This window comes from Ovis canadensis, chromosome 13 (assembly GCF_042477335.2).
Source record: "Ovis canadensis isolate MfBH-ARS-UI-01 breed Bighorn chromosome 13, ARS-UI_OviCan_v2, whole genome shotgun sequence".
In the NCBI taxonomy this organism is placed as follows: domain Eukaryota; kingdom Metazoa; phylum Chordata; class Mammalia; order Artiodactyla; family Bovidae; genus Ovis; species Ovis canadensis.
In genome coordinates, this window is record NC_091257.1 from 72,690,500 (window position 1) to 72,833,153 (window position 142,654).

General features: G+C 49.0%; 2 protein-coding genes and 1 long non-coding RNA gene across 10 annotated transcripts; all 3 read right to left on the bottom strand.

Moving 5' to 3' along the window:
- Positions 1-17,197: 17,197 nt before the first annotated feature.
- LOC138416916 (uncharacterized) lies at positions 17,198-25,893 on the bottom strand. The gene is made up of 3 exons (XR_011247897.1): positions 25,851-25,893; positions 19,868-19,944; positions 17,198-17,212 (listed from the first exon to the last, which is right to left on the bottom strand). It is a non-coding gene; the product is annotated as an uncharacterized lncRNA (long non-coding RNA).
- A 17,780-nt stretch (positions 25,894-43,673) lies between these two features.
- Positions 43,674-60,553, bottom strand: NPEPL1 (aminopeptidase like 1). Its single transcript, XM_069546806.1, has 12 exons — positions 60,066-60,553; positions 59,216-59,401; positions 58,481-58,651; positions 55,416-55,505; positions 54,888-54,969; positions 53,088-53,230; positions 48,980-49,057; positions 46,155-46,255; positions 45,852-45,975; positions 45,450-45,626; positions 44,934-45,044; positions 43,674-44,404 (listed from the first exon to the last, which is right to left on the bottom strand). Exons 1-12 carry the CDS (start codon positions 60,213-60,215, stop codon positions 44,246-44,248), a joined length of 1,572 nt encoding a protein of 523 aa, XP_069402907.1. The 5' UTR covers positions 60,216-60,553; the 3' UTR covers positions 43,674-44,245.
- An 11,287-nt stretch (positions 60,554-71,840) lies between these two features.
- Positions 71,841-103,715, bottom strand: STX16 (syntaxin 16). 8 transcript variants are annotated; one of them, XM_069546807.1, is made up of 10 exons: positions 103,583-103,715; positions 97,147-98,482; positions 89,443-89,454; positions 82,757-82,864; positions 82,013-82,153; positions 80,752-80,917; positions 79,626-79,717; positions 78,934-79,077; positions 77,484-77,564; positions 71,841-74,764 (listed from the first exon to the last, which is right to left on the bottom strand). In XM_069546807.1, the coding sequence occupies exons 2-10, from the start codon at positions 97,276-97,278 to the stop codon at positions 74,660-74,662; spliced, it is 981 nt and encodes a 326-aa protein (XP_069402908.1). In that variant the 5' UTR covers positions 97,279-98,482; positions 103,583-103,715; the 3' UTR covers positions 71,841-74,659. The 8 variants fall into 8 exon arrangements, with proteins under 8 accessions (XP_069402908.1, XP_069402909.1, XP_069402915.1 ...); XM_069546808.1 differs by lacking the exon at positions 89,443-89,454; XM_069546814.1 differs by lacking the exons at positions 89,443-89,454; positions 103,583-103,715 and adding an exon at positions 93,015-93,130 and having other exon boundaries at positions 97,198-98,005.
- Positions 103,716-142,654: the final 38,939 nt, after the last annotated feature.

Below are 142,654 nucleotides of genomic sequence, written 5' to 3' on the forward strand. Positions count from 1 at the left end.
TTACCGATCCCCCTCACTGTCAGCTCCATTGCTCACCTAGGGCTCTGCCTGGGTCCCCTCAAGGAATAGGGAAGGGAGGGCCTGAGGCTCCAGGGAGGGGCTGGTGCAGATGGGGGGCCTCACCTCCTGGTTCCCTGAGAAAATCACCAGTGGGGGCAGGAAGGGGAGGAAAGGACAGAAGTCACCAGGAAGCAGAGCAAGCTTTGCCCACGGGAGCCTGGGCTCCTCCCCCGGCCACAAGACTCCTGGTTTCTCCTGTCTTCCATGCAGCCATCCCCAAGGATGAAGCCTGTGAACCCCAGAAAAGGAAGTGGGGATCCTGTGGGACATCATGTGTCTCGCCTTCCTGCTCATCCAGCGACGGATCTTCCTGAGTTATTACCACCTTTACGTGGTGGCTGATCTGGAAGCTGCTCAAGCCTTAGTTAGCATCCAGGTACCAGGAAACCCAGGAGGAAGACCTCAGCTGTCAGGGGCTCGACCAGACAGGAAGGAAGCTTTAGCTGAAGGATCACCACCCTTTAGAACTCTCAGAAACCTCAGACCATCTCATCTCACCTCTCCCCTCAGCAGAGGAAGAGCTGACGCTCAGAGTGGGTCACCTGCCTGGTGACGCAGCCCCTCCAACACATGCGTCTTCCTCCCAAGTCTGGGATTCGATCCTGGTCAAATTGTGTAGGGCCATGAGATCTTAGGAGGTACTATACTGACTTGTAAACACAGAGGAGGGGCAAGGGCAAAGGACTAGCTCTCTTTGCCAACAGTTACCCCAAGTCCACAAGGGACCAAGTTCAGCTCAGGGTCGAAGGAGGAGGTTGGCGGATTTCTGTGAAGAACCAGCCCAGCCCTGCAGAAGTCCAGGGCTTTGAGAACTTCTCTGGGCAGCCCTGCCACCCCAGCCTTGGGCTTTTGCCTGGTTTACATGTCTGTTTGGCCAGCTTGCCTGCAGCCCCTTCTAGTGTTAGTTCCTCGTCTGATACAAACTGATCACCCAGCAGCCCTAGGTGCTCGCCTGCAATGATGGAAGCTGCACCTGTGCCACTCCCAGGGAAGGGGCGGACTCGATTCCAAGGGGTCCCCCACTGTCTCCAGGGTATAGGCCAGAATTCAGATGTGCCTTGAGCACACCGTCCTCTCAAACTCCACTCAGCCTCTCACCCTGAGACCCTGCTCGAGCATGGCCCACCCTCAGGCAAGTTGCCAGCATCCACTCCCATACAAAACCTCCATGGTTTGTTGGATATTCTCTCCTCAATCTGTTGAGCTAAATTTGGTCTTGATGTTCTGGAGGTTTATGCTCTTTGGGGAGAAAGGAGGAAAAAAATCCTTTTGAGCAGCTGGCTGGACCCCATCTTGTTTTATGAATTGTCATATGGTTGACACATTTCACCTTGAATTTTAGTGCACAACCTGACAGTGATAGTGACATTTTACCAACAGAATCTGCAAAGATTCCCTATAAGGCACATATAAGGTATATCCATCATATACATATATGTATATGTATGTATCTATATATATGGATATACCTTACATGTGTATATGTGTATATATATGTGTGTATATATATATGTATCCTTTATCTCATATATCTTGGAAGATACATAAGTTACTTAAAATACATGCAAGATAATTTCTTAAATGTATTTCTTTGCCCACACAGGGGTGCTGAGCTCTTGGCACTGTCCTTGAGGGAGGCGTTGGAGCGCAGTGAAGAACACGAGAAAAAAATGCCTCTGGGTCATCAGGAGGCAGTTATGCTTGCTTTTCTTTCTTCATCCTGGAAGCATGGCCCTTCCAAAGGGGATGCCATCTTATTGCTTATTTCTTTCTTTGTTACAGACGTCTTTCTTTTTCTTTCGTTCTCTTATTTTTGAATTTCTCCAAGGCAAAAAGCTTGAGGCCTGAGATGCGCCATTGTTCAGCTTACGGGGCACTAACGAGCTGTGAATGTGGGTCAATCAGTGGATGGAGGTGGCAGAAATTGCAGGCTGATTCTTCCAACCGGAAAACAAAGGCAGGGCTCTTGAGTGTGATGGGAACATGAGTTTCCCCTGGAAAGATCCATCACTTAATGTAATTCTTAGGTGAGGAGGAGATGCTTTGAGCTCTTGATGGCTCAGACTTTCTGCTTTGGCTAAAGTCATTGTTCCTCCAAAAGGCCATTTGCTTTCTTTGCTCTGAGCCTTGATTCAAGCTGTCCCTGGCTAAGAGGGGCCACCTGCTACTCTGCTTAAGCCATCCGTCTTCCAGCGCTCTACAATGCGTGCACCCCAGGTGGTATCCAGGAAGGTTTTGGTGGTCATGCATATACGTATTTTTTGTTTAAAGGCTACATCATTTATCCTGATGCACTTTGGAAGGGGTAAGGGGAAGGAACATCTAGACAACTCGTTGAGTGACTTTAAGGATTGCTTAGGGTAATGTCAAGTCATAAAAGTGACTTGACTGTAATCAACTTTAAAAATTATACAATATTGGAGAAGTCATGATATGTGCATGATGAAGTTGGCAGAGTTCTTTCTGTTTTGTTACCTGCTCAAGTCTGAATTCTCAGGCTATCTGAGTCCACAAAGACCCCCAGCCCCAGTCCCTCAGCTACCCAGCTGTCGTCTGGGGCTAGCAAACCCACTTGAGATGCTGCCCTGTTTTCTGGAGCGGAGAGTAGTCAGCCCTGGTGCTTCCCACCATGGACCCCAGGCAGCACTCGGAGCAGGATCCCATCCATCTGGGTGCCCAAGATGCTGACTCTCTGGCTGTTGGGTGGGAAGGGGGTGTCGCCTCTTAAGTCGGGAAAAGTGGGAGGGGACATCTAGGCAGCTCTTCCTCTGTCTCAGGCTTAGGGGCAAAGCCAAGCAAAATGGCAAAAATTTTTGACCGCAGGAGAAGAAAACGGCCTTCTGTGTCTTCAATTGCCAGGATTGAGAAGATCAAAGCAAAGCAAAGCAAAGTTGCTGTTTTGCAGCGAGGCAGCAGGAGGCCTGCTTTCCCGGTGGTTAGCGTGAGCTGTTTGCCCAGGGAGGATGCTGCCACAGGGCCTAGCGCTCCAGGAGAGCTTGGGACATGACCTGCCTCCCCCCACCCCCACCTTGAAACAGGGATGTTACACTGAGCCCTCTGCCATTAGCACCACCAACTCCCCCGCCCCCCGCCCCAAGCCAATAAGAGAAGGGGTCTTCGGATCTGAGGTGTTAGAGTTATCTTTTTGTCTGATGCATCTGAAGAGTTTAGAATCAGAACAGTGCTCTGAGGTGAAATTCTGAACTCTGAAGTCCCAGAAAGAATCCCTCCCTGTTTGCAAAGTGAAAACACATCTGACAGGCCCTGGCTCCCTGGAAATCCATGGATTACTTACTTAAACCGTATTTTCTTCCTTTCAGTTTTGAGATTTTTTTTTTTTCTCCAGAAAACGAGTTCCTCAAAGGGCCAGTGGCTAAAGACAAAAGTTGTTTCATTTTTTACTGATCATAAAATAAATAAGATATCCTTCAAAAAGTTGTTCTTTTTCAATTGGACTGGATTTGCTCTTCCTTTCAGCTGAACAAGTTGGAAGGAACAGTGTCATTGCCTGGCTACCAACCTCTGAGAGGACCGGGTTTTATATGGCAATTCATATACAGGGTGTCATCTGTGGGTTAACCTTCCTAATTGGGGGACACACTGTCTGAATTACTGACAAGACTGAATTACGGTGCTTCTAAGAAAGATTCCAGTTTAGTGCTTTCAAGTTCCTGAAACCGTTAGAACTGGTCTCCTCAAGGACCTCCCAGCGCAGACCCCCCTGGGAATCTCCTTGAAGCAGAGGAAAGAAGAGGTTGTCAGCTTACATCCTAGGCAGTCTTGAAAACATGTTTTATCTCCAGTCTCTTATACGTTTCCTTCTCAGATTTTATTTGCACCAAATGATTTGTTCAAATGAATCATTGTGTAAGAATAGGGGAGGGCAGTCAGTAAACACTCAGTAAGGTGATGTTGATTTCCTCAGTAGACATTTCAGGCTGGTCCCTTTTTGGAATGACCACAATGTGGTCCAGGGTGGGAATGGCTGATGGATTTGGGTTTCATCTTTATTTAGATGATCTCAGTAAGACAGAAAATGAAGAGGAGAAAAAATGGTGGTAGCCTTGGATGAAGCATCCTTCCGGTAAGCCGGGACTGTTAACAGTTGCCTGGAGCATGGCCCTTCAGGACTCTGAGAAGGGGGGCCCATTAGGTTCCAGGGTTCCCTAAAACAGGTCCATTCCCTAAGACATGCCTGTCACTTGAGGCAACAAGGTTGTGGCAAGGAGGCAGGCAGATGGCTCATGCCGTCTGCCCCATAAGGACATGAGAGGTCGTATGTTTGTGTCTTTGGGGACAGTGAAGGAGCAGGGTCCCCTCCATCTACCACGGCAGCAGGTGAGCTGGCCATAGATGATATGTGACAAGACTCGTGGCGTGTGTGCAGCTGAGGAAGATGGGAGATTGCAGATTCCATGGCTAACAAGGGAGATTGATGGTGAGGGGAGACGGAAATCCACAGGCGTCTAATGTGAAATGTCAATACTAATACATAATTTAAATCTAGTTAGGGAGTGAGATACACCTGTTTTGACAGCTTTCCCTTCTGTTGGTAGAATGTGCCAGAAGGGAGGAAACCCCATACGTAAAATAACCCGGTGCCCATCAGGTCAGCAAGACACCCAGCATGTCTCAGGCCAGGCCGGGCTTATAGTGAGGTCTGCGGGCAATGGGGCAAGAAGGCGTATCTTCCAGATTCCTTTTTGTGGACATGCTTTGCGGTGCTCCAGGATGACAGCTACACCTTCTTTGAGACTGACAGCAAGGAAGAGGAGCCTCAAGAAGGAAGCGAGGCAGAAATAACAGATCATCAGCCAAAGCCCAGAACAGCTTTCCAGGTAAGTTTTCTTTGCCCTGGACTCGAGCTAATGCAGGTGAAATAGACACGTTCTGTGGCCTGAGCGGTCCTCACCACGGATGCTCGTGCTTTAGAAGCTGCTGTGTGTGCCCATGGCATGTCTGGACCTGCACATGGTGGAGCAGACTATGCAGAACAACGACCTGAGCTTAGCCTGAGTTCATTTGGATCCCTCTGGGAGATGTCCCATTATGAAAAGAACAATGGGTGCCTCAGAGGCCCATGGCTCTGGATGCTGGATGCTTGTTTACATGTGGGGAGGGAGTGACTCTGAGGATCTCTGCTTCCCTGTGGGGGCTCCCTGCTGATTACTGGGGAAAAGCAGCACGAGTCCACTATTGGTGGACTCATGGGGAAGCCAGTCAACTAGTCCTGTATAAAATCGCTGAACTAGTCCTCTTGGTATAAATTAGTCCCATTGTCATGGGCACGTGCAAAGCCGAGTGGAGAACAGGGGCGCTCATTTGGAGATGTCAACCAATATTTTGGGGGTATTTCAGGAAAAGGGATAAGTTATTTAAAGACATGTCTTAATTTTCTTTACCACATGTGCCTCTGTTACATCCTATTGTTTAGAGTTTTTCCTGAAGTGTGCATTTTAGTTGAAAGTTACTTGCAAAAATATTGAAGGAAGAGCAAAGAATTCCACATATTACTTACTCTTTGTCCTTGTCTTAAGGAATCCATTTTTCAATTTTTTTTTTTTTTTTTTGGTAAAACCAGAACTACTTAAAGCAGACACAAGAAAGGCTGTCACCCACTTTATCCTTTATACCAAGCAGCACTGACTTTTCTGGGAACAAGGAAGGAGATCATCCAGCCAAATTCCGTTTGGGTTTGACTTTGATGTACTGATGTCTAGATGCAACTTTAAACATCTTTTAAATTCACAAACCGCTCCTAAGAGCCTTTCCTCTTCTAAGAGGAAATTAGTTGGAACAAATATGACATTGATTTTCCATCTCCCTTGATTAGTCTCATTTGGTCTGATTTTTATTATTTAAGGCTTACCGACAACGAGAATATACAGTTAGCGATGGTTCTAATTAGATTTTGTGACCTTTAAAGAAGAAAAGGAGGGTCTGGGCCTGGAACTGCTGGAGAACACAGCTGGGTTTATGACTGTCTCCCTGCAGCTCGCCTACAAAGCCTGGACCAACGATGCCTCATGTGCTCTCCGGATGAGGATGGAGGATGAAGGAGGGATGGGAAACCCCCAGTGGGATGAAGAGGGGCTCCGGCGGCGCCACAGTGGAGGTACTACTGTTGACAGCAAAGCAGGGTTTGTGTGGTAACTTGGATCAACAGATGGTCGACTAGGAAACACTGGCGCCAAACAGTTCTGGCTGGGGACTGGGTCCATTGACAGCAAGTGGAGTGTGGAGGGAAGATGAGGTCATGGGTGCATATAGGAGCCTAGGGGGGCTTTTACACATGCTGATGAGGGAGGAAGTGCCTTATGGAGACGTCCACACCTCGTGGACAATGAGATATTTGCTAACAGGCCAACTGATTATTCTGAGATATGGGGGCGTGGTGCTGGTGGAGAATCTGCATTTTTCCAAGTGTGTTTTCCATAATGACTTGAGATTTGGAACGCATCAAGAGACCCAGGGAGAGAGAAATATGTGGTCTGTCGGGTGTCCAATCTTTCCTAAGTGAGGCATTCACTGGCAGTAAGCCCTGGACCCTGACAAGTAGTGGTCAGCAGCCAATACAAACTCGAAAGGCCTTCCTCTCTAGGTGGACCTGCTCTGCTGAGCGTCTGCAAATGAAGACCAGCTGATTCGACATCAGGGCCTGTAGAGTCCCAGTGACCCCAGTGTGATGCATGTTTCACTGTAATTTCCACACTCCCATCATCATGCCCACCTTAGACACACAGACACCCGATGGGGATGTAACAAACATTTACCAAAAAGCATCAGTCGAAAACAGACAGGAATTTCCAGTCTATTTTGGGTCTTTTTCGGTGACTCAGGAGGTGAGAGACTGGCAACTCTTGAGACTGAAGCTGAGGCCAGAGCAGAGAATTCAGATGAACCTGGTAGGCACGGTTGTCCTGCTGTATTCAAAACAGAAAAAAAAGAAAACTATAGGAGGGGAAACCGTGTCATGGATCAGGGCTGACGTCAGATAACCTCACTCAGAGATGAAAGGCCAGTTAAAGAGAGTGATGGAGTGCTTAAACGCCTTGCTCAAGGCCCCTCAGCTGGATCGGAGCTGGGACCACCTCAGCACAAAGCCAGCTCCTCCACCTCCCATCAAGGGATGTTCTCGTCCTCCAGCTCATCCCGTGGGCAGGACAGCCTTTCCAGAGTCCTCCCTATTCCTTGCTTCTAACAGCTGTTCCTTCCGCGCAAGTCTAGGTGGCCTGCGATCAGACCCACTCCCACCCCCGTGATCAGATTCCCTCCCACCCGCCTCCCCTTCACTTCCCTGGCCCTCGGTTTCTCTGTCTGTGAAAGGAAGACAGTAAGAGACCATGAGCAAGAGGGACTGCAGGACTGACGGGCTGAGCCATAAGATCACATCAGTTTTGGGTGCACAGGAAGTGCCTAACCCATGCTAGCTATTCAGAATGCGGGGTGAAGACCCTGATGCTGGGAAAGTTCGAGGGCAGGAGGAGATGGGGATGACAGGGGATGAGATGGCTGGGCTGCATCACTGAATCAATGGACATCAGTCTGAGCAAACGCTGAGAGACAGGGAGGGACAGGGAAGCCTAGTGTGCTGCAGTCCAAGGGGTCGCAAAGAGTTGGACATGACTTACTAACTGAACATTCGGAATGCAAACGATAATAGCATGGTCCTCTCCTCTGAGGGCGCTCAGAGACAGACACTCTCAGGCCCGCCCCGATGCTCGTCTGCTTAACCCGGGGCCCCAACTTTGGACGAGAATCCATGACGTCTAGGGAAATTCTCCCCACAGGGCAGTTCCCTCAAAACTTAGCTGATGGACTGGATGGAGTTCATGGCCTTGTCGCTCCGAGGCAAGTTGGAGAAAAGAAGGAGCAATGGTCTCGGTGGGGTTTCATGGGCAATGTGTGTGGTTCGTGCTCTCTCTCCACAGGAGGCCTGGCCTGGAGGCTCATCACGGTGGCCTGGTTGTGCGAGGTCCTTTCTACTTTCCCAGAGTGCTCAGCCACAAAGTTTTCCATTGAACACACACTCCCCAGATGCATTAAAAAAAATGTGATTTGGGGGGAAAAAAAAGCAAAAAAACTTCGATTGCTCGCAATTTCTCTATTGAGTAGTCTTTTCAAGCAGGTAATCAAGTTCAAAGAACCACTTGCTTTTCTTCCTAGCCTATGGAGAGCAACACCTTCTGACCCAAGAACAGCAATTTGGGTGGCCACATTGAGCAAGAAAAATGTGCTTGTTTCTGACTCGATTTACAGATAATTCTTGCCTTTTAAGTTACAGATCATTAGCTGGAAACATCCTAAAGGGAACTGAGCCCATGGCTCAAGATCACATGTAGCCATGTTCTGCCATCTCACCCGGACATCTAGGTGCTGTGGATGCAGCCCTGGCTGGCCCACCATCCCAGAAGGAACACCTCATCTTCCCTTCCCCCATCTGCCTCTTTGCACCCTCACTGCGGTCCCAGGAGTTGGGGCTTCTCCCCCACCCCAGGCTCTCGCCCATCTGCTCCACTTTCTCCATGGGTTCTGTTCCCAGTCCCTTCCCCTCCACTCCCTTCAGCAACCCAGCAGGCTGGGGTCCTCTGGAGGCTGCAGAAATCACTCCCCTCCCCCATGTTTCTTCACCACCAGACATCTTGAAAGGGCAGAGGGGCAGCATGAGCCTTGTGCTTCCTCTCCGTCTCCTGTGTTTTTACAGGACCCTCTGGCTCCTGCAGCTGCCACTCTGTGGGCCCCTCCCCCACTGTCCCCTCCCTGTCCCTTCTTGCCCTTCCTTAGCACGTGTCCTGAGCTCCAGTCCTGGGGTCCTACCTGCTTAGGAGCCATCTCTGACCTTGTTAAACTCAAGTTCATTACTTCCTTTCTCCACGGGTTGGTGCCCCTCCATGCCGGCTCCCAGCATAGCCTTTGTTGCTGAAAGCCCTACTCGAAATCTCTTGCAAAACCTTCATACCATCCAGCCTCTAGTGAAGCTGCCCAGGAGGAGAGGCCAGCGTCGTTCTTTCTCTTACTCATCGTGTCCAGCAGTGGATGTAGCGCTCAGGGCTCTGGTTTGCAAATGTCTCTCTGGATTCCACCCACAGCCTCTACTCTGTGTCCACTGTCCCGCTCTGACCATCACTGCTTCTAGCCTGCCCTACCAGCCCATGCTGCCCGCCACCAGCTCATCATCATGCACCCTCCACAACAATCTCAACTCCCCCCAGCCTGCCCTGTCACCTCCTTCATCCTTCCAGGGCTTTCCTGTCCCCTGCAGAATGAAATCCAGACTCTCAGCCTGGCTTACGAGGCCCCTCGTGACCTGATGACTCTAGTTCCCGGGCTCTGTTTTCTGAATTGCAAAGTATCTGATGCTTACCTGAAATGTCCATTCTCCCTGCCTCTCTGCCTGGAGGGTTTGCCTCTTGTCCTTCAAGAGCCAGAAGCCTGCCGGCTCCCTGTCCTCCTCTGGACTTCTTCAACTCCTTAGAAGTGGCTCTCACCCAGACCCCTGGCCCCAGACCCATGCCCCCGGCGACGTGAGCCCCGTGACAACAGGGGTCTGCCATGTCCATCTCTGTGCTCCTGTGGCCCAACTCAAGGTCTAGAACATAACGGCCTTCCAGGGCCTGCTTGTTCAACCAAGCAATGCAGCCTTCATGAAGGATGCAGGAATAAATCTCAGACCATCCCCAGTGATTGCAAATTCCAGATGAGAGGAGTCTGGAATCCAAATTCATGAGGCTTTTAAAAAATTTTAGAATGTCCTTTGAAGCAAAAGCCCATTCAATTAGTCATCAAAAGTTTTTTTTTAATGATGACTTTAGGGTCTACAGAGGTCACAGAGATGGTAAGGCACAGTAGCTAGGGGTCAGCCGGGAGGGAGGAAGGGTTGAGCAAGACCCCACCACTGGCAGGATGTCCCTCAAAGACAGTGGCTGGCAAGTCCAAGACCTGCCACGCCCCCCTCCCACCTGCCATCACCACAAACCATCCTATTCATTCCCGTCATTCAGAGACTCAAACAGACCAGCAGCTCCAGCAGAAAGTTCCCTTTAGGATGTTTCCAGCTAATGATCTGTAACTTAAAAGGCAAGAATTATCTGTAAATCGAGTCAGAAACAAGCACATTTTTCTTGCTCAATGTGGCCACCCAAATTGCTGTTCTTGGGTCAGAAGGTGTTGCTCTCCATAGGCTAGGAAGAAAAGCAAGTGGTTCTTTGAACTTGATTACCTGCTTGAAAAGACTACTCAATAGAGAAATTGTGAGCAATCAAAGTTTTTTTGCTTTTTTTTCCCCCCAAATCACATTTTTTTTTAATGCATCTGGGGAGTGTGTGTTCAATGGAAAACTTTGTGGCTGAGCACTCTGGGAAAGTAGAAAATTGCTCCCAGTATAGAGTTTGGGGAAATGCAGTTATTTTTTACCTACTGGCTTTTCTCAAGGCCCAGACACACCTGCCCATCCAGGGCCGTGGGGCTAGACTCACAGCAAGGTAACTCCCTCCCTCTAGGCTGCCCCTGGAAGACCAGCTAGAGCAGTCGGACAGGTCCTACCAGAGCCCACCTCGCCTGGTGAAGCTAACCTTCGCCTTGCCCAGGCTGCCGAGGCCAGGTCTGAGGGTCTGTGCTATCTTGTGATTGTTCTCAACCACACGCTCTCAGCCTCCGTCTTCTGCATGGCTCTCCCCATCCTGTCTTTCCTGTGGGCCATGCTTTCTGTCCCCAGGCCCTCCAAACGATTCTGGATGGCAGCAATCTATTACACAGAGGTAGGTGCCAAGGGGGCACCCTGGCAGACCCAGCCCCTGCCAATGGATGGACACCCCACCTGCTGCCATTGTCACCCCATATGTCTTGTTGTTTTTTTTGTTTTTTTAATTTGAGTGTATTTATTTGGCTGCTCTGAGTTTTAGTTGCACATGTGGGATCTAGTTCCCTGACCAGGGATCGAACCCAGGCTGCCTGCCTTGGGAGCACAGAGTCTTAGCCACTGGATAACCAGGGAAGTCCCCATCTCACACACTTTTGATGCAGCCTTGGGGCAACACATCGAGTGCTGGTATCAAGTGAGTGAGGGGGCTGGGGGAACCCAGAGAACAGGTGGAACCCCTAATGTTCCGCTCCGGCACTCACACCACCCCCCCAAGAGCACCGTAGCTTTCGAGAGTTGGATGCGGCTATGAACAGTGCTCCCAGGCACCATACATGTACTAGGCACACAGTAAGCACGTGTGGATTTATCCCATCGAGCTCCGTCAATGCATGTTTATATTATTTTAATTTTTTGACATCTTGGACATAATTTACCACCAGCCTCGCTCTCTGCTGCACTTTCTGACTCAGATGCAACATTTGTAAACTTGAAGACAGCCTGTCTGTGAAATTAATTAGTGCAAAAGTTAAGTACCTGTCATTAGATTGTTTCTCCCATCACATCATTTTTATCAGCCTAGGAGGGGTGTGAATTATGGCTCCCTTGCCTCCTAGAGTCCTGGACAGGGAGGGAGGAGAGCCTCCTGGCTCTGGGTTCCCCCTACAGAGTCACTGAAAACACCCCAAGGGGAGGCAGCCACCAGCCTCGGTTCTGTCTGCTAGGTCCCCTTAAGCTCTGCCACCCTAACATTTCTGAGCTAGGAAGAAAGCTTTTGGTTTAAAAAAAAAAAAAACCAATAAACACTCTTATAAAGAATGTTTTAATCCCCTGGAAGGAATACGCTTTTAAAAGTCCATGGTACATTTTGTGTATATAAGAAGATCCTCCTAATTACAAATGAAGCTGATCTCTTTGGATTTACTGCTTGTAACTGAGTCCAATAAAATTTAATCTCCCTAAAAGTCTTCTGACAATTCTGACTTTCAGTTAATACCATCTTGCACTTGAAAGGCTTAGTCTGGATAATCTACACGTTCCACTGTGGTCTCTGGGTTGGGTGTTTGTAAGGCAAGCCAGGCCTCGTCTCTGATTGTAGAGAGAGGGGCCGCCAGGCAGAGGGTGACAGGCCTGAGGTCACTGACCATCCCCCCATCTGCCTCCACGCTTCTGGGCGTCTGCTCTCTAGCAGGAAAGAACCACACTCTTTAACGTGCACGTGCCCTTTTCCTAATCCACCCGGGTAGGGCGGTCTCCCCCATGATGCCCCTTTACTGCCCCAGATTTACCTTTCCCTCCTAGGAATCTGATATGGTCCTCAGGGTGCAACCCAGTTACTCCTGTCCCGGCTCTCGGAAGCACCAGCTCTTATCTGCAGGGCAGAGCTTCTGATGGCATTTCAACACAGGGTACTTGACAGAAAGATAGTCAATGGATACCAGCGTCTAATCCTGACCCCACAATGAACTGTCCAGGGGTTTCATCAGCCTAGAATTGGCTGTGGATGCTACATGGTTGCCCTTACCCACAGGACTGATTCCACCGCCCTCTTCAGATGGACTGACAAAAAAATGTGTTCTTACTTAAGGAACTATCGAGGGCCAAACTAGAAAGTGCCTAAAAGATGCTCTAGACCGGCCCTTTAATTTTACAGATGAGGAAACCAAGAGGACATTGGATCCCAGATAGCATATTGGACCCCCTTTTCTACCCTGAACGTGGAGGTGGAGGTCCTTCATCCATGGTTCTGCCACTGGCTGCCAGCAATCCTGGGACAGAAGAACAGCGGCCAATCCCTGTCCATCCCCTGAGGACAGAAGGTGCCTCTCCACTTCCTCCCGTTTCCAAACAGAAACATCACCACTCAACCCCTGAGGAGGCTCTTGGAAGCCCAAGACTGTTTTCCTGGCCGAAAAGACTGACTTTTAGAAGTCAGTGAAACAGAAACATTGGAGAGATTCTGCATGCAAAGCGACTTTTGAGCACTTGCAGCATAAAAAGACAATCTCTTAAAATCCTCTGCTACTGGCCTGTGAGAAGAAGCAGGCTGGGAGAGCCATCTTAATCTGCCTGCATGCCTATGTGCTAAGTCGCTTGTCGTGTTCGACTCTTTGCAACACCATGGACTGCAGTTCATCAGGCTCCTCTGTCCACGGGATTCTCCAGGCAAGAATACTGGAGGGGGTTATCATGGCCTTCTCTAGGGGATCTTCCTGACCCAGGGATCGATCCCGCATCTCCTGCACTGCAGGCGAATTCTTTACTTCTGAGCCACCAGGAAGCTCCTTAATCTGCCTACCATGTATCAGATTGGTTTAATAGTCAACAAATGCCAGGAGAAATTAGAAAGGGAGTAATAACTCAAAGAAATTAAAAAAAAGCTGACCAGGCTTCAGCAGGGGCACATGGGGCCACCTTATGTATTCACGGCAGTTTCTGCTTTTTAAATTTCCTTTTAATCTCAAGCCTCTGCTGATGACTAGCCAGTTCCTTACATTTGTGAAGCCTGGAAGCTTTCCTGGGTATTCACTGGTTTTATGGTGTTTGTGTGAATGGTGTGTGTTTTCAGGTCAGTCACAATGACCTCTCTCTCCTTCCCTTCTTTAGGCCACTGTTGTGGTCAAATACTTTTCACAGTTTGGACTTTTTCCATGGACCACAAAGTGCTACACTGGCATCAACAGGGAAAAGCCGTTTTCTCTGCCCAACATCCTCAGGGTGGAGAAGCGAGACGGCTTTATGTTGGGCAACCTTGTGCAGCTGCTTGCCCTGTTCTTCCATTGCTCTACCATGCAGGTGCGTCCACCTCCTTCTCCAAGGGGCTGTAAACTTTGGCTCCACTCCCCACGAGTCCTCACTTGCTAATCACCACCGTGAGATCAGCAGGGTACCCATTCCCCTCTCCAGAACAGGAAAGGGAGCCCCCTGACCCGGACATCTCAACTGCAGAGACTGATGATTAAATTTTGGGTGCCCAGTTCAGCCTCCGGACATACTGCTGCTCTGTTCCCCATTGGAGGGTGTTTTCTTTTCCATGACGTTTAAATCATTTGATTTGAGATTTTCCTGTTCCCAGTAAACCTCCCCCAACAGGAGCTGACTCTGCACCCTGGCTGCACCCTCAGGCCCTTCTCTCCTTACCCCCCACCCCCTGGACCCTCAGAGCCCCATGCCCCTTCCCATTCTCTCCCCATCTGGCCCCACACTGCAGAGACTTCTCCCTGACACCTTCCTGGCCATCCTTAGAAACCTCCTTCTGTACCCTTCCCATCCCCCTGGCCTCCAGCTGGTTTGGGTGTGTGAGTGTGTGTGTGTGTGTAGTGGTGGTGGTGCAAACTCCTCATGCCCATCTTGTCCTCCAGGGTTTGGGGCTGTGGGACCAGCTGCCATGGGACCAGGCTCATTGCAAGGGGGAGAGAAAGAGCAGGAGGCAGAGAAGAAATGCCAGTGGAGAGGCTCCAGGCGGTGAGCACCTCCAGAGATGGGCCGACCTGGATCCCTCCTCCCAGGAGCTGCCATTGTCCCCGCCAGCCCCACGCTGGGCCTTCTGGAGGCATTGGTGGGCCATGGGACACAGAGGTAGGCTGCATCCCACTTGCCCTGGGCCCCAAGCCCTCCAAGGTCTGGCCCAAGGAGGAATCCTCATTGGTCTCAACACAGAGACCAGTGCAGAGCCTGGGAAAGTGTAGGCCACCGGGATCCCCAAATCTGGGCCAGGAAAGGGTCTGGGGTTAGTTCTTCCTCACCCAGTGCCCGGGCCACCCTGCCAGCTTCCTTACCCCACTAGGCTTTCCTTTCTGCAGCCTGGGGTCCAGACCAGGTCCCCCAGGATCAGGGAGGCAACAGTGTGAGCCCATGCCCTGGATTCAAAGGCTGGTGGCAACCGCATGGCGCCTGGTCCCTTCCCTCCCAGCCCTTGCGTGGTGGGGAGCAGGGTGGTCCCAGCCAAAACAGCTTCCAGAGGAAAAGCTGAAGGGAAAGGCCTGTGTCTCTGTGTCTTGCCAGGGGGTCCCCAAGACCCAGGATCCAGGAAGAAATGGAGCCTCCTTAGGAAGCAGTCACTCAGACAAAAGCAACTCAACAGAAGCTTGTTGGAGACACTGGAGGAAACCCGGAAGCTGGATGTTAGGAGGTGAGAAGGGGAGCTCTTCTGGGAGCTGGGGGCCAGCTGAGTCCTAGGAGCTCCTGTTATTCCCCCCGTCCCCACAATGAAAGCTTCCCTGCAGGCAGATCTGCCATGAAGACCTCATGGTTATTGTGGAGCCTGGTGCCTCTGAGTGAGGATCGGGGCCTGCATCTTCCTGAGCCACGGGAAAAACACCACGTGCGAGTCAGATCCCAGACTTGCATCTGGGAACGTTGCAGCATACTTTCCCACTTGCTGGTCTGTCTGTAGGACTACAACGAAGCTGTTACCATCCTTGCTTTGTGTCCAGGCATTTCTCAGTTCACACTTTGGTCTCTCCTTCTACCTGTCTGTCCCGTTATCCATCCATTTACCCATCTTTCCACCTTTCTTCCTTCCATTGATCTATTGTCTCTGGATGCAAACACTCTTCCTTCCTCTTTTCCGTTCATTCAACCATCTCTCCATTTGCCCATCCGTTGACCCACCCACCTGCCTCCCGCTTACCCATTCATCCCTCCATCCATCCACCTATCCATCCATCCACCCACTCATCCATCCATCCATTTACTCATCTATCCATCCACACATCCACCCACTCTGCATCCATCCACCCTCTCACCCAGAGTCACCTCGCTGCCCTCCTTTTGCTCATCTGTAGGACTCCCTGTACATCACAGGTAATCACACATGGACACTGTACTCTCTCTCATTCTCAGAACTGTTTCACACTGACTCCAACATTTTACCCCCACAGACACCCCATGGCATAGCTGGGCCGCAGCTTATCATCCCCACTTGGCTGATGAGGAGCCTGAAACTCAGCAGTAGAGCCTTTGCCTCATGTCACAGAGGGAGGACTTGGTGGAGAGAGGGTCCACCACCCCAAGCCCTTCTCCAGGCTGCATCTGGCTGGCCTCTGGGCAATATCCTTGAGAGCCTATGATTGGGTTAGTGATGAGGTTGGACCTCAAGCGACCAGCCTTCATGGAATTGGAGGAATTGGAGATGAAGAGAGTACAGGTGTTGGGAAAATGAACCTGCGCATGGTCCCCAGCCTCCACATCTCCCAGCCACAACCTCCTTCCAGAACTTTCCGGCCAGTCCTGAGTGTGGTCAACCAGGAGGGCACGCTTCAGCGTCACCCTGTCTCCTGCAGGTCCCTCTGGAACTATCACTCCATCTGCCGGTTCTTCTCCAACCTCCACCAGCCCCCAGCCAGCCCTGTGCGCGACGTGTACACCCTGGCTTTCCTGGTGGAGGTGCTCAACTTGGTTATCGTCCTCTTTGGCTACTGGGCTTTTGGGGGTGAGCCTGCGAGTCCCAGGCCCATACTGCAGATTTCCAGACTGCCCGGCTGAGCACTTGGCTTTCCTGAGAGCCTCTGCCCAGACCCCTGGGTTCTTGGGGCTGCAGTGTCCCTCCACAGTTGTGGGGGGTGGAGTGGGGTGGGTGACCGTTAGTTCCTTAATAACTGGGCAGATGACTGGCTTTCTTAATAGCAGAGGTGGTCTGTCTCCCTCTCCCCAACTCTCTCCTCTCCCTCCGTCTATTTAGAATGGCAACTCTACCAACACCATTACTGAAATCTCTTGTCTTCCGTGGCTTGTCCAGCTTATTGTTGTTTTATTGCTTCTCTGAAAAGCTTGTACTAATTAAGGTGAAAGCTGGATACTAATGGGGCAGGGGCTTCAATGGGAACACAGGGCCTCCCCCGTGTCGATGGCTCCCTTCTCTGGTCCAGAGCCTCTGTCCTCATTCCCCATCCCCAGAATTCATCAAGGACCAGATGCAGGGTGGCCCTGGGCCTGGGGCTCCAGGCCTAGGATTCAAGCAGCAGAGACCTGAAACCTCTCATGGATCCCAGGGCCCAGCTCTAAACTTTTCTCTCGAATAGACATTCACAGCAGCCTTGCTGGGGCTCATTTCTCCCCATTCTGCCAAGAAGCACATAAGGAGCTTGCGGAGGCCCCCTCTGATTAGATTGTCTCTGTTGGCCTGACGAGAGGATTTAAGGATTATCTTAATGATAAATCAGCAGCAGCCAGGGGTGTGGTTCTGACAGGGCAACTGCGGCCCGGCTCTTCCATCCAGAGGCGACGAAGGGGGAATAGAAACTCACCTTTTCCAGGAAAAGTACAGGGAGCCCAAGTGTCCCCAGGGGCCACCTGCAAATCAAATCATTTGAGGAAAAACAGTTTTTGCTTTTTCTTCCTTTCTCCCCCAACTAAAAATTATTCTTGAAATAATAGTCCCAAATCTCTTGGGTTTGATGAGTCCAGAGCACAGTGTGGGTCCCTGAGGGTCCAAGACCTCTGAGGAGAGAGGCCCATGCACAGCCAGGATAACCTGCTTTTCTGGGCATTTGCAGGCAGTTTACCCTCAACCACGTGGCTCAGACCAGGTACCTAGTGAAGTGCGTCTACTTTGGCCTGTCCGCCTACCAGATCAGGCATGGCTACCCAAACTGGATCCTCGGCAACTGCCTGACCAAAAACTTCAGCCTCATCAACCTCATCTTGTTCAAAGGATGAGTGAGACATTTCAGATACACCCGGCGGGGGCCCACGGGGGACTCTTAGGACCCACCCAGGACAAATTCTGGGCCCACATCTGGGAAGACCGGGTCTCTCCAATCTGGCCACGTGCCGACAGAGGTGTCCCAGGACCTGCATGCAGCCTGAACCAGGGCAAGAGGGAACCGGCTGTGTTTGTGCACCTGTGTTTATCTCTCTTGTTCACCCACATAAGCTAGATACTAAGCGTAAGGCTGGGTAATGTGTAAGATTATTTGCTGAAAGGATGAAGAATACATGGGGGTGCTGGGATGGAGTGGGATGAGATGGGAAGACACAGGAAAGGATGGATGAGATGGGGATGGCACCGAACAGATGGATGGGGTAGGGGAAAGGATAGGGATTAGATAGCATCACACAGACAGGTGGGATGGATGGAAGGGCAGGACAGCTAGACGGACCAGCACCCTGCAGCTTCCCCGGTCTTCCCTGCTCCCGGGTTCCACATAGTACCTTTCCTCTTAGAGCTAAGGGCTGTCATAGACTGGATGTGGACTAACACTTCCCTCAGCCCAGCTGGACATGCCTGGAGGACCTGTATGCCAACATCTGCGTCATGAAATGCTACCAGGAGTCTGAGAAGGTGGGCATGCTGCAAGTTTCCTGCTCTTAACCTTATCTTCCTGGAGCAATGAGGGTCCTGCCATGAACAGCAGGCAAGGTGCTCACCTCACGGCATGGCCCTGGCCCAGCTCCACTTGGGACTCGGGAGTTTGTAGTTAAATCCTCAATAAAATGGCAGACCTTGTGCTAAGCTCTGCTACCATCACCTCATGAGTGCTCCACTCCCTGATGGAACAGGTACCATTTTATTCCCATTTCACAGAGAGGCAGGCCGTTCATCGTGCCTTTTTGCTCAAGGTGACATAGCTGGGAAAATGTGGGGTCTGCACTTGGGTCCAGCTCTCTCTGAGCCCAGCACTGTGGACCACTGGGCATTCCCTGAATTGACCACCTTCCCTCAATTTTCAGGGCAGTTATTCACCAACCTGCCTCCCTTGAGTCCACATCTGCCTGGCCTGACCTGCCGCCCTCCACTCCTGTAGAAACACCCCCAGCCTCCTGGGCGGCTGCAGAAGAGGGCCGTGAAGTATGGGCTTGGAGGCATCACCACATTTGCTTTGGTCTTCCTCATGTGGTTCCCCCTGGTTTTCATGTCCCTGGTGAAGACGGTGGGTGGCGTGCCCAACCAGCCCCTGCAAGTGTTGGTCAAGATCACCATCAATGGTTACGAGGTGTCTGGAGGGGAGGGCAGGGAGATGGTGCCTGTGCTTGGATGGAGGAAGGGAATGGGCTGGCACCTGCTTCCTTGTTCTCCAAGCTGTGGTCCTGGGCGTGGGTTCAGAACTCAGACCCCAGCTTCTGACCTTCGTCCTGGTTCTTTTCCCCCTTGTGTACCCTTCCCATCTTCTCCTCCTGCTGGTTTCACAAGAGAAGAGATCTGAATCTCTTCCCCAAGTCTGACCTCTTGGCACCTTTGCTCATTGCACCTCATGTGCTTAGTTCTGATGCCCATTACCCCAGGGAGGACAGAGGTTCTTTGAGCACAACTCGGCGGTTTTGCCCCCATTTGCATCACTAGCACGGCCAGCTTTCTGAAGCCCACCTACTTCCACCTCCTCTTCTCTGCCAGACCCTGTTCTCCATGAGCGCTCAGCAGCACAACCTGGTCCCTTTCTCGGATGCAGACGACGACCGGCTGACCCAGCAATATGCTCTCTATCCCGTGAGTGTCTCGCGAGTCCAGAAGAGCCCCCAGCCCCCCAGGCCCCACCCGTCATCTCCTTCTCTCACATCCCAACCAGATATTGACACTTCATGATGCTCCAGCTATTAAAATGCAATGGACCTGGTAAGGGAAAGAGGAGGCAAGTCAACTCAACAAGCACGCAGAGATGAACCCAAATGATGGATGACCCTAGAGGTGCACTGCCTCCCGATACACGCTCCCCTTCTTCCTTTGCCCCCAGTCTGCCATACAGTTTTTAGTGGACTACAGACCCCAGGACATTGTTCTTGCCAAGATCAAAAGTCATGCCAGTCTGCTGTGGGACGTCAGCCCCACCGACCGATCAGCCATGGTCCAGGAGCTTGCCAGCACCACCGCCATCTGCATCACCACCTCCTAGGCTGTTCAGAGGTAACCTGGCACCACGTAAACCCAGACCCCCGTCTTATTTCTCCTCCCCAGCTGTTTGTGGGATCTTACAGATAAACCTTAGGAAAGTAATAGTCATGATGACTGACCTTGAATGAGGACCACACGAATGTCAGGCACAATGTCCATCCTTCTTTCCTGTCTCTCTGACTCTTTGCTCTTCTCTCTTTCAAAAAAAAACCACCCCAATTTCTACTTTAAATTTACTCATCTCTGGCCAGTCTTCCACTATGGTTAACTTTTAAGGGTTAATTTGTTTCTGTTTTTAATTTTATACAAGTACAATTGAGAAACACTGAGAAAAGTGGATGCATATATATATATATATACATGACCGTATATGATAAGCACAAAGTTTGATGAATTGTTACACCGTGAATACACATGTGTAATCAGCACCCAGATCAAGAAACAGAACCTCGCCACCCCTTAGGAAGCCTGTCTTGTGCTTCCCTCAGTTGTACCCTCTTTCAAGGGAAGCCACCACCCTGACTTCTAACAATACAGATTCGGTTTGCTTGGCTTAAAAAATCAGTCACTGTATTTTGCTTTAATTTTGTAATACAGAATACCAGAATAAAACAAAAACTATTTGTTTTATTTTTAATTATATGGTTAGAAAGACATGTTTTTATTTTTTTGACATTGTGTTTCTTTTTCCTTTTAGCAAGTTAGCATTTCTTTATTTTATTTATTTTGGCCGCACGGTATGCACGTGGAACCTTAGTTTCTCAACCAGAGAGGGAAGCAGTGCCCCTGCATTGAGAGCACAGAGTCTTAACCACTGGACCACCAGAACCCAAGAACATGGTTTTAAAATGGACTTTCTAAGGGACAAACAATATGTTACTTGTCCCCCAAATATTTTGATGTGTTAATAGACTGTTTGTTTATTATCGCTTAGCTTTATGGTCTCTTTTGTGTTTTGTTGTAGGGTTTTTGAGGAAGGAATTTGGAACTTTTGGGGGTATAACAACATATAACAAGGCTGAACAACAATGTATATTCATGGCCACTGCTTCACTGGGGCAAAAATTGCATACAGTAAATTCACAGATAAGAGTACAATTTGATGGGTTTTGAGTAATGCAGATGCCATGTCACCACCACCCCAGTCAGAAGACAGCATCTCTACTGGCCCAGAAAGTTCCGTCATGGTTCTTTTAGTCCATGCACCCTGCAAACCCTACTCTAGTTTCTATCACTGTTAGATGAATTTTCCCTGTTCATGAACTCCATATACACATAATCATAGAATATGTGCTCATTTGTACAACATAATGCTTTTGAGAGTCATCTATTTCGCTGCATGTATCAGCTGTTTATTCTTCTTTCACATGCTGAGTAATGCCTCATTGTGTGCATATATACAACAATCTAACTAGTTATTTTTCTATTAGCAGACATTTGGGTTGTATCCACTTTTATAGACATACGTTCTCTTTTCTCCTGAGTGAACACTCAGGGGAGGGCAGTTGTTTTATGATGGGATGGCTATATGCTTAACCTTTAAAAAACTTAGGAACAGTTTCGAAAAGTGTAGACTGTGTTATACTCCCACCAGCAATGCAAGTGAGTCCTCATTACTCCACATCCTTACCAACCCCAGAGAGCATCAAGCTTTTGAAACTGACCATTCTGACAAATGTAAGTGATATCTCATTGTGCTTTCAACTTGTGTTTCCCTGATTGCTAAGGATATTGAGTAATTTTACATGTTCTTATTGTCCATTTGCATATCTTCTTTGTGTTTACTCAGCCTTGTTCTTTTTGTCTGTTTGATTTTTGAATTGTAGGGAATTCTTTAAATATTCTGGATATAATCCCTTTGTCAGATGTACGTATTTCAAATATTTTCTCTCAGTCTGTGATTTGCATTTTTGTATTCTCAGTGTGGAGTTTTGATGAACAGAGGTTTTCAGTTTTGAAGTCCAGTTTGTCAATATTTCCTTTTGTGGTTGTGTTTTCGTGAGTCCTCTCTAAGAAATCTTTGCTGGTCTCAAGTTCATGAAGATATTCTTATGCTATGTATTATGCCAGGAACTTTATAGTTCTAGTTTTTGTGTCTAGATCTCCTGTCTAGCTCAAACTAATTTTAATGTGTGATGTGAAGTAAAGGACAAGAGTTTTTTTTTTTTTCTGTACTTTTTCCTAGTTTTTGCAGCCCATTTGCTGAAAAGATGTTTCTTTCTCATTGAAGGTGCCATTGCCTTGATACCTTTGTAAAAATCAATTGACTGAATATGGATAGATCTATCTCTGGATTTTCATTATGATCCATTGATCTATTTCTCTGGGATACCTTCTTGATCACTGTAGCTTTTGACACACTTTGAAATCAGGATGTGTGAGTTCTCCCACTGGGCTGTTTATTTTGAAAACTGGCTATTTTAGCTACTCTGTATTTCTGTTTAAATCTTAGAAACAACTTGTCAGTTCTGAAAAAAAAAAAGTCTTGTTGATATTTAGGTTGGAATTGTGTTGAAACTATAAACATTCATAGTTCAACCTGGAGAGAATTTGCTTTGTAACAATATTTAGTCCAAGCCAGGAACATGGTTTATTTATTCATTTAGTTCTTTAATTTCTCTTCACATTACTTTCTACTTTCTATTCATTTATTTTTGGCAATGATTTTTTGGAAACATTTAATTTCATATAGCCAGTTAACAAACAATCTTGCAGTAGTTTCAGGTGAACAGTGAAGGGATTCAGCCATACATAGACATGTACCCATTCTCCCCCAAGCTCCCCTCCCATCCAGGCTGCCACATAACATCAAGCAGAGTTCCATGTGCTAGGCAGCAGGTCCTTGTTGGTTACACATTTTAAATATAGCAGTGAACTTACTTGTAAAAACAGAAAGAGACTCACAGACTTAGAGAACAAACTTATGGTTGCGGGGTTGGGGGGGAAGGGATGAGGGAAAAGGATAGTTAGGAAGTTTGGGATAAACACATACATTCTACTTTCTAAGATATAGGTCTTGTACACATTTAGTTATCTTTAAATATTTCATGTTTTTTATACTATTATCAATGAAATTGTTTAGAAATTCATTTCCAACTATTTGCTGCTAGAATTGATTTTACATATTGACTTTGTATCCTATGATCTTAGTAAAGGTATTCATGAGTCCCAGTAGTTATTTTCATATAAAAAAATCTTCACATAAATAATCATCAACTCTTTGAGACCCTATGAACTATACAGTCCATGGAATTCTCCAGGCCAGAATACTGGAGTGGTAGCCTTTCCCTCTCCATGGGATCTTCCCAACCCGGAGATGGAACCCAGGTCTCCCACATTGCAGGCGGATTCTTTACCAGCTGAGCCGCAAGGGAAGCCCTTACATAAATAATCATGGCATCTGTAAGTTTAGGGAGTCTTGTTCTTTCTTTCCTATCTATGTAACTTTTTCTTTTCCTTGCTCTATTATACTAGCCAGGAATTTTAGTACAGTGGAGAAGGTGATGATACCCTACTCCAGCACTCTTGCCTGGAAAATCCCATGGACGGAGGAGCCTGGTGGGCTGCAGTTCATGGGGTCAAGAAGAGTCAGACACGACTGAGCGACTTCACTTTCACTTTTCACTTTCATGCATTGGAGAGGGAAATGGCAACCCACTCCAGCGTTCCTGCCTGGAGAATCCCAGGGATGGTGGGAGCCGTCTATGCCATCTATGGGGTTGCACAGAGTTGGATATGACGGAAGTGACTTAGCAGCTTAGCAGCTTCTCACATTGAAAAGGTGCTCTTCTCATTCAAGTTTGCTGGCAGTTTTGGTCACAAATGGGCACTGAGTTCTGTCAGATCTTTTGAAATGATCATATTATTTTACCCGTTTATTTTGTCAATATGGTCAGTTATATTGGCTGATTTTTAAATGTTATACCATCTTTGCGTTCCTTGGGAAAACTCTACTTAATTATGAGGTATTATCATTTTATGTATTACTCGATTTCATTTGTTAGTGTTATATTAGGGATTTTTGCATCTATTTCATGAGGAATATTGGTCTGTACTTTTTTTTTTTTTTCACAATACTTCTGTCAGGTTTTGGTTTCAGGATTATGCTGACTTCCTAAGATGATTTGAGAAACCTTTTCTTCTCAGTTTTTGGAAAGAGTTTGTGTAAGAGTTGTATTATTTCTTCTTCGTGTGTTTAATAATACCTCCTCCCTGCAGAAAAGCACTCTGGGCCTGGAAATTCTTTTCATGGAAACAATAACCAACTCAGTTGTATTAATAGATATTGGACCATTCAGAGCATCTGTTTCAAGCTGTATCAGTTTTGATATGTTTCTTTTTCAAGGAATTTGTTCACTTCATGTATGTAGCTGAGTTTATTGGCATAGAGTCTCATAAAATTTCCTTTTTTGTTTTTTGGTATCTGTAGGATCTGTAACAATATCTTCTCTTTTATTTCTGATCCTGGTTATCTGCGAGTTTTCCTCTTTTCTCTCACTCAGCTCTGCTAGGGATTTTAAAAGATTTATTAAGGTATAATGGACATAATAAAATGAACAAATTTAAAGTATATGATTGGATGAGTACTGACATTCATGTACATCTGTGAAATGAAAAGCACAATCAAGGGTGGGAGGAACTGGGAGACACATATACACTATTGATACTATGTATAGAATAGATAACTAATGAGAACCTACTGTATAGTACAGAGAACTCTGCGTAATGAAATGTGGTGATCTGAATGGGAAGGAAGTCCAAAAGGGGAAGGATATATGTTTATGTAAAGCTGATTCATTTTGCTGTACAGTAGAAACTAGCACAATATTGTAAAGCAACTATTCTCCAATAAAAATCAATTTAAAAGACCCTCACAATCAAGATAATGAGCACTTCCATTGCCCACAAAAGTCTACTCATGACTCAGCTCAACTCCTCTCTCCCTCCATTCCCATCTCCAGGCAACCATTGATTTGCTCTCTGTAACTAGGGATTAGTTTGCATTTTCTAGGAGTTTCTATGTTTTCATACACGAGCTTTAAGAGTTCCTTCTGCATTTTGGAGAACAATCTTTCATCAAATATGCCTTTTGCATATATTTTCTCTTGGTCTGTGGCTTGACTTTTTATTCTCTTGATGGTGTCTTTCACAGAGCAGAAATTTTTTAATTTTAATAACATACAGCCTGTCAGTTCTTTCTTTTCATGGATTGTGCTTTTGGTGAGCTTCGCACATGCTCTGAATTTCCCCTGACTCCTTAAGTGGGCCAGGATGGCTATTGTGGACTGGGGTTGGGTATTTCTTGTCCCCCAGGTCAGCTGCTGCTAAGTCACTTCAGTCGTGTCCGACTCTGTGCGACCCCAAAGATGGCAGCCCACCAGGCTCCCCCGTCCCTGGGATTCTCCAGGCAAGAACACTGGAGTGGGTTGCCATTTCCTTCTCCAATGCACGAAAGTGAAAAGTCAAAGTGAAGTCGCTCAGTCAAGTCCAACCCTCAGGGACCCCATGGACTGCAGCCTACCAGGCTTCTCCATCCATGGGATTTTCCAGGCAAGAGTACTGGAGTGGGGTGCCTTTGCCTTCTCCCCCGCCCAAGTCAGTTAGGCTCTGGTAAAAGCCCACCAGGTTAAGCTCTGGTTAACTAGTTTCTTCGGAGGTTGTTGTTAGTTACTAGGTCCAGTCCTACTCTTCTGTGACCCCATGGACTGTAGCTATCTAGGCTCCTCTGTCCATGGGATCTCCCAGTCAAGAATACTGGAGTGGGTTGCCATTTCCTCCTCCAGGGGATCTCCCAATCCAGGGATCAAACCCACGTCTCCTGCATTGGCAGATGGATTCTTTATGATCTGAGCCACCTGGGAAGCCCCAGCAAACTGCCCCCTCTGTTACAAGCAGCATGCTCTTTCATATTTCAGAACAATTCCTTTTCCCTTATTCCTGCCAAGAGCACAAGGTGGGGTTTTCTCCATTTGCTGTGAGGACCTGGTCTACCTCCAGGAGGTAAAAGCCACATAAGTGTGGGTCCCCTTGGCATTTCTATCCTTGAGACTTGTCCCCACTGAGCCTTCCATAGTTCGTCATTTACAGCCCAGCTTTCCTTACCTTATCACTGATTCCCACCAGGTTTGTGCTTGTGGATTTCAACTCCAGTAAGCTGTGATTCTCTGTATTTGCCTCTTGGTCTTTGCAGTTTTGAGGGGCCATAGTTTGCCCTGTGACCTCACCTCTCTGACAGGTCTAAGACAACTTATTGGTTTTTCAGTATGCTCATCTTTGTACTTGTTTAAGTACAAAGAGCAGCCAGTTCCAGCTTCTCACATGCCAGACTGGAAACTGGAAGTCCACATTGTTTTTCAAATGTTGGTTCCCTATGTTCATTGCTGGCATATACAGATGTGGTCAAAGTTTGCATGCCGGTCTTGCAACATTGCTAAATTCATTTATGACTACTAGGAGGGTTATTTGAAGATGACTTTGGATTTTATATGTAGACAATCATGTCATGTGCAAATGCAGTTTTATTTCATTTATTTCATTCTTTCTAATCTCTATGCCTTTAATTTCTTTTCCTTCCTGATTTTTATGTTTTTGCCTTGTTTTTTGTTTTTGGCTTTCAGGATCTTCGTTCCCCAACCATGGCCTGAACTTGGGCCCTTGGCAGTGAAAGAGTGAAGTCCTAACCACTGGACCACCAGGGAATTTCCTTTTTCTTGTCTTATTAAAGTAGCTGGAACTTTTAGTTCTATGGTAACAGCGGTGAGTTGGACATTCTTGCTTTGCTCTCAGTCTTAAGAAGAAAGCATTCCTTCCCATGAATTATGTTAGCTAAAGATTTTTGAAACATTTATTAAAGGTTTAACATCTCTTCTATTCCTAGTTTGCTGAGAGTTTTTATTGTGAGTGGATACTGAATTTTGTTAAAGGTGAGATGATCCTACACCTACGCCTGGTGAGATGATCCTTTGCTTCTCTTCTATGGTCTGCAGACAGAAATTACATTGATTTATTTCCCAATGTTAAACCAGTCTTAGTTCCAGGATAAACTCCCACTTCACTATGAGTATGAGTATTATACATATGTGTATATATCGTTGGATGCAACTGGGAAGTATTCTGTCTAGGAATTGTGCGTTTGTGCTTATGAGGGATACTGTGCTATAGTTCTCCATTCCTATGTTAATCTCAGAGTAATGCTGGTTTCTTAAAATGAGCCTGGAAGTGTACTCTCCGGTTTTCTGGAATTTTGCATAGAATTTGTGTTCTTTCTTCCTTAAATATTTTGTAGAAGTCACCAGCACAGCCATTTTGGCCTGGAGTTGTCTTTGCAAGTTTTATCTCAGTTGAATTTATTGACAAATCGTTATATTCACTTAATATCCTTTTCTTGCCTATAGGCTCTTTAATGATGTCTCTAATTCTGCTGTGGTAATTTATATCTTCTTTCTATTCCCCCCTGATAAATCTGACCAGGAGTTTATAAATTTTATTGACATTTTTAATGAGTTTTTTGCTTTTATTGATTTTACTATATTGTTTTTCAGTTTTCTCTTATACTTTGGGCTTATTTTACCTTCATTTATTTATTTTTTATTTTTATGGTGGAACTTTAGGTCTTTTGAGCTTTTCCCTACTTTCCCGATATAAGCATTTAATGCTTGAGATTTCCCTTAAAGCATTAACTGCATCCCATACGTTTTAAGTCATGTTCTAATTTTGATTCAATTCAAATATTTTGTTATTTTTATTTAGATTTCTTATTTAACCCATGGGTTATTTAAAAGTATATACTTTAGTTTCAAAATCTGTAATTTTTCAGATATTCCAATACTGATTTCTAGTATAATTCCGTTGTGGTGAGAGAATATTATTTGTGGAATTTTTAGTCTTTTTAAATTTATTGAGTTATTTTAGGGTCCATAATATGACCTATCTTAATGAATGTTTCATATGTCCTTGGTAAGAATTGTGTTCTGCCATTGTTCTTGATAATATTGTTAATTCTCTATCTTTACTGATTTTCCATTTACCTATTTTTATCAATTATTGAGAGAAGGCCATCAAAAACTGTAATTAACTCTGGATTTGTCTGTTTCTCCTTTGAAATCTGTCAGTTTTTGCTTCATATATTTTGAATTTCTATTACTTGGTGAATAAATACTTAGTACGATTAGGTCGTTTTGATGAACTGTCCCCTTTATTGTTATGAAATGATTCTCTTAATTTTTTTAAAAAAGCTTTCAATTCTGTGTTGTTAAAAAAGTGAATGTGTTAGTTGCTCAGTTGTGTCCAACACTTTGCAATCCCATGGGCTCCTCTGTCCACGGGATTCTCCAGGCAAGCATACTGGAGTGGGTTGCCATGCCCTCCTTCAGGGGATCTTTTCAACCCAGGAACTGAACCCAGGTCTCCTGCATTGCAGGCAGATTCTTTACCATCTGAGCCACCAGGGAAGTCCAAGGAGTATAGCCAATTAACGGACTTTACACATACACATAGCTAGTTAACACTGTTGTGATAGTTTCAGGTGAACAGCAAAGGGATTCAGCCATACATATACATGTTTCCATTTTCCCCCCAGTCTCCCCTCCTATCCAGGCTGCCCCATAACTTTGAGCAGAGTTGCCTGTGCTATACAATAGGTCCTTGTTGGATATGAAATCATACTCTTTAACCTTGTAATTGTCATTGCCCTTAAATCCACTTTGATCTATTCAATATAGCAGCTCCAGCTGCTTTATTCTGGTTAGTGTTAGTAACGTATCTTTTCCCATCCTTTTATAAGTTTAGAAGTGGGTTTACAGACAGCACAGAGTTGGTTATTGTTTTCATATCCAATATTACAGTCACTTCCTTGGTGCATCTAGACTATCTGCAGTTAATGTGATCATTGACATGGTTGAGTTTGAATTTTCTTGTTGCATTTGTTAATATGTTCCATTTGTTTTCCCTTTCCCTTTCCTGCTTTTTCTCTGTGGTTGGAAATAGTTTCAAGGCCACAGCACAGGTAGTAGAACTGCAAACAAAGTCTAATGGTCCCCATGAGTTGAGCAGAGTTTGGGGGCTCTGGAGGCCATGATGGTGAGAGTTTGCAAGTCAGCGTAGGGAGGAAAGAATGCTGAAGACAGAAAAAGTATTGGACATCTGTGGAGGGGTCTTCTGAGTCTGTAGCTAAGTGTTGATCAAGGAAGTCATCAAGGTAGTAAGCAAAAGACACTGGAAAGCAACAGGGAGAATAGCATCTGGAGCTCCAAATGGTCAGAAATAATTTATAATCCTGTGACCCATAGTGGAAAGACTTCATAGAACGTGGGGTATAGAGTATGGTCCCTGAGCAGGGACCACTGTCTCAGGTGTTGTTTGTTCTTTGTTTAATTGGTTTCTGCTTTTATCTTTCTTATTTCCTTTATTCTCTTACTTGGGCTTAATTTGCTCTTTTTTTTCCAGCTTTTTAAATGGTAAATTATATCATTGATTTTAAACCTTTCTCTCTTTTCCAAAATGAATTAAAATCCATAAATCTAAGCACTGCTTCAACTGCGTTTGACAGCTATTGTTGAATTTTCATTGTCATTCAGTTGAACTATTTAAAAATGTTTCTTTGTGATTCCATCTCTGGGTCATGGGTTATTTAAACATGTGTTGCTTAATTTACAAATATTTGGGAGCTTTCCTATATGTCTTTTTTGATTTCCAATTTAATTCTATTCTGTTTGCGCATGCTCAGTCACTTCCGTTGTGTCTGATTCTTTGTGACCCAGTGATCTGTAGCTGGTCTGGCTCTTCTGTCCATGGGATTTTTCAGGCAAGAATACTGGAGTGGGTTGCTGCGCCCTCCTTCAGGGGATCTTCCTGACCCAGGTATCAAACCCGCATCTCCTGCACTGAAGGCGGATTCTTTACTGCTGAGCCACTATTCTGTTCTTAGGGGAAAAGAAACCTCTATAATTTTCAATCTTTTGAAATGTATTGAGACATTTTATGACCCAGCACATGGTCTATCTGGATACATATTATATGTTTACATGAAGGAATCTATATTCTGTAGCTGCTAGGTATGGTATACTGGCTATGTCATAAGGAAAAATAGTCGATAATGTTGAAATCTTTTGTATATTTAATTTTGAGGGTCCCCAGTTTTACTGTCGATTTCAGAAAGCAAGTGTTAGAATCCATCTATGATTATGGAATTTTCTATCCCTTTGATTCTATCAAGTTTTTATGTCATGCATTTTGAAACTTCAGCTTTAAGACACATATACATTTATGGTTGTCACGTTTTCTTGATGGACTGTGAGATATTTTCATTATTGTTATGAAATGTTTTATCATTATGAAATGTTCCTTTTTGTCTCTGGTGATATGTTTCTTGCAAGTAAGAAAACTTAACCCTATCATTTTGCTATTTGTTTTTAATCTTTTTTTCTTCTGCTTTTTGCCTTCTCTTGGATTAACAGAAATTCTTTTTTGTATTTTTAATATTCCATTTTAATTCCTTATTTTCTTTTCAAATATGCATCTTTATGCTTCATTTTTAATGTCTGTTCCAGGGATTATAATAGGCATTACTTTTCCCCTAATTTTTTTGTTTTGGTAAAACAGGCCTAAAATTTACCATCTAATCACTCCAGCTATTTTCAGTGGTCTTTAACTACATTCATTACTCATTGCCATCACCACCATCCATCTCTCGGACTCTTTCTATCTTGTAAACCTGAAACTCTGTCCCCCTTAAGCATTAACTCTGCATTCTTCCCTTTTCCCAGCATCTAGCAATTAGCACTATTTCTGTCTCTGTGACTTCGACTACTCTAAAAACCTCACATGTAGGTGGGATCATACAGTGTTTTTGTAAATAGATTATTTTATTTGGCATAATGGTCCCAAGATTCATTCATGTTGTAGCAGGTATCAGAATTTCCTGCCTTTTTAAAGCTGAATAAGTCTAGCATATGTATATACCACATCTTGCTTATCTGTTCATCCATTGATGGACACGTGGGTTGCCTCCACGTTTTGTGAATAATGCTGCTAGTGACATGTTTATACAATCTCTCTGAGACACTGTTTTCAATTTCTTTGGGTATAAACCTAAAAGTGGAATTGCTGGTTCATAGGGTGATTCTATTTAAAAAATTTTCAGGAATCACCAAAATGTTATGTACAGAGGTTGTATCCTTTTACATTCCCACCAACAGTGCACTAGAGTTCCAATGTCTTTACGTTCACACCAATAGTATTACTTTCTGATTTTTTTTTTTTATACTAGTCATCCTAATGGGAGGCTTCCCTGGTAGTTCAGCTGGTAAAGAATCCGCCTGCAAAGTGTGAGACCTGGGTTTGATCCCTGGGTTGGGAAGATCTCCTGGAGGAGGGCATGGCAGCCCACTCCAGTATTCTTGCCTAAAGAATCCCCACAGACTGACGAGCCTGGTGTGCTACAGTCCAAGGGGTCACAAAGAGTTGGACGCCACTAAACACCGCATCCTAATGGGTATTAGGGTAGTTAGTTCATTGCAGTTTTGATAGCGTTTTTCAAATAATTATTGAGATTGAGAATCTTTTTATATGCTTATTGGTCATTCATTTATCTTCTTTTGAGAAATATCTGTTCAAATCCCTTGCCCAATTTTTAAAAAATCGAATTGTTTGGGGTGTTTTGGTAAGTTTTATAAATTCTCTCTGTTTTCTGGATATTAATTCCTTATCAGTTATACAATTTGCAAATATTTTCTCCATTCTATGAGTTGCTGTTTTATTCTGTGGATGGTGTCAGTTGAGGCGCATGCTTTTAAAATTTTAATGAAATGTTTTTGTTGCATGTGTCTTTGGTGCCATGCCCAAGGAATTATTGCCACATCTAATATCATGAAGCTTTTGCCCAGTGTTTTCCATTAAGAATGTTATAATTTGAAGTCTTGCTTTAAGTCTTTTGAGTTAGTTGGTGGACATGTTTTTAGATTAGGGTTCAACGTCATTCTTTTGCGTGTGAGTGTCCAGTTTTCCCAGCATCCTTTGTTGAAAGACTGTCCTTTCCCCATTGAACAGTTTTGACATCTTCATCGAAAGTCATTTGACCATGTATGCATGAGTTTGTGTTGTTGTTCAGTCACTAAACCATGTCTGACTCTTTGCAATCCCATGGACTGCAGCACACCAGGCTTCCCTGTCCTTCACTATCTCCCAGAGTTGGCCCAAACTCATGTCCATTGAGTCTGTGATGCAATCCAATCCATTGGTCTATATGTCTGTTTTCATGCCAATACCACATTGTTTAAATTACTAGAGTTTTGTAGGAAATGTTGAATCAGGAAGTATGAGTCTTCTGTTTTTTTTCTCCTTTTTCAAGATTGTTTTGGCTATTTGGGAGGGCCTGTGAGATTCCATATGAATTTTAGAATGGGTTTTTCCATTTCTGCAAAAAATGATATTGGGGTTTTGGATCCACTGTGACTCTATTGACTCTATAGGTTGTTTAAGGTGGCATTGACATTGTAACAATATTCAGTCTTCCAGCCTGTGAGCATGGGATGTGTTTCCCTTCACTTATGTCTTCCTGAATTCCTTTCATTTTGTGGCTTTCATTGTACCATCCTTCTCTTTGGCTTATTTAACTCCAAAATATTTTATCCTTTTTGGCACTATTATAAATGAAATTATTTTTAAAATTTCTTCTTTGTTCACTATTAGTGTATAGGATGCAACTGCTTTTTGTGTCTTGACTCTAAACCCCACTACTCTGTGGAGTTCACTCATTGGTTCCAATAATTGTTTTGTGGAATCTTGAGAATATTTTACATACGAGATGAGCAAATCTGTGAACAAATATAAGTTTACTTCTTCCTTCCAATTTGGAAGTCTTTTCTTTTTCTTTCCTAATTGCTTGGGCTAGAACTTTCTGTACTATGTTGAATAGAAGTGGTGAAAATGGCTTGTCCTTTCCTTGTTTCTGATCTCAGAGGGAAATCTTACAGTCTTTTCCTATTGAACATGATGCGGTTTATCAAGTCATCTGTGATGGACACTTGCTCTGTGTTCACCTTTGGTTATTGCAAATAATGCTGCTGTGAACATGGGTATGGCATGTCATCTGATGTCTTTAGTTTTGATATCAGGGGAATGCTGGCCTCATAAAGTGAGTTCAAAAGCGTGCTCTCTTTACCTGTTTTCTGGAAGAGCCTGGGCATTATCGGTATTATTACCTCATAAAATGTTTGGTAGAACTTGCCTTGGAAACAATCTGGGCCAAGTTTTCTTTGTTGGAAGATTTTAAGGTAAGAATTCAATTTCTTTAGTAAGTTTAGGCATATTTAGGTTATCTCTTCCTTGAGTTTTGGTGTTTTGTGTCTTCCAATAATTTGTCCATTTCATCTAAATTGTTGAATTTATGTCATAGGGATCACCTTAGCATCCTTGTGTGTATGTGTTGCGGGGGGTGGGGGTTGGGCGGCAGGGGGGTCTTAGTTGCAGCATGTGGGATCTAGTTGCCTGACCGGGGATCGAACCCAGGCCTCCTGCATTGGGAGCACAGAGTCTTAGCCACTGGACCATCAGGGAAGTCTCATCATAACATCTTTTTAATTTCTGTAGCTTCTGTCATGATAGTCCATTTTCCATTTCTGATATTTATAATTTGTGTCTTTTCTCTGTTTATTTTGGTCAGTCTGCCTAGAGTTTTGTCAAGTATATAGGTTTTTTAAATAACTAACTTTTAAAAATTATTTTCTCTATTTTCAGTTATACTAATTTCTGCTCTTTATTGTTTCATTCCTTCTGCTTTCTTTGGGTTTAATTTACTCTTTGTTTCTAAAGTGGATTTCTAGATTGTTTATTTGATACTTCCTCTCTGACCTCTCTGTGATTTAGAAATGGGTTGCTTAATTTAAAAATATCTGTGGATTTTCCAGATATCTGTTATTGATTTCTAGTTTAAGTCCATCATGGTCTGAGAAAATACACTGTATAATTTTAATTCCTTTCAGGTTGTTAACTTTTTAATGGCCCAGAATGTTCTTCATTTTGGTGAATGTTCCACTTACATTTGAAAAGAATCAATGTTCTGTTACCATTGGCTGAAGAGGTCTATAAATGTCAACTAAGTCAAGCTGATGGTGTTGTTCAGCTCTTCTATATCTTTGCTGATTTTCTGTCTGCTTATTCTGCTGATTGCTGAGAAAGTGGTGATGAGGTTTCCAGATATAACTGTGGGTTTGTCTACTTCTTCTTCAATCAGGTTTTATCTTGTAGAGTTTGGTCCCTGGCCGCTGGGGCACTCATATTTGGGATTGTTATATCTTTTTGGTAAATTCTTCTCCTTATGTAATGGTCCTATCTATGCCTGATAGTTTTTTTCCTACTGAAGTCTTCTTTGTCTTATTTAATATAGCCACTTCTGGTTTTTTTGTTGTTGTTGTTTGTTTGTTTAAGATTTGTTGTTATGTGGATCATTTTTAAATCTGTATTGAATTTGTTACAACACTCCTTGTTTTATGTTTCGGTTTTCTGACTATGGGACGTGTGGGATCTGAGCTCCCCAACCAGGGATTGAACCTGCCCGCCCCTGCACTCGAAGGTGAAGTCTTTAGCCAGGGTACTCCTTTTCAGCTTTGGTTTGTGTTAACTGTGTATTTTTTCCCCCATCCTTTTACTTTTAGTGTGAGCAGCCAGCAATCTTTTTCTGTAAAGGGCTAGTAAGTGAATATCTTAGCCTTTGTGACCACATATGGCCTCTCTCTCCTTTTCTTCCTCCTCTGCTTCACAACCCTCAGCAATTGTAAAAACTATTCTCTAAAATAGGTCATTCGCGGGATTTGTCCTGTGAGCAAGTTTGTTGGTTAAATTCAAGATGCATTTCTTAGAGACAACGTCTAATTGGATCATTTCTTCCCCCAATCCAATTTCTGTTTTTAATTGCTGTATTTGAACCATTCAGGTTTAATGCAATTATTGCTACAGTTGGATTTAGGCCTACCATTTTATTATTTCTCTATCTTTCTCATTTTTTTTCTCTGTTCCCTTTTCTGACTTCTTTTGAATTACTTGAAGCCCTTTATTTTTAGTATTCCATTTATTTTGTCTATTTGATTTTTGGCTGTATTTCTATGTTACTTTTGAGTTGTTGCTTTAGATAATATTTATCTCTCCAACTTTTCACCATCTGTTCAGTGTTAATATGTTACTACTGTATGTAAAATATAGAAATCTTATAATCATCTTTATCATCTCGATCCTATACTTCACCTTCTAAATATTACATATCTTACATCTACATACATTGAATCTCCCGGACAGTGTCACCAAGATTGCTTTGTAAAGTCATACATTTTTAGAAGTACTCAAGAGAAGAAACGTGTCCATTATATTTACCCAGATGTCTATCTGTTCTGTTGCGCTTCCTCCATTCCTGATGTTCTGAGTTTTCCTCTGATATCATTTCCCCTTTGCCTGGAGAACACTCTTCCAGATTTCTTTTTGAGCAAGTCTGTTGGTGATGAATTCTTTCCGTTTTTATTTTTTTTCCTCCTTCTGACTAGGTCTCTATTTTGCCTTCACTCTTAAGAAAAATATTTTTGCTGGATTTAGAATTCTGAGCTGACAGTTCCTTTGTTGTGAATTTTCAAGGATGCTGTATTATTTCCTTGTCGTCTGACCACCATTGTTTCTGCTGAATGGTCTCCAGGCGTTACTCACCTTCAGGGAAGGCATCATTTTTCTCTGTCTGCTTTCAATCTTTATCTGTGGCTTTCAATCACTTGATTCTGATGTGTCTGGGTGTGGTTTTCTTGGAGTTTATCCTGTTTGGAGGTCTTAAAGCCTTTTGAACCTGTAAAATTTATGTCTTTTGACATATTTGGGAAAGTTTAGCCATTATTCTTTGAAAAAATTGTTTTGCTTGGATTCCAGTGGAAATTGCGAATGTTTGGCCACTCAAAATACATAAGTTCTGGAGATCTACTGTAAAACACAGGGCCTAGGATTAACAATACTGTATCGTATGCTTTATTTTTTTGGCCATGCCACATGGCATGTGGGATCTTAGTTCCCCAACCAGGGATTGAACCTGCCTGCATCCTCTGCATTGGAAGCACAGAGTTAACCACTGGACTTCAAGGGAAGTCCTTATATGCTTTAAAAAGCACAAATTGTATACTTTAAAAAAAAATAGTGACGAGGGTAGATCTTATGTTAAAAGTTCCTACCACAAAAGAAAAAACAAAACAACCAGAAGCAGAAGGCTTCTTTGCAAGGTGATGGGTAAGGTTATAGCATTGATAGTGATCTGATAGTGATGATGGTATCCCAGGGCATGTTGTTAGCCCTAGACACAATTATCTATAATTTGTAATGTAAATTACGATTAAATCTATAATTTGCTGCATTAGCTATCTATAAAGTTTTATGCCAGTCATATTTTCCTAAAGTAGTTAAAAAAAACTTTTTTCCTGACCCTGTCTCTTCTTCTATTAGGAATTTCAATGACATATTAGGTCTTACAATATTGACTAACAAGTCCCTGAGGCCCTCATTTTTTAAAACCCTGTCTTTCGGTTCTAAGATTAGATCATTTCCATCGATCTGTTTTAAAGTTTACTGACTCTGTCCTCTGTCATCTTCGTTCTTCTCTTAGCCTATTCTGTGAAATGTTTATATCTTCTACTTTGCTTCTCAGATCTAAAAGTTTTATTTCTTTTTAAATAATTGTTTCCTTTAATAAAATTTTACATTTACAGGAGGCTGTGAAGATAATAGATGGTGTTTACAAATACCCCTCACCTAGTTTTTTGGCATTTTTGAGACTGAACCCAAGTACTGCATTTCGGATTCTTCTGTTGACTATAAGGGCTACTCTATTTCTTCTCAGGGACATGGTGAAGGACAGGAAAAACCTGGCATGCTGCAGTCTATGGGGTCGCAAAGAGTTGGCCATGACTGAGCGACTGAGCAACAACAATTTTCCCTAATGTTAACATTTTTCATTGCCACGTGGCATGTTTGTCAAAACTAAGATACCAACGTGGGTACATTATTAAGCTAAACTCCAGACTGTACTCAGATTTCACCAGTTTTTACATGAATGTCTTTTTTTTTGCTGGGGACGGGGGAGTAGATTTCCAAAATTCAATCCAGGATACAAAACCGCATCACATTTAGTGATTCTTCGTTATAGTTTGTCTCTCTTTGCCAAAACTTCTGTTTTTTCCATTCATTTCGAGCCTGTCCGGCTTTACCTCAGAGAGGATAACTAGCACAGCCGCTTCTCAGGCCTTGTCTGATAATCCCAGCAACTGGGTCGTCTCAGGGTTGTCATCTTTTGATGGTCTTTCCCTCGAGATTCGATCAGATGCTCCTGGTTCTTGGCGTGCTCAGTAACGTGGGATTTTTATTCTGGACATCTTGTTTGTTTGTGTTATGTGAGAAGACTGGATCCTGTTAAAAACGCCCTGGAGAATGCGGGCTTCCTTCTTTTTTTCCATTTCCCCCTCCCCTATCCTTTTTCTGCTCTTCCCTTGTGGCTCAGCTGGTAAAGAATCTGCCTGGAATGCGGGAGACCTTTAGCAGCAAGTTCTATCTCTTTCTGTGGGTGGGGGCTCCTGCCCATTCAGCCTGCCAAGCTCCAGTGGCGCTATTTTCCAATGCCCACGTGCATCCCTCTTGGAGGTCAGCGTGGACTTGAGTGCTGGTGTCTTAGGCCTCAGCTCTGAGGACCTCCCGAAGTCCCTGGCCCTGGGACGGGAGCCTGTGCACCTGTGCTCCCACGGGCACCCCTGTCCCTCCAGCCATAGGCCCTGCAGGACTCAGCTGCTGCCTCGGGGAACCTCTGCTGGACTCTGCAGTTCTCTCTCTGTGGGCACTTCTCTGCTTTCCAGGTGTCCACCTGGCAACCCTGGTCACCTCAGCCTACCCGAATCCTGAGCTCTGTCCCCCTGCCGCTCAGGGGGCCCCCTCTGACTGGGGTCCTGTGGGATGTGATGCAGCCGGGGGTGAGGGGTACTCTGGGCCATCAGCTGGGGCATCTGCGCTGCTCATCGCATTTGCCCCACCCCCACCCACCCCAGGATAGTCCTCTCATGCACCCGTTTTCTAGTGTCGGAAAAGAGTTGCTTTTGGCACATCTGTCTGCTTTTCTTACTTGCTTAGGGCAGGAGGGTGAATCCAGTTCCCCTCCTTCATGGTGGTTGGAAACATGTATCAGACCCCCTTGGGGAGGCTGGCTTAAACATGGGCCTTTTGCTTCTTTCCAGGCAGAACACCCAGCCCTCCCTCCCCCCGAAGCCCCATCACCATGACCCCGAGCTCCTCTCATGCACCCCTGCCCACAAGACAGTGGCTGTCTGGTGGAATTCCTGCCACCCCCAGGCTTGAGGGACTTCTCATTGTTTGTCATCCTCCAGTATCTTCAAACAGCTGTCTTTCCTCTTTGTTAAAGTTTAGACTTGCCCACCGTGGGTCTTTCATGACACCATTTGACCCTCTCAAGATGAATGTTGGACCCTGTTCTGTTTTTCACCAATGGAGGGACTCAAGTGTGGCCCATTAGGACACTGGGGTCAGGTCACATGACAAGGAAATGGCAAGGCCTCTAAGCCTGTCCCACTCATGCCGTGCACGGGACTGGAACAGGCGTCCATGACTGCAGAGGCGGCGAACAGCTCTTAGGACCGTAGGCTCTATGATGCTGGTTCTCACCGGCCGTTCTTAAACAGTGAACTTCACTGCAGCCTGGATGACCCCAGCCACCCCTGGGTGTTGAAGTGGGTTCCCTTTGCACGTGGGAGGCAGGGGGCAGGTATCTGGTGATGTGCAGCAGAGGACTGTCCCAAAGGTTCAACCTGCCTCTGCTGCTGCTGCTAAGTCACTTCACAGTCTGCATGAAACTCATCCACAGCTCCCCTTGTGCTTAGAATAAAAACTTGGCTCCCGCCTGTGGCCCACAAAGCTGTCCTGCTCACATCCCAGCCCCACCCTCATGCCCATACCCCTCTCTCCTTTCCAGCCTCACTGGCCTCCTTCTTGTGCCTCTGGTTTGTCACGGCCTTGGCCACCCGAGGAGCTTTGCACAGGCCATTCCCTCTGCCTGAAATTGGTTTCCTCCATCGTCTGCACCATCTCACGCTCACTCATCCTTGCAATCTCAGCTCAGACAGCACTTCCTCTGGGCAAGCCTTCCCACGTGGCCCTCTCCTCAGACCCCTCTCTGAGCTGGACCATCCCCTCTGCCATGACTCTCATCTGTGGGCTGATTATTTATAGCACATTTCCTTACCAGAACTGGGGAGGAAGTGGGGCTGCCTTGTCTTCCATTCACAGGAGGAAATGACGCCTTCCTTGGGGCCCAGCAGGCCTGCGGGACTGTGCTCACCAGGTCCAACCCAAGGCGTGTTTGCTTGCTTGCTGACAACTCCCTCATGCACCCCCAAGAGCTGAGGCTGGAGGGCCCTGCACTCAGAACCTTCTCCCCAGGGCTCCCAGGACGGCTGGCTAGAGGGAGGGACGCAGGGCATCTGAGTTCTGTGCTGTCTCTTGCTCTGGGCCCGGAGGATAGCAGCTCCCACACGTGATGGGGTCCTTCTGCTGAGGACATTCGCGTCTTGTAAAATGTGGCCAGGCCACCTCCTGTGGTCTAAATGCCAGGAAACCCTCATTTCAGAGCACCTGCTCTGCTTCTGCCTCCCCCGCCTTCAGACAAAGTGGAAACCAAGGCTTAGGGGCCAGCGAGGGGCCGAGGCAGGCAGCCTGGCCATGTCCACTGTCCTGCATAGAGTGCCCACCTGGCATCTTCCCAGCAGCCTCTGGGCAGAGGGAGCAGGAGGACGTGAGCCTGATACCTGCCAGCCTCCTGGGCCTTCAGTGATGCTCAGCTGTGCAGAGCCACGGTGCCCGCCCAGGTGCAAGTCCAGGGCCGGGTGATGCCCAGATGGAAGATGGATGCACAGAGGGTGGGGGGCGGGTGTTGCCTGATGAAGACCCCAGACTCCCCGATGGCAGGGCCCTTTGTCGCCCTCTCCTCTGGCTTCAGGGCCTGAGATGAACACGGTGGTTACTCAATGCATCTTAGTGGCGGGAGAGGGGTCACTCAGCGCATGTTAATGGGGAGCACAGGCAGCTGGGCTGGAGGGAAGCTGCCCCACATGCCCACCAGTTTGTTTCTCAGCCTCCTGTCTCCTTTCCCTCCACCCTCAGGAATGGGTCTCTGGTCAAGAATGTGGAAGCATCTGGCAAACACATGGTGTTTTACACAGACGTGGAGATACAGGACCAACTGGTGTACACACTCAGCCTCGTCCGGAAAGAGCCTGTGTAGGTGTCCCCTCTGTGCATACACACACACACACACGTGTGTGCACACACACACTAGCTTCTGCACCCCTGGGTGGGAACAAGATAATTTGCCCTGCACGAGGCAAATTGCTTACAAAACGCTAGTCTATTAGTCGCTAATGACATCTCCACGGATGGTACAAGGAAGCAGAGTGTTTGGGGTTGGCCTGGAGGCCTCTTCTGGACTCATGCAGCCCAGCCCCCTCCCACAAGCTGGCTCTGGCTTGTCAGTCAGGAAAAGACTGAGCTTCTCAGGGGTGCATACAAGTGGTGCTTAATAAATACTTTTGGGAGAGGAAGCTGGCTTCCTGTGGTCCCCCCACTGGACCAACTTTGTGGACGCCACAGAAACTCACCCAACCCGTTAGCAAGGCGGGGGAGTCAGGCATGATAAAAAAGCCCAAGGTCACAGAGTTGGGGGAAGTAAGTTGACTCAGGGGAGGGGGAGGAGGAGGTGTCTGAGCCACAGAGTTCCCCACGCAGCCAATAGGAAGACATGCTTTCAGATAGCAGCCCCCCTCACCATGTTTGAATTGCACTAAATGTAGGTGAATGTAAACCAGACCTCTGAGTTTTTTTGACTTTGTTTTCCTGCCTGAAGAATGCTCCCTGGCCTTATTCCCAAAGCCCTGAGGACCACAGAGGGGACTGAAGTGAAAATGGCCCACTGGTTAGAAGTTGGTAAGGACCGACCCCCACCTTGCATCCCTGCCCCCAGATGGTGCTGCCAGGGAAGGCGGGGGAGGGCAGCTCCCCCCCCCCACCCCGCCACCCCGTTCTGAGCCCTGCAGGTGGGCCTAAGCAGGGTCCCCCGTGAGCCTGCCTGGCTGGGGTGCAGGGCTGAGCCAGCCGCTGGCAGGTCGACACTGTCTCCAATGTGCGTGGGACCTGGTACTTTTCCAAGGGCTTTTAAATGCATTATCTCGCTGGAGGCTCATTTGAGGCGAGGCCTCGAAGCCGACTGGAAAACAGCTAATTTACTGAATCCTGAATGGAGAGGAAGCAGAAGGCGGCGTGTGTTTTTGCTGAATCTCAAACCAAAACAACCTTTTGTTAAAGAACAAACAAATAAACAAAACCGCTGAAATCAATTCACCCGGGAACAGTACGAACAGAGGTTCTGGGCAGAGCATCTCAGCAGCAAATTCCAGCTCAACCGTGTGGACTGCGGGAGGGGCTGCTGGGGTGACGGATGTGCTCATGGGGTGGGGGAAGGCTGTGGGGGCAGAGTCCCTTGAGGGAGGGGCATCAGTGTGCACCAGGGGACCAGGCTGACCCTTCCAGGGAGACCTTGAATGCTGGCTCCTCAGGAGGTGCTGCTGGGGAGGGGGCCTCCAGATGAGGGCCCCTGAATAAGGCAGGAAGAAGGGGTGCGTTGGGGGCAAGGGGCCAGGCTGCGTCTAAGCAGAGGTTGCATTGCCTGCAGGGAGGGCGGGAGAGCGTCAGAGGTTTTGCTCAATCAGCATCCATCCCAGCCCCTTGGAGGCAAGTCCCCTGACGTGGTCGCCATGGGTGACATGGGGTCTTCCCAGCCTGCAGGCATCCCCAGGGCCTGACACTGCCTCTCCTACACAGCCCACTCCCATAGGCCACGGAATGTGGACTGCCTGGTCTTCTTCCGCAATGCCACCATCCAGCTGCAGCAGCTGAGGCCAGTGGAGGCCCCCATGGCCAGCCCAGCAGCCGAATGGTGGGTGGTCCAGGAGTGGCGGCCAGGCTGTGACCAGAGCCAGGGCTTCAGTCAGGACCTGGAGCTCGTCATCTTTAATGACAAAGTCAGCCCCCAGAGCCTGGGCTTCCTGGATATGGGTAAGGCTCCCCCGGCCCCAAGAACCTGCCTTGCGGCCCAGAGGCTTCAGAACTTTCCGCCCCTTCTTGCCCCTGCTAACCAGAACTGCCTGGGACGGGGGGTTGGTGGGGGGAGCACAAGTCCCTCTTCCCTTGGCCCCAGAAATATACCAGGATGGTGACTTACTGTCATACAAGCTGCTAGCAGAAATGGGCATTCCCATTGTCCCATTCCTCATTCCTGTCTGTAGGGTCACGTGTCACCTGGCCCTCCAACCCCAGGTTGGGACTGGAACCCCAGCCCCACCCACAAGAGGTCGTGAAAGCTGCAAGTGGTCAGCACTTGCACTTCTATCCCACCAGGCTGAGTAAGGGCTGTGCTCTCCTCTCCTGGGACAGCAGTGCTGAAGCCCCGTCATCCCCCCAGCATTGTTGGGCTCTACGTGTTGGTGGTGATGGTTGCAGCCAAGTTCATCCGAGACCACTTCCTCAGCATTGCCCACTCCATCATGTATGACCAGCTGCCTGATGTGGACCGCATGCTGGGTCTCTGCACGGACATCTTCCTGGTCCGTGAGCTGGGTGAGCTGCAGCTGGAGCAGGAGCTATTCTCCAGACTCACCTTCCTGTACCGCTCACCTGAGACCATGATCAAGTGGAGGTGCCAGCGCCCACCCACTCCCTGCCTGCCCCCCGCCGACCCTGTTGCTGGGGCTTCAGTGGAGTGTCTGGAAGCAGCCGTCGTGTCCTCAAGCCCTTTAGCCTCAGAGAAGTAGGGTCTTTGCCTCAGCCTTGCTTCCCTCCAGTGCCAGGCCCTCGGCCTGCAGCTGCTGCCCAGCTGGGTCCCCAGGCCTGAGGCCCCCTTTGTGCCCGCACAAGGGACACTCAGTCCCCCGGATCCCTGTAGCCCCTGCAGGGGGTGTGGACAGTGCCAGCTGCCAGGAGAAGGAGCTGGGCCACCTCAGTGACCTCTGGCTCCTTCAGGGCTTCTCAGGGAGAAGCTGGATTGAGCTGCCAACACCAAGGCCATTAAGCATGCTAATGACCCATGAAGGCTCCTGGCCCCTCCGGGCCCCGTGCCTCCCTGAGCCCACTGACCGCCTCGTGACCACGATTACTGCAATTTAACACGTCGGGCCAGGGCTTTCCCAGACGGGGCGGAGGCCCTGGGACTGCCGCCTGCCTCTTCCAGCCCCAGCCTGGGGCTGTGCACACAGCAGGCAGTTAATAAATACATGCTTGGGATCATGCCCAGAAAGAGTCACCTTGATTTCAGGGCAGGGGAAGGGACCTGAAGTTTAGGGAGCCTTGGGCAGGGGTGCAAGTTCAAGGAGCCCAGACACAGCCAGGAGATGTGTGGCCTGCAGGCATGTTCTCGCCCTCCCGTCGCCTGCAGAGGAGGTGCCGGCTCTATGCCAGGTGGAGCCTGAGTCCCGGACCTCTTCTGTGGGGCCCAGGCTGGGGTTCTCCCTGACACCTGGCCAGGCTATGCCCTTCAGCTCCTAGGATCCTGCCCAAGGGGCTTTCAGTTGACCCTGTGTAACACTTGCCTTGTGCCCTGCTTGGGGATCAGGACACCCTCCCTGCAGACCGCGGGTCGTGGGAAAGTCCGAGGTGTCCGCCCTCCAGAGCCTGCACTCGAAACCTCAGAGCCCAGCTAGCCCCAGGCTCTCATCTGCAGCAGTGAGGTTGGCAAATTTCACCTCAAAGTTGGGTGCTGGTTTGGGAGGAGATGGTGGCACCTGGAGCCTCAGACCCACAGGCAGGTTGTTGGGCTGCTTGCTAAAACGGGCTGGAGAAAGACGGAGACAGAGGCAGAGGTGTGATGTGGTTTAGCCATGTTTAATTCAACTTGCAGTGAACTCAGAGGGGCCCGAGTAGACATTCCTCTTGCTCCATAAAACCTGAACCAAGTCGCCCCATCCTTTCAAAGGGGTGGTCTGTTGGAAGCAGGGACTGCCCCAGCTAGAGTGGAACCTGGGTGCTCTGCAATGCAGGTGCCATGTGTGGGGCCTGGGGCTGCAGATGGGGCCACTGGCACCCACCATGGGCCCAGGCAGGGGCGAGTGTCTTGAGGGCAACGTGGACAAGAGCATCAGGGCCGCGCATGTGTCCCGGAGCCCGGGGGTCATGCAGGGGCCCCAGGGAGGGGCATGGTCTGCAGAAGCTGGCGGGGAATCAAACATAAACCCAGTGCTGCCCACTCACCCCTCCCTGGGCCCCCCAAACCCTGAGCTGTCTCCTAAGACACAAAAAGGAGCTGTTTCCGTCACCATGACAACTAAAAACAAAACAAACCGCAGTTCATCTCAAGGTATAATCTTCCAATTGCTTAGAATTAATCAGTGCAAAGTGAGGTAAAGCGCCCAGTATCACTGGGCAGGGCGGCTGCGTCACACAAGCCTGCGCCTCTTGGAGTCCCTCTCCGCGTCCCCCTCCTGGGCGTCCACCTCGCAGCCAAGTGGGGACACCAGGTTCAGCAGAGGGTCCTCAGAGGCCTGGCCGAAGAGCGCCAGCAGAAGGGCGACACCGAAGCCCGTGGCACGCTCGCCCTGTGGGTGAAGACAGTGGAAGCCTGTGTGGCCGAGCCCCCCACCCCGCAAACCCACCGCCACGGGAGGGCTCTGGGACCAGGGCGTCTGACCCCCCATGCACCCCCCAGCCCCCTTCCCTGTCCTGTTCCACTCAGAGCCGGTGGAGAACGAGCTGTGGACACAGCCCTGGGTTTTCCTCCCCTCCCCTCTCCTGGCTCCTCGGGGAGGGAAAGGGTGAGACCAGGGCCCCTGGGCCTCCGGCCGAGGACAGGCGGGTTGGGAAGGACTGCGCACAGCAGCCACACTGTTCCCAGGGATGAGGAGACCAGAGGCCAGGGGGGACCACAGCTGGCCGTGTGACCCTCACACAGAATATTTCCGATGAGCTCAGCCTGTGCTCTGGAGCCAGAGAGGGGCTCTGGATGCAGGAGAGAGTGGGAGCAGCCAGACCCGAGGGGAGGGGCCGGCAAGGGAAGCAGAGTGGCTGGCCAGCCAAGGAAGGCCTAACGGTGGGGTGGGCAGGGGCACCCCCAGGGCCCGGACTCACGGCATGCACAGGCGCGGCAATATCCAGGTGGACCCAGACCCCAGGCCAGTCAAAGCCGATGTGTGAGGCGATAAAGAGGCCAGCGCAGGAGCTGGGGCTGTTGTCCCGGTCCTGGGGTAGAAGGCAGTCATGAGCTTCCACTCCAGCCGTGGTGCGGGTGGCCACGGTGGATACCCTGCGCCCTCCTGACCCCTATCCTCAGCGACCACCTCTCTCAGTGTCTGCAAGAAGGGGCCTGGGGTGGAGGGCCCAGTGTGGAGAGCAGCAGACAGGGTCCCCGTGGCAGGCCTGGCAGCTGGGCTAGGGGGTCTACCTTCACCCTGGGGTTAAAAGGGGGAGCCAGCGATAGACCCAGTGGGGACTCCAGAGCGGGCAGGATGCCCCACTTCCTGCTGAATGGCATGCTGCGGGGAGACCAGTGAGAGTGCCATCCCCTCCCCGTTTTTCTCCCCTCCCCTGCTCAGAGCCCAGACTGGGGCCTAACAGGGGACCTAAGTCCACCTGCTCCACACCTACCGCCACTGAGTTCTTCATGTCGGCCACAGCCGAGGTGAACTCGCTGAAGTGCAGCTCCGGGCAGTAGACCAGCGGGTGCACCAGGTCCCCGCACTGTCGCCCGGCCTTCACGCAGGCTGCCTCCCACTCGGCGCTGTTGGTGAGCACAGCTGCATGGTACTTGCCTGTGGCGATGCCCTGGGTATGCAGGAGAGATGTAGAGAGCATCACCTGGCGGGCTGGGGGACACCGAGGACAGAAGAGGGGCTGACAGAAAACAAGGCAGAGAGAGAGACCGAGAAGGAGGCCCTGCACGGGGGCCCTGTGCCAGCATTCCCTCCAGGGTCCATGGGCCCTGGGCGCCTGTGCCCTCACAGAGGAGCTCTGACCTGGTGGCGAAGCAGAAGGGACAGTGGGGCCCACCTGAGCTCCGGTCAGCGTGGCTATGTCCAGGATGATGTCGGCGCCCAGGTCCTTGCAGGCGTAGGACACGCCGTCTGCCAGTACCAGCCTGCCCTCAGCATCCGTATTGTTGATTTCCACAGTCCTGGGGACAGCAGACACCCCATTCAGAGCCCCTCCTCCCTGTCCTCAACTGCAATGCAGTGCCTAACGTGGGCCCCCGACATCTCAAAAGGGGATCCAGCCCCCATCGCAGGCACCCAGGGCTCCGGGACATCACAATGGGGTGGGTGCTGTGAGGCGGGCGGGCAGGGTTGGCCTTACTTTCCAGAGTACAGCAGGTGGATGTCATCCGGCCTCGTGGCATTGGGGCCCACGGAGTTCTCGGCCAAGCAGAATATTGCGTGGAGGGTGTCTTTGAAACCCTGGAGGTGGCAGACGAATGGATAAGAAAGCTGTGGTACATGTACACAATGGAGTATTACTCACTATTAAAAAGAATGCATTTGAATCGGTTATAATGAGGTGGATGAAACTGGAGCCTATTATAGAGAGTGAAGTAAGTCAGAAAGAAAAACACAAATACAGCATATTAACACATATATATGGAATTTAGAAAAATGGTAACGATGTCCCTATATGCGAGACAGCAAGAGAGACACAGATGTAAAGAATAGACTTTTGGACTCTGTGGGAGAAGGTGAGGGTGGGATGATTTGAGAGAATAGCATTGAAATATGTATACTATTATATGTGAAATAGATCGCCAGTCCAGGTTCAATGCCTGAGACAGGGTGCCCAGGGCTGGTGCGCTGGGATGACCCTGAGGGATGGGACAGGGAGGGAGGTGGGAGGAAGTGTCAGGATGGGGAACACATGTACACCCGTGGCTGATTCATGTTAATGTATGGCAAAAACCACTACAATACCGTAAAGTAATTAGCCTCCAATTAAAATAAATAAATTAAAAAAAAAAAACAACCCTGGAGGGACCAGGGCAGAGGCTCTAGTTATAGGCTGGGAGCATCAGGGGCAGAAAGGATGGTGACAGGCTGGAGCTCTCTGACCCACAACAGAGAGACAGACAGATGGGTCCAAGGAGCAGGGATCACAGCCCCCTGCACTCCCCACCATCCTAGTGGGCCCTAGGGCATGGTCCCAACAGAGGCCAGGCGATGCAGCATGCACCCCAGAAGTGGAGCTGCCTGCTGGGTTCGAGTCCATGCTCAGCTCCCACCTCCTATCCATACAATGCAGTCAGTGGTCACAGTCCCTAACCTCACAAACCTGCTGATCTTTAGCTTTTGAGGTCGGGCTTTCGACTTTGATGACCTTGACCCTTTGCTGTTTCCCTGTACCCACACTCAGGCTGAGTGCACTAAGTCCCCGGAGGCACAGTGACCCCCCCCCCACCCCCTAGTGGCCCTCAGGACAGCCACAGAAACCTCTGGGTGGGTGCTCCTCCTCACTCCCACGCTCCCACACTCAACTCTGACGTTAGCATCTGTTGGTCACTCTCACCTGAGACAATTACTATGCTGTTGTTTGCCAAAAGGTGGGTTCCCACCTCTCCCTCATACTGTTAGCAACTGGGAGGCCACTGTGAGGAGATGACTTGCTCCTCTTGGTGTGAGTGTGGACTCTTACTTCATTCTGTGAGTGATGACCCTCATTATGTACTTTGGGCCTCAAATTGAGGCACATTCCTTTTCTCAAAAAATGAGTTACAAGCAGGAGGAATCCGAGGACCACTTCCAACCACCAGCTGATGAACCAGCCTTAATTGCCAAGTGGTTCCTCGTCCATAGGAAGGGTCTATCTGCTGGGGCACCAGCCACCTGTCCAGATGCCAGGACGGACCCTCCATGGGTGCAGTCACCCCAAACCCATAGCTGAGACACCAGGTAGTGCAGCTGCGTGGGCCCTCTGGACACTTTCCCGTGAGCCCCTCCCAGAGCACCCCCCAGCCCCTGAGGCCGGGTATGTCCCTTGCATACTTGACGAGCTCATTAACGGAGTAGGTAGCGCGGGCCTGGCTGAATCCGGTCAGGCGGGCTGGGTGCTGCTGAACGAGGGCTGCATGACACTCCCCAGTACAGTTGAGACACCCCCCCACCAGCACCCCTTAGGCTGAGCCCCTCCTCCCCTCCAGGCTTTCTGCTCCCCTCATAGGTGTGGCTGGGCAGAAATCATTTGCCAAGATCTTTTTGCTTTTGTCTTCTCTGGAAGTTTCCCCCATGCTGCTCAGGCAGTGCCTTTGAGGAAGAGGAGCCTATGCTTGGTGACTGGAAGGGCTGGGCTTTTCAGAGGTGCCTGAAGCAGCCATGCCGAGAGGTGAGCGGCCCTGGATAGCCAGGGCGCCCCGTGCCTCTGCTCCATAAACATGCTCTATGGGTTTCCCTAGTGGCTCAGATGGTAAAGCGTCTGTCTGCAATGCAGAAGACCCGGGTTCAATCCTTGGGTTGGGAAGATCCCCTGGAGAAGGAAATGGCAGCCCACTCCAGTATTCTTGCCTGGAAAATCCCATGGACCACGGAGCCTGGTAGGTTACCGTCCATGGGGTCGCAAAGAGTCGGACACGACTGAGTGACTTCACTTCACTTCACTTCTCAGTGTCAAAGGGCAAACGCGGGGAACAGCCACGGCACTGCTTATTGACCAGGCCCCCAGCTCGGGAATTTGGCTCCAATTGTTGGGCTCTCTGGCACCTATGTGTCCTGAGTGGGGAACACGGAGGCCTCTGGCTGCCTTGGTGTCTGGGCTCGGTGTGGCCACTCCTAGTATTCCAGGACAGACCCCATACCTCTTCCACCAAACAGCAGCCAGCCCCTCCAGAGACCCCTGCCCTGAGTGCCAGAGCCCAGGGGTGAGAGGGCAGGCAGCCTGCTCCAAAGCACCCTTCCCATTTCGGTCAGGGCGGGCGGGGTCTAAGGACTTAGCGGAGGGCCCATGATGACAGCGGGCGCCAGGCAGAGAGGTGACATGCCCGGGTGGGGTGACACTCTTGGCCAGAGGAGCTCTGACTGAAGCAAGGAGCTCTGGGGGCCCCAGGGACCCGGCGCAGGAGTGTGGAGGGGGACAGTGCCAGCCACACAGACTCAGGGGGCTCTGGGGAGGAGAACCAGGGAGGAAGACAGGGCCCACCTCACCTGCTTGATGGCGGCTCTGAAGGCCCCTAGGACAGCTGCGGCGCCCCCACAGTCCCTCTTCATCCCCGGCATGGTGGTCTGTGGGGGCGGGAAGGGGCGAGAGAGAGGTAAGTGCATGCTGACCCCTCAGCAACAATGCTCCCCACCCCGGTGCCCACACGAGGGGCCCAGAGGCACAGGAGCTGGCGCCAAGTCACCTGAGTGGCTACAGAACCCAGGAAATGCCACTAGTCACCCGGGGATCCTCCAGAAGCAATGAGAAGCCAGAGTTAAATTTACCGGCTTGGGGGGCACGTCCAGCTTGAGCAGAGCTTTGGGGGTTACTGAACAGAACTGTGTGAGGTTCAGTGGGGACTTCCGGAGCAGCCTGGCTCAGAGGCTGAGCTGTGCCCAAGTCAGCCTGGGGGTCTGTCTGCAGCTCCTCCATGTCACGACCTTGACCACCCATCCAGCTCTTCCCAAATGTCATTAGTCACTGTGACACCATCAATCCCACTCCTGCCCCGAGGGCGCCTGCCACCTGTCTGCATTCACGTTTCCTGGGTGACGGGGTCTAGTGAGGGAGTCGCTAGAGACCCAGGGGCCCTCCTGCCACAGAAGTAAACACCATTTCCTATACACTTGTTGAGGGCAGCAAGGCACTTTTACGGTTTATAGGCTCCCAATGCTAATTGACAGGCTTATATTTTAAATTAACAACAGGTCATCGGATGTAAGGATTCGGGACCGAAATGTACTGACTTTTCTGAGCCCTTATTGGATTACATGAGCCGAGAGTTTTAATGGAAAGTATTTTTAGATATAAACTGAGCTGTTTTTACAATTAAGTTGAGCAAAAATGACTCAGCTAGCACTATTGGAAATAAGCTGTTTTGACCTAACCTGCGAGAAACCACGAGATTGTTTAAATGGAATAACAGGGCCTCAAACCGAGAGTCAAACCCCCTGCAGAATGGCCACGTGGAAAATGGCTGGAGATGGCCACTGAATCCCCGTGTTCCTAGATGCAGAACAGATGTTGCACCACAAATGCAGCTCCATAGGCTGAGTCAGCCTCAGGGACCCCACCTGGCATTCCTGTTTTCATAAAAGAAACTATTTCCACAGGAACGCCTTCATCACTGTTGGGTTGCTGTTTGTACCGATGGGGCAGTGGCGACCTGGGGCCTGTGGGAACTGGTGGTCGCTGGGTTCATTTCCAGGCCTTTAGGAAACAAGGTGCTGCCAACTTCACTCAAGTCTTCTCGCCGAAGCAGTGAAATGATTAGCTTTTTAGAAACCTCAACCGTAGAGAAGAGTCATTCCCAACACTGTCTCAGTGGCATGGAAGGGGTGGAGGAGGCCCCGTGCGTGCTCCCTGATGCCCAGCGCTCGGCTGTGGTCAGTCCGCTGGAGCCCAAGCAAGAGTGGGTGCCAAGTCCTGAGCTCAGCGAGCCTCTACTCTCCCAATACCACTGTCCTGGAGGTGGGGTGGGGGGAACCACTGACAGACTCCGGGGATCCAGACGCAGGTATATGCAGATATTTTCTCGAAAATGGCCAGAGTGAGCCTCTCACCTCCAGGACAGCTGGCATTACTTGGTAAAACTGGAGTTTTCAAGCAAAAAAAAAAAAAAAAATCAGGGTTTTGGAAAACTTGTATCTGCTTCCATGATAGCTTCTTAATACTCAACTTCCTACATGAGATAGATGATGATATTAATGAATGTAACTTTTAAAAATATTGTATACTGAAAAGAGTCAAAATCTGGAGGCTTGGCATAACTCTTTAAACAGTATTTTCCAAATGGCGCATATGTGATATCATAAAACTGTGCATTCAGACTTCAGGATGGACCCACAGATTTCAATGTGGCAGAGCTCACAGGCGTGGCTTCAGATCCCCCGTTGTAACTTACCTTTTAAAAACTCCCACTTGTCGGGTTTTGGTGTAACAGCAAAGAAGAAGGTCCTGAGTTACCTGAAAAGGGTATTAAAACGCTTCTCCTTTTTCTAACTGCTGAAGGACTGGGGCCAGATTTTCTTTTTTATATTTCAACTAAAACATATCGCAACAGACTAAATGCAGAAGCAGATATGTGGTCACAGCTGTCGTCCACAAAGGCAGACAGTAAAGAGAGCTGCAGAAATGTAAAACAGGACCACTTTCCTGGTTAATTTCTTTTTTTCATTTTGGAAAATACAGTCCTATTCATAAGACTGCATTATTTACAGTGGCATGCAATGGGGTCATATTGGTCTTTTTAATGAATTAATAACTATCTTTACATTTTCCCAATTTTAATTTCTAGTAGACAGCTAGCAGACATTGCCCTTATAAATACAAACTCTTTCGAGATCAGTATTTTTTAAGAGTGGAAGAAGTCCTGAGATGAACACATCTGAGGCCCCTTAATTCACACTGATCCTGGTTTGCCTTGAAAATCTTTGAAAACAGCCAGGACTGTTCCTGCAAAATTGGGAGAGGGTGCCCCCAGCAAAATGACTAACCCTCAGGAAGCCTTGCTTCTTACTTCACCCTCTAACAAGCCAATGTCTGAATGAGCCCACAGATCTATCCCGCAAAACACACCTGCTAATGGGGCAAGAGCCCCTATCAAGGGTGTGGAGGGAGGGTCAACACGAGGTGTTAAGAATTTAAGAATAATAATAAACTGACTAAAAGCTGAGTTGGATCAGAAAGAATGCTGATCACTGAAGAACTGATGCTTTCAAATTGTGGGGCTGGAGAAAACTCTTGGGTGTCCATTGGACTACAAGGAGATCTAACCAGTCAATCCTAAAGAAAATCAACCCTGAATATTCATTGGAAGGGCTAATGCTGAAGCTCCAATATTTTGGCCACTTGATGTGAAGAGCTGGCTCATTGGAAAAGACCCTGATGCTAGGAAAGATTGAAGGTAGGAGGAGAAGGGGATGACAGAAGATGAGATGATTCAAAGGCATCACTGATTCAATGGACATGAATATGAGCAAACTCCAGGAGATAGTGGAGAACAGAGGTGCCTGGTGTGCTGCAGTCCCTGGGGTCGCAAAGAGTAGGACACGACTTGGCAGCTGAACAACAACAACAAAAGCTTGTTTGCTTGTTGTCATCAGTGGTAAAAGTATTCCTCCAGAAAAAAAACCCCGTTGTTGGTTGAAGTGAGTCCTTACCACATAAATAAAAGCTTTAGACCTGACTGTCTTTCAGAAACATTATCCTACGTGGACACTAATCACTGCCGGGGCACAGACTCCTCAAGGCACTCTGGTTCTGAGGCAGGCAAGCTCTGGAGGTGGCTGGTGTCCACGGCACCTCTGACACTGAGTTCCTGCCTTCAGAAGGTGGATTCGGCATAAACACCAGGAGCAGTGAGCCATGCTGCTGCCCACAGTCTAAGGGACCACCGGGGTTGTGCTGTATAAGACATTTTTACTCCACAGATGTTTGAAAGCTGCTGGAGTCCATCTCAAAGAATCAGAAACATGGACACTGACGATTTGGGGAGCTTCTTGGGAAGTGGGGTCTTTCTTGGTCTCTGCCGAGGGACCCTTCTGTTAGAGACTTTCCCTGAGTGTATCAGTTGCTTCATGTGACAGAAAGTCTTCAAAATTAAAGCTAATTGTGCTCTTTTGGATCAACTATGAGTGCAGAGACTGACAAAACTGGCATCTCCATCTAGCGAACATAAACACGTGAAGAAGACCTATGTGATAGAGTCACTGACAAGTCGGCCGAACTGAAGGCTGGACGGCAGGGCTGTGACGCTGGCATATGTCACCACAAGAGAAGGATGTGGAGGCGTCAGCTTTTTCTGTCAGAAATTACTTAATACTATTTATAAGTGTTAACCGATGACTATTTTCTTTATCTGTACTATAATACTCATAATATTTTACTGCAGATGGTCATGGAGACATTGGGCATCACCCTAGGACCTTTTCTTCTTCTTCTCCAGATTTTCTGTGTCCTGACTCAGTGCAGGCGCAAACAGTCTGCCCCTTGGAGGGGAACGGGCCCCAGGGCCTCCCTCCTGGATGCCCCAACAACTTGCTCTTTCCTCTGACACCTGGTAAGAAGCCACCCTTCCCCTCCACGTCCCCCAGCCGTGGTCCTGCACCTCACCTTCCCCTTCATGCTGAGACCCCCAGTATCGTAGACGATGCCCTTGCCCACCCAAGCGATGGTCTGGGTGGCTCCATCTGGGGTGTGGCTGAGGATGGCCAGGGCCGGAGGATGGATGGCGGCTTTGCCAACACCGTAGATTCCTAGGGAAAGCACAGCACTTGTCAATGAGGCTCAGGCCGGGCCAAGTGGAGGACTCCTGGGAGTCCCCCAGAAACACTGCTCTCCCCACAAACAGCTGCTGGCCTGTGGGTGTTCCTCTGGGCCACAGAGCCTGGCCATGTGAACCAAGTTCCCCGCCCTCTCCTGCCCCTGGCCACTATGGGATTGGGGGATGCAATTGCATTCTATGTGAAGTAGTGTTAGGCAAGAAGACTCCCTGAGGAAAAAAAAAAAGAAAGAAATTGTATCATTCCCAGAAAGCAGTGAACGGGACTGCAGAATGAAGAGATTTTGGATAATGCTTCAAGGCCGTTCCAGCCCCGCTCGCCCTCCCATCACTGACCCCTCCATGCACTCAGCAGGCACCTCCCTTTCCCAGCTCACCCCTGCTGCTGCCTTGCTGTCAGTTTACACGCCCCAACTTCTTGAGAAAACCATGGCTTGCTGTGGGCAGAGGCCACACCTCAAGGTCCCCTGATAATCTAACCGAACAACTGTAGCAACCAGGACAAGGGCCAGTAATGGCTGCCTGACAAACTCCTACTCACCCTGCAGACCTGCTGCAAGAGTTCCCTCCTCTGAAGCGTTCCCTGACAGGACTGCCTCCAGCTGCAGCTGGCTGACATGACTGTGATAGGCAGCTCGAACAAGCCCCCACAGATCCCCTCTGGGCATTCATGATCATGCGGATCCTCTCCCCTCCCCCAAGAGGGCAGGACTGCGCGTCTCAGTTTCTCGGGACGTGGCAGGAATCATCCAAGATGAGGTTACAGAAACAGAACTGGCCTCTGGCTTGTGTGCTCTTTCTTGTCTCTTGCTCAGAGACCTCACTCTGAGAGGAGCAGCTGCCATGTTGCAAGCTGCTCAAGGACAGGCCCACATGACAAGGAGCAGCCAGCTAGGCCCCCTGATGGCAGGGCCATGAGTGAGCCTTGCTGGGAGCCCATCTTGGGCCCCATTCGAGCCTTCAGATGACCACAGCCCCAGTTAACACAGGTATCATGGCCTGGAGAGACCCTGGGCCGGACCCAGCTAAGCCACGCCCAGTTCCCCACCCACAGACCTGCACTGGAAGGACCGTGTTGCTGTCGGCTGCTGCCTTCTGGGATAACTGGTTTTGCAGCCACAGATAACAACCACAGTGACCTTCCCAACCCTGTTCTAGTTGTCATTGCACCTTGGTGCCTGGGAGGTGGGAAGGATGGGCCTGGCAGTCAGGGAGGGCTCTCTTAAGAGGTGGTCTGTGAGATCATATTGGGGGAGAGTATCCCAGGGAGAAAGAGCCATGAGAGCAGGTCTTGATGGGGATATGAGCTTGTGTATTCGAGGAACAGAAAGGCCCTGCTGGGCTGGCCTGGGGAGCAAGAGAGCAGCGCGGGGGAGGCTGCAGAGGGGGTGGACGGGGAAGGACTTGGACCCTGTGGCTTCCAGGATCTGAATCAGGATCTGAATCGCTGCCTCCTCTTTCCCCCGGGGATGGGCTGCTTCCCAGGGTCTGGCCTGGGGGCTGGACACAGGCTGGTTTCCTGTGGGGTGAAGCTTGGGACAGCATGACATGTGGCCTGGCAGCCCCCCAGCCCCCCAAGTACCCCAGGCCTCTGCTGAGGCCAGGACCCAGGAGGACTGGCCCCCACCCACCTCCAAATCCTCTCGCCTTCAGCTCCTCATCCCGGATAATGGTTGGGACAATCCCCAGTTCTTTTCCAACTTTCTTAATCTCCTGGATGTGTTCATGGAAAAAACAACAACATACAACACGTGAAGACGGCTTAAAATGAGGGTGAGGCCAGGGACAGGGGTGAGCAGATGCCTTGTGGTGGGAGAGGGGTGGGCTGGGAAGCTGAGGCCCTGACTCTCGGCTCTAAGCATGATTAAACCCAGGAGAGGAGGTTTAATCACCTCCAAACTCTGCGATTTCCTGTGGCTCATGGCTCGAGTCCTGCATGGGGGCCTCGAGGAAGAGGCTGTGTCCTCCCTCCACCCCTGGCTGAGGCCCGGGGGCCCCTCGGCTCCGGGTGGATGGCAGGACTCTGTCTGCAGCGGCCCGTGGCTTCCCCAGATGAGGTGCGGAGACTGTGGACCGTCCCCTGGCAGCCCTGGGATTCCTGACTGTCCCTGGGGTCAATCAACACCATCCCAACCCAGCTGGACCCCAGGGCCACGAACCTCAAGGAAGGTGTCTGTGTTCATCTCATTGCAGGGTGTGTCCACGATTCGGGCTGCCAGCCGCACACCTTCCGTGGCGCTCGTTAAACACTAGGAGAAACAAAAGGCTGTCACTGGGGTCCTGGGACAAGGTGGAAGGTGTTCCTCATTGCCAACAGCCAGGACCCACAAGTGTTAGAGGCACACATCTCCCAGGGGAGGCTGGGCAACGAGGGCAGGTGGAAGGGAAGCAAGAGTTGTACCCATGACCCCAGCCGTCTACAGAAAGACCCCTATGGCTGCAGAACCACAGAGGAACCCTTTGGCCTAGCATCCTCTCCTGATCTACAGGGGCCCCTCCTTGCTTTCTGAGCCTCGTCTCCTGTTCTGCCCCCTACTCTGGTGGCGGGTGGCCTCCTGCCTAGCCCTGAGTGCATACCTCATCCAGCCTCTGCCAACCCCATCCCCCTCTCCCAGGAGGAGGTGATACCCTCTGTTATGGGAATCTGAAGCCCTGACCACCAGGGGAGGGTAACAGGAGGGTTTCAGGAGGTGCTCAGGCTTTGGTGAGGTCAAGAGGATGGGACCCCATGATGGGATTAGTGCCCTTGTAAGAAAAGGACGCAGCTGCGGAAGCCACCCTGATCTGGGATGGCTAGGCTCTGAGATGGCCAACCTCTGGGAGTTTGAGAAACAAGCATCTGTGGGTTAAACCCCTGTTGAGGAGCTGCTGTCATGGTTGCCCAGGCAGACCAAACACCCCTGCTTCCCTAGCCAGGGTCCCAGCCACCCTTTGAGGTGCTTCTCTCAAAGACCACATGCTCCAGGAGCCTCTTGGAGCCTTGCAATGGAGAAGAGGCTCCTGGACCCACTGGGGAGGCATTTTTCTCGTGTCCCAGACCCTCACCCTTCACCTGATGCAACACTGCTCTGGCCATGGGGCTAGAAGGGAAGGACACAGACAGCTGGGCCTTGTGCAGAGGGCATGCTCATGTCTCTCTCCCCTCAAAGCTTCTGCCAAGAGCTCCCATGCACCCGACGCAGCCCTGATGCTCAGCTCTGCCTCCCTGCTCTGTCCCACCTGGCCCCCCAGCACCCACCCCAGGGCCTGGCTGCCTTAAGAGAGAAATGGAGTGTGGGTTTGGCAGGGATGTGGACAGTGTCCAGTTTCTTGTTGCCTCTTCCAGGCCCACAGGAGTGGGGAGGGCACCTCCGGGTCCCTAACGCCAGCCCAGCCGCCTCCCAGGTTCCTGCCTGTTCCCAGGTAATTAACCCCTAAACCTGAGAGGCAGAGACTTGACAGCTCACATCTGAGGCGTGCCATGTGATCCCCACAGCCTGGCAGCAGGCCCTCCCCAGGGAGGGTGAGGGTCCCCACCTGTGGGCATCAGAGACCCTTGGCTGCTGTTTGGGGAGTGCATCAGCACCCTGAGGGTTGTCTCAAGGGAGGCAGGGTGCCAGCCTCATGACCTTGTGAATGCAGGGCTCCTCCATGCAGCGTAGCAGTGGCTCAGGTGAGAGGGCGCACCTGCAGGGAGAGGCCCGCACCTCACTGTGCCTTGATCTCGTCAGAAAGCAGCAGCATTCACTCACTCACTCATTCATCCACGTCTATGTGAGTGCCTGCCTTGCACCGGGCTCCACACTAGTCTGAATCCAAAGAGGTCCAAGGACGTGAGTCCAGCAGAGACTCATGACATTGTTCCATTAAATGCTACGGAGGAGGGTATGAGAGGCCACAGGGACCCAGGTGGGAGGGAAAGGCCACACATGGTGTCAGAACCTCACACTTACAATCCCAGACAGGAGGGAAGGAGGGCTGATGGATGGCAGCTGTGGTTAAGGCCCGGGTCTACCCCTTGCTGGTGTGGCTGTGCTCAATCATTTAGTATCTCTGAGCCTCAGTTTGTTCAGCTCTCAAGCGGGGAGAATAACAGGACCCATCTCATGGGGCAGTTGTGGAAATCAGGTGTTTGTGCACAGGTGTGTTCGGAGCAGAGCCCGACATCTGACAAGCACCTGGGAAGCACTGGCCCTCCCCTGGTCATGAGGTGGTAGGAAGCAGGAACCAGAGGGGGGCATCTTGAGGCAGCCAGGTCATTAGAAGGCTGCTGCCTGGTCCCAGAGAACCAGGCAGGCACCGTAGGATGGGTGGGGTGTCAGAGCCAGGAAGACCCACCAGCCCACTGGCTCCATCACACACAAGAGGACTATTATGCACAGTACCAAGATCCCCCCCTCCAACTGGAGGTGGGCATGGGGCTCCCACACCAGTGAGAGGCACAGAGGCTAGACTCAGATGTACAATCTCAAGTGAGGATGGCTCTCAGCTGGCAGGTGGGAAGGGTGTGGGGAGAAGAGAGGGCGCCAGGTGGGTGGGGGCCCTTCAAGAAAGGATGACAAGTGCTTGAGTCTGGCAGGTTTGCCCCCTAGAAGACAGTGTCAGGAAGGGGATGGGCGAACGCCATCCTGGTGAGCCAAGTGAGGAAGGGAGTTAAGACAAGCCAAGCAATCAGACCATGTTATTAAAAGTTTGAAGAGCAAGGTGGTGAGAGAGTGGATGAGGGGGTGCTAACAGGCCCTGAGACAGAGTGAAGGGTGAGGGAGCGGAAAGGACCACCTGAGTCTGGCATTTGGAAATGGGGCTGCAGGTGGGAGGGCGAAATCACAGCCACAGGTCTGGGAGGGTCACCTGGTAGCCAGCCCACACACAGACTCAAAGCTGGAAATTACCTCCAGCCTTGCCTCGCTTCAAAAGGATTATTCGAAGGACCAAATGAAATAACATATGTAAAAGCGCACCATGAAGGGTAATGTGATATATACACAGGTGAGATTATTAGTATTAAAACATGAAAGCGCCTGGTGCGAGGTAGGTGCTCATAAACACTGGCTGAATGGAACTGAATCCTGAGAACAAGACCACCTTGTGGGAGGGAGCATGTGGCCTGGCTTTGGAAAGGCCCCGGGGGCCTGCTCTCTCCAGCAGCAAGCAGCCCTGTCCTGTCCTCCCAGGGAGTGTGGGGGAGAGAGCACTGCCCAAGCTGGGGGTGGAGGGGGCATGGCCTGAGCTTCCAGACACCCACTTGCAAAGTGGACACTTCCACTGGCCCGTTGTCTTGTCCAACCAGGAAAAACTCCACCGTGACGGTCTTCTTCTCTGGGCGCCGAGATGCCCCTGAGCGGTGGGTGAAGAGGGGGAAAGCGCGGGCCAGGGCGCAGGCGGAGGCGAAGGCATCAGACCGCTCACAGACCATCTGCAGCACCAGAGAGCAGAGCTGTGGTGAGGGGAGCGGAGTGGGGGAGGGGACCCCGGGGTCGCCCCATGGGAGCCCCTGTCAGGAAGTGCTTGGGCCCCACAGCCGGGTCAGATGCCACTGTGGAAACAATCTGGCCAGAGATGCCCCAGCAGGGCCTGCATCCCAGGGGCCTTCCTCGGAACCACGGGCCCATGATGGGAGAAAGAAAATGTCAGCCGCCAGATGTGGTCCACCGCCTCCTGAGACCCAACAGCCGGACGTGCAGGGCCACATGGTGTACGTGGGCTCAGGAGGTCTGGGTCAGAGTCTCAGATCTGCCACCCACACTGGTCTTGGGTGCTTACGTCTCTGGGACCTCAGTTTCCCTGTCTGTAAAGCTGGGGTGGCAATGTCCAGCTGTGCAGCAATGTCCATTTCTGAAGATACTGTGGCCAGAGTGCTCTGCGGTCCCAAGGACTGAGCCGTGGGAGGTACAGGTCAGGGCCAGCACAGCCAGCACACTGCACATGACCTGCAGCCTGGGTGGGGGTCTTGCGGGGCCAGCCTCTCAGGAGCACTCACCAGAATGCACCGATGGGTCCCCGGTGGCAGGCAGGTCCGCACCAGGCGGGTGATGAAGTGGGCGGCCGAGGGGCTGTTGTGGCGGCTCACCCTGGAGGGCAGGGCGGCCACGGTGGCATAGTTCAGGTAGAGGGGACAGCTGTCCGTGGGGTTGGGGTTGAGCGTGCTTAGCGCGGCCTGCCAGAGCTGGATCAGAAGGGGAGACACAAGACAGACACCAGACTTCAAACGGCTGCCTGCCAGGAGCACTGCGTGTGGACACCGGCCCCACTCGCTAACTGGGCACTTTTGCAGCTTCCCTGGCACCCTGGATCCCTAATTACCACGTGTCACATCTCACTAGGTGAGCGTGTGTGCGTCTGCTGGCACATGTCCACCCTCGTGGGATTAAGCACTGGGGACTTAAACGGCCAGTTTGGGGGCTGCTTTGCCACAAAGGCACTGGGGTGAGACCAGTCAGGGGTCTTGGAAAGGGGCGGATGTCACCACCACGAGGGTTCCGGAAGGAGGGTTCGGAAGGCGGCGTCAGGGCCCCTCGAGGGCACTTCCTTCGCACCTAGTGGGCTCTGCCAGCTCTGCCTACGAGCCTGAGGCCCGGGTGGGTGCAGGGCACGAGTGGCCTCCGGGCGGGGCTGCTGGACGGGAGCCCAAGCCTCGGGCTCTCGGGAGGCGGGCGGCCCCTGGCCTCGCCGGCAGGCCTAGTCCGCCAGGCGCACCCGGCTGGCTGACGGGCGGGCTGGGGGCGCCGGGCGGCCGAGGCGGGGCCTCCGCGGCCTCCTCGCCGGCCCAGCCCCGCCCGGGCTCCGCTGGCCGGCGGGGCGGTGCATGGCGGCCGGCGCGGCCCGCTCACCTCCTCGGTGACCCGGGGCTGCAGCTTCCCGCGGACGTGGCTCCAGGGCACGCGGTGCAAGTGGTGCAGCTGGCCCAGCAGCAGCAGCGGCCGGCTCTGCGGGTCCGCGTCCCCGGCGCTGGCCTGGAACTGCAGCCCCACGTTCGCCATCTTCGCTGGCCCGCGCCCCCCGTCCCGGCCGCCGCGCCCGCCGCGCTCGGGCTCCCGCTCCGGCCGGGCCTCGGCGCCGCCCCGGCCCTGCCCGGCAGCCGGCCCCGCCTCCCCCGCCGCTCCGGGCCGCTCGCGAGACGTGCAGGGCCCGCCCGGGGCGCGAGGGGGCGCCGGGCCGGCGGGGCGGAGGGCAGGCCCCGGCCTGGAGCGGGCCCCGAGTTCCGCCAGGCCCCGGACCGCGCGGGGCAGGCCCGGCCCGACCAGGCCCTGTCCCCGGCAGGCCCCAGGCCCGGCTAGGCCTCAGACCGCTGCAGGCCGGCCCGCCCCGGCCCTGACCCCCTGGTCCTCCCGCTGCCAGGGAGGAAGCACTGCACTTCCGGGATGGGGCCCCGGCCTTGGCAGGCTGCCAGTGGACCCTGGTGGCTCTGACCTCCAGCGGGTCCTGAACAAATGTGGGGCCAACATCAAGTCTGCCCCAGCCCTGTCCACCAGACCAGAGTCTCGGTGAGGCCTGAGCCAGCCCAGCCCCAAGGAGAGGCGCGCCCGGTCCCTGGGTCTCTGAGCAGCGGTGGTGGTCCAGGGGAACCCACCCCACACCTCTGTTCACCACACACTGTCAGTTTGGACTGGCCTGGGGATTCTTGGACTCCACGGTCCCCTCTCCTCACTGAGTTCCTTACCCTTTCTCAGACCCCCACTATTTGCTGGGCACTGACCTTGATGTGAGAGGGCATGGGGGTCTGGGTCTCCATCCAGGTCGCTGCTTCTGGGATGGCCAATTATAAAGCCAGGCGTCATCTGTGGGTGAGTGTGTGGGGCCTTTCCAGCCCACCCTAGGCTGAAAGCTGTCCCTGCAGCCTCCCACTCACTTAGGGAGAGAGGAGGGGTACCTGGTAGCTTACAAGACCCCTGAGCCCACCTCACTGAGGATCTAAGGCTAGTGGAGGTCCCCTGGACTGGGCTGGTGGACCTGGATGAAGCTAGCAGGCGTCTGGTGAATAGTGGGTACATCCAGCTCCCCGCTTAGATACGAGGGTCAGTGGGTGAGGACGCAGTTGAGGAAGCTCCTCCACCAGGAGTCATTTAATAAAACCTGTTGCCCCATGGTGTCCACATCCTCATTGCTCAAGGGCCCTCATTGGCACCCCTCTCTGTAACCTCAGCTAGTTCCATGAACCCATCCTCATATTTAGAATTTCCTCTTCATAATCAGCTTGAAAGAACAGCAAAGCCAACTCTCTAGTGTGGCAGTCAAGGCCACTGACCTCCCAGCGTGTCCCCAGCTCCATGAACTGCCACTCACCCTCAAGCCACACTCTCATCTTCCCTGTCTGCTCCCTCCATGTCTGTCCCTGGGCTTTGAGCCATGGCCCCAAGCATCGCCCTGGACCAGAGCTCCAGCCTTCTGAAGGTAGGCCTTTGTGTCTGCCTTTTTCTCCAGGGCCTTGGCACTCAGTTTCTGACGGAGTGTAAGGAATTCCTTCGAAACCCTCAGCTTTCCTGACACAAAAGTCGGTGCTAATTGGATCCTATTTTCCTCAAAAGATTTTACAGCAGCTGAATGTTTTCACACATTTGTAAAGGGTACGAAGAGCATGTATGAAGACCCATCACTCTTCTGTTTGCAAATACACTGCAGACAGGCAGTCGGCGCTCTGCAGGGGAGTTGATTTCCTAGAAGGTGAGGGACATAAGCCCTGCCCAAATGGGTGAATCAGGACTTAACAGGCTAACAAGACAGACCCAGTGTCCACAGGGCTCTGAAACCAGAGCTCAGAGACTAGGGAACAGGAAGGGTGTGGGGGGTGGGGAGGGAACATGAGGAGTCTGATTCAATCCACAGACTTTTGCAAACTGAGGGAGGATCCAAGCCACATTTTAAAAAGCTGGATCTGGCAGTTTTTGTGTACAGGGAGTTGGAGGGGGAGAGAAACTGTTGGTAGAGAGAGCACCTTTCCCTTTAGAATTCTTCTATATCTAAGAATACACTGAATAACCCCCATGGCCCCAAGAAAGGGTGAACAAGATGATTCAATTCAACCAACATTTATTGAACACTTATGTACACAATGCAAGAGAAAATGGGAGATGCTTGTTAGAGGCAGATATTCCTGATTCTGGTTTTAAGCCACCCCTGAATTGAAGAAATCCAAACTAAACAGACACTGAGGAATGACTCCATTTCACATGCCTGCCAATTTCCTCAAGATGTAGCCTGTGACAGATGTAACTATATTCCAGGAAAGTACTTTCCCCCCTTTTCACTGTGGACTTTGCAGACTTCAGCATAAATAAGGCCGGCCCCACTTTGTTTAGATAAGTTTTTATGAAGGTATTAATCCATGGCTTAGTATATACTTCACTGTCAATGAAAAATTCACCTAAATTTAATTTTCTTAAAAAAATGAAAATTTAAAACAACTTACCAGGCTCTTTAATGTAACCCAAGAAGTAACTCATGTTTCTGACGACTTGAAACTGATTCCAAACTCAACTGCGTCTTCAGACTTAATTTAGGAATTGAGGAAAAGACTAAAAACTTCTGGAAGAAATCAGAATAAAGTTCCCAGGACATATTAGGAAGATTTTGGTACAGGTCACATTCTAAAACTTTTGTTGTTGTTGTTGTTCTCATTAGTTATGTATTTTTTATACATTTGTGGTTGTTCAGTTGCTAAGTCATGTCTGATTTTCTGCAACCCCTGACTACAGGAATCCCAGGCTTCACTGTCCTTCACTATCTCTCTGAGTTTGCTCAAACTCATGTCCATTGAGTCAGTGATGCCATCCAACCATCTCATCCTCTGTCACCCACGTCTTTTCTTAACCTCAATCTTTCCTAGCATCACAGTCTTTTCCAATGTAGGACATATATGTCAATCCCAATCTCCCAATCCATCCCAACCCTCCTCTCCACCTTGATGTCCATACCTTTGTTCTCTATGTCTGTGTCTCTATTTCTCCTTTGCAAATAAGTTCCTCTAGACCATAGAACATATTTCTTTAGTCATATCATATTAGATGGCTATGTATGACATGTGCATTTTTGCATTAATTTCATGCCAGAGTATCTATATAAAATCAAAATATATAAGTATCAGTTCTGAAGAGCTTCGGACCAGATCAGGCATTGGGGATTGTGTGTGTGTGTGTGTGTGTGTGTGTGTGTCTTGAAGGCAGATGTGGGGCATTCTGGAACCACTGTGGCTCCCATGGCTGCACATACAGTGTGCCTTGAGATGTATGCTAAGCTCTGGTCTTTGGACTTGACCTTGTGGCCACTGAAAGCCAGTGAACGTGCCTCAGTCAGGATCAACCTGAAGTCAAAGGAGGGCTTGTTCCTGGTTGAGAATGACCTGCTACTTCCTATGTCCAGAAGACATGGAGGAAGGCTTAGCTCCAACTACTCTCCATGGGGCAGGTGGCCTGGAAGTGACCCATCCAAGAAAGGCGGTGGGAGACCTGTTCATGACCTCCCCAAAGGCTGCCTGTATACAGTGTGTGCCCTTCATCACACCTGGAGCTCCGGGAGCCTCCCTGTAACATTTAGTAAATACCACATCTGACTTGCCAGCTGGAAGATTTGCAATCCTCAAAGGATTAAAAATTAACTAATTGCCATAAACATCACATTTCCCTAAACACTTTTTTTTGAAAAATGCATGAACTTATGGGAAAGTTGAGAAACCAGTACAATAAACTTGTATACCCTTTACCTAGGTTCATATATATATGTGTGTGTGTATGTGTATTTGTGTACATATAGGTATTTTTCTTTGCATCATTTAAAGTTAGCTGCATACGCTTAACTCTAAATGCTTGTGTGTATCTCTTAGAAACAGGGGACTCTAGCCCTCATGATGACAAGAGACATGGAAATTTAACATTGAGGCCATTCTAAATGTTATCTAATATACAGTCCACATTGAAATTTCTTTAATTGTCCCCAAAATGTCCTTCATGGCCTTTTCTTTTTAAATCCAGGATCCAAATAAGGATCAGGCGTTCTGCTGGGTTGTCAAGTCTCTTTGGTCTCCTTTAATCCAGAACAATCCCTGCCTTTGTCTTTTCTGACATTGACTCGACTCCCAGAAGGTTCCACCGCCTGGATTCGCCTGATTGCTTCCTTATGATTAGATTCGGGTTAAACGTTTTTGGCAACTATGCCCACTGCGTTTCCCACGGCACCCCATCAGGAGCCACATAACCTAGGCGTCTCGCCTTACTGGCCAAGGCTGTTTACTTGGCTTAAGTGGGGTCAGCCAGATCTCTTCACGGTAAAGGTAAACGTGCCTCTTTATAACTGATAGAGTGGAAATCAGCTTCCTCTTTATAATGCATGGAGTGACACTCTGAGACTATTAGAATGTTCTGTTTCCTGACAACCTCTCCCCCACGGCTTTCAAATCCAATAATGATCTCTGCCTGAATCAAGGATTGGTTGCAATGTGGTTATTTTCCAGCTATCTCATCCCTTCTACACTTACTGTCTGGTATTCTTGAGTAAAGAACACCATCATTTGTGGGGACCAGGGCAAAAATAAAAAAGCAGAGCCTCTTTCTCAAAAATGAGTTTCAAGATGGTGACAGAGCATTGAATCCAAAACGGGGTCTATGTGACTACAGGGCCTGCAAACCCAGGACGCTGGCCTTGCCCCCGCCATGAAAAGTGGAAGTGTTAGTTGCTCAGTCCTGTCCCACTCTTTTGCGAGCCCATGGACTGTATCCCACCAGGCTCCTCCATCTATGGGATTTCCCAGGCAAGAATACTGGTGTGGGTTGCCATTCCCTTCTCCAGGGGATCTTCCTGAACTAGGAATAGGGATTGAAGCTGGGTCTCTGGCACAGCAGGCAGATTTTCTACTGTCTGAGCCACCAAGGAAGCCCAATGGACGCAGTTAAGTGTGTTATCTCTCAGTGTCTCTGCTCAAGCATCTCCATTTAGGCAAGTGATCGCCTATCAGGCAGGCTCCTATGTCTTTTTCACATTTTCCTAACGGGTGTTGTGTACTTTTGCCCTTTCGGGAACAATAAGAGTCTCCAGACTCATATTATCCCTTCCGTGCCCCACGTTTAGAGTCAGTCATTTCTCCAAACAGCCCTGTTACCTTTTGGTTGGGATAACTGCTGTTAAGAAAGTAAGAGCTTCTATTTAGAAACCCAGAACTGCATACCAGAGGTGCTCACAGTTCCCTGGGTGTCACTGTTTCTGCCCCTAGAGGAGGGCAGTAGGATTTGCTTTATAGGGATTATCAGTTGTTCACTTCTACAATTCTCACCAAATAGCCTCCACTCTGCCGATAAAGCCACCACATCAAGCTCAAGATTTTTTCCTTCTTTCCTCGCTCCTCTCTCCCTTCCTTGTCCTTAGAATGCATCCCATGGATATATCCAAATTTCCTTCATGTGTGTGTGGTCTATCTGATGTACATCAAGATTCCTGTTTCTGTCTATTCAACATAAGGGTTTGCTGGGTCAACTGAAATAATGCACAACATGAGCGCCGTGAGCTAGGTTCTACCTGGGGACCTACTGAGGACTCCAGCCCAGGACACAGCCTCTCAGCTCTGAGAAGTGCTCCCTACAGGTGAGGGCAGGGAGGTCAGTATACATGGCATTTCAGAGAAGGGGTAGGTGCAATCAAGCACTCTTATTAGTGGTAGGTTACTGTTAGTCACGAGGCACAGATATCTCAGTTCAAGATTTTAGTGCTTTTTTAAGTATATAAGAATCTATGCTCGTAAAATTTTCTCCTGACAGTATCTGAGGGCCAGTTCTGCTTGCTTTCTCAGTACACAGAGGGCCTCATTCCTGATTTCCACCCTGAGTTCCTCTCAGGCTGTACAGTAGCTAGAATTGGATGGTGGGCAACATTCTTGCTTTACAGCTGTTTTGTGTATGTGTAGTCTTTTACAATTTCAGTTTTTCAATATGTGAAACATTTGTACGGTTCCAGAGATGAAGCTGGGAAAAGAAATGCTCAAAGAAGTCCATCCCTTTTCACATTCTCCCACGGAAACCATTTTTATTACTTTTTAGTTTATAAACTGTTTTTGAAAAATAAAAACAACAAGATTATGTATATTCATGGATCTTACGCAAAAGACAGCACATTGCACAAAATCTTTTGCACTTTGCTTTAAAAGCACATTTTGTAATCTCATCTAAACCGTGTTTTTTACCTTTCAGGATCAGTTAGATGACAGAATGTGTTAATAAAAATGTTACTAGTGGAATCATTTATTAACAACCGAAAGCATTCCTTCTAACATCAGTTTTTAGGGCTTCTAGATAAAATGAGGGGCTGAATGAGTTCTCTGAGGTCCCCTGCTGTGCTAGGCAGCCAAAATTATTCTCCCAGGAAGGGCAGAGTGTCAGATAGTAATAACCCTCACGTCTTGGGAACTAAATTTCTATTTACTTCTCAACACCAGCAAAATTATTTTCATGGTTGCAAAAGTTTTCAAGGGCATACTGAAAACCTGGAGCCTGGGGACAAGGGGGCTGAAGAAAGTAAGAGAGAAATCATTAACAGACCAAACGTGGTTCTACATTCCTTGAAGCAAACCTAGCGTATAAAATGAAGACGTATAGGAAAGTAAAATGAGGGGTCTGTGTTTATTTTTGATCAAGAAATCGTTTCTTCAGAAAAAGACCCACAGACAGAGAGTGAACTTATGGTTGTGGGGGTGGGCAGGGGAGCTAGGGATAGTTAGGCAGTTTGGGATAGACATGTACACACTGCTGTGTTTAAAATGGATAACCAACAAGGACCTGTTGTATAGCACAGGCAACTCTCTGCTCAGTGTTATGCAGCAGCCTGGATGGGAGGGGAGTTTGGGGGAGAATGAGTACACGTATATGTATGGCTGAGTCCCTTCACTGTCCACTTGAGACTATCACAAAACTGTTAACTGGCTATATACCCCAATACAAAATTAAAAGTTATAAAAACCAGACCAAAACAAAAGAAATAGTTTAAGAAAATCTTCATTTATTGGATCCTTTGAGATAGTAGGCTTCGCAAGTACCTTGAAAATGACTCAATCTTCAAAAACCTGAGTCACATTTTTCCCAGAAATGCTCTTGTAGAAAGCAGCACATCTATCTTAGTAACTAAATGTGGATCTCTTAAAAAGTGAAAAAGAACCCTGAATCTGTTGCTCATGATTTTGGGAGCTGAGCAGGGTGGGGGAAGGGAAAACTAACCAGATATTGTTGGTTTTTTGGTTTTTTTTTTTAAAGGCCCATGAGAAAGAAATTCAGTACTTTTTTTCTCACTGAATCTGGAAGGCTGCCTATTTTGGGCCAATTCCTAGTTGTGGATGGGACGTACAAAGATGGAGCAACCTTGCCTGTATCACCATGCAGGTTAAAATGCTAGGTTTAAAATAAGCTCACTTATTCCTTCTCAGTGATTTATAAAACTTGAGTGACACTAGAACCCAAACAGAGTAAAAAGCATTCCAATCAGGTCTGTGGTTCTCTTAACATCTTCATAAATTCAGTAACACTTAAATATCACCTACGAGGACCATAAAAGACATTCTCAAGTCTTTTTCTTAACACATTAGGGAATGCATAGTAAATATGTACTATAAAGTGCTATTTTTAAAACATGATTGATTTGTTATGTTATAAATTCAGCAGCACATGAAACCAAGGACCATATATACCAAGAGCTGCACCCCCCTTTTTTTTCAATGAGTGGCTACTTCTCATCTTTCAGTACTCTTGGAGGCATAAACTAAGGAGAGGGGAGGTGGGTGGGGAGCAGTGTCTGGTGTGGGGGACTTGGCAGTTGGAGGGGAAGGAGTGACAAGGGCTGGGTGGCAATCAGCTAGTTCTGGAACTCAGCAAGTTAGGTACCATGATCTGCCCTGTGTCTGCACCCCCAGTGAAGATTTTTTCCTGGCATTATTGTGCAGAAACAGACAACATGGGCCTCCACAAGGCACTGTGTAAGTGCTGAAGTCCTGTGTAAATTTAATTATTAGCATGAACTAAAGGTACTGTCATCGTTTAACTCAGCCGACCTTTTAAATGGATAACCAACCTTGAGGCTTAATTGGATTTAAAAAAATCAATTTCTAGCCACTGCCTAGCGTGGAAATGAAGCGCTACATTCTCAGGCAATTGTAAAATCAGTTCTGCTAAGGACTATTTTTTATTATTTACAACATGAACACAACACGATCCATCTCGGCAAGCATTTTGTGTAGACGCACACCTTTTATATAAACAAGCACAGACGGACACGTATGCACACTGAGGCAGGTCACCAAAGCAGCGCTGCTGTCTGCTCAGTGGCAGCCTGAGTCATTGGCAGCAATCTCTTCGCATCAATTACACAAAAAACTGAACTCCGGGTAATGACATACCACTGTTTGCAAATCTCTTAGCCTTAGTCTGCTCTAATCTCTGTAACAAGAGAAAAAAAAAATCCTTGAAGCTTTTACCAAATCACATCTTGACCATTAAGTCTTTCTGGAAGAAGGTCATTTAATTTTATGGAAAGAAATGAACAATTAAAAGGGCATAAGCAAAAACAGTGCTGGTCTGGAAATGACAAAGTTGAAGATGCGAGTTCCCGCCGTGGGTTTCGCTGGTCATGTGACCTTGGCGAGCCCTCTGTTGGCTGTCAGTTTCCCCATCTGGAAAAGGGGGAAGTTTCTGGGTGTGAAGGGGAATTGCTCTATCTCCCTGATCGCTGATGAAAAGGGAGGTCTATTATGGCGTCCTGAGTCAGAGCACCAAGTTAAAACACACACAAATACATTTGATTCCCTCAGCACTTTCTCTGAGAAAAAGAGATGAAATGATGCTAACCAGAGCCCTTCTGCCTCCACCTCCATTACAACATCTACAAAACGAGAGAAACAGTGATTGCTGATGGCGGAATTTGGACAGTTAGCTAAAAGCAGTTGTAGAATAACAGTTAACAAACAGAAACCGCTAAGCCCAGGAGTCTGTGTTAACTAAGCCCTATTTAAATGTGCATTGTGTTGAAGGCCATCTCACTTAAGGGATCCATTTTAGGCAGATTATGGAGGTAAGACAGGGACCCGTGCAGTTATCCTTAACACTCAGGACAGGCCAGAAAGCTCATTTGGACAATTGGACAAACGATTATTTTCTTTCGTCTCAACTGACCAGATAATCGTACACAAGTCCTTGCCATCTGATGCTGTGGAATGTCCCTTTGTGTTGTAAGAAGGCTGGGAGACTGCCGGCAGTGGCGTGGAGTCAGGGAGGGGTCTGCATACAGCTGATGCCCACTGTTCAACTCCAGGTCCTGAGTCAGAGGCATTTTCAGAGCTTATCTTCTTTGGAAATGATCTATCATTCCCCATCATTCCACTTAGCCAAACTCTACCGTTTCAAGGGACCCAAAAGATCTAGAGAAACTGTTTTTAAGTAGACATACCCTAAAATGTCACCCAAGAGTTCCCCCACCTAGAGCTCTCTAAATCTCTTGTTCCCAACCAGCAGGATGGGAGGAATTGTGAAAGCTTCCTGAGACTTGAGAGGAAATCAGCCATCACCCACCCCCAAACTTTTCTTTTTGCTGAGGAATCTGGCTACTAAGATCACATCCGTGAACTTACAGGATTGGGGTGGGGGTGGGGTGGTCAGTGTAGGACTCAGGAAAGTTTGACATCGACACGTGGAGGTTCCACATGTCCACTCAGCACCCTCATTACTTTTATTACTCATCATTTTGAAGGGGGGTGTTTTCCCTCAATTTGAAAACAAAACTAAACAAAAACATCAGGCAGCAAGGTGAGAGGTGGCGTTTGGATGGTCAAGGGAATTTGGAGAGGAAATTAGGTATTTTAGGCTCACACACACAGGAATCTACAACTTGGGCCCACATGTCCACAGGGCTGAGTTTCAAAGTGTGACTGACATTAAACATACCAAGTCCTCTAAGTCTGAGAAGAGGACACTTAGGAAAACTAATTAATGGATAAGAGTACCAAAGGACTGTCCCATCCTCCCTACACCCAACTAATGAATGTTTCCTCTGTGGAGACAGGGAGCCGGTTTCTCCAGATGGTGCCCACATTTTGACTAGAATAGGGGATCCTGGTGATCAAAATTAAGCATGTAGAGTAACATGCTGATAAAATGAGAAACAAATGATGCCAGCCCAGGTGAGTCATTCTGTTGGTGCTACACGACTTAAGACAGACAAACCAAGAGGAGTTCTAGGCTCCAACTCTGGGTTAGGATCAGAGTCCTGAGAGGATGTTCAGGGCATCAACAGGGTCAACTGAACGCAGCCTGTCCTACCACCAATGTGGGTCCTTGCAGCACAGTCACGCCTGAGGGCCAGCACTCAGGGAGCTCACTGCCCAGCAGGCAATGTTTCCAGTCACTGTACCTGCAGATGCCTGGAGGGCCACCTCAAGAGAAAGCCACCCCAACCTCAGTGGGAAGATGACCCACAAGGTCATCTCTTGAGAACATGAGCCCAACAGGGCACACATGCGTAGCTAATCCTCCCGCAGCCCATCAGGATGGAGGGTTTCTTTAATGTCTTGTGTTCATTGTTCAGATGTGTCCAACTCTTTGCAACCCCATGGACTGTAGGCCGCCAGACTCCACTGTCCAAGGGATTTTCCAGGCAAGAATACTGGAGTGGGTTGTTATTCCCTTCTCCAGGGGATCTTCCTGACCTACGGACTGAACCCGGGTCTCCTGCACTGCAGGCGGATTCTTTACTGTTTGAGCCGCCAGGTAAGCCCTTGGAGAGCAGAATTGACAGTGGACAGAGCCAACGGCTGACAAGCAAGCTGGGGGCTGCAGTTCTAGTCCAGAAACAAGGTGAGCGCACAGAAGAGGTGGTTGTTTCTTTCACATTGTTCAATGGGCTCTGACGATACTGCATTGCCCTGAGCACGGGGCAACCTCCAAGGACTGAAAGCCTAGCTGGCCCACAGGACCGCCTGCAATCAGCTCACACATCTGTATGTACAGCCCCTGGGGTGTACCCAAAGACAGATGCCTGGTGCACCCCATCCCCCGATGGCACCTCCCACCAGGCACACATGGGTGAGAGTTAGCACTGAGTTAACACAGAACCATCCTGGCCTTTGAGAAGAAATATAGTCCTGGCTTTAAGTAATACTGGCAAACACTACCCCTGAAATTTTCAGATTAGCAGGGCAGGAGGACTTCAAAGAAGTTCAAGTCTCTGGGAGCCCGTGTATAAGAATTACTTCTAAACAAGGCACACGTAACTAGTTTTCCTTGAAGATCTCCAGTGCTTCTTGGTGTGTACATAAAGCACATATTTTTCTAAGAAATGTAATTATATGCTGTTTTTGTACTAAAGTCAAAGTGTTAGTCACTCAGTCATGTCTGACGCTTTGTGACCCCATGGCTGCAAGCCCACCAGGCTCCTCTGTCCATGGGACAGTGGGTAGCATATTGATGGGTCCCCTTGAAAGCATTCATCAGACAGACAGACTCCCCAACACTGAGGCAAAGGCCTCAGCACACAACAAACAATCATCGGTCCCCAACAGTCACGTAACAGGCCAGGCTCCCCTGAAACACAGACGCACTTGAGGAAAACAGGCAGCCCATCATTAAAATTACTACTAGGATAACAGAGTGTTCTTGAATCTGCATGATTGGTTTATTGCACAAAAAGTTTCCAGTAACAGTAAATTAGTTTTCTAAAAAGGACAAAAAAAAAAAATCATTTTGGATAGAAGCGCTTCACTAATTGCTTTATTTAAGCACACACACACAAAAGTCTTATCTGACCAATTAGGTTGGAAGGTTTTTATTACCTTTAAGAAGCCATTAGCTAGGATAAAACACTGAAAGCACTTGTGTCAAAACAAATAAATAATGCTCTCTCAATTAGCAGAGACTGCAGTAAATTCGTTAGAGATGAACACGGCTTCACGCCCAGGGCCAGCAAGTCAGTACCTCCCCCAACCCCAAATTAATAAAACAGGACACAGTGGTGCTCAGTCCCCATCTGGGAAAGATCAGGAGCTCCAGGGACCTGACTGGCAACATCTACAGGTCCCCTCTCCAGTCCCGGTCAACAGAGCTGCGCAGGCCACGTCCCAGTGGGCAGCGCTCCAGGATGAGCCTGGAGGAGCCCTCCCTGTGGCGAGGGCAGAGCCAGGAGGAGCCACCTTTGCCACCAGAGCCATAGGCGAGACAAGGAGAGAGAGGAGGACCCTTGGGTGCCAGGACACTCATCACTAACTTCCCCTTCCAGCCTGCAGTGCTGCTGATCTGTCTCCAAGAGGCGGCTCAACAAAACAGGAGAGTTTGGTGGAGCCTGGCAAGTTGGAACATGTGCTCCAGCTGCTGCTGGCCTGGGGACACGGTGATGGCAGCGGATGGCTGGGCTTCAGCTGGTGCTGCCGGGGATCCAATCAGAGGGGGCAGCTGTCTGGATCCCACACAGGATCAAGCCATCCCTAGTCAGATTCATTATCTTACCCAAAGGAATTGGGTAAAAAATCCAACTAATCACCCTGTTCACTAAAAATAAATACAAATAAATAGTGATCCTTTCTTAAAGGATTATGTTCCTTCACGAGTCAGTGACCCTAAGCGCTGGAAAAGCTCCCACAATAACCCTTAACACCATCCCAGGCTGTCTAGGAGGGGAGTCCTTCATCTGGACAGCCCCCATCCTGGGAGCAGCTTGACTCCCTGAGCTCAAAACCACTGAGGCTAAAGAGCCTACAGCTGCTCTCAAGAACCAAGGAAGCCCCCCATTTCAGGGGTAATTGAGGAGAGGCTGGACCTCATTCCTGGCCTTCCTCCCTAGTAAGTAGCTGTCAGGGAATGCCATGCTACTTCCTGATATGCCAGGGATGCCTTTAGATCACCCCATGCCCACCTCAGGAACAAGGAACCAGGGACTGCCCGGCTTCATGAACCACTTGGGATGGAAAAGCTGGGCAGTGGTCTGGGTTTTAAGCACATGACCTATTTGGACAACTTGAATCTTGGGGTTTGAGTTTAAATTTCTGGAAATAACTTCAAAATCAACTCGAGAGAGAGAGGTTATGTGACTGGTCCAAATAAAACGTAGCACACTTAATGAGGTCATGCTCTTTTAAAACATTTTACAAGAGGTAAAAACAATGGAAAGCCATCAAAAATGACACAAAGACCGTTAAAACTATACTGGTGTCTCAAAACCCGTTAAAACATGAACAACTTCAGGTTTCAAAGTTATCATCACTTTCCACATTACTCCACAGGTCTAGGAATATGTTTGAGCACCATATTGATAATAGGTAAATGAACAACAAAGTCCTGCTTTGGAGACCGGATTCATACTCACACAAGAGGGGTTTTCTGAGCCAAGATTTTCACAAACGGCAGGAATATGCCTACCTTCTGGGCATGTTCAATGGCAGTGGAAGGGCCAATAAATCAAACCACTGGGGGAATATTTTACTTTGAAATGGAGTCATGTTTGGTTAATAATTTGAGACCCACTAATCCTAAATGGGGTGACCCATTTAGAATGGCCTCCATGTAAATTCACAGTCCATTAAATGGTGTCTGGCTTGAACAGGTCTTTATGTAGTTATTATATAAGTAATGGATTGAGCAAGGATGGTTGGGGACGGGCACGGGGACACACTGGCCAGCTCTGGTGACTTTTCCGACACTGCCGAGTGCCCTTTTAATGTGAGGTTCCTTCAAATCATCAACTATTGCATTTGGCTGGTTCTGCTTAGTAACCCCTTTCGGTTTACAGGAGAAAATGCAGTGCACAAATCTGAGATGAGGAATACTCCATTTACAATTAATTTAAACTTATGAAGCTGTTTTAACTGGCCCATCTAAATGTGTTAATTAACATCAATGATGGTTTCTTATTTTTCACACTTTGTTACTCTGATCATTAACAGTGATGGAAAAGTTAAATTAAGTTAATGGGGAACGGATTATAAATTCTTAAAGAACTTCTCAGTTTGTTTTCAACTGGAAAATACATAGACAAAGATGAAGAGGCATTTTTGCCTCTACTCATAAGATTCTGGTACCAAATTTCTTAAAAACCAGATGGTTTAAAAAAATTTTTTCCAAAAATTCTTTTAACATGCTGCTCAAACATGATCGCTTAAAAAAAAAGAGCATATACAGGTATGATACATCAAACAGCGTGATGAGGCCTGTAAACGTTCAACTGATATTTTCTTTCTGGAAAAAAAAAAAAATCAACAAAGTGAGAACTCATCTCTATTCCGCAGCAGTATCCAAGGTCCTTCACGTCTTGACAATGAAGGAAAACAGATGCCCCTTCCCTTCACGTGAGCATGACCAGGCCGAGGAGTCCATGGGACCGCCGCCACCCCGGCGAGGCTGGGGCCGCACCTCTGCCAGAGCCCACGGGCGCCGGGCTGCGTGCCTGGGTCCACGCGCCGCACACACTGGCCCGACGCTGCTCAGCGAGACTTCACGCCGACGAGGACAACAGTGAGGACGATGATGATGACGAGCAATATCAGGATCACCAGCATCTTCCGGTTCTTCTTCTGATACTGCTCTGCCTACAGGGAGAGGAGGGAGAAGAGGTCGTCATTTTCTCCAAAATCAAGTCTGGCTCATTTCTGGTCCTAGCTTCTGGCTGTACCCGCATACCTGACACCTCTGCCACCGGCTCCATCATCACAATTGCTGCCATTAACTCCCAGAGTGCAGTTGACTCCCATGATCTCCGAGTCCCCTACCTACAGGCTTCATGAAGCACCTCCTGGGGACCCACCATCACCTGAGGGCCGCGGGAGAAGTCCAAGGCTCTGCCTTCAGCTCCACACAGCCTACCTCTCCTTGCATCCCCTCTACTGACCCCAAGGACCCACTTTCTATGGAAGACTCTCACTTCCAGACACGGTTCTCTGGAGGAATGCACAGCTCCTTCACTGAGAAATCAAACTTCTGGCTCCAGTGACCCCAGCCAGAAGGGAGAGAAGTGAGGGCCCCAGAAAAGCTCTTCTACCTCCTCTGAGTCTGCAAACAAGAAGAAATTCATCCATGGAAGTATTGAGTTGGCCAAAAAAGTTCATTCAGGTTTTTCCATAAGATGCTACAGGAAAACCCAAACAGACTTTTCCACCAACCCAACAAAAACAGGAAAGCTGCCCCATGGGGTCAGGTGCAGAAAGAACCTACCCGAGCTGAGTCATCCTGTGTGGCTAGTGACACACGCCTATCATGTAGGAACGTGACCCAGAGAAAGGAGAGGGGAGGAGAGAGTAGCGAAGGTGTCCCTGACCACATGCTGCTGCTGCTGCTAAGTCGCTTCAGTCGTGTCTGACTCTGTGTGATCCCATAGACGGCAGCCCACCAGGCTCCCCCGTCCCTGGGATTCTCCAGGCAAGAACACTGGAGTGGGTTGCCATTTCCTTCTCCAATGCATGAAAGTGAAAAGTGAGAGTGAAGTCGCTTAGTCATGTCCGACTCTTAGCGACCCCATGGACTGCAGCCTGCCAGGCTCCTCCGTCCATGGGATTTTCCAGGCAAGAGCACTGGAGTAGGGTGCCACTGCCTACTCCGCCTGAACACATTGAGAGAGCACACTCCCCACACTTCTGTGGACAGCACTGCCTCATGGCAAAGGTGCAAGTGAAAGCGAGGAGACAGCTTGAGGGCAGCGCCTGCCCAGAAGGCCCAGCCTCCCACGCCCACCTCCCCCTCCCTGCCAACCTTCTGACCCCCAGTTCTGTGTCCTAAGTGAGCCCGCCCACCCACCAGGAGCCACTCATCCACAGGAGGAAACCTCAGGGCACGTTCACCTGTCTGGAGAGCCTGGCTCGGAAGAAGTGACTCCAAGGCCCCGCCAGCCTCAGATGAGCTGACCGCCAAGGGAATGGCCAGCCAAGCCCAAGAGAGGACAGAACGTGCTCTCTCTTGTAGTCAGTAACCACCACTGAAGCCGACACCAGGTGATATACTTTAAAACCTTTCAAAATGATTTATAAAGTTGAACCTTAAACAAATTTTTCAGTTCCCACTAGATATGTACACCCCCGCAGAGAAAGCTTTTCCCCTTTATCTCTGTTGTATTACAAAACATGTTTTGCTAGTTTTTATTTAAGAAACTTCAAAACCGATGCATAATTCAACAGCATATGAAGGCCCAGATATTACAGAGTGAGAAACTAAAGTTAGCTTTCACGTTTCTAATACATAAAATGTAGCAACCAAATAAACCAAATGCTTAAAAAAATGAAAAAGCCTCCTGTGTCCACAAGGCAGACCTCTTTCTCAGTGTTTGCTGGCGTCCCACCCACTCCCGCCCTGCACATGGTAACAAGCACATAAAAGAGGAAGGTGAGGGTTTCTGGTCAGACCTGTGCAAGGCCTCACCTTCCGTAAACCTGACACCACTGTCAGGTACGGTCACCTCTACCACAGGAAGCAACTGGTCTCAGAGAGATGATCGAGAAGTACATTAGCAAATCAAGAAAATGACCATTACACATGGCTAGGAGTACCGCTATCCATGAGGAGATGGACAGAATTTATTTCATCTGTGAAGTATTTCATTCCTTCTAAAGAAAACATGCACCCAATTATATATGAGAGTCACTCAGCAGTGTACATATGTGTTTCTCATGGTTGATTACAAGGTTTTTAAAGATGTTTTCCATCTATTTTTAACAAATATCATGAAAAACATTCTGGAGACAGCCATCGGATTATTAGCAAAGAATGAGAAAGCTAATACTCTCACTTCAACAGACTACTCTCTCCTCAAGGTGGTACACAGATATACTGTGGTAATTAAAAGAGAAAATTAGATTTTTATCTTCTCCAGAATGAATCCCCACCAGTAATTCATCAGAAAAGTATCACAACAAGGGAGGCCTGAGTCAGCAGCTACCAGCAGACAGAATGCGCAACACGGATTTTAACAAATACCCACTCAATCGATTCCCTAAAACAAGAGGGCCTAGCCAAGGAATAAAATATTTTCTAAAAGGAAGAAAACCCCGACTCTTTCAGTTTACTGTCACAGAAGGGGGTTCTCAGCAACTTCAACTTTGCATGTGGGGTGCACTGGGATTCACTCAGTGCAGGCAAACAGCCACAGCCCACATGGTGGGCTCTGAATAATACGACAGGCTGCATTTGCACAGCCCCATCTCGAGCTGATGACAGACGAAAGTGCCAGGGACAGTTAAGACAGAAGACAAGCCTCGTACGAATTCTTGATATGGGAAAACAATTCTTCAAATTCTCACCCACTGAAAGATATGTCATTACCTTGTGGAGCTGTTTCAAGCCGTCTTCAGTTTTGATACAGGACTGCTCAACATTATAGTCGATTCTATCAAGGACGGTACCCTGGGTGATAAATGACAGTCACAGACAATCAACAAGTGCAACTGGGAAAATGGAGCTTCAGAAATGAGAGATGCAGATTGCAGGCATCGTCATCCACAGGATTATCTGTTCTACTTGACTGTGAGGTAAAGGGACACCCTGTCAGCTCTGGAGTCCATAACAAGCAGAGAGAGGTGCTCAGTGGCAGAGTGCTGCCGTTAGCTGCAGGAAAGCCCAGCTCATGAGAAGAAAATACTGACAAATTGAGGTTTCTTTTTTGGATTTAGCCACTACAGGACACTCCATATTCAGGCTTACTGGGGCTTTAAGAAATATATGGTTCAGTGGAAACAGGCTCTGAGTGGTGAAGGGCTTGCTTCTGTGCCCATCTGTGGCTTAAACTCACAGGTTCAAGGAACCAGAGAAGGCCAGTTAAGCTGGACCTGATTAGAATGAGGTCTGGAAACTTACTATCATGTCTGAGCATCTCCACACGCCTCCATGCGTCAAAGCAAACACAGCTGCCTCCAACACACCATGTAAAATCACACGTTCACCTCCAGGAGAGTTTTGCTTGTAATTTTTTAATTGCTGGGTTCAAACAGGAAGAAGGGAACACCAGGCTCCACGGAAGGATGGGGCTCTGAACAGAAGTGTGCTGCGTCAGGAGAGACGATAGCACTAACAGTTCCGTGAGAGCCACGGGAGTAATTAACCTAACTAGATCTTCCACAGCCTTGTCTGCTCCAGTCTGCAGCTGGTTCCGGGGGATCAGGACCCAAATCCCCACTGGCAAGATAATAAAACACCCTAATCAGATTGTAACAGTGAACAAACAATCTAATTCTACTTGAGGGCTAGTGGTTCCAGTTGCCGTTACACAATAACCTGCCAAAATTAGATGGGAAAACTTATCCATCGTCAGAATCACCGCTGAGCGTGGCCAGAGCCAGCCAGGCCCCCGGCACGGAGGCTCCTGGCAACAGCCCTGGGATGGAGGCAGAGGACGTGAGTACTGTCACTGACACCTGTTTCTCATCTAAAAAATAGTTTATTAGTATTTTTATGGGGCATGACAGCAGTCTGCATATAATTTGTACACATATATACATACACACATACATAGTGAGTTGGGAAAACTCCCTGGAGTAGGAAACGGCAACCCACTCCAGTATTCTTGCCTGGGAGAATCCCACCGAGAGAGGAGCCTGGCGGGCTATAATCCATGGGGTCACAAAGAATCGGACACGACTGAGCAAACACACTGTATATACACAGAAGGAATGGGTTCCAACTGCTTTCCTGACAAAAGTGCAGAATCGAAAAGCCTGGGGAAGAATGAGGTATCAGGGCAGGAGAGCCCACCGATGAGGCAGGTAAACGCACATACCTGTTCTACGATCATGGCTCCCAGGTCCCTAAATATCTCGTTCAGGTCGGAGATGGACTGCACGATCTGGCGGATCTCCCGCTCCCTCTCCTCCACCAGCAGTGTGTTCTGCTCCACCAGCACTAGCTGCTCGTCTGTAAAACCCTAGCCAAACAAAGAGGACGAAACGTGCACGTTAGATTTCTTCCCAAGAAAGTGATGGTGTACCATTTTAGATATAACTTAAAGAAAATAAAATCTGAAACCATTTCCATAGAGCACACAACACACAAGCACTTATTTTTTCCCTAACAAGAAAGATCTGATCTCCCTGAAACAGCAGGCTCTAAAGCATCACCAGCCAAAGCGGGGGATACAGAGAACCCCCTGTCAGCAGCAACCCGAGGGCCAAGTGGCAAAAGCACCAGGGAGAAGCCTGTGCGTCTCAGGGTTCTTCCTGGGAGTGGGGTGTGCAGACTGTTTTCCAGAAGGTTCTGGAAGGCAGCTGACAAGGTCTCCGTGCAGTCTTTAGAAAGGAAGAAACAGTATGGCCCCCATGACTGTTCTCCCGCCAGCTGCAGAGCACTTGACAGACGTGCACGCCATGCAGTGCCGATCCATCTGTGTCTCAGGGAAGTTAAAGGTCCGCAAAGAGAAGAGAGCAGAGCGGAGCGCACATGCGCAGTGGGCGGGTCTGTGGCCCCGACACATACCCGGTCATACAGAGTATTATCCTCGCCATCGTCCATCAGCGGCACTGATGTAGCAAAAAAATGCTGGGATCTTTCCTCTCGATTCTTCATGCCTATCGTGGACAGGAATTCACTTTACTTGAATACGTAAACCATCCTGGTTACTGTTCCACCATTAAAAGGGAGCATCTAGAGTAAAACTCAACAGTCAAAATGGAGACATTCTTGGCCACTTTAGAAGAAGCCCTGCTCACCTCCAGCAGAGATGGGGGACAATAAAGGACCACAACCATGCAACAGCAGGCAAGCATTCAGGGTTACTTAGGACAGAAATCACACTGCAAATGTGAATAATTCACTGGATGCCAGGTAAATGACACTGCAACACCATCATCTGAGACTCTCTAAGTGAAGCAGAAACATTTAACTGCTGTTAAAAAGCATTTAAAACATTAAGTATTTCTCTCTAAAAGTACCTCTGGTAAGAATTCCAAGTGGCCCTAATCAAATTTTAGAAGTAGCAAAATGAAAGCACAAACACAAATATGGCAGTTGTCGGGAGGGAGAACTAGCTTTTGGGGGAGCCTATGGGGATATCATTGATTACAATGGCAATACAGAAAAAGCCAGTTTATGGGTGCTCTGAATGAGGATGTAGCTGAAACCTGACTTTGCTCTATTTGGGAAGGAAGGGAGGCTGGGAGAGAATGTGTCTGCTTTAACTATTACCAGGTAAGGTGTTAAGACAGATAGGCAAAGAAGCTTCAACATGATTACAACTATTTTTACCCATTTATCAGCAGCTCCCGCAAGCCTAACACCTAGAAAACGACATGCTTTTAAAATATGCAACATTGATTTTCGAATACTTTAAACTTGACAAAAGAGTAAGTTTCTCTTTTGTTTTTTTAGAGGAGGACTGTCAATGCCCCGTGGGGTGGTCTCAACCCCGATGTGGCTACCACTGGGGGCAGAAGGAGCTACCTTCTACCTCGTGAAGTAGGAGGATATGCAAAGGCTAACCACGAAAAAACCAAAGGACAAAACGGAGAACTAGCAGAAGAGGAGGACAGAAACACAGAGTTGTTCTGTGACCTGAGCACTGGGACGCTCGTCACTTGAGAGCCTGGCGCAGGTGGACACTCACGTCGGAGGTAGCTGGACTGTGCATGCCGGAAGCTGGTGGACAGCTCCTGCAGGGCCTGGGCCAGCGAGGCCACCACGTTTCGGAGGAGCCGCTCCTCCTGCTCCGAGCAGGCCCGGCGGGCCCGGCTGGGCAGCGCCTGCACCGCACGCTGACACCTATGGAAGAGCTGGGAGGACAGGGGGTGCTCACAGTGGGCCTGGGGCCCCGAGGTGCCTGCATGCCGGACTGAGACACACAGCGGCTCTGGCCACACAGGCTGGCACTGAGGATGGCCAGGAAACTGGAGCTGAGCCAGACCTGAAAAGACGCTGGGTGTGCACATGTGTGTGCACTGCTCCTCACAGCCTTCTCATCTAATCCCGACAGCCACCCTAACCAAGAGGCAGGTATTGTCATCATCATTTCCATTTTACAGACAAGAACACTGGGGTCTGAGGAGTTAAATGAGAATCACACTACCGTTAATCGCTAAAAGCCAGGACCCAAATGCTCTTAATGCCCCAGGGCTTCCCCACCCACCATGCCCCATCTCTGTGCAGTAGCAACCCAGGAGGTATAAATAAATGAAAAATGTAACTGCTTGTTTACACACTAGTCACACTGTTTTTTAAGATTTTTAAAGTATCTTTTAAAAAAAGTCTTTATCGAATTTGTTACAATATTGCTCTGCTTTATGTTTTGGTTTTTTTTGGCAAGGGGGCATGTGGGATCTTAGCACCCTCAACCAGGGATGGAACCTGCGTCCCCTGCGTTGCATAGTGGATTTTTAACCACTGGACCATCAGGGAAGTCCTGAGTCATATTATTTTAAAATTACTCAAGTTTAACATTTTACAACAGACACTTCCAGGAGGCTGAGTTTCTCTGGGATATTAAGAGATTCAGTCTGGGCAACTGCTCCCCATCTGTTCAATTACAACTACCCTTTTCTTTAACAAGAAAAAAATTTGCAAACTAGTATACAATACAAGTTACACAACTTAAAATCAAATGACTGAACTCAATAATGCTCTGAATTTAATTTTCAGATCAATCCACAGCAGTATTTAAGAATGATCAAAAAACAGTCCCCACTCCTGCAGGACAAGGAGTGCAGATGCTGAAACCTGGAGGAGCTCAGGGCTTCCTGGATCCCTCTGTGAACTTCACGCTGGGAAGCGAAACTCTAGGACTCATTTAGCACTGTACCATGGGCCAGCTTTTGAGAGGGTGAGGCAGCCGGCAGACCGAGTTCCCACCTGAGGACCCCTCCCCTCCTCACCTGCGTGATCTCCTGTGTGGTTATCTCAATGGCATGCTCCTGCTCGCTGCTGTCATCCAGGGTAGGTCGGTTTAAGTGCTGGTCATGAAGGCTGGCTAACTCCTTCATCTTCTGTTTAATCCGCCCAACATCATACTGTATCTAAACAAATGAAACCCCAGAGCTCTACTCTCTCCCTCTGTCTGCCTCTGAGACAACCAGCTACACGCAAGAGTATGGAGCTCAGTCTTCAGCCAATTCATAGTTGACTGAGCAACCTTTAATTCAAACCACCAGACATTCAAATACCACTCTTCCTGGTTACACAGCTCTTCAGTTTCTTTCTGTAATTCAAGTGTCGTTTAGTCACTAAGACATGTCCGACTCTTTTGTGACCCCATGGACTGTAGTGTGCCAGGCTTCACTGTCCATGGGATCTCCCAGAAAAGAACACTGGAGTGGGTATACATTTCCTTCTCCAGGGGATCTTCCCGACCCAGGGATCAAACCTGAGTCTCCTGCATTGGCAGACGGATTGTTTACCACTGAGCCACCAGTTACTACTAAAACCAAAATCACAAGCATGCCCACAGACACACACACCTTTCTTGTGGTGTGTAACCTGAATAATTCTAAAGCTACCACACTTACAAGGACATGCATGCAAGTATAGCCAAATCAATCTTTATGGCAAATATCTTAAAACATGTTAATGTCATAATTACCTCAATAAATAAGAGAGTGTGAAACGAACATTCCACTTACTTCATCCACTCCATCCACCCATTTAGGAGGGGACCGCTTTGTCACACCAATTGCGGCTTCTGGGTCCAAGCTAATGCCTGACACCAGAGCCATGCGATCATCAGCAAGCTACAAAGAAATAAAGAGACATTAAAAAACTATTCAAATTCAGCACAGACAAGCACACTCTTACTCCCTTTTAAATGTTGCTCACTAAGACACGGAAATAGAGGAGCAAATGCACTTGCCTGGATTACAAACTTGCTTTTGATACTGCTAGGATATGGAACTGTTTTCCTATCTTTCCATGTACCACTTCTTAATTTCCTTGGACATACTTGTGAATATGAATTTGACTTGATCTGGCTATGAAAATGTAATGAAAAAGCCAACAAGAGATCCTTAAAAGAAAAACCTTAGTATTGTACTATGATGGGGTGGCATGAAACTCAGCAATTCATTTGATCAGACATGTTAAAAAAGAAAATATTCTAGGCTGTAAATGGAAGGAATACAAACATTTCAAGGTTTACTTACAGACAGTTAGCTTATTTCGTAAATAGGGCTGATCCAGTTATCTTAGTCATAAGATCATTAACCAGGTGTTAAAATGTGTGAAAGAACTGCCTAAAACAGTCAGCAAATTATCTACCATTTGGCAAAAGCAATCCTTAAAATCTCAAGGCAATCTTACACTGTCATTCCCTTTCTTTGGTTAAATGTCCACAGGTAGCATTTTCCCTTATTTTCAAATGATCTCCATAGTACTTGTTTATTTTACCTATGTAACACACTGCCTTGGAAAGCTTTTAAGAATGGGAGGGAAATCACAGGTTTGGTGTGGTTAAACTGTTCTCTTGCCTGGAGGCAGTGAACAGCTAAAGGATCTTGAGGTACTCCTCCAGAGTTCAGAATTTATAAATGCCAGTTTCAAAAGATGCAAATGATGATCAGAAAATAATGGAAAACAGCATATAAAAGTCTGCTCCAGGTAGGACTTTGTACATTCTAAATTGCACTGCAGAACTGGGTAGAGAATGCATACTGCTTTTCTTCACCCCCCCTGCATTTATCTAAATTTATTTTTTCACTCATTCAGCAAATACAGTTTTTTCCCCCCTAACAATAAAGGAACAAGGCAAAATTTTTAACATCCTCAGATGAGGATAAAAGGGAGTTAAAAAAATAAAAAAATCACATAAGGAAAAGCCTAAATTCAAAGAATTCTTCAAGCAACAAGCCCTAAACCCGGAACAGGGAGATTACAGCAAAATTCCTAAAAGCACACTGGAGTCTTGCATCCGGCTCTGTCACAGCGGGGGAGGCGCTGCCCCCACTGGCTCAGGGGGCGCGTCTGACGCAATGACCACGCTGAAGGGACCAGCCGCCCCAGCAGTGCTCCCTGGGCATATGAATCGTGCTCAGGCCCAGCGCCTTCCGCCAGTGGCGTGGACCCTGCAGGGCCAGTGTCATTTCAGGTCCTGAACAAATGGTGCGTCACCCCACCTGCACTACCGGGGCTCTGTGTCTGTGCTGTGTAATTCTCAACCACAGCCACCTTGTTTGTTTTTAAGAGTTCACTAATAGGAATTTTACCTTCCTTTTATTATTTTAACCCTCACACAAGCTAGGTGAGCTAGGGGCTATTATTCCAATCTATAAATGAGGAAATTGAAACCCAGAAAAGTTAACTAGCTTGCCCAAGGTCACAAAGCTATTATGTGACAGATTAAAACCTGGGTTGGCTGACTCCGGAAGCCCCAGTCACCCTACCAGCTGCCAATCACTTTGGCAGGCCCATGAAATACAACTGCAATTTGCTAAGAAAATGTTATCAGGATAACAAGCCCTCACCTTCAAACAACAACAACACAAGACACAGTCCTCGGATCCATTTCCCACCAGCGACACCAGGGACCAGAAGACAGGCTCGGCTGAGCACAGAGGCATGGACAAACTGGCCTCTCTTGAATTCTGCAGACACAGCCCTTCACCCCCCACACAGCTGTGTATTCCTCAAAACTCCCCCCAAAGCCACCGAGAGCTATGCAGCCTTGGAGTGGGCACAATGACCAAACCAAAAAGGACCAACCATAGACCAGCACCCAGCACCTGCTGGCTGGATAGCAGGCGCTGGACACAGAGCTGCTGCCTAACTGGAGCAGAACTTAAACCTCCAGCTGTTCACACAAAGCGACACCTGTGGGTCATAGAATTTCCACTGTGCCAGTTCATCATCTAACATACTGCCTGTTACTATTACACCATATCTCAATAAAATAATAGTAATTTATTTTATTAAGAGATTCTAAACTCACAATTTTGTACTGTTGTGACTGTTAACCAAAATACACTAAACCAAAAAAGATACAGAGGGTTTACCTAAGTTTATCTGCACAGTAGTAACTAGTATCAATTTCACTGAAACAAGTGAGAAATTTTTATAAATCACATATGAAGTCAGTTGAAGTGGATTCAACTCATTTTTAAGCAGTACTTGGTTTTACATAATAGACGTGTGCCCCCAAAAACTGCATGTAAAAGAGTGTGCATACACACCCTCTTCAAGTGTCCCAAGGAAGCTTGCTGGGGACCAAGGGGAGAGATAACTCCTCAACTAGCCAGCCCTAGCTTTCCCACAGGCTGTATCAGGACTGTGCCAATGAGACAGAATAGCTGATTCTCTAAGACTAAAAACTTTAAACAGGGAATAATTTGTCCCCTTTATGATATCATCTATAGCAAGAGTTTATCATGATAAAGAAAGGCAGCCTTACAAGAAACGTGTCATTTATTTGATCAGAATCGGCTTGTAATATGTATCACAGTATGTATGTACCATTAAAACAAAAAAAAAAAACAAAAAAAAACTGTTTTAGGAAGGGAAAATCTAATGGAAGGTAACTGCCAATTAAAACTGGGAACAAATATGAACATTAAAAAAATACATTTTAAATGCAAAATAATCACCCTTTCAACTTCAGAAACCTCACTTCCTATTTCAATGTTTTCTCATTTTTAAGATCCAAAATATGTCAGTTTCCAAGCTGCCATCCAAGTCAACTCAGGCATTAAAAAAGCTGTTCTTCACTCACTTCACTTGCTGCTGTTCCATTCCATGTCCCCCCAGTGAAGAGACGATGATGGTCACTAAAGCTTTTCTTAACGAACTTATGCTTCTGAAGTGAAAAAGAAAAAAAAAAACTTTCCATGTTTTTTAAATAAGAAAAAAATATATAAATAAAATTGTACTCATGAGAATTAAGAATTTAAGAATTCTTATCTATTTGTAACTCGTGTCCTCTAAGAACTATAGGGTGTGTGACCCCACCCCAGAGTTACCCAGCTCAACTGCATCAGTGCAGGAAAATTTCAACAGTTGCTCACAATGGCACACCCACAGGTTTCTTGTTCAGTTCATCAAAGTTATCTCTGCCCTTGTTCCACTTCAGACATTGACAACTGTCCCTTTAAAGAACACCAGACAGCATGGACAAGTGCTTGATCTATGGACAGAAAACACACACACACACACACACACACACACACACACGAACACAGTCTTATAAATCTTACTGTTCCAACTATACAGCCTTCCTCCTCTTATAAAACCCGACCTTTACGAGAAGGCTGATTTAGTGTTCCATAAGATTAAGGATATGCACAGCCTCTGCGGAGATTAGAAAAGTCAAATATATCCACACACACACACGCACACTCATCTAAAAAAAATAATAAACTAAGTTAAGTCATAATGAATGCACTGGTAATAAGAACCAATGCTGACAATTCTGGATGGTTTGCGGCAACACACATTTAAAAAGTCCAGACGGGACGTTGGCAAACACTGCCTGGCGGCTCTGGTTTCCACCCGAGACAAGGTGGGCATGTACGTGGTGCAGTCAACTCACTGTGCTCAGATGGCTAACAGACATTTAAGGCTGAAGAAACCTCCTTCCTTGGAGGGAGTGAAGAAGCATGTTATATAAAAGAGTTGGGGGCTATCAGCACCACAGTTTTTTCTTTCTGATCTGTGATTGTTTTAAAATAGTGTTTACCTTTTCTGATTATGAAACAATAAATGTTCAAGATAGTCATTTTTTTATGTGTGCCAAAAATACACAATTAAAAATTCTGACAACCACACCACCCAGACAAAATATTGCTAGGTTCACTAACCTTCCTTTTGCCCCCTCAACTCTCATATACAAACTTAAAAAGTAGGAAGCAACAACTGCCTGCACCGTAGGTTATGGACCCTGACTGAACCCCCACTTTCAGCCCAACAATAGACCTACAGAGAAGACGGCTCCCTGTTCCTCAAACACCGATACCAAGGGGCTGAGACTTCCCTTCTCAATGCTGCCCCCAGCAGGGGGACCAGGGAGCCAGCCCATGCTGGCTGGCCCCGTGCTCCAGCCACTTCACCCTGCCCTTCCCAGGGTATGTGGTTTGGGAACCTGATGCTTACATCTTGTAATTTTAAAAATCATTCCTTCTATGAATTTAAAAAGCCAACAATTTGGGAGATGACTCTGTCATAGGTGAGGAGTAGATGAGAGCAAGGCCAGACACTGGGCAGGAGAGTGACAGGGGTGGTGTTCTCCCGGGGCACCCCTTACTTGTTTCTGGAGAAGAGCAGAGCCTGGTATCCCCAGGATGCAGCTGATTTTCAAGGTGATTTCAGAAGAAGAAATGACAAACCCATGTGGCCACCATGACACAGTCAGGAGAGCATGCTTGGGCCTCACCGACACAGGGATGGCCTCCATCTGACCCACGTTGGGGGCAACTGGAAGCCCGACTGTGCCCTGGCAAAGCTGGGACTCTGGACGCTGTTTGCAACACAGCCCCACTTCTTGCTCGGCACCAGGCACGCAATCGTAATAAACACACACTCCTAATTAGTGCCTGAGTCAACACTAAATGCAATGAATGAATGAAGTAAATATAAGACATGTCATGTACAATTCACTTCACAGCTGATGTGCTGATTCCGGACAAAGGACAAGAAGGGGAAGTGGGTGGGTGGCGGGCTGAGGGGCCATGCGGCTCCAGAGTGGACAGGCTGGGCCTTGGGGCATGTGGCCGGAAAGGTGGCTCTCACTCTGGGTCTCTGCTCCAGAATGTGGCAGAGAGAACTTGGGGTGGGGCCGGGGGAGCCAGTGCCTGGAACTTGCCTGCCTGAAGAGGAAGCAGGAGAGCCTGGAAATAGGTTCAGACGGCGGAGCCCTCAGGAAAGATGACCCTGATGAGCCGAGTGGGAGAAGTGTTCAAACTTAGGCCACTGTGACTGTTTCCCAGCACCGCAGGCCCCCCCACCCCAACCAGGGAACACTTCTGGGGGCCACAGGTTGCACATTTCCAAACCATTCAGTAAGGGCAGCACATATTGCTAGATGGATGGGTTTGGTTTTCAATACTAATTGGTTCTTAATGACTCAAGCAATAGACGCGCATGGTTTCAAACTATCTGCTCGACCTAAGAAAAGGGTTGGCAGTTTCCCTTCCACCCCAGACTTCCTGGAAGTTATCCATTGTCAACAGCTTCTTGTGTCTCTTTTCAAAAATCTCCTAAGTACTCACAAGCCTGAATGTGAGTTATTTTTCTTAAAAAATAAACAAATCAAACGTAATTTTTTTTTAAAAAAAGAGTAGGAATTGCAGTATCCATCATTATACATCAGGCTTCTTCCCACATGGCCCTGCATCTGGGAGCTCATTGCCCTGCAGGCCTGAGACAGGCTGGACCCTTTAACAGGCGTGGCACAGGGAGCAAGCGAGGCTACACATTTCATGTGACCAGCTCCCCAGGAAGGGTCTTCAGGCTGTTTCCCATCTGCAGTTATTGTCAACAAGTAAGGGACCCCACTGGTTTCGAAGACAATGGGCCTAACCCCACCTCACAGTTCATACTTCCAAATTAAAACAAAAACCAGGGATACCCTCCCACCCTCAATTTTAAAACGGCCCTTTTAAAAATGTATATCCTGAGGAAAAGTATTTCCAACCCTTTCCTGGCTGAAACAGATAATAGAAACACAAAACCAACCATCACAGTTCAATCTCTTTTTTCCTCCACGCTTTATTAGCATGACTGGAATAAAGTGTTGTGAACACGTACCCTCTCCATCTTCCGGGAGAATTGCTAATAAGTAATGAAAAGGCCAAAATCGTGCTGCTAGGAAGGGGGCCACGTAACCATTAGTCAGTCAGCACGACCCGAGGGTCACTCGCTCCATACCGGTGACACCTCAGCAGACAGCTCAACAGGTCTGGTGGCTCTGAGGCCGGCTTCCTGAGGGCTTCTGCCAGACATCACGTCCTCCAGCACCACCACCACCCCGCCCCCACGACCCCCCTGCACAGCCTGGGGAGTCAAGGGAGCTTCGTGAATCATCTGAAAACAATCTGGCTGATCTTAAGTGGGAGAACACGTTCAACCTTTACTGCCTCCAGAGTTGAGACACTTTCCCAAGAGTAGCAGATACTGTTACCAAGCCCTTCTCTAAATCGTCAATTCACCTGGTGTGAAAACACAGTAAATGAATCCTAAGGATTAAATTGTAAAACACGACAAGGAGAAGTAATCATGACAAATGCTAAAACGTGTGTTGACTGTTAGCATTTTACATATAACCAAAGATTTCAGAGAAATAGGCATTAATTGTATACACTGACATTCAAAAATATTGAAAACACAATACCTCATCCAGCTCCTGAAGAGATATGTTGTTGCCATCAGCCCATCCAGTTAGGGACAGCAGAAAAAAAAAAAAAACACAAAGGATGGGGACAGACAGACAGATAGATAAGGGATGGTCAGTTGAGAAAACACTGAGATTTCAAGCAACTCTAAAGTTGACTAAAAATACAGATCTACTAATCAAAGCTTTTAAAAAATCTCCCCCTTCTAATTCTTGCTTTAAAAAAAAAGCTATATCAATATTTAATTTACTGTGTTTTTTACTTTTATTTACTGTGCTTGTTCTGGTAAAAGAGGTAGGAATCAAACAATAAACAGCTGTAAAAATTAAAATACAATAGAAACAAATAAAACATACTTGTTTTAAATGCAATAAAATATAATGGTATTTCTATTTCACAAATGTCAAATAGCATATATAATATTCTAAATTTCCCTTAGGAAGATAAGAGAGCAAAGCTAAAACATAATTTCACTGTGTCAAATAAAAGTAAATTTTAGCATGTAAATCAGCACTGCAAATGCAGCAAAATCAGAACTCGAACAGCCCACAAGAATTGTCTATGGCCGTATTCAGATGATATTTGAGTGACCACATATGTAAGGGCTCTGCAAATTAAATCCCGAAGACACGGCTTCCTCCGTGGCAATAAGCAAGCCGAGAAACCGCTTGTCCCCGGAGAGAGACACAGGTGGTACAAGTAAAGGAAAACTCTCCCTATTTGCTTGGCATGTATTATAATAAGTCTAGGAGGCACACTGTTGTTATAAGGCTATTATTTTTAAAAGTAAAACAAAACAAAAAGGAGAGTTTTTTTTTTTTTTAAAAGGAGCAGGAAGGAAGAAGCATCGGCAGGCAGAAGATTAAGTTTCAATTTAAAAGGAAAGGATCTTTTTACAATCAACGTGGAACTCTATTTTCTGAACAGATCTTTACTAATGATAGATAATCTGAACAAATAGGTCCTTTTTTTAACAGTATTGATCACTAAAATACTTAGTGAATTTCAATAATCAACTGTGTTGATTTTTTTTTATCCTGAGCAGTAAATTTAGAAAATAAAAAACCATAACTTCCTTATTTAAAAATTAATAGTGCAAATGAAACTGGTCTATCAGGGCCAAAATACTATTAAACAGTGACAGTAATAACAGCGTAACCACACAACATTCCTCCGTGTAAAAATTCAATCAGCTGAGATTATAGGAAGCTGAAAGGCTCCTTCATTCCTTCTACAATTTGCCATAAGCGCAAGAGAACTGTATTTCTGTGTTTTCCCTGCCATGACAGCAGCACAAGATGCTAATAGAGGAGACCGCGTCAAAAGAAAAACCTCCCTTTTAAAAGGGAAGCTAACATTTTCAGCACGAAAGCACTGAGGTGTTTTTATTAAGACACAGGGCAAAACCCCTAATTCGGTATTTCAACCTGCACATCTACCCATTTAGCAGGGGTTCCTTGGCGTCTAATCTTTGGATAAAGTATTACTGCAAACCCTGGTTAAGATCTGTGCTGCACAGGAGCCTGGCCTCTTGGATTATTAATGAAGCACACAGCCCGATCTCTCAGTCTCTGCAATTATTAGTTGATAAGGGGTGAAATCAGAATCTTGGGTATATTTTTCTTTTACAAATAAGAAAATCAAGTTTTAGAATATATAAATTCATTTCCCAAAAGGCACAGGGCTGAGATTCAGACAGACCCAGGTGTTCAGGCCTCTTTCTACCCCACCTTCCAGCCTCTCTACTTTTACCAGCACTTCAGGGAGTTACTAGTGATAAGCAGCTACCACCACATCAGGAACTAGATTCAGGAGATCATCTTTTTGAAGCACATCAATCCCTCCGACTTTGCTACTTAAAATTAGCAGGTTTCGAAACTCCCCCTGCCACCAGGAAACTTTGTCAAGACCTGAATTAAAACATTTAGAATTACCATCAGGAAAAACCAAAACAGAGCCAAAGAAAAACACGATACTACACATCATCACCTTCTAAATCTTTATAATGTCTAAATCTAGGCTTCTGACCTGCCAATGGCGTGCAATCAAGCAAATACTGAAAAATCCAAGTAGCATGTGGAATTTATAGTCTAAAGAACTTTCTACATAAAACTGAAAAATAAGTGGAAACCCATCTGTGTTTACTCAGGAAGTCTGGAAAAGTTGAGCAAAATGAGTTGGAAATACAGGTCTATGCTATAGTGATATTTACTTTATTTCCGTTACTGCCAAAATAAAAGTTTGCTTCACTTTCATCCAACAAAGTACCCTTATTCTCAAGTAAGCCTCTCTGCTCAAATGGAATCTTTAGAAGCAGAAAAGCAAATAGATCTAAAGAGAAATATACAATGATTTCATACTTGGATTCTAAAGACAGGGGACTAATTTTCCAACTGACTTGGCATGGACTAAAACTTAGAATCTTCAATGTGCAAGTTAAAATGGTCTGGCATGATTATAAAGTGACATAAAGAAAGATGTTATAGTAAATAAAAAAATATATATATATTTATATATGTGTATACATATATTCTTTTAAATGGGTTCCTTTCTCCAGGACCTGCAGCACACGTCCGGGAAAAGCTGCCAGCACTCCTGTGGCCCACTGGGTAGCAGGGGCTCGGAGCCAGGCCTGCCTGCGTTCCTATCCCAGCTCCCTGGCTCGCCCGGTGAGCACCACTGAGCAACTTTCCTAACTCCTTGAAACCTCAGTTTCCGGACCTGTATCAGGAGGAAAAAACAGCAGCACCTGTGTAATGGAGCTCTATGAAGACTAAGTGAGGCTACATGTGCAGAAGGACGAGCCCCGAGTCATGCACAGAGTGAGCGCTCAATAAATCTCGGGCTAGTATCACTGTCAAGACTGAAGAAGGACTTCAGATTTCTTATAAACATATTTAACCTTCAGTCTCCCCCCCCCAAAACACACCATGTGTTTTATTAAAAATAATGTGCTACTTTCAAACTAATCTAAGACAAATTAACTTCAGATTCCATTTATAGATTATGTATTATTTTAAAGCAGAGAATAGATTAGACAGCAAACACTGACAAAGTAGCTCAAGTCCCCTCATAAGATCTGTCTCAAGGGATGAAAGGGAATCACACAGGTCACACAACACCTCATCAGATCAGAACAGCAACTCAGCATCTACCTGTCATTCGTTTAAGACTTTACACAATTTTTTTTAGTGATTATTTAACACTATAAATTCTTAGCTTCCTAAAGCTAAGCTGCCTGTAACTTTTTGAATGAGGTGTTGCCTTAAAACCTGCACTTGGCAGATGGAATGTCAAAGCTACTTCTCCACAGTACTGGAGCCACTTTTGAGGATTTTTGCGGTAACATCTGGCTGGTGGACAGGGCAATGCTGTTGACTATGATTTCCTCCTTTTCAAATTAAAGCTAAGACTGCAAGGCTTGGTTAGGAGAAACAATGCATTAAAAGAGAATTTGAGAAAGCACGGCTGAATCCACAGGACTACTTACTAGAAATCTCCCCTAACTCAAACCCTCAATTTACAAATCAGGCAAAAGATGTCAGAAGAGATTAAAAGCTTGCCCAGAGACCTACATTCTGAGTCAGCCAGAGTGTGACTTGGCCCTAAATTCCCAGGTTTGGAGTCCAGTGCTCTTCCCTGTATTTCATGCTGCCCTGAGGCACAACCGTGATGGGGCATCTGAAACTGAGGCCAAAGCAGAATGAATGGGAAATGGCAACAGCTGCATTTTGCTGAGAGTCTAAAAAAAAAAAAAAAAAAAAAATCAAACCCCTGGCCTTTCACAATTAGTTTTACTAATATCAACACAATGGAGAACATAATTAAATAGAATTTTGTGCAGTTCTGGGTGCTGAACTTTAAAATGCCCACAAGAAAAAACCAGAAAACTAGACTTCAGCATAGGCAAGAAACTTAACCTCCCTGCCTGAGCCAGGACTGCTGAGCTAGAGAAAGGTCCGGGGCACAAGCAAGCTGCAGGGTTATCAGTCCTGCAGGGTTATCTGTCCTGCAGGAGGAGGAACGGGCTTCCTGTGTCAGACCCTGGGGGCCAGGGCCAGGATCACAGGATGCAAGACACTGACAGATGGGGTTCACGGAGGCAAGCGCTTTTTGGTAGTAAAAGAGATGGGGGTGACGCCTGCTGGAATTTCCTATCCCCATCAGAGAATGCGGTCAAGGCAAGCAGGCAGAGGGGTTATCACAGAGGGGATGTTGGGTCAAGTGACCTTTAGGTCCCCCCTGGCCCTTGGGACTTTGTTTTGTCACTGCATATCCTCCTTCAATTCCTGCTTAGCTGTGACATATTTGCCTGAAGGATGCAAAAACCTGTTTTAGTGTGCATTTATAGGTGCACACAATGAACTGCACCACCCTCGACCACCAACTTCTAGTTTTTTCCTCCAACAGGGATGTTGAAAAAAAAAAAAGCCTGTTTAAATTTTCTGAAGACAATTTTATGTGAGCTTTGTTTTGAGGTGTGTCATATGCACATTCGCACACAAACACCACTTTACAATCAATTTCCACAGCTTTCACCCAAAATGAGGTGAAAAATTCAGGCTTAAAACTAAAAAAAAAAAAAATTTAGATGTGATTTATTTCTAATTGTGAGATAATTTGCCCACCCCAGTATCAACTTCTACAGCCTTTTCTTCTAACTAGAAAGCAGATCTCAGTTTATGATTTTTTTTTAATTTAGACACTAGAGCTTTGTTATTTTTTTAATTACCTGAGTTTTAGTAAATATATACAAATTGTATTTTAATTGTCTTACTTGTGTTCTCAACATGACAGATATTTATTTTTTAAGTTTTTATTTATGCTTTTTCAAACACCTAGAAAAGTATGTAAAATGGAACAGCATCCCCTGAAATATTCATCAGCAGACTTAACAATTAGTAACACTTTGCCTTATTTGTTTCCTTCATTGTGTGTGTGGGGGGGTTATGATTAAATATATAAATGAAGTGATATTTGGACATTTCAATAGTAAACATTTCAGTAGATCTCACTAATGAGTCTAACAAATTTATTGAATTTTATTTCTTAATATCACCTAAAACCCAGTCAAATTTGACAGCATTAATATTGTTTGATTTGCTACAAGATTTTGAAAATTTACAACTCAGAAATGAGGTTTTTAAATTTGTATGAGCTAGATATGCAGTTAAAAATATTAGTTATTTAATAAAGTTTTTAAAAATTGTGTTAGACACAGCTTTTTCCCCAACATGTTTACAACATTTTTTCAACTTGCAGAAAAGCTGAAAATATTGTACCCTCTATGTAGTCATGCGGTCTTGCCATATTTGTTTCTGTGTGTAAATGTAGAAATGGTTTCTGGAGAATCAATTGCAAGCAAGCCGAAAATATAATAACTCACCCCTAAACACTTCAGAAATCTATGACATGTCATGTGTTTTTTAATGTACACAATAAAAATATATAAACATGTGACTTATTTAATTCTAAATTAGGCAAACCATGTTTGTTTAATTGCAAAATCTATTTTCAGATAATCTGAATTGACTACAAGGATTTTTTTATAAGGATATTTTAAAATATCTGATTCTTAAAAGCATCTGATAAAGATTTTAAATAGTCAAACCAATATATATAACATTTTCAATGGTATATTATGTAGAAAATATTTTTTAGTGTTCTGAATTAGGTATGTATTTTTAGTTTGACTTAGAAATCTATTTTCAAGAAAATGTATGAGTTAGCTAAATATACCTGTACATTTTCTGACATGTCTATTTTTCTAACTTGTACACACGAACTATATATTTTAAATTATATGACTTAGTTTATATATATATTTAAAATTGCCTAAGAAATCCATTTAAAAAATAGGTTTTACCTAGGGATGCATTTTTAAAAAGCTGCCGACTCGGACATCAGGTTTTTAAACTGTCTGACCAAATGGTTAACAACGACAACAAAAAAGCCTCACATTATCCTATGGTGTACTGTATTTTGAACCTTATATGATAAAAAATTTTAAAGCAAACATGTTTTTAAATCAGTTAAAAATATTTTAGAAATATTAACATGAGTTTAAGTTCTGTTTTTTTTTCCTTTCTACAAGGTAGCATAAAATCCATTTGAGGAACATGCAATTTTTACATCTTAGCAAAATTAAGGTTCCACTGAGGATTTTTTTTCCCCCCACTGAATTTCTACTCTCTACTTCTTAGTTTATTTCAGAACATTCTTTTCAAAATTAGTGCTGGAATTAGCCTGTTTTCAATTTTGCACTTACTTCAGTATAATACCTTTTTTTTTTTTTCAGTTTACAAATGTAAAAAAATCTTCAAATTCTCAAGTAACTGAAAACCTACACACACTCGGTGGGTCCCTGATTTCTATGCTTTTTGATTTAAGTTTACCGTGATTTTATTCCTAAAGCTGTTCACACAGTTTACAATAGCTTTTTTACATAAGCAAGATGGACAAATACATTTTCCTTTTGTGATTAACAAAAAGGAGACACTGTTTTTGTAGGTGTTCTGTCAATAATCAAGACAGATGGCCAATTTTTTTGTGAAGCATTTAGATCAAGTCATAAAAAATTTAAAAGGAATATAGTCCCTAACAGGTGAAGTAAGTGTGAGAGCCCCCAAACTGCTTATTGTCAAGCATAAACCCCAAGAATCTAGTCTTGGGGTGATTTTACTCTCCCCCCAATGCTGCTTCTATTCAAACCCAACCTGTCTACAGCCAGGAGCCCCCCCCCTTACAAATTAGTTTCATAACTTTTCAATTTAGGCTACCCAGAGCTCATCATCACCCTCTTGTTTAGACCATCTGCACCCATTTCCTTGTTCAACAGAGCAAGAGACTGAGGTTTGGACGGGAAAGTAGCCCTTCATCATAAACAAACAGGAAAACAACAGTCATCCTTCCAGGCCCTCCCTCTAAGAGATTCTACAGCTGGGCTAAAGAAAGGTTCAGGTTAATTAAATCAAAATCGTGGGCTATTTGGGGGGTTAATTTTCACATACACATCACGTTCGAATTAAAAAGTTCCTATGGAAGAAAGAGCTTTATTTCCTGTCTGGGAAATAGAAAACGAAGAAGCAAGCACCTTACAGCCTCACAAACAAGAACCCCCATGAAAAACAGCAAAGCAATTATTCACAGGGAACACGGGCACACAGAGGGCTTCGAGACCATTTAAAAAAAAAGAACACCCCCCCCCCCAAAAAAAAAACACCCAACTCCTTCCTCTCTAGCGAGGAAGGCATCGTTCATTTGCAAGGATTTGGATCTGCCAGCCTGCAAACCGACCATCAGAACCAAAGTGAGGCTGTCTGCGGGGGCGGACGGGGGAAGGAGGGGGGCGCTTAAAACAAAACGGAACAAAAAGGCTTCAGGAAAAAAAGCCTCCAAATCTCAGTGCTAAAACATATGTAAATTGAAGGCGCCGGTCGCGCGGGGACAACCGGGGGGGTGGAAGGGGGAGGACGGAGAGGGATGCGGAAGTGAAGAGAGCGTGCAAGGCAGAGGTGGAGCAGGATCTAGATGCTTCTTCCCCAGCCAGGGTTATCGAAGCTCGCGGACCCCAGCCAATAGACCCCGCACTTCCATGCTAGTCTTATTTTCTTTTTTAAACAGAGAGACAGACACAGACAGACAGACAGGCAGAGCCGCAGTGCACACAGGGCGTGTGTCGGAGAGGCCGCCTGGAGACTCACCGCAGCAATGCTACGTGAATGCAGAGGGCTGGAGGTGGTGTGACTACTCACTTGCTCGGCTAACAGCTGCCGGTTTTGGATGGAATTATTCCGCAACAACAAGAAAGCGTCGGTTAAACGCCTCGTGGCCATGTCTCACCCTTTGTGACCCCCAGCTCAGGGGCCCCCCGCCCACTTAAGAATCCAGGTTTATTCACTTTCTTTCTCTTGGCCTGGCCTGGTTCCCTTCTCAGGCCTGCAGCCGAGCAGGTGCTGCTCTGTGCTTCCTCCAAGCGCAAAGACCCCTCCCCAGCTAACACCTCGGCTTTCCAATTGTCTGACTCCCCCTACCCAGGGCCTGCCTTCGATCTCTAAGCACTCAAATCCCCCCAATCCTTGCGTTGCTAGCCAACTTCCCAGAGACCCCTCCCCAATCCAACCTTGGATCTACAAGCGTCTAACTGGCCAATCCGGCTTTGGACTGGAAGACTCGGAAGCCCCCTACCACATCAGTCTCTCACACCCCCTAGGGCCCGAGCCTCATGTCTAACTTGGCTCACACGCGTCTGGGCCGTGCTTTCAGGCCTGCCTCTGGCTCAGTTTGCCCTCCAGAGGCCTGAGAGGCCTGCTTGAGGCCCCTTTTTGGACAATCGAACCAGGCCTGGGCCCTGAACGCCTGCTGCTTCCTGCTGGGGCCTGGTCTGAGCCCTCTAAGGCCGGGGCCCCGACCTCCTGACCCCTTCCCTTTATGGGTGGCCTGGTCCTCCACTGCCACAGCAGGCTGCCGGCCTCCAGGAGGGCAGCAGAGCCTGCCTCCACGGCCTCCTCACTCCTCTTCTTCGGCTCCCTCCAACCCCGGATCTGACTGCTGCTCAGCCCCGGGGCCGTTTCCGTGCTCTGGGTCCCGGGTTCTGGCGTTCCCCCCTGGCCCTCTTCCTGTCCGTCTCTCGAGAGTGCCCCCCTGCGACGTTCACAAGCCTTGCTCGCAACGTTCCGGGCGCGGGAGATCCCTACCCCCCTGCCCCGGGTCATGGGAGCGCTCCGCCCTCTCCCGGGGTGCAGCCGGGACGCTAGGTTCCCCCTTGCCAACTGGGCCCAGGCGCTGAGAGTGGCCTTCGGGCTGGCCTGAGCCTCGAGAACGTGGGCCTCACGTTGCAAACAACTGCCAGGGGCCTTGGCGCGCTTATTAGAGTGGAGTCGAGCGGCAGGCAGATTTGGGCTCCAGCAGAACCGAAGTTTGAGACGCGCGGAGTTGGGGCGGGAGAGGAAAAGTTGGAGACGACTGCCTCTTGGAGGCCGAGCACGCTCCACTGCAGGCGGCGGCTCGCGCTCGCTTTTTTTTTTTCTTCCCCCAAATCTGAAAAAAAAAAAAAAAAAAGTATCAGGAAAACAAGCAGGAGAGGAAAAAAAAAAAAAAAAAGCAAAAGCTCCAGCTAGAGCTGCAGGCCGCCTGGGCCGTGCCGCCGCCCGCAGTCGGGGGGTCGTGGGGACCTGCCCGGCTGCCGCGTTCTGTAGGGGGCACTGCAGGGTTGTACAATCTCAAGTGGAAAAGTTCCCGAAACTTTGACAGCCCCCCGCCCCCAACCACTTCTCCCTGCCTAGTGGACCCGCGCGCCCCACACCCCTAGGCCGCTTTCCCGCCCTGGAATGGGGTCGGGAAGCCCCCCGCCACCCCAGCAGTTGGTTCCGGACTCGGGTTGGCGGAATTTGGGCAGAGGCTGAGCCGGGGCGCATTGGAATCGAGTCGCCCGAGCCCGAGCGCGGCAAGCAGGGGCCAGGTGATCGCCCCACGAGCGAGGCCCGAGTCCTGAGGGGTGTCCTGCCCCGGCCCACGCCACGGGCCGTAGGAGGCCACCCTACTGGCCGCACGAGGTCACCTCCCCGTCCCCCCCGCCCCCCCAGCCCAGCGCCCAGAGGCCGAAGCCCGAGCCAGAAACAGCTTGGGCCGGGCGTGCGGACCCGAGTGGGTCGGGGTCGTGGAGTCGGGCAACCGCGCCTCCCAAGGGGCTCGGGGCTGGGGCGGCACCGGGTTCCTTTTCCCGGGGCGAGCGGGGACCACCGTGGGGCCGCCGAGCCGCACTCGAGAGTGTGGTCTTAACAAAGGAAAATCGCCCGGCACCCGGGAACGGCCCGATCCCTGCAATTGTTTCTGCATGAAACAAACTTTACACACACACGTGCATTTTCCTAGCGTCTCCCCCGTGCTAAGCGCCGAGTTTGCAAAGGAAAGATAGCAAACACGGGAAACACAAAGCCGGTGTCCGCGCTCACAAAGGGCGGCAGCCGGGCCGGCGCGGAGACCCGCGCGCGAATGTCAGCAGCACCCGCGGGGCGCAGGGCGAGGGTCTCGCCGGGTTTCGCCGTGTCGCTGGCGGCACCCTATACATACATACATACAAATATATACATATAATTTTGTTTTCTAAAGGAGAACGTTTCTGTGCATCTGTTGTGTTACTAAAAATTACTGAGAAACATATCTTCGGGAGGGAAATGTCCAAATGCATAAAATAATAAGAACCGGGAGAGTCAGAGAGCAGGGCTGGCGCGTTGGTTTGGAGGAAGGGGCTATGGTTTCCGAAGCCGGACTGTGGGCTAGGCGGATGCGCAGGGAAGGGGCGCTCGTTCGCGGGCTTTCGCGGACGTTGGACGATGCCCGGGCGAGACAAAACCTCGCCGCCGCGTGTCACCGCGGACAGCGGGCTGCCTGCCTCTCCGAGCGGGCGGCTGCGACGGGAGAAAGCCGCTGCTCCAAAGGCAGAGACCCCGGTTATCTCGGGGAGCGAAATTCAGGGAGCCTGTGTGCGGACCCCAGGCAAGCTCGGCACCCCGGGACATATGTGCCTGTTTGCCGAAAGAGGGACAAGTCCTATCCCCATCCACAGCGCGTTCGATCCCCGCAGTGAGACCTGACCCAAGGCTCATGGCTAAGCCCCCTACTCCTGCTTCGGAGAATAGACAATGTAAATAACCAAGCGGGTGTTAGGCAAGACATCAGATAGAAACGTGGTCGGCATCGTGTTCCTTTCGCTGGACCTCTCAGCACCTTGCAAAGCAGGGACATGTTTATTTGTGGCTTTCTCCCCCAGGCTAGAACGCGATCTTCCTGCCGGGCACCGTGTTTTTAGTGTTTTATTCATCTTTGTACCCTCGGCCATTGCATTTACTTGGTACTAGGCTCCGGATAAATGTTTTTTAAATTTGTGCATGAGTGAATTAGAGACCTGAGATATCCTCCACAAACTCTCTGACCGCCCTGGAGTGACTTTAAGCCTTTAGAGCCATTAACGGTTAGGAAGGGGGAAAATGTGGGGTTTTAATAATCCCTGTAATGTGCTCCCTGTCTTCCTCCCCGGGGCTATTGTGAAGATCCAATGAGCTAAGTGGAAACCTTTGTCAACTATCAGGTGCTGAGCAAATATTATATAGGATAGCTGTTCATTCATTCCCTCTGCTGGGAAAGCTTTACAGACTCCTGGGCTTGTGTTTCAGTAGATGGTGGTTGCCCTTCCTGGTCAGTCTTAAATGTTTTTTGCAGGACAATCTTGTTCTTATGTTTAGGAAATCAATCAAGCTTCCATTTCTTTGAGAGAAATGAACAGGCGCTTGCTCACATAAATAATGGAAGAAAAACCCTCATATTCCCAGAACAGCCACCTCAAGCAACCCAAGAGCCCAAGAGCACGGAAACCATGAAGCATCCATGAGATTGGCATAGCAACCCGAAGGCAGCACCGTGCAGTAAGAACCCGGCTGCATTCAGGCATGGGATCGTGTGCGGGAAATAGTATTAAGTGAAATGGAAGCCCTGGCTGGGACAGGCACCCTGGTATAGACCAAGTCCAGTCTGTGTACGCCCTGACCCACACTGGAAGTGAGGTGGGTTGGTGGGGGGGGGGGGGGGAGGATATAAATCATTACATTTGAATGTTCCTTGGCTGTTTTATTTTCCTGTCAAGTGGCTTAAGCCTGATTTTTTTTTTTTTTCAAGCATTCCCTCATGGCCAAGTATGTGTTTCCTTGGAATTGAAATCTAGGTTGATGGTTTTATATTTTAAAAGCTTTCTTTGTGACTCATTCTTGGCCTGCGATAGGATTCTGTAATACTCCCCAAGCTCACAGAGCCTGGGTGTCCTGTTTCTTGGGCTTTGTACCCATTTTCTAACATTTTGTCAGTGGATCCAAGAAGTCACTTTGGGAGACAAGTGTTTCATGGTCTTCTTGTCATTGTAATCAGTGCGGAAGGGAACCACAAACATGCACTTTCCCAGCTGAAGACAGACAATGGCAGGGGCAGGAGGAGGTTTTCAAGTTCTGACAGGTTAGCGGTTAGACAAAATGGGTCAGCAGGGCGAGACCCACACCCTTCAGGGAAGACGTTTAGAGGAGATAGGGCTCACGGAGCCCTCCCTCCGTGGGCCAGCACACAGTAAGTGTTCCATATATGGCCATGTGGTTGATTTCAGCAGCACAAAGCTCACACAGGCTACACTCCTTGCTAGAAAGCTTCACAGCAAACTCCAACGAGTTTGGAGTATGGGGGTGGGTCCTGAATACATTTTAAGATTCAGATTCTGTGGTTTAGGAATCCAGATGTGTCTAAACAGGTGGAAAAAGGGTTGAAACAGTCTCAAACGGACACCTCTTAACTTGGGCCTTCCTAGCTCCTCTTGGAAGACAGATGGTCTTTTTTTTTTTTTCTAAATCAAGATGAGCAACAGAAGCCCCCGAGCCTAATGAATGTCTCATTTGCACAGATCTGACATAACAGGCAGATTCTGGCCAAATTCAGGAAACAGGAGCTTTGTGCTCTGTCACCCCACACAGCTCCTCAAAACCCTGAGCACTTCCAACCTCTGGAAACTGCCTAGCTCTGTCTGTCTCTAGCCATGACACCTCTCATGAGCAGAGAGATGCTGCAGAGAGGCAAGTTTTGTTTTGTCCAGACTCCATTAGGTTTTTATAGCAGACAATTCAATTCAGGAAGCATTTCTAAAAAATCTACCAGTGGCTCTGCCTGGCTCTTGCCAGGCTCTGCTAAAAGGGCTGAAACAGAGCACAACTCTTGCCTTCAAGGAATGCAGCCTCCATTAATTCTGCCCAAATGCTGGTTCTCATCATGTATGTTTCTCCAGCAGCCTAACACATGCTCTCTCTTCCTCTCCTTCCATCCTCTACGCTGCAGCCATGGTGACCTTTCCAAAGCACAAATCTCATCATGTCACCGCCTGATTGAGGCTCCGAAACAGCTCCCTCTGGCCCATACCAGTGACGTTCAGCAGAAAACAGGTGTTCTCCAAGCCAGGCCATTGCTAATAGTAACTAATGATGGTCTTTGCTTGGTTGGCAGAAAAAAATTAAGCTAATTGATGGAATAGTCTTCCATGTTAGGTGCATCTCCCCCTCACTTTTTCTTAAGCTTTTGGTCCCTGCTACCCCTTGGCTGTTTAGAATATAGTATAAGACTATATCTGATTTATTCCAGAATCATGAATTTTACGGAAACTGTTTTTTCACATCTCAATATTTCCTGGGAACTTCCCTGGTGGTGCAGTGGATAAGGAACCGGGTCTGGGAAGATTCCACATGCCTTGGAGCAACTAAACCCGTGTGCTGCAACTACTGAGCCCTCACTCTAGAGCCTGTGCTCCACAACAAGAGAAACCACCACAATGAGAAGACTGTGCACTGAAATGAAGAGTAGCCCTGGCTCGCCATAACTAGAGAAAGCCCTTGCAAAGCACTGAAGACCCAGCAAACCCAAAAATAAATAAATAAATAAATTTAAAAATTTCCTATTGTTCCGCACGTGTGTGTTCTACATGGTTGGGTGGCGGGGAGCCCTGGGAGGGAGGCCAGGCATTCAAGACCCTTCCCAACAGCCCCCAACCCCCAAGCAGTGTGCTTGTCCCTCTCCAGGCCTTGACTTATGTGGTTTTCTCTGCCTAGATTGTGGGTCTTTCCCCTTTTGCTTTGTGAACATTTGCTTCATGTCTTAGCATCACCCATTGTCTAATTGTCACAAATGTTTATGAAATCGATGAGTGGATGGATTGACAGATGGAAAGATGAGAGGAAATATACTCAGGACCAGCATATACCAGGAGGTCAAGTAGCCCGCCTCTGTCTTCACCCCTCACTCACCATACTCCAGCTACATTGGCCTTCCTCCTGGTTCTCAAACCACCTTAGAAGTTGCTGTCCCTGCCTACTTAGTCATTCACACGACTGGCTCCTTCTCAGGACCCGGGTCTCAGATCACCTCATATAAAGTGATCCTCCAACCTTGTCGGTGCTATCAGGAAAGAAATGTCCTCTCCCAGGGCCCTGGGCCATCATGCCATGTATCTGTGCTGGACCAACTTCAAAACTCAAAGAACATCTAACCTCACGGCTTTTGGTCTTGGAGGTCCCCAAAGAAACCACTTAGGTAACAGCTCATGCCAGCAAAGCATACCTTTGGTTTTCTTCTGTAGGATGATGTTGACACGTGTATCCTCAAATAAATCAGCCTTCCCGTCTTCACCATCTTCCTTGGCAAGAACAATTAGTTGAAGTGCCAAGTTGGGACTGACTGGGATGACTCAACCCTTGAAAAACATAAAGGAAATCATTGTATTTTCTTGCTAACAGGTACTGAGACTCAGCCAGCTCCTCCATTTCTAGTTTGTTCTCACCCCCACCCCCATGGCAGTAACCACATGACATGGTATTCTGAGTGATGTCAAGTACAGAGCTGGAGCCAGTCTTCTCCTGATGCCACTCTGGTAACCAGCAGCCTCTCATTAACCATGTGGCCTTGTAAGAGTCAAAACTCCTTGGGCTGCAAGGGACAGAACCCAGAGCAAATTGGTTTAAGCTTAAATGCAAATCTATTGGCCCAAATAACAAAAGAAAGAAAGAAAAGAAAAAAGAAAAAAAGAAATATCTAGGCATAGCTGGATCCAGAGGGTAAATGGTATCCATAAGAGTCTATTTCTCAGCTCTTCCTTGCTCTGCAGGGTTTTCATGTTCAGGCTAGTTCTCCCCAGGAGGTGGTAAATTGACGTCTGGAAGCCCAGCTCTGGTGTCTCACACTATAGCAACCCCAGGAGAAAGTACACTTCTCTTTCTTAATAATTTCAACAAAAGTCTAGAACTGACTCTCACTGGCCTGTCTTGAGTCCCGTCCTCATCCCTGGACCCTAAAATGCCAAGCTAATGGCCAGAAAGTAGTGATCATCTGATTGGTTGGGTTTGGGTCATGTGACCACTTCTGGACTCAGGAAGGTGAGGGTAGCCGGGTCTGAGTCACTCAAACAAGATGCACTGTGAGCTCTCCCTTTTTTGAAATCACTGTGTTGAGGTTCCCAGAGCTTCCAAGGTGCCACAGTGGTAAAGAATCTGCCTGCCTATGCAAGAGAAAAGGGTTCAGTCCTTGGGTCAGGAAGATCTATCTCCTAGAGAAGAGAACAGCAACCCACTCCAGTATTCTTGCCTGGAGGATTCCATGGACAGAGGAGCCTGGTGGGCTACAGTCCATGGGGTCACAAAAAGTCAGATATGACTGAGCACACACATACAACAATAACACAACAACATGTGTTGGGCCCAAGAAAAAGAATGCTGGGTACTCTATGCAGCAGATTTCTGCCTCAGGCCAGTTTTCAATCCTTGCTCTGCCCTTCACACATGGCCATCTGCCTCTCCTTGAATCTCACTCCCTCGTTTTCAGTCTGTCTGTAGGCCGGTCCCCAGATGTTCTATTCTTGCTCTTGTGTCTTAGACTTTACCTGCCCGTGGTTTCAGATACCACAGACTCCATCGTGTCTACTCACACAGGGCCTCCTGGATGTCCTGCCCACCCCTCGGTGAACTGCTCGCTTCCTGCCTAGACCTGCTCCCCCTCCTCCTGGATTCCTTATCTATGACACCAAGAGTCAGTCTGCCCCCTAAACAGAGGCTTTGGCCTCATCTGCCTTTCTGGCTCCTCTTTACCTGAAGTAAACATACCATCCACGATCAGAGCGCAGATCTACCTCCTGCCTGCCAACCGTCCTTCCTCCCCTCCCTGCCCACGGCCGCTCCACTGGTCATTCTCTCTCTTGCCTCGAAAATCACAATAGAAGCCTCTCTGCCTTGTCTCTGTGCCTCTGATGCTGGTCCCCGATGCAGGATGTTCTCTAAACAATCACCTTTCCGAAAAGATTAATCTGGTCATGCTCCTCTCCTGATTAGACGCCTGCTCGGTCATCTCACTGCCTACGGCGGGGAGAATGAACTCCTTAACTGTGTCTCTAAACACCTGTAGCGCCCATGCCTCTCAAGGCAGACCTGCCAGGAATCCTTCGCCTTGTGGAACGTTCTTGGCACCTTCTGTGGGTACCGTTTCTGTGCCTTGTGACATTTGATAGCTTCTTCTTTGAATTCTTTCCTCCACTCCCACCCCCTCCTCCTGGAAAACTCATTCACCTTTCAAGATGAAGCTCCCTGTCGCCCGTGAGCCCTTCCCCAGCCCCACAGGCAACATCAGTCACTTTCATTTCTTGGAGCACAAAGCACCATGTTCATTCATGACGTGGAGGATGTGCCACCCTGTCTTGCGTTGATATGTTTCCACGTCTGCCTCCTCCACTCAACCGGGACCACGGGGAGGGTAGGCACTGCCAGAGGAAGCACTTGCTCATGGAGTGTGACCAGATGAGTGACATTTGGGCATTGCTGTTGGGGGATGGGGAGGGAGGCAGGCTACAGAACATCAGTGTGAAGATGGATCGTTGTTTAACCACCAAATCCCAGGGTTTGGGATGTGAGCTTTGTGAGCCAAGCTGGGCAAAGAAAGTCCCGGTAGATATCTTGAGGGCCAGCTCTTTCTGATCAGGCGTCATCCGTAAGTTCAAATGGCTCAAGGTATTTCGGCTAATGAGAAGGTAGTATAAAGTGAAGATGGAGTTAGGGGATGGAGATGGAGAAAGATCCAGCTGATTTTGTGTCTCCAGTTGGCAGATCTCCTATCTACCAAAGGCCAGCTTGTCCTTAGCCTCAGTCCCAATCAATTTGAGCCTCAATGTTGGATTGTCGGTGGCAAACACATGACTCTGTTACCCTCTTTCCCTTTTGTTGCTTTCAAAGTCCAGTTGCAAACCTGGTTAAGTGTTTCCTTTGTCTCTAAGAGATGTGACTTCACTATTCTCCCCTGATGGGATGGATGGTGTGCTTCATGTATTTTTGATGGAAATGGAGGCTGAGCCAGTCGGACTGGAGTCAAATTACCTCTGGAAATATGACTGGACATGGGTCTGGGTGAAATTCACTCGATTTTCTCTGGGTGCTCTGTGTCTCCCATGGATCCTGGGAAGTAGGGCACGTGCTATGTGCAACATGTATTGGAGAGATATGTTCAGGCCCGTGGGGACTGCAGAGTAACAGGACTCCCCGGAGGCCCAGTCTCAGCAGGCTAGGGAAGAGCCCAGCTCCCACAGACTGTTCTACATGGGTCATATCCCCCACATCAAAGGTTACCAGGATGGAGATGTTTAGTGCTTCCTGGGTGCCCCAAGGACCTTTTCAAGCCCTTGGTATTAAGATCCGACCCAACTGATGGAGACCTCCATTGCTTTACCAATACCGAAGTGCTGAACAGCTACCATAGGCATGGCACTGTAGAGCTGCTGGAGTTTCGAAAGATGCTCTGCTCTCAAAGAACTCACAGTCTAGCTGGGGACACAAAACCAACAGACGGGAAACAATTAGTGAGCACTGGAGCTTGAAAAAATATGCCGAAGTGACTATGAAGGCAGCCGCAGTTCAGAAAAGGGAGAGATTGATATTTCAGTGAAAGCTCCCTTCATGAAGGAGGCAGGGGAGGACCCGTTCCTTGAAGGAAGGGCAAGGGCTTCAGAAAGGGGAGGGCACCCCAGAGAGGGGGAAACAGCACATGCGAAGAGGGAGAAGTAGGAGAAGAAGAAGGTGGGTGAGAGACAAGGAAAGAGCTCCCCAGAACCCAGTACACATTGGGGAGGTGACGATGCAGAAATCAGTCAGGGTGGAGCCAGACTTGGAGTTCTCTGGATGTCAGGGCTTTAAAGGTGACATTCAGGGATTTCTCTGTTGGTCTAATGGCTAAGACTTGGTGCTCCTGATACAAGGATCCTGGGTTCAGTCCCTGGTCGGGGAACTAGATTCCACATGGCACAGTCAAATCAAATAAATTTTTAAAAATATTTTTAAAATATCATAAAATGAATGTGACATTCATGCAATTCACACCGGCTAAGGTGTGTCCTTAGCCTGGACACACTCACTCACCCCATCAGTCGATGCTGATGCACACCAAGCAGGATGGCTTTTGAGTATGCTAACTTGGTGTCTCGGTTGCCAGGTTAACTGAAACAGGCTGCTGAAACAAAATGCCACAGACTGGTTGCTGTTGTTCAGCCGCTCGGTCATGTCTGACTCTTTGAAGCCCCACGGGCTGCAGCACATCAGGCTTCCCTGTCCTTCATTATCTCCCGGAGCTTGCTCAAATTCATGTCTGTTGAGTTAGTGATGCCATCTCATCCTCTGTTGCCCATTTCTTCTCCTGCCCTCAATCTTTCCCAGTATCAGGGTCTCTTCCAATAAGTCGACCCTTCACATCAGATGGCCAAAGTACTGGAGCTTCAGCTTCAGCATGAGTCCTTCCAATGAATATTCAGAGTTGATTTCCTTTAGGATTGACTGGTTTGATCTCCTTGCAATCCAAGGAACTCTCAAGAATCTTCTCTAGCATCACAGTTCAAAAGCTGGAGTCTTTGAGGAACAGGAAGAAGTTGGACAGGCTGGTGGATTGTGAAGGAACAGAGAGCTTGAGGGGTGGGGTTGGAGCTGAGGGCCTCGATAGCCTTGCAAGTCAGCGTCTGGATTTTCTTCTAGAAGCGTCCTGAAGTCAAGGCATCTTTCAGAGTTGGCCATGAGAGAGCCCACACAGAGCTCTTCCTTGGAAAAGTGGGGATAAACCATGGTCTTTCCTCTGTGTGTGTGTGTGTATGTGTGTGTGTGTGTGTGTGTGTGTGCGTGTATGTGAGGGACGGAGAGAAATTTCAAGTCTTGGTCTTTGCCTTGGGCTGACTTGCAGATCCCTCTGCCCTGTGTCCTGGCTCCCTGCTGGTCTCACCAGAATTCCATCTTTCCAAGGAAGTCAGACTTCCTCCTGCTAAGAAGCTCTTTCCAGGCCCTGAATAAAAGAATCACGCAAAGCTGAATAACGCACGCGGTTTTATCTTCCATTTCCCTGGGACGCCGTTAGCAACAGTGAGCCCTTCTGCCTGTATTCAACAGAATTTCTTACCCTGTTCTGCCTGGAACAGAAGGGAAACGAAAGGGGAGGAAGGGTCTCAGGGAGCTGGGCTGGGGAAGGGGGTGGTACAGCGCCCTCCTTTCAGCCCAGAGAGGACCCCTCGAACATGACAGATGGTAGTCACCTTCCCCAGCGTTCGTAGGTCAGCTCCGTGGACCCTTACTCCCACTCCAGACCTCCTGGCTGCGGTGTTTCTATCTAATTGATTTAGAAATAATGGATTTATTGGATAGATGCTTATAGACCATGGAGGCCAGAGAAGGGAAGCCATTTGGCCAAGGTCACACACTGCCCAGTGGCAGGATTTGACCGTAAACCCAGCTTGACTCCCAGAGTGGCCCTCTGGTGCACAGTAGAGTCCCTCTGAGAAGAACTGGTCCTTCCCCAGAGTCCTCGGCAACGAACGGCACATCCTCTGTGTGGTTTTCATAGAGGGTTGGTCCTGTTTCTCACTAAATCACTTAGATCATGGCCTGTTCATGAGCAGGAAGTGGGTCAGAAAGAACAACAGCAGGGGACCACTTACAAACAGGGGATGGACTCAGACCCTTCAGCAAAGCCACTGCTGCTGCTAAGTCGCTTCAGTCATGTCCGACTCTGTGCGATCCCATAGACGGCAGCCCACCAGGCTCCCTGTCCCTGGGATTCTCCAGGCAAGAATACTGGAGTAGGTTGCCATTTCCTTCTCCAATGCATGAAAGTGAAAAGTGAAAGTAAAGTCTCTCAGTCGTGTTCGACTATTAGCGACCCCATGAACTGCAGCCTACCAGGCTTCTCCGTCCATGGGATTTTCCAGGCAAGAGTATTGGAGTGGATTGCCACACACGGGCTTAAAACACGCCCAGCTTCTCTTGGAGCCACCCAGTACTTAGTATATCTTCAACCAATTTGGGGTGGATGGGTCAAAAAGTGGCTGATCACTGTGTGAGAGTTCTTGTTGCTCACCTCTCCCTTCAAGACCCAAAGCGGTGCCTCCAAGAAGCTTCCTGGATGGATGGAAGATGAAGGGATTCTTTGGACTCGACCAGCATTTCTGGACTCATGGGTCATTCCAGTTAAAGTTCCAGAATTGAGTCTCATTGGCCAGATTTAGGTCACCTGCCTCCTCATCTGGAAACCCATCCGTCGTCCCTACTGGGGGCGGTGGTGGTGGTGGTGGTGTGTGTCTGTCTGTCTGTCCTGGCCTGGTTCATCTACCAGGGCTCAGGCAGGCCAGGGGAGACCTTCCTGAGGAACATTAGGGCTTTGTCACCGGAATCAGAGAAAGTCGAGGCTGGGCGGGCAGAAGGACCAGCAAGCCCTAAAGACCGAAAACACAAATTTCTTCATCTCCTTTCAGAACCACAGAGAGCTGCAGGACCACGTGTTCATCTCTATATTATGCTCGGGCAGGGCAGGGGCTTTGTCAACATTTGTGGAGCGAATGAAAGAATAAATAATTTGTTCAGTGAATGGTGGAACTTCTGGAAGTGAGAGGCAGTCCCCGTGGCGGGAATAGAGCAGGGACAATGACAGTTGTAGGGGACGGTCCTGGACCCCATATCTGGCTCATGGAGAGCACACAGGGCCCTAGCAGGCTGACCACCCCCTGCCAAGGGCACATGAGCTTGACACTAAGCCGGAGGCCGTGTGAGCTGGCACGCTGGCGGCAGGGCATGGGCTCAGGGTGCAGCTCCCTATGAAATGAGGGCTGTTCTTCCCCCGTGTCAGCCTTGGCCCATGGCCCTGGGCCTGGAGAAATTTTCATGGCAACAGATGGATCCAGAGTGATAGGAGGGGGCCTTGGGGAATGATGGCTTCCTTGCTGGTGAGAAGCTGAGCCATCACTAGCCCAGAATGGAGAATTGTTGGTAGGCTAATCTCCTGAGTTGAGGGGGTGTGGGTTTCTAGGGGTCTGAACGACATCCAGGAGAGATGGCGAGGAAGCATCCCTTCCTTGGGGATTGGCCTGGCCAGAGCGGTGCTCCCTGCGTCCCTGGGAACAATGCCGGGCACAGGTAACAGTGACTGAACAGACAGCTCTGTTGTTTCCAGCGTGGGAAGCTCTGATGGGCTGTCTTTAACATCTGGAAAGGGAGGTGGGAAGGGGCTGTGCATGTCTGAACGCTAAACAAGGCTGCTTTGGGATGCTTTTCATGCAAATCCCATGATTGAGTTTCCCATGTGTGGGAGCGGTTTTTTCACAGCTCCTTGGTCTTTTAAAATGAGAGGCGAATGAAGGCTGGAATGATTTGGTAGCCCCCAAAGGACCTGCTGGGGGGAAAAAAATCCCCAGGCTCTTGGCTCACAAAGAAAAAGCATCCCATTTTTACAGAAACTCTGCCTAACCATGCTTCTCCTTGCGGGGAGGGGTGTGGAGGCTCAACTGCTCCTGATAGCAGTCATCTCAAATAACCCTCCTGATAGTTGTAGGGGCCAGTGTTTCTGAGGTCATGGAGAGGCAGAGCCAAGATGGAACTCAGGTCCGGCTGGCTCCAGGGCACATGCCCAGCTCCTCAATCATGTTGCAGATTTTGAAAGAATCTAATACTGCCACCCATGATGATCTTGGTTAAGCCCACTCAGCTAAGAGCACCTTGTAAGCAAGTCCTCCAAGGACAAATGTGTCAGGAGGTGATGTTGGAGCAGAGAATGGCTGGGAAAGAGTGTCTCAGGGCAAGGGAATGGTGGCATCTGTGATGTTGCCAGAAGGGCTTGGGATTTGGCTGAATCGAATCAGGTTCCCTCTCCAGTTGTGAAACCTTCACTCCCCTAAGGGCTGCGGTCTGAGATCAGCAATTCCCCCCAATCTGGAAGCATCCATCCAGTCTCTCCAAGCTATAGCCACGAAGGAAGATCTGAGTCGGCCTTTCCTTTCAACGTTGGGTCTGGCGGGCTCCCACTGGCTGGGTGGTCTCATTCCCCATCCCTGTGGCTGCCTGTCCTTGCCATCACCTGGAATGGAAGGATTCTGAGGCCCTTCTCCAGAAACTTCTACGGAACATCTCTGTGTGACACGAGAGCTGGCCAGCACTTTCCACTCTCCTCCAGGGAGCTTCACCGTGAAGAACATTTTCTGATTTGTTTTCGTCTCTCAACAACCACAGGTCTCCAGCTGGCTTCACATTCTTTCCTCTTGTGGAAAAGGTTTGCAGGACTGTTTCTGGCTCTCTCTCTCTCTCTTTCATTTGATTTTAAAGGTATAACAGGCCAACATCGAAGAACAGAGTAGGAGAGCGGGAAGAAGGAAGGAACGGGGGTAGGGGTGGGAACAGCCATCGGGGACTGTTCCTGACCTTGGAGGAGGTCACTTCCCCATTGGATTCCTCAGTTTGTCCACTCCTCAAATGGGCATCCCACAGGAGAGTCTTGAGAGACAGAAGCTGCGGTGTTGTCCATGTGGCTGCAAAGGCTAGAAAGAAGGGAAGCAGGAGAGAAATCTCTCTAGACTAGTTCCCCAACCTGGGGGCTGGATGCTCTGGGAGAAAGCTGTGCTGTGCATTTTGGGGTGTTTGGCAGCATCTCTGGTCTGCACCCATGAGATGCCAGTGGAAAACCTGAATTGTAACAACCAGTAATGTCTCCAGACGCTGCCAGACATCCCACGTTGAGGTCCACTGCTCAGCACATCCCAAGGCCCGGATGGTGTCCCCTCGTAACTGTCTGGACTTGGCACCCTTCAAGGTCTCCTGATGACTCAAGGGCTGGGGAACGCTGACGCCGTGGGAAACAGGAGAGACTAAGGCCTCAAACTGGTACAAGGCGGCCCTTCACCTCACCTGGACACCTCATTGCCCAGGAGGTCCTTCTCTTGGGAGGCGGTGCTGCCCCCTCTGAAGTCTCAGGAAGGCCCCCAGGATGCACAGCATCCTCCCAAAGCCCCAGAGGTCCTGCCGCTCTGTGACCTGCAAGAGCACCAGCCCCTTCAGTGAGTGGTGTCCTCCCAGGTGCTCGATGCGGGGGGAGACGGGTCTTCAGATCTCCAGCATAGCCGATCCCGGCAGGGCATGAGGCCCCAAGGAAGAGGAGGGGGCCCGAAGGCTCTGTGAGACCACCCCCCACATACATGGCTCCCCAAACTGGGGTGCCTGTGGTCTGAGCTCTACTTTTCTTACACTTTCATTTTTCCTTTTTTTTTTTTTCTTCCTGGTTCTTGGCTCTGGAAAAAGTGGAAAAACGTATACAGTGACCATACTGTTGATGCCTTGTTCAGAGAGAAGGAAAGATTTCACAGTTACTCAGAGAAAACACTGGTTGACGTGTGGTTAATAAATCACGCCCACATTTATGCATTTGCGGGTGTGGGTCTCGATGGCATTTTTCCTTTCTCGAGAAGAAAATTTAAGCTCCAGACTTTGACACGGCCCCATTAAATAGGGCCTTTCTCTCCTGCTGAGGACTGCTTTCACATGAGTATTTGTCAGACAGCCTGGATGCCCTCTCCCCCTCCAGAGGCAGCACAGAGACCCTCGCACCAGGGCTGGCATCTCCACCCCGAAGACCCAGGCTTAAGGGAAGCAAGAGGGTTTCCTGGTATCAAATTCATGAAACCAGAGACAGGAAGGTGCCTTCCCGAGCAGGGACCACAGGGCCTCCAGCGTTCAGGACCTGTATCATCAGTACTTAGTAGGCAGAGACAGATGACTTCTGTACTCAGATGGGCAAGATCTTTGTCTCTAGCACATTGCCCTGTCTCCTCTCTGACAGACAGATCCTCCTGCCCACCCCACCACCCCCCATGCTCTGCTCCCTCTTGCTTCCTCTAGCCTGTAGTCACCGGGCTAGAAAATGACTGTTGAATAAACTATCGATCAAATAACAAATATTTTTAGCATCTATCATGTATATGCCACTGGGTTAAGACCTGGAAAATGTATGGGGCTTTGGGGAAGGGGGGAATGAGGCTCTCAGGGATGAAGAATGGCAAATACATGGTACGCCTGTCCCTGCTCTTCCCGCCCATGCTCCTAGCAGACATTACTAATCAATCACTGGACATGGAGCTCAAGAATTCGGTCTGATGTACAGTTCCAGGCTGCTCCTCCTTGGAAAGGTCTTTCAGTATGTAGCTCGGAGACAGAAGGGGTCACCTACTTCACCAGCCAAATGTGTCTTATCTGTCCTGGTGATCAGTAGAGTAGCAGACATCTTGTCGCCCTAAATAGTCTGGGTATCTTGGGAAGATGAGACATGCACTCCTCACAAAACAAAGACCCTAGAGCATCAGAGCCACGAATGCTGATGATCAGATGAGGCCTTGGCAGGAGGTCTGTGCTTTCTGAGGGGTTGCCGCCCACCTCCACCATGGCAGCCTGAAAGACCTCCTGGAGGAGGTGGCTTGCCAGGGTGTCGGCTGTCTCACTAGTGCACTGGCCTTTGAGCACGTGGCAATCTTGCATCCCTGCCCTTCAGGGAGACCCACTGCTATCCAGCCATGGGAAACTTGCGTGCATTCCTAGAACTGGCCAAACATTCCCCTGCCCAGGGGCTTTGCACCTGCTGTTCCCTCTGCTTAAAATGCTTTTGTCCTAGCTCCTGCCATGGCTGGCTCCTTCTGAGCCTCCAAGTCCCAGCTCCAAGCCCCCTCCTCCGAGAAGTGCCCTGGCTGCACCCTGCTGCCAGGTCTTCCCATAAATCTGTATCTCAGGCCCTAGTGTTGTCTACTTGATGTGATCTGGCCTGCAAGATATGGAAACCACCCGGGTGTCCATCAGTTGATGAGTGAAGAAGATGTGGTGTGAGTGTGTGTGAGTGTGTGTGTGTGTGTGTGCACTCAGCCACTTTGTCCATGTCCAACTCTTTACAACCCTATGGACTGTAGCCCACCAGACTCGTCTGTCCTTGGAAAACTCAGTATGCTGCAGTCCCTAGGGTCTCAAACAGTTGGACACGACTTAGCAACTCAACAGCAACAATATAATTGTACATCAACTATACTTCAATAAAAAAGGAATAAATGAATGACTACATTTAATGTATATATGAATGAAATTTTTAAAAGTTTTAATGGTAAAAAAATAAATAAAAATAAACACTATGGAAATGGAAAAAAAAAAGAAGGGCAGGGAAAATAAGAGTCAGCCTGGCCTGCTCATGACTTTGGCCCTGACACCAATGGTCATGTATACTGCAGGTGCTCAATAAATATTTGCCCAAAGAAGAAAAAAGGGAAAAGGTTCAAATGGCTGCATGGGAGGCGATAAGGAAAACTTTGCAAAGCCTGTCCAGAAAACAGCTACACAGTCCAGAGCCCCCTCTGTTGTGCATCTTCCCATCCAAGCATCTTCGATTTCTACAGCTGTCTCCCACCCAGGATCCAGGTCAGTCTCCAGTGGATTACATCAGTTGCCTGGGGCTACTGCAATAAAGGACCACAAATTAGGGGGCTTAAAAAATAGACTCTAATTTCTCCCAGTTCTGGAGGCCAAGTGTCTGAAGTTCAGGTGTGGGCAGGGCCAACCTCCTTCCGCAGGTTCTGTGGGAGGGTCCTTCCTCGGCCTCTTCCTCGGCTAGTCCAGGGTATCCTTGAATTGCAGCCACATCCCTCCAACCTCTGCCTTCATCTTTGAATTTTCATCTTCTCTCTGCCTCTGTCCTCTCCTCTTCTTGTAAGGGCACCAGTCATCAGATTTAAGGCCCACTGATAACTTTGATCACTTCCTCACAAGATCGTTAACTGGGTATATCTGCAGAGATCTTTGTTGTTGTTCAGTCACTAAGTTGCTTCGGACTCTTTGTGACACCATGGACTGCAGCAAGCCAGGCCTTCCTGTCCTTCACTATCTCCCAGGGTTTGCTCAAACTCATGTCCATTTAGTTAGTGATGCCATCCAACCATCTCATCCTTTGTTGCCCCCTTCTCTCCTGCCCTCAGTCTTTCCCAGCATCAGGATCTTTTCTAATGAGTCAGCTCTTTGCATCAGGTAGTATTGTATTGGAGCTACAGCTTTAGCATCAATCCTTTTAATGAATATTCAGGGTTGATTTCCTTTATGATTGACTGGTTTGATCTCCATGTTGTTCAAGGGACTCTCAAGAGTCTTTTCCAACCCAGAGTTTGAAAGCATCGATTCTTCGGCACTCAGCCTTCTTTATGATCCAATTCTCATATCCATACATGGCTACTGGATACATCTGCAAGGATCTTACTTCCAAATAAGCTCACTGACGTTCCAGGTAATGTGAAATGCGGGGGATGGACACTCTTCAGTTCATTCGAGGAAGATCAGGACAGAAGCTGCTGGATATCCAGGGCTGTCCTCAGGTCCAGACTCCCCAGAGCTGAAGGTGACTTTCACGGAGAGCTGCCAGCTGGCCGGTACCCTGGTGGGGACCACCCCCTCTCTTGCCCCTCCTCAACACTGAGCTCCCTCCAGTAGGGTCTGTGCAGCCCTGCCTTTTGGGAAGGACCTGCATTGCCTTCTTTCTTTAGCAGGTGGAAGGAGATCAGGTCACCTTGGATTCCATCGCCATCATCATCATGGACTGCACTGGGTTTCTGGAGTGTGTGTATGTGTTTAACTTTTTCTGCTTTTTTAAAGGCACACCAGAGCGGCAAAAGAGCCTGGAGGTCCTTGTAACATCACCACAGGCTGACCCACGGAGGGCCCACTGTCCCCAGAGCCAGGGGCCCTCTGGGGAGATATAGGTCTCTCTTCTCCTGGGCCCAGAGCAGGTATGAGCTGTCCCTGAATCCTGCTTTTGCAGGAGAGCGGGCGGCAGAATGGACCTCAGGAGAGTCATAAACTCCAGGCAGGAATGAAGCATGGCTGAAAATGCTGGGCTTTGAATGGAATAATATATGGCCCAGGAGATAAGCCTCCTCTTATTCCAGGGCTTGCGTTGCTGTAGCAAAGCCCCAGATGGATTCCTGGGAAGAGCTGAACTAGGAAAGAGATGTAAGGACTGGCCTGCCTGCCCTCCTGCCGTCCAGTGCTCAGAGGCAGTCAAGCCAGAGAATCTGTCCTCAGGGAGCCCCTTATTCGTGGGAAAGATGAGCACACAAGCAGGGGCTTGCGGGGAGGAGTGTGGAAGAAGGCAGAGAAGGTTGTGGGAGGGTCTGGAAGATGGGCTTTGGAACACACACGTTTCTCTCCATCTGGTCCCCTTGCAGCTGCTCTGGTCCCTGACACCATAACAGCCCCTCTCGCTGGGCTCCCAAGTTTCCCCCAGCAACCCCAAACACTCTCCACACAGGAAACAGATGGACTTTAGAAATCAGATGAGGGAGCTGGCGTAGGTAGAGCTCTTTGGGATGTCCCGGTGATAACCATTTTATTGAAAATGACAAATATGTAGTTTCTTATCCTCACACACTTTTTCACCCTGTACCGAGGCCATGAAGGACTGTTGCCAGGACACAGGACATGGATGAATATCTCCAGCCACAGTGAGCACCGGCCTCTCTGAGCCACCAAGACCAGCAATGCCCCATATGGAGCATTTCCTCCTTCCAGCTGCTTCCTGACTTTCCTGGGGAAGAAGTAGGTAAGGAACTTTGCCTATAAACCCTCTATTCTTTGAAAAATCAAACACAGCTCTTAGAGACCAAACAACTGACTTTGCCCAGACTTAAAGGGTCCTTGACACGGAGCGAGGGCCTTGGAGGAAAGACAAGTTCTCACCCAGGAGATAAAGGCATCCTCTCAGTAAGGAAGAGCACCTAGAGTTTCCATTTGGATTCCTGAAGGCGTTGGGGAAATCCAGGGGGACCGTTTCCAGGTGGTTTCAGAAGTACCTGGCATATGGTAGGTGCTGGATGAATATCTGAGTAAACCAAAGAGCAATGATATTAATAATTGTGTTAAAAACTAGAGGCTCTCTATCGGGTACTTATGAGGAACCAGTCTGTGCCGAGTGCTTGACTCATAATGGGAGACACAGCCTGTCCCCTGATGGTGTCAAAACTAGGTGGATGCCTGCCTGGCTCTCTGGAAGCCCACGTCTGGTTAGAAAGACAAGATATCGAAAACTTCACCACTGATAAGAGTTAAACAGCCGTTCAATACAACAATAGAAGAGATGTTCAAGGCGCTACATGATTAATTGCCCCGGGAGTCATAGGGATGATAAATGTTTTAGGGACTCAGGGGAGGGAGCCATTTGTCCAAGGCTGGCAGAAAAGACAGACATGGGTAGGGGGAAGTCAGTGTCCTTTTGAAGAGGGACGATGAAGCTGTCGTGGGATCCACAACGGTGTGATTTGAGGGGACTGTCTTTTTTTTTTCAAGGAGTAAGTCTTATACTTAGTTACCCACTTGCTCTAGTCTTCCCATGCTGGAGTCCTTAGAAAACCATCTAATTCAAGAAAATTGGGAGCCAGTGAAAGCTTGATATTTATTTCCCTTCCAGCTGTTTAAGAAAAGCCTACAGTGACTCAGACTGTAAGGATCTGCCTGCAAAGCAGGAGAGCCAGGTTTGATCCCTGAGTTGGGAAGATTCCCCTGGAGGAGGAAATGGCAACCCACTCCAGTATTCTTGCCTCAAGAATCCCATGGACAGAGGAGCCTGGTGGGCTACAGTCCACAGGTTGCAAAGATCTGGACATGACTGAGCAACACCACTGTCATTTCCCAGCTGTTTAAAATTCTCCAGGACAAGCCATACATCTCAGATCTTTCCTCTAGAAAGTGGAATGGGAATTCGGTGCATGCCTCCTGTGAAAGACGGTGGACATGCTGGCTTTGAACCCCAAAAGTAGTTGGGACATCTCTCCCTTGGCAAACGGGCTCCACAGCATATTAGACAAACACGTTTTCTCGTGGTAGTGATAAGACTGCCAAGTGTTTGGATTTTGCCCCAAATTGCAAGAGGTTGAAGCTGAGGGGTTTTTCTGAAGCTCTCAGAGGTCTGGATGATGTTCACTCTGGGAATCTATTAAGAAAACAGCCATTTCATCACAGCTTATACCAGAAATTGGTTCGTGGATGCCCAAGGCTTTATCTCATTAAATCATGTTGCTATCTATAAATGGCGTTCAGGCTGTTTCTCTGGGAGAGAGGTCATCTGGCTCTTGAGAAAGTCCCACCCGGGTCAGGGAGGTGCTGTTATCTGCAGACTTGGGGGAGACCATGCCTGTCCCTGCATCTCCAAGACACAAACCATCCAGGGCTGCGTCGGATCAAGGTGCAGCTGTCCATCCCCCAACCCAATGGGCTCCACTCTGGCCCTGGCAGTGAGAAAGCAGAACCTCATGATGTCACCTGCAGGGGCTGGCTGGTGACATCACAGCTGGGGAGGGGGGCTTCTGGAGCCAAGAGAGGCCCAGAGGGCTCCGAAGATAGTGTCAATGACTGCACCTTTCTCTGTCTCTCTGCTTCTCTCTCCATCCACCTCCTCCCCAAGCCTAATGGATTTAAATCCCCCGTGAAAAAATGAAGATCTGCAGAAACCAATCTTTGCCACTGATGTTAAGCCATCCGAGGGGCACCTCTCCCAGCGGGGTCTTAAAAGACAGCGATGATGAACTCGAGATGGGAGGTGGTCCAAGGAGGAGTCAGGAGGCCCCAGCTTTGGGATCAGAGTTGGGGTCAAGTCCCCACTCTTTTGGGCAGGCCGCTTGGCTGTGCTGAGTCTTGGCTTTTTCACCTACAAAACGGGGTTTCCATGAAGATGGTAGCAAAGAATGCATTTCAGCAGTAAGAAGGTGGCCAGCTTGGCAGCACCAGGACTTTCTGTGGAGGGCCCACCCCTGCAAGTCCAAGTCCCCTTGGATTTTTCATCCAAAATGTCCCAAGGCTCTGTTTTCCTTCTCAGTTACTCTTCCGAAGGTGGGGAGAATAGATGCCCAGGGAGGAAGAACACGGTTTGCTTGCCCAGAAGTCAGGGGGTGAAGGGGAGGTAGGAAGGGCCAAGGATGTCTGTGGGGCTTTCCTGAACTAGGGCTCCTCTTCTCTGCTCTGCCACTGACCTTGCCACCCTCTGCCTCATAGTCAGGCCAGCTGGGACCATACCTGGCTTCCTCCCAAGAAAGCGAGCCCTTGACTTGTTAGCATCCAACTACAGGGGACTTGGAAATTGAACCTGGTAACCTTCCAGGGCACCACCATGCAGTCGTGCATGTATACCCCACAGACTTTTCTTGAAAGGCGACTTCAGCAGATAGAGCCAAAGGAACCCAGGTCTCAGTTTGATATTGGTCATCAAGGCAAGGGACCCTCACAAACACACTCTTCATCCTGTCCTTAGAGTTCCTTGGATTCCACACAGAGGGGAAAGACAAGAGGAACAGGGAAGTTGTAAGACAGAGGAGAGAGAGAGAAAGAAAGGAAGGAGAAAATGAAAAAGAAGGTGGGAGGGGAGAAATCAAAGGCCGAGACGCAGGAAGAGAAAACCAGAGTCAGAAGGAAAAGTTTGAGACACAAACAGACATGGAACCACTTTCATCAGTTTGAGCTCCAGTGTCCTGCTGTTCACCCAAGAAACCCAAAACCCCGAACGTGGGCCATCCCTGAGCTGGGCTCTCAGAAGGCCTTGGGCTGGCTGCAGAGGAGAAAACTGCCAAGGAGCCCGTCAAGGGAGACGCTGGGCAAAGGGAAGCGTGCATGGCAGGAAGGCCCAAGGCTCTGCCTGCAGCCCCCCAGGACTACATTGTCAGAAGTAAGAGCCAAAACCTAAGCCTTCAAAGCTCCTGCCACTGTAGCCTAACTTGTTTCTCTGGCCTCAGAGGTAAAAACTGACCTCTAAATGGTTTAGAAAGGGCTACACATGGTTTCTCCAGTTCCCAAAGGCAAGTTCATGAGGAAAAGTCAAGCTGATTGCATTGCCGTTCAAAAATCTTGGTGTTTGGATGTGGTTTGTAGACTGAGCTCACCCTGGCGGCACCCAGAGCTGGTGGGCACCTCTGAGTGCAGGATGCATGGAGAGCCCTCGGGGGCTGCCTCCTCCCCATCTGGGTGGGCAACGTTGGTGCGGGCACAGGGTCCAGCCCTGGCTGAGGAGCCTGTGCTCCGGACACGATAAACATGGACTGCATCTCAGGTGGTCCTAACACCGACGAAGGAACAGAGCAGCCCTCTCACCGTCTGGTCTGTTCCTTGTTATCTGTTTATCTGTCTGTCTGTTTGCATCCATTTCTCCTACTGGGAAGGGGCTGCCCTGACCTCCAGGGTGCCCCCCGCCCACACATGGCAGGCACCCATGGGGTTGCAGAGTGGGCAGTGTGGATGGCGCATCTGCCTACCCTCTGCCCTCTGTCTGGCTGGGAAGAGCAACCCTGGTCTCTAGGGCTGTCACCTCCTATCCCAGCTTATGGAGGGGCATTTCAAGACAATGAGGGCCAGAAGCACAGCGTGGGCGGGTGGCGGGGCTCAGGCTGAGAACAGGCGGCCAGCAGGGACTCGGCCCCCACTCCTGCGGCTCCGCTGGGGAGTGACTCACCCGGCGAGCGACTGGCATGAGTCAGCTCGGCCGTGATGTGCTCTGCACACTGATGAAGCCAGCATCAAAATGCACATGGTAACGGGCAGCTGGTGAAAGCAGGGGGCTCACCGCACACTTGCAAGCGCGCGCGCGCGCACACACACACACACACATACACACAGCCCCTTCTTTCCCTCCCCACCCCCACCTTCTCTCCTCTCCCCACCTCCCCGCTTCTTTTGTGTTAAGATGAAAGCATTAACTTTGAATCAGAGACCTCCTACCCCAACCCACCGCACACCAGTCACATGCAGCTACCGACAGGTTACCTCGCAGCCCTGTCCCCCGTGTTCTCGTCTACTAGACACGGAGACAATGAACTCCACGTTGCAGGAATCCAAGTCCACAGGACGGGCTGAGGATGAGGCCTGGCGTGTCACAGGTGCTCTGGGGTCATTCGGGCCCTCGAGGCTGGTGTCGGTCACTGATTCGTGCATCTGACAAGCACACAGCCAGCAGACGGGGCACCATCCCCGGCTCTGCAGCTAGAGGTCTGGGAGTGAGACGGCAGGCAAACGAGTCAGACGTGCCCTTCTGCATCCTCACAGCCACACACAAAGCAGCAAGTGAGTTACAGAGCTGGGAACCAAGTGGAGTGGGAGGGGGGCGGGAGGCCTGGGTTTTTAGGGAGAAAAGCATAGCAGTAATGAGGAGGGAGAATTGAAATCAGGAAGATAGCTCCCAGATCAGGGCAGCTCGTTTTCAGTTACGTTCATAAACAGTCGGGGGAAAGGGTCAGTGGCGACTTAAGAGCCAGTGAAGTGGCCACTGGTCAGAGGTACCCGCAGATGATCAGGGCTGTGTGAGAAGAAAATGCTCTCTCTGGGCCCCTAGTTTTTGTTCATCCCTGGGTGAAGTACAGGATGTTTTCTTGTGTCGGCCATTCTCTTCTGGTTGACAAGAGCAGAAACTCAGTTTGGTGTGGCTCAAGGTAAAATATGGGCTTCATTGTCTCATGCAAGTGCTTCTCTGGAGGGATGGGGGGGACTGCAGGCATGGTGAGATCCAGGGGCATTAAAAGTGCTGTAAGCATCTTGCTCTGCTTTGAGTTCTGGTTTCATTCCTAGGCAGCTTCTCCCCACATGATGGCTCAAGGTGGATCCCAGTTTATAACTTCTCATATCAGCCATGCCATAGGGAAGCCTTGATTCTCTACAGCCTCCTCCCAAAGCCCCATGATTGCACTGTCTTGATCTACCAGTCATGTGCCCAACTCAAAGTGAGCCATAGTAGACAGAGAGTGGACTGCTCTGATGAACTCACTCTGGGTCATGAGCCCCACAAAGATCTCGTGGGCTGAAAATAGAGAAAGGGTGTGTGCCTGCATGCTAAGTCACTTCAGCGTTGTCCAACTCTTTGCGACCCCATGGACCGTAGCCCTCCAGGCTCCTCTGTCTTTGGAATTCTCCAGGCAAGAATACCGGTTCAAGATGCCAATCCCTTCTCCAGGGGATCTTCCTGACCCAGGGATCAAACCCAAGTCTCCCACATTGCAGGCAGATTCTTTACTGTCTGAGCCCACCAGGGAAGAAGCCCTAGAGGAAGGGTAGCCCCCCAGAAGAGAGAGCCAAAGTTTTCCAACTTCTATGCCAGAAGAAAGAGGACTAGATGTCCAGCCGTCAGAAGAGACTGAATGCATCTTTTCTAGCAGCAGAGCAAGGAGGTCCGCTCTTTAAAGAACCACAGAGGGGCAGAGAGACAGTGGTTGGAAGGGCAAGAGGTGGACTGGATTCATGAGTCGGGGTGGGGGGGACACTGGAGAGACAAGGACAGGCCACATCCCCAGCTAGAGACCAGATTTTAAGGTAGAGGAGAGGTTGGGCTCTATGGTGAGTTGATGGAGCTTCTTGGGATGGGTTAACGTATCAAGTAAGAGGGTGCATTGCTTTCCTAAGGCTGCCATAAACCACCCCTAGCTTTCAAACAACAGAAATGTTGGAAGGTTTGGAAGGTTTCAAACAACAGAAATGTTCTGGAGACCACAAAGTTCAAAGTCAAGGTGTTGTTGGCAGCCCAGTTCCCTCTGAAGGTTGTGGAGAAGGATCTCTCCCAGCTGCTGATGGCTTCCGGCAATCCTTGGCTTGTAGGCATGTCGTTCCCATCCCTGCCTCCATCTACACATGGCCTTCGCCTCTATGCCTACGTCTCCTTCTCTTTTGTCTCTTGTGAGGACACCTGTCATTAGATTTAGGGTCCTCCCTAGCAGGATGACCTCATCTCCAGATTTTACCTCAGTTACACATGCCAAACCCTTATGCCAAATGAAGTCATATTCTGAGGTCCAGGATGAGTTTCTCTTTGGTGGAGTGGGGGGACACAATGCAACCGCATGCAGTGGAAAGAGGGCTTGATTTTGGGGGAGGAAATTTACAGAATTCTGGGAGAGACTGGAGTTCTTTGGTCAAGTTAGAGGAAATGCATTTGTTCCTTTGCTGATCTATCCAGACATCGTCAGGCACCGACCCAGCGCACCCATGTGCTGATGCTCAGCCAGTGCTGATGTGAATTTGACAAGCTCTGCTTCCCAGTGCTGCCCACTGGCTAGTGGCTGATGAGGAGACTGCAACAGAGCCAATGTCATGCTCTCACACACTTCCCCGATGAGGCCAGCAAAGTTCCCGGAGGAGGTGGCATGGCCAGGGTCAGCTGTGGAGGGCAGGAGATGGCAGTGAGGGCTGGTGGGAGGGTTTTAACTTGAGTGACCAGGACGGGGGATGGCGGTTGTGCTTTCCCTGAGAACAGGGTTGGTGGAGGGTGGGCATGAGCAGGTCTGCAGGAGCCAGTGATTCCCTCCACAGGCAGAAGGGATTATGCCATTGGGGACCCCAGACTCACACGCTGATGGTTGGGCTTCTGGAGGAGGTGGAGAGATGGCCAGGGTGGGGAGACTGGTGTCTGGGGGTGTGATTTCCATCACAGCCATAAGCACTGCACTTAGTTCCAGGCCATGGCAGGAGCCCCCACAATTTCAGAAAGTGTTTATCATGGTGCATCTGAGCCAACAGAATGAAATTCTATATGGAGGTCAGACCCTCTGAGGGGCCCATTCTTCATTTTCTTGGGCTCCAATCTGGTGGGTCTAGTCACCGTCCAAGACCACCTCGTGAAACCAGAAGGCGTGACGGAGGCTTCCTGCAGGGTTCTCGGAAGCCCAGGGCCTCTGCCCCAAGCACCACCCATCTGGCTTGCACAGGATAAGGGAGGGAGGTGGGAAAGGGACCCCAACCAGGATGGGCGGCCCCCAGCAGGGAGGGCTCAGAGCCCCAGAGCCCTGCCCTCCCCGAGAGACGGCTTCTCAAAGCAGATTCATGTTGTCGGATTGTTCTCACATGCGTGAATACTCTGGGGCTTGGAGGGGATGGTCTCCAGACCACCCAGGAGCAGGCCAGGTTTAGATGCTAGATTTATTAAATAGCGCAATTCCTACTCGTGGAAGAAAGATAGTAAGTAAGAGAAGAGAGGCAGGGAAGGAGGGAAAAAGAAAAGGTGGGAGGGAGTGGAGAAACTGCAAAATCTTCAGGGTCACAAGGAGCCTGTCAAGCCTGCCAGCCAAAGCCCCTTGTGTGGGCTTCCTGCTGTTTTCTGGATCCCACTGACCCAGCTCAGTCCTCCTCACTCTCCCTGACAGGGAGCAGACTGCTTCAAGAGTCCTGGAACACATGGGTTCATCCTCCTCCAACAGAGCATCCATGTGCCCCAGAAACACCTCTGTCTCCCCGTTCCAGGCTCAAGAAATAGGACGTGAGTAGATAAACCACATTAGGTTAGATGCACAGTCTACCAACAAGGAAATCAAGGTGAGAGGGAGCTACTCTGCAGGGAGCACGCAGATCCACAGAGCTGGAGTGAAGATACACACCCAGTTTCAAAGAACTCTGGAGACAGTGGCATGAGATTCCTGTTGCTGTTGTGAAAAAAACCTACCACCGACTTGGTCGCCTGTTGTTGTTCAGTCACTAAGTCGTGTCTGACTCTTTGAGACCCTAGGGACTACAGCATGCCAGGCTCCTCTGTCCTTCACTATCTCCTGGAGTTTGCTCAAATTCACATCTATTGAGTTGGTGATGTCATCCAACCACCTCATCCTCTGTTGCCCCCTTCTCCTCCTGCCCTCAATCTTTCCCAGCATCAGGCTCTTTTCCAATGAGTCAGCTGTTAGCATCAGGTGGCAAAAGTATTGGAGCTTCAACATCAGTCCTTCCAATGAATATTCAGGGTTGATTTCCTTTAGGATTGACTGGTTTGATCTTGTTGTCCAAGGGACTCTCTGCTATCCAAGAGTCTTCTCCAGTACCACAATTTGAAAGCATCACTTCTTTGGTGCTCAGGACTTGGCCACTGAAACAACAAATCCATAGCCTCACAGTCCTGGAGTCGGAAGACCAATGCAGGTCTCCCGGGGAGAGAGTCAAGGTGCAGGCAGAGCAGGCTCCAGCGGACAATCCATTTCCTGGTCTTTCCAGATTCTAGCCACCTCCGCCCTGTTCCTTGCTTCACGGCTCCCTTTCCCAGCTTCAAAGCATGCATGTGCCTCTCTGACCTTGCTTCCGTTGTCACATTGCTGTCTGACTCCAGCCCGGAAAAGTCCCACGTTTAAGGCCCCATGTGATTAGAATGGACGTAACCTGATCATCCAGGAAACTCTCCCCCTCTCAAGGTCCATAACTTAATTACCTCCACAAAGTCCCTTTCCACAGTTTCCAGGAATTAGGACATGGCTTCCTAGCATCACTCTAGTACTCAGAGCTGTTCCCCAACCAGCCAGGGCCTCTAGGAAGCTCCCAGCAGAGTCCAGCTCTGTCTGCAGATCCCTTTGCCTAAAGATCCAGGTGGAATTGATATGAGGGGACCCAACTGTGCCATTGACACCCTCCCAGCAAGGGCCTGGAGGCAGGCAGGCAGGATGCACAAGAACGAAGCTGGAAAGAGGCTTTAAATGTGTTCTGGGTGTGAGTCAGGGAGCATGTGGGGAGCAGGGAGATCAGGGTGGTTGAAGAGTAGGAAGTGAGATTGAGAGGTAAGTGAGGGGGCTCAGTAGAGGCTGGACCAGAAGGAGCCTGCAGAGTTCTCAGCAGGGAAAGGCAGTTTCCCAGCTATATTTCAAAAGCCTCCTAAATCTGAGATGGGAGAGTACAAGCCTGGGAGCTAGGACTCCTCAAAGTGACTGTGGCCACATGTAGGTGATAACTGTAGAGCTGGAGATGGATGAATGTACTCAAGAGCTACAAGGAGGCAGAATTGACAGCGCTTAGTGATGAATTGTGTGCAAGGGTGGTCTGGGAGAGAGAGGTCAAGGACTCAGGCGGGGGCTGCCCAAACAAAAATTGATTTGGGGATAGAATGAAAGCCTCTCTCTTTCGTGAGTCAATGAGGTGCAACTCTGCTTGCCTCGGTCCTCTGGACAAGCCAAACCAACACCTCAGCTCCCAGAACGGGGCCTGGGGAACGCGCTGCTCCTTTGTTGGATCACTCCCACCCCTTCCTCACTCTCAGGGGAAGAATGTTACAAGCATATACCCTGTAACTATACTCTTAAAAATCACTTGGATTAGTGCTCTCCTAGGTGAAAACATCCTCTGGTCTTGTCACTCCATGCCGCAGTCATGCCCCAGTGCAAACTGCCATTCCATTCACAGGAAGGAGTCAGAGAAGAAAGGGGGAGAAAATAAAGATATTTGTTTTTCAAACTGACCCTAACTCAAACTGAACCCTGAACAAACTCACTGTGATCTCAATGCCACTGGAAACCTCACTTTAACTTCAACCACAATATCCAAGCAGCTAACTCAACCTCAACCTCAATTCAACTCTTACCCTAGCCCTAACCCCAGCTCAACCCAACCAACCCAACTCAACCTCAATTCAACTCTTACCCTAAACTAAACCCAACCCAACTCTAATCCCAGCTCAACCCAATTCAGTCTCAACCCCAAATATTACCCCAGCCCTAACCTAAACCCAGCTCAACCCAAGTCAATCTCAACCCCGAATCTAACCCCAGCCCTAAACTAAACCCAACCCAACATTAACTCCAGCCCAATCCAACCTAACACAATTCAGCTTCACTCCTAACTCTAAACCCAGTCTTGAACCCAACCCCAAAAAACTTTAACCCCAACGCAGTCCAACTCAACTCTAATCCAAACTCTACTCCTAACCCTAAACGTAATGGCACTCCAACTCCTGCCAAACTCAACCTCAACCTGATTCTAACTCTGAGAGGTGATGTTTAGAAAGCCCACATAGGCCTGGGAAGCAGACCCCTGCAGGATGATGTAAAGTGGAAAGGCATTGCTGGCCCACTGTCCGGATGGATAAACAGAAAGCAAGTGGCCATGAGCCCTGGGAGTAAGAGCAGAACCAAGAGTCAAGTTCTGGTCCCTGAGATCAGCCCTGGAGCTTTAGCCAGGCCTCCCTGGGTGGAGCTGGGTTGGGGCGACCAGGGCCTGTGCATACCTGGGTGGCCAGTGGACTCATGTCCACATTCACTGTCTTGCAGGCTTCCCTGGCCAGGCAGCCTAAAGACTGCCTTGCCGGGCTGCCTGGTGGGGAAAGTGGGGTGACCTTGGACCTGCCTTTTAGGTTAAAGCCTCTGCCTGCAATGCGGGAGACCTGGGTTCAATCCCTGGGTCAGGAAGATTCCCCTGGAGAAGGAAATGGCAACCCACTCCAGTTTTCTTGCCTGGAGAATCCCCTAGACAGAGAAGCCTGGCAGGCTACGTGGGGTCGCAAGAGTCGGACACGACTTAGTGACTAAACCTAAACGTAAAGAGGCTGAAAAGGGCAGTGCAGAGAGGCCCGGAGGAGGAGCTCAGGGAAAGCGGGAGCCGGGATGGAGGAGACGCGAGATGCGCTCCGAAAGGAAGAAAATTGGTCACCAGACACCATTACCCTGCTTCCTCCAATCTGCTTGATCCTCCAAGTAGGGAGTCGAGGGAGAGGAACTCATCCAAAAAGCAGACACCCAATCCCAGGGTACTTTCTGTCAAGGGAAGCAGTCAGCAGGCTCCAGACAGAGGGTCCCTGTGCCTCCCAGGCCCCCGGCTCTTATCTTATCTCTGCTGCCAAGTACACACTGGCCCCAGCCTGTCCAGCCACCCCTTCCACAGGTCGCCTCTCAGTTCACCTGCCCAGGAGTGCTGGAATGGGGGGCAGGAAGCTGCTAGACCCACTCAGGGGCAGGATTGCTCCTCAGGGTGGGGGCCTGGGCTCTAGGATTTGAAGCATCTGCACTCACTGTGGGCAGCAGCCCTGACATATTTCATTGTCCCTGACTGCAGGGATGCGTGTACCAAGGCCTCTTGGTTTCTGCTGTTATCCCAGTGGTTTGGGAGCACAGGAGTCCTATAGTGCCCTGAGAATGTCCTAGCTTCAGTACGGAGACTGCTGGCTGCACCAGGGCCTGTGCCACTGGCTGTCCTGGCATGGGGGAACCCTGCCTCTGCCGTCAAGTCAGGTATACATGGGCCTCACTAGGGACTGGCCTGCAGAGTCCTAGCTTCTCCAGCTGCTCCCTCCTCCTGGGCAGTGACATGGGCGTGAACAGGAAAGGAGCCAAGGCTCTTTCAAGGGGACTGTAGGCTGGTATCCTCAGGGAAGTGCTGATATTTCTGTGCTTTCATTTCCCAGCTAAAAAGCACCCAGTTGGGGCATGGCTTCTGCTTGGGAAAATGTGGATCCCACTTCCACTCCCATCCCAGCCATTTGAACCGCCTAAAAGTGTTAGCGGCTCAGTCATGTCCATCTCTTTGAGATCCCATGGACTGTAGCCAGCCAGGCTCCTTTGTCCGTGGAATTCTTCAGACAAAAATACTGGAGTGGGTAGCCATTCCCTTCTGAGGGGATCTTCTGGGACTAGGGATTGAACTTGGGTCTCCTGCATTGCAAGCAGATTCTTTACTGTCTGAGCCACCAGGGAATTCCCGCAGCAAGTCCCTGGGCCTTTCTATGCCTCAATTTGCTTATTTGCAAAATGGAGATAACAAGAGTACTTATTCATACAATTGTTGCCACCATTAAATAAGTCAATATATACAAAGACACTTATCTACAGTAGAATGCTTGCCATACCACCTATTAATCACTCAAAAAATTACTGATTATTACTACTGTTACTCATCCTTTAGAGCTCAGTAAACATGTAGCGTCTCCCACCACTTTGTCTAAAACACGTCGGCTTTGTTATGATCTCTCATCACGTTCTTTCCTTCTCCTTCATGGCACGTTGCACATTCGAAATTATACGTTTACGTGTGCGGTTCTTTTGCTTCCTGTGTTTCTTCCACCAGACTGGGAGCCTCCATGGGGTGGGGTGGGGCTATCTCCCCACAGCACATGGGGGGGTCAGCACAGCCCAAGCGAGTGGCAGGAGTCAATAAACATTGACGGAAAATAGTCCCGGAATGATTGAACAGAAGGTTCGGTTTAGTAAGTGAGGGGCAGGGTGCCAACAGCTCTGCCTCACTGCACAGGGATGGCCCCAAGCCACCTGCTATGTGACCCTCAGAGGGAGGCCCAGGCTGGGAGCTGGGAGCCCCTTGGCTGAAGGGTGGTAGGGAGGCTGGAGATGCGGGGGCTGTAGGAAGACCCTCGTCAAGAGGTTGAGAAGGCTCGTGGGTGACCATGTGTGCTCCAGATGCTCAGGACAGAGCTGGGCCCTGGGCATAGGGAGGCTCCTTTGCCTGGTCCTCTCTCCTGTCTGCCCTCCAAGTGGAGACCAGGCCGTGTGAGCTCTTATGGGAACTGGGGGTGGGAGGTGGGAGCAGGGCTTGTGATTTCCAAAGCTGCTTCTGCCCTGGGCAGGGGGCTGGCCTCTGGGATGTACCGCAGTCCTTGCCTTGGAATCTTATACCATTTGGGGCATCTCTCTCCAGTTTATTCTGTTTCTGCTTCTCCCAGTGATGTCCTAGAAACCTGGGTAGGCAGATGGGCCCTGTGGCTGCTCTGGCCACGAACTCCAGCCTTGGGGAGAAACCTGGACTTGGAGAAGCTTGTCTGAAGTCCAGAGGGGCACCCAAATAGGGCTCGTGGAGAAAGAACTGCCCAGTCAGTAGCAGGGGGAGAAGCATCCTTCAGCTCAGGGACCCCCGGGCATCGTCTCAGCTTACCCAGCCAGCTGGGGCAGATTTGAAACATAATTAGCAAGGCAAGCTTGCACTTCTCACCTCCCGAGGCCTTGGGACCAGTTGCATGACTGCAGCCCCTGCCTACCAAGAATACTCTTTTCATATTTCCCGACGGCCAGGGCCCTTTCCCTTGCCGACGTGTTCAAGGCACCATTTTCTAAAGCACAGACGTTTTACAAGGGAAAAGGGAAAAAAGAAAAGGCTCCTCACATCCCCAACCCAAAGTAAACAAACCTGCTTTTCATTGAAAAGTCCTGACAGAAGCAGAGTGAGCTGAATATCCGGAAAACATATAAATCATGAGGGACGTCCTGAAAGACAGTAAGCAGATGACTGGAGATATTTGTGTAGTTTTTACAGGCAGACTTGACGTGATGCTTGGGCCCTCGGCAGGAAACAAAAGGGTGACCTCGGGTGGGGGCTATGCTTTGTTCAGATCCCTGAGCCCCCCAAGGGCGGGAACCGCACCCCAAAGGCCTATGCCCCAGCCCTAAAGCAGAGTGAGTGAGACCTTGAGCAAAATAATTGCTGTGTCCAAGATGGTTTGTCATAAGGAATCTGGAAACTCCATCAAATAAAAATCTAAAACTGGGGAGAGGGGCTTTTGGACAAGGTGCTGTTCTCTCAATGGCTAAGGAGCTTTACATTACCAAGATGGAAAGCGACAAGATCTTAACATACTACAGAGCTTGGTGCCATTTGGGCAGACCTGCCTGGGTCTGAAAGGGGACTTTCCGTACAAGTGCAGGAGCAATTAGAAGTCCACTGCACAGGTCATTGTGTTTAATGGTTACAAAGGTGCCGACGGCTGCTTAAATGTGTCCCATTTTGTTGCAAATGTCAGCCTTTCTCAGCTCTGTGATTCACATGAAGTCCGTGTAGACACAAGCTGGCCTACAATTTAGGGATGGCGAATTGTGGTGTTGGAGGAGACTCTTGAGAGTCCCTTGGACTGCAAGGAGATCCAACCAATCCATTCTGAAGGAATTCAGCCCTGGGATTTCTTTGGAAGGAATGATGCTAAAGCTGAAACGCCAGTACTTTGGCCACCTCATGCGAAGAGTTGACTCATTGGAAGAGACTTTGATGCTGGGAGGGATTGGGGGCAGGAGGAGAAGGGGACAACCGAGGATGAGATGGATGGATGGCATCACTGACTTGAAGGACGTGAATCTGAGTGAACTCTGGGAGCTGGTGACGGACAGGGAGGCCTGGCATGCTGCGATTCATGGGGTCGCAAAGAGTCGGACACGACTGAGCGACTGAACTGAACTGAACATATAGCTGGAGGGATCACGCCAAGTTGAAAAATAGGCTTAGCTTCCCCAGGTCCCTTCCTAGGGTGAGGGGCAGAGAGCAGGCATGGTCCCGCCTGTGTGCCTTTCACTTCTGTGTATGATGCCCAGCACACAGTCAGCAATGAATAAATAATTACCAAATGATGGAAGGGGAAACTTCTGGATCTCTTATTCCCCACCCCCTTCCAATAAAAGTCTTGTCCTTCAGGGCCCTCCTCAAAGAACCTGACCCCGTGGAATAGTTGTGCCTTCTCCCCGCATACACCCTGGGTCATCACAGAACACAGCCCCTGCTTTCACCTTCAATCCTTGCCACGTGGGGTGGGGCAGGGGCCACTTAGTCAAGACCTGTTGACTGACTAGGGGGAGAAAGGAGACTCAGTCTGATCTACTTAGAGATCCTGTTGACACCTCAGGAGCCCCACTTAGTAGAAACTCTTGTGAAGCCAATGCAGGGACATGGGACTTGGAGAAGGAGGGAAAGAAAGACCATTCTGTTCCTTCGATAGAGGAGGGAGCAGTATATTAAAAGTGCTAAATAAATGCCGATCTATGAGATACCACATCACACCCTATAGGATGGCTAGCATCAAAAACACATACAATTACAAGTGTTGGCAAACCTGTAGATTGGAACCCCCATATGTTGCTGAAAGTGAAAGGGTTAGTCACTCAGTTGTGTCCAACTCTTTGTGATCCCACAGACTATAGCCCGCCAGGCTCCTCTGTCCAGGGGTTCTCCAGGCAAGAATACTGGAGTGGGTTGCCATTTCCTTCTCCAAGGGATCTTCCCTACCCAGGGATCAAACCCAGGTCTCCTGCACTACAGGCAGATTCATTATCATATGTTACTAGGGGGGAAGGTAAAATGGAGAATCTTCTTTGGAAAACAGTTTGGCAGCGCCTCAGAAAGTTACACGTAGAATCACCCTCCAATCCAGTGAGTCCACTCGTAGGCACAGAAAAACGAAGAGGCATGTCCACACCACACATGTACATGAATGTCCATAGCAGCATTTTTCGCAAGAGCCAAAATGTGGAAACAACCCAACCACCCTTCAACTGATGAACTGATGAAGCAAATGTGGTGTATTTCTAATATAGGGGTCAGGCACAATGGGAAATGATGTTTTGGTACATGGTATGTCTTGGGTGAACCTTGAAAACATGATGCTAAGTGAAAGGACTCATCCACAAAAGCCCACATATTGTGTGATTCCATCTATATAAAATGGGCAGAAGGGGCAGTGGGTAGAGACAGAAGCTGGTTTGTGTTTGCTTTGGGCTGGAGGGTGTTGACTGTCAGTGGATATGGGCTTTTGGGTGCGACGAAGTGTTCTAAAATTTAGCTTGGGGTGATGGTTCCCTAACTCTGTAAACACACCAAAAGCCATGGAGTTGTACGCTGTACGTGAGTGAACAATGTACAACTATGAATTATATCCCTGTAAAGCTGTTAAAAAAATAGTGGATGTGGGTTCCTGTCTTGCCTCGGCCGCTTTGTCTCTGAGCTTGGAGCTCATGGCACGACCATGTTGCCTCTTCTGTGGGGCCGTCTGCCTCCCCGGCTTCCTGCTTCTGGGGGTCACAGAGATTATTTCAGTCCAGTTCCTCGGAGACGGCGTCATGGTTGGGCCCCAGGGCCCGCTTTGCCTTGCTGATCTTTGTCACAGGAAAAGCATAAAACAGAGGAAAGGCGTGCGGACAGCTCCTGACTACTGTTTCCTGGACTTCCAGCAAGCACGTCGCTCGAACCCAGCCCAGCCCTGCTGACGTCTGGCCTGTGGGGCATAGGAACTGCCTGCATCCTGCAGACAGGGGCACCCAAGGAGGGGAGACGTGTACCATGTCCATAACTGCCAGGGAGACACCCCAGCATCGGCATGGGGCTGGGGGAGGTGGTGGGAGGGGCGCTCTGGGAACATTCGCTGGCTGTGAGATGCTGAGTGAGTCCTGGGACCACTGTGAACCTCCGTTTCCTCATCCATGAAATGAGGATGGCTGTTGTGAGTCACAGTGAGAAATGTTGTGCAAAGCAGCTTCGCCCAGCGTCCAAAGGACACCCAGTGACAGGTGACACATGGGCAAGGTGTGCACACCAACCGCCAGGTGGGAGTGGGGTATCTGCGTCTCCCACTTCAAAACAAGCATGGGGATACACAGGGGCCCAACCCCGGGCAACTCACACAGGCATTAAGGGACAGGGACCCGGGACCAGAGGGGCTTCACAAGGCAGAGGCTGCCATCAGCCTCATGTGGCAAATGAAGAGACACAATTGCAGACTTCAGGAGGTACGGAGGAGGGTTCCTTCTCATGCCAGCCAGGGTAGGTACACAGAGGCCCAGAGAGTGTCAACCAAGGATTCCTCCCTGGAGGAGAGACCAACAAGGCCTGGGTGGTTGGGGTCTCGAGCCGCAGGGCTCACCCTCTGCAGCTACTGCCTAATAAGCCCAGGGGCCTTGGCACAGCCTCCAGTTATCATGAAGCAGGAGAACCAGGTGGGCCTTGGTGTCCCGCCTCACCCGCCTCATCAGGGCATTTGCAGAACAAGTTTCCAGTGTCTCGGGCTGTGGGCTGCTGGCAACTGTGCATCCCCGCCTGCACAGGGGATCCTGATGCCAGTTACACAGCCACATAATTGGCATGAGGTGGCTGTGGTGGCCCCGGCACCAAGGGACAGACCTGCCAGGTTCCTACATACCTGGGCCTGATTTAATTTTGTCCCCTTCAATTAAAATCAGCCCTCTCGCCCTTCTGCAGGGCAGATGGTTCAGACACGGAGCGGCTTTGTTCCAGAGCTTTTCTTTCCTTCTCTTTCCCGACTGTGCATTTCAGACTTTTCTCTCCACTCCAGGAAGCTCCCACCTGCCGTCCCCCTTGTCCCTCTCTTCCTTTTTCCTTTTCATTTTAGTTTTTTCTAGGAACTGACCAGTGACTGCATGCTCCTCAGAGGGTAGGAAGGGGGAAGAAGGTCCTGAACATAATTAATACAACTTCATATACTTAGGGCTTTCCTGGTGGCTTCTACGGTAAAGAATCTGCCTGCAATAGCAGGAGACCTGGGTTCGATCCTTGGGTCGGGAAGATTCCCCTGGAGGAGGGCATGGCAACCCACTCCAGTATTCTTGCCTAGAGAATCCCAAGGACAGAGGAGCCTAGCAGGCTACAGTGCATGGGGTCACGGAGTCAGACATGACTTAGCAACTATCATTTTCATATATTTGAACCTTTGGGAAGCCAGAGTCATCCAGTGTCTCATGTTAAAGTAATAGAGGGGAAGTGAAAAAAAAACCCAGAAAACCTTTCCACCTCTGCTTCCCTCCCACTCCTCTTAAAAGAAACAAAGCAAAGGTTTCTGTTCACATAGATTCCCACAGTGATATAAGTTTTTAAAACAGCACAAACATTGATCTTGGCAGATGGCCACGTGGAAAGAATGGGCATTACCCACATGACGCAGTGGCTTGAAGAAGGCAAGATGCCCTCCTGAGAAAGCCCAGTGCAGGGCATCTTTGCAAGTCTATTCACAGATGCCAGAGCAAATCAGACCTGGGCCCATGGGGCTCTTGCTGCTGAGCAGCACCCCAGCCCCTGAGGGGTGTTTCCCTCTGCCCACTGTCGGGGTCACAGGTGGAGGGTTATGTGGGGCAGGATTCACCCAGGCAGGGGCACTGGCTGCACTGGGGTCCCTTGCCTCCTTTGAGCTCCCAGCCTGGTGGGTGCAGCCGCCAGGAAGTTGACTGAGGAGGAAGGAGTGATGAAGGACCCGTGGGAGCAGGGGTGGATGGACCACAGGAGTGGGGTGGGACTAGTGAAGACAGGAGGAAAGAGGGACGGAGGGAGGGACTGAAGGAGGGCACTTTTCCAGACACCCAGGTGTTTGAAACCAAGTAGAATGAAATCCGGGCTTCCTCGGCAGCTCAGATGGTAGAGAATCTGCCTGCAATGCAGGAGATCCAGGTTTGACCCCTGGGTTGGGAAGATCTCCTGGAGAAGGGAATGGCTACCTACCCACTCCAATACTCTTGCCTGGGAAATCCCATGGACAGAGGAGTCCAGGGTTAAAGAGCAAAGATTCTGGGGTCCAATGTGGGTCTGTACCCCTGCTCTGCTGAGACCTTGTGGGTACCTCCTAACTTTGCTGGACCTCTGCTTCCACATCTGTGAGTGAGAACAAGGACAGAATCTGGTTTCTGGGGCCCCTGGGAGGCTGCAGGGGCTACGGCTTGTGGACACACCAAAGCTCAGTGCTAGGGCCTGGGTCCATGTGGCCACTGTGCTAGCCTGGGAGAAGGAGGTGGAGAGGCCGTGCAGAGCAGTGGGCTGTGAGAGGTCAATCAAAGCACTCCCAGGAGGGCAGGGCAGGCAGGTGACTCTAGGTGGGCTCAGAGGGAGGATCCCTAGCCTGGGAGCAGCCCAGCCTATGGCTTGCAGACCCTGAGAGAGCGCCCGCTTTTGGGGTGAGACCAGGCTAGGCCAGAATGTGGCTCCTGGGTCTGTGGCCTTCACAAAGGTTAAACTGAGGCTCAGGGAAGTTTAAACTGCCTAACTCATCATCCCCGCATTGGACAGAGACGGGGCCAAGAAGCACCAGTGTAGCACCACTTTCCTTCTTTGGCAGCCCCACCAGTGGGCTAGCAGGACCCAGGGGTGATCCCACCCCTCCACCCACTGACAGCTCCCCGGCAGGGCAGGGTGCTGGCTGGTCGCCCTCCTCCCAAGGGCCCTGTTTGTCTGGAGCCAGAAAGAAGGAAGTTTCCACTCAGGTGCTCTGAGCTCACAAAGCCCCGGGCCCTTGCAGGCCCCGTCTGAGCGTCAGCTTTGATTAGTGCCACCTGTCCTGTTTGTCAGACTTCCGGCTAATTGAATTCCGGGTTCCTCCACGGCCCTGCTCACACATCCACAGGCAACAGGAAAATTTTAGGAAAATGCTCCTCTAAGAGAAACAGAAAATCTGGGGCCTGAACCCCATGCATGTGGCCTCCAAGGCCTCCCTTCTAGCCCTGTCTCCCTAGGTAAAGTGAAAAGTGAAAGTGTAGTCGTTCAGTCATGTCTGACTCTTTGTGACCCCGTGAACTGGAGCCCACCAGGCTCTTCTGACCATGGGGATTCTCCAGGCAAGAATATTGGAGTGGGTTGCCATTCCCTCCTCCAGGGGATCTTTCCAACCCAGGGATCAAACCTGGGTCTCTTCCATTGCAGGCAGATTCTTGCAGTCTGAGCCACCAGGGAATTCCCTGGGTGCTGGGTGGGAATTCTGGAAGCTTTCCACACACACACACACAAGAATTACTTATCCTCAGGGTTCACATCCATAAAATGGGGTTACAACTGGAGTTAATGACCATGGAAGTGAATGACCTGGGTTGGCCTCTTGCCCACACTAAGCAGGTCCCGCTCCTTGCCAGCTCTAAAGAAGGTGCTGGAGGAGATGATAAAGCCCCTATCCTGCAGAACTTGTCCTCTCACTCAAGAAGAACAGAAACAGATACACAAATAAACAGAATTGTTGTTCATGATGAAAGCAATAACAAATGAATTCAAGGAAGACCAGAGGTGGGCAGTGTGGGGAGTCCACTTCAGGTTGGGTGGTCTAGGAAGGTCTATTTCTCTGGAGCTGTGACTCGGAGATTGAGAGGGACACGGACATGGGAAGAGAGTTCCAGGCAGTAGGACAGCACATGCAAAGGCCCTGAGGCAGCATGGGCTTGGCCTATTCATGAGCAGCAGGTGGGGTCTACCCAAGGAGGAGGGTGGAGGAAGAGGTGGGAGAGAAAGGCAGAGCTGGGCTGAGTAGGGCATCGTGAGACTTTTCTGGTATCCTAAGTCTTCACCCAGCAGTGGGTGGGCAGTGGCTAGAGGGCTGGGGACAGTGGGCCCTGGCTGCTGCATGTGACAGCTGGTTTATGCACCCAGGACCCCTTGCTCTGAGGCAGACACAGCTGTTCCCTGGATACCTGTGGGCACCAGCAATGTGCATTAGGGAGACATCAGATTGGGCTGCTGGGTTACTACTGCTCTCCTCCTTCCACTGCCAACCAGCCCCTCCTCAGTGCCAAGCACGAACCCTGGTAATTGAGGCTGGAACCAGGTGCCTAGTAGAAGCAACAAGCTCTTCAGGGGCTGAGAACCTCACCATCTCTTATGGTTCTCCCCATTTAGAATCACTGGTCCCTAAGTCCCATGCTTATAATAATCATATTAATAATCCATGCTTGTAATAATCATATCAATAATTTAATAATAAATAATAACTCATATTTATTTGTCAATTACCATGTACCAGGCTCTGAAGAAGGGCTTCCCTGGTGACTCATCTGCCTGCAATGCAGAAGACCCGGGTTCGATCCCTGGTTTGGGAAGATCCCCTGGAGAAGGGAATGGCTACCCATTCAAGTGTTCTTGCCTGGAGAATTCCATGGACAGGGGAGTCTGGCAGGCTACAGTCCATGGGGTTTTAGAAAATTGGACTTGATTGAGTGACTAATAATTCACTTCAGGCTCTGAACTACACATATTAAACAACTCAACTCAACCTGCATGATAACTATAGGAAAGACTTCTGAAAACTGAGACACAGGGAAGTCAAGCAACTTGTCCAAGGTCACACAGCTGGAAAGGGGCAGAGCTCCCAGTGACTCCTCTCTGACATCTGCTGCCGGTAATAGTCATTGCAAAGCAGCCCCAGTTTACTGAGCACATACTATGTTCCAGACACTAACTCCCACCCCTCCCCCCAAACCCCCTCTCCCCCTACCCCCGGCCATTTTCCACGTTGGCACGTTGTAAGCATTGTTCATCATTGTCCCCATAGGGAGTCTTTTTAGACCATTTTTCCTAATCACCCCTTCCTGTGAAAATTTCATACCCCAAATAAACTGTGCATCTCTTTACAGATCTGTGCTTTGAACATAAAGTGAGTAACTTTTTGATCCACCTCCCATAAATACGAGGTGGGGAGGGACACCACTCCTGGAGAATGTGAGCGTGGCCTCGAACTCATGGCTTCCTCTGGACATCTGTATAGCAGGTGTGACTATTTTGTGAGGAGCCTGAGGTTCTGAGGTTCAAGACCCTGTCCCTGGTCACTCAGGGGAGCCAGGGTCAGAGCCTGTGCCGATGACAATAATGGAGTCGTTTACAAGACTGCAAACACACAGCCAAATCTTCTGCTCTGGCCCCGTGACCTCCTGAAAGTCAAATGCGTGAGTGTTTACACTTGCCTCTTCCTGTGGGTGGGGGTGGGGGTCGGGGGGCCCAATCTCTGCAGTCCCTGACCTCTGACCTGGAGGGCAGGCTTTCAAAGGAGCACTTGACCATGATTTCAGGGGCTGAACATGGGGTGCCAGGAGCCCCACTGCCATGCTCTATCCTGTCCACCTGCGGTTTCTGGATACTCAGGGGTCTGCAGTGGCGGGGGGCGGGTGGGGGGTGGTCCCTGAAATTTCAGAGATGCCCCAGAGGGGACAGGCACTTCCGGGAACAGCAGAGGCTGCCAGCAGTGGCCCCTGAGGGCAGGAAGCACCATCCCCCGAGGCCCTGGCCTGGCCGTCACCCTGCCGCCCGCCCTCCCTTCTCCCGGGAGGAAGTCAGGGACACTGTGGGAAACAGGCCCAGGGGACTGATGGACCCCGCAGGCTCGGCCCACTGACCTTCCTCCTGAGAAAACACTTGCAGCAAGCAAATCTAGGCCTTCACCCGGCACCCAAAATAGCTGGCACCTCCGGCCCGGACCTCCATGTCCTGAGGAAGCTCCTCAGAGCTGCAGAACAATAGGGCATTGTGCACCCGGGGCCTCCTAGACAGGAAGCTGGGCCCGCAGCAGCAACCCCACAGCCTGAGGCGTGCACGTGGGTCCAGAGGCCAGGTGTCGCCTGGCGTCCCTCAGCTAGAGCCAGGGGGGAGAAGAAGGGTAGGAAGCACCAAGTGGCCTCCTCAGCCCTGAGACGCAAGGGACTTAGGTGGAAGCTTGGAGGGCCACTGAGCAGAAAGAGGAATGAACAGACAGACAGACAGGGGATCATGCCAAATCCTGCCTGGACCCTGGCTGGGACGTCCTCCCAGCAGTTGTCAGGGGTGTCCTCTGTTCCAGAGGCTGTGTGCCTCGGTAGGTCAGGCCCCGCTCCTTGCTCCCGCTGCCCTGGCACCTCGTCATTCCTTGGACACATCCTGCATGCTTGTGTCCCAGGGCCATTGCACGTGAGTCAGGTGAGGAGAGGGGGCCTTGTCAGCCTGCAGAATGAGGATGCAGCCAGAGAGGCCAGGACCACCTGAGGCTGTCCAGATACAATAGATAGGAGACGACGGTGGCTTGGCCAGGGGACAGCAGGGCCACAGACAGAAATGGACAGGTGGTACAGCACCCAGCACTACCTGGGGCCTCTTTAGAGCCCCCAGGGGCTCAAGTGCTAATTCTTGGAGCTACTGCTGTGTAACCTCTAAGGAGACCTTAACCTCTCTGAAATGCACCCAGTTACGCTGGGTAATGCCATTGGGAGGTGTGGCCTCTGTGACCAGAGCTCTGCAAATGTTAGCTATTATTGCTTGAACCATGGTAAACTGCCATTTTATATGGATAAAAAAGTCAAATATTTCCTATGATTCCACCTAATAGTATTAACTATCTGAGACAGTAGCTATAGTAATTTAAAGTATGATATACTTTATATACAAAAATGCCTCCAGGGCACCCAGCAGAACATTGCAGAATCACATATGAAAGTGTTTAGCAAACTATTAGCATGTTGCAATGTCATTTACAAAGATAAATGTGGAATTCTCTTTGAAATAAAGCTCAGAGCTTTGTCTTTAAAGTCACAAGGGGTGAGGGTTTGGCCACCAAAAGAGAGACCCCAAAGGAAGATCAGACCTTTACAAGCACAGAAATTAAGCTCTCACAGATGCCTCAAATTTTACCAGTCTTTTGGGATGGATTCACAGCAATCCAGCTTACAAGAGACTGATGTGTAACCCCCTCCATACTTGTTTATCCACTTGAAGGGACAACTGTGACTGTGGCCAGATTGGGATCCTTGGGTCAACTCCCCATGGCTTGTGCTAGTGGTTGTGAAGGAATCTGGGGAGTCAGATGGGCCCCAAAAGGCTAAAAGGGACACAGGAGTCAGAGAAACACCACACAGAAGATGGAAATGCCCAGGACACAATCCGTCAGCCTCAGAGGAGTCTGATGAACAATTTGACTCACTACAGAACCCACCGGAAATCACGGCCCGTGACTTAGCGCCTCTCGGACAGCATTGGCCAAATGCGGCCAAGTCCTTGTCCTCTGACCCCCACCCCCTTTTCTGTGTTCCCCAAGAGTCTCTCCCCCATCCTCCTGCATCTGAGATTCCAAATACACTGATGGGAGAGAGGATCGTAGTTGGTATGCGGCCGCATTTTTACTTTGATACCTGGAATATCAGAAGGGACCAGAGCGAAGGGAGGGAGAAGTAAAGTGTAGGGTTAGGTTTGGCATGGAACTTGGGCCTGGTACTTACCCCGCTCCACGCCCTGCCTCCTTCCCTCCAGCCCTCCGTCTACTCACGAGTATTTATTATTTTCTTAATTATTTATTTTGATGTGGACCATCCTTAAGGTCTTTATTGACTTTGTTACTTATGTTTCTTATGTTTTACATTTTGTTTTTTTGGCCATGAGGCATGTGGGAGCTTAGCTCCCTGATTGGAGATCCAACTCCCTACCCTGGAGGGCGAAGTCTTAACCACTGGACTGCCAGGGAGGTCCTGCATTTATTTTAGTGTGAAATGAGCATGCAAACCCTTGCTGTGGACCTGGGAGTACCAGTGCCCTGGGCTTTCCCTCCTGTTTCCTGCTGACGGGCTCGTGTGCTCTTGGCCTGGGACCAGAGTCTGGAGCAGGTTGTGGCAGAGATGCAGGCAGTGACGAGGACGCCCCCTTTTTCCTACCACTGAGCAGACTCCTGCCCTGGGCCCCTGTGAGTCCAGCTTGTGTGGTGAGCCTGTTCTAGCAAGCCGGGAGCTTTTGGTTGGTGGGAACATGCTGAGTGCTGTGTGGCCTGAACATCACCCACCAGGGGCCAAGGGAAACCAGAGTGGGGCCCCAGCTCGTCCATGGAGCAGTGAGCTCCATTGCTGCCAGGGCAGGGGGGAGGCAGGAGATGAGGAGTGTGTCTATTCTGGCATCAGCCAGCCTCCAAAAAGCCACAGAGAACATTCACCACAAACCAACAAGCCCCATGCAACAGACTGCCTCCCTGGCTTCCTCTCTCTGACTTGGAGTCTCTCGGGTGTGTCTGAAAGAATCAGGAGAAAGAGGGCAGAGGCAACATGCGGGGCTCAGCCTGGGAGTCACGGCCCTCCATCCTTCCACCCCCACCCCTCTCACCCTCCTTATGCCCCGGGGGCTGCTGGAGCCACGTGGTGAGCAATGAAAGTAAGCATGGCCCCTGCCTTCTGTGAACTTGGGGGCCAGCAGGTAGGGGGCTTCTGTAATTGCTCAGCAGGAGAGTACAGCTACAGCTTCAGCAAGTTCAATGAAGAGCGGGTGCTGGATGCCACCAACAGGGGGCCAGGCGAGGTCAGTGAGCTCAGGGGCGAGAAGGGCATCCTGAGCAGAGTAGACAGCATGTGCAAGGGCCCTGAGGCAGGAAGGTGTATACTAAGAGGGGGAAGGGGGCCACGACTTGCTTCTGAATCCTCCTAGGTCATCAACAAGAATGGACTGGAGGTGGCTGGAGGGAAACCATGTGGCCTCAGATGAGGGATGATGTCAACTGTCCCCTCCTTGGCCAGCTCTCTGCAGGAGACCAAGGTCTCCACCAGATTCGATTTGCATTCCAGTCCCCACAACCACCTGTGAGGTAGATTCTAAGAACCCCATTCATCACAGGGGTAAAGTGAGAACAAGAGGATGCACACCACGCTGAGGGTCTCCACTGCTTTGTGCAGAAGCCAGGACTCCAGCCCAGGACAGACGGATGTTGGCACCCCCCTCCCTCCTCGTCCACAGGTCCATGGAGTGGGCAAGAGCTTCCCAGACCCTGAGGGGCTGTTTCCACATTAGGTGTGGAATACCCACATCTCCTCAATCCTTTACAAGCCCACCAGTGGAGGCTGGCTGACCCACTCTCCTACCAAGCCCCACATCGGGTCTGTCTTACACCCCTCAGTGCTGACACAGGTGCCTCCCTTCTCCTTCAAGAGAGAGGCCCGCTGCTCTCCCCGATAAGCCAGGTGTTGTTGTGCCCCACCAGCCACCAGTCAAATCCCTGTGGCTCCTGAGGCCCATCTCAGACCCTTACAGCGTTTTCCTGGATTGATTTTGTACTATGAAGTCCCCCGTTGTTGCTCCATGGAGCTGAGGCTTCACTGTCTCCCTTACACTTGAACTCTCGGGAACAGCACTG

Bases quoted from the DNA above. Each gene is read 5' to 3' on its own strand.
- NPEPL1 (XM_069546806.1), bottom strand. From the start codon at position 60,215: ATGGCGAACGTGGGGCTGCAGTTCCAGGCCAGCGCCGGGGACGCGGAC. The intron at 53,231-54,887 runs GTGGGTGGGGGC...TGCTTTCCCTAG, and splicing joins GAAGGCGAGAGGATTTGGAG to GAATCTACGGTGTTGGCAAA. The intron at 44,405-44,933 runs GTGAGTCCGGGC...CTTCACCCACAG, and splicing joins TTGCCGCGCCTGTGCATGCC to GGCGAGCGTGCCACGGGCTT.
- STX16 (XM_069546807.1), bottom strand. From the start codon at position 97,278: ATGGCCACGAGGCGTTTAACCGACGCTTTCTTGTTGTTGCGGAATAAT. The intron at 80,918-82,012 runs GTGAGGAGGGGA...CTGTCCTCCCAG, and splicing joins CCACACAGGAGATCACGCAG to CTCTTCCATAGGTGTCAGCG. The intron at 79,718-80,751 runs GTGAGTGTCCAC...TGTCCACGATAG, and splicing joins ACAGTCCAGCTACCTCCGAC to GCATGAAGAATCGAGAGGAA.